The sequence below is a fragment of the Vulpes lagopus genome, chromosome X, assembly GCF_018345385.1.
Source record: "Vulpes lagopus strain Blue_001 chromosome X, ASM1834538v1, whole genome shotgun sequence".
NCBI lineage: Eukaryota > Metazoa > Chordata > Mammalia > Carnivora > Canidae > Vulpes > Vulpes lagopus.
The window spans coordinates 41,860,425-42,001,807 of NC_054848.1; the positions used below are offsets into that span (position 1 = coordinate 41,860,425).

At 46.7% G+C, this 141,383-nt stretch overlaps 6 protein-coding genes and 1 non-coding gene across 22 annotated transcripts in view; all 7 read left to right on the forward strand.

The window, feature by feature from the left end:
* The window catches only part of LOC121482294 (EBP cholestenol delta-isomerase), a 4,596-nt gene extending 2,349 nt beyond the window's left edge, over window positions 1-2,247 (forward strand). Inside the window, exons 3-5 of the mRNA XM_041740148.1 lie at window positions 860-896; window positions 1,025-1,155; window positions 1,758-2,247. Of these exons, the coding sequence (XP_041596082.1) occupies window positions 860-896; window positions 1,025-1,155; window positions 1,758-1,975 (386 nt within the window). The 3' untranslated portion in view covers window positions 1,976-2,247. The remainder of the gene's footprint in view (window positions 1-859; window positions 897-1,024; window positions 1,156-1,757) is intronic.
* Window positions 2,248-5,929: 3,682 nt separating this feature from the next.
* On the forward strand, window positions 5,930-22,000 carry TBC1D25 (TBC1 domain family member 25). 2 transcript variants are annotated; one of them, XM_041742131.1, is made up of 6 exons: window positions 5,930-6,171; window positions 7,761-7,870; window positions 8,771-8,976; window positions 19,690-19,817; window positions 19,960-20,148; window positions 20,427-22,000. In XM_041742131.1, the coding sequence occupies exons 1-6, from the start codon at window positions 6,052-6,054 to the stop codon at window positions 21,786-21,788; spliced, it is 2,115 nt and encodes a 704-aa protein (XP_041598065.1). In that variant the 5' UTR covers window positions 5,930-6,051; the 3' UTR covers window positions 21,789-22,000. The 2 variants fall into 2 exon arrangements, with proteins under 2 accessions (XP_041598065.1, XP_041598066.1); XM_041742132.1 differs by having other exon boundaries at window positions 8,822-8,976.
* A 6,976-nt stretch (window positions 22,001-28,976) lies between these two features.
* Window positions 28,977-32,721, forward strand: RBM3 (RNA binding motif protein 3). 5 transcript variants are annotated; one of them, XM_041741189.1, is made up of 7 exons: window positions 28,977-29,124; window positions 29,724-29,843; window positions 30,253-30,359; window positions 31,005-31,110; window positions 31,207-31,306; window positions 31,740-31,825; window positions 32,151-32,721. In XM_041741189.1, exons 2-6 carry the CDS (start codon window positions 29,741-29,743, stop codon window positions 31,798-31,800), a joined length of 477 nt encoding a protein of 158 aa, XP_041597123.1. In that variant the 5' UTR covers window positions 28,977-29,124; window positions 29,724-29,740; the 3' UTR covers window positions 31,801-31,825; window positions 32,151-32,721. The 5 variants fall into 5 exon arrangements, with proteins under 5 accessions (XP_041597123.1, XP_041597125.1, XP_041597126.1 ...); XM_041741191.1 differs by having other exon boundaries at window positions 31,740-31,821; XM_041741192.1 differs by having other exon boundaries at window positions 31,743-31,825.
* Window positions 32,722-42,077: 9,356 nt separating this feature from the next.
* On the forward strand, window positions 42,078-48,926 carry WDR13 (WD repeat domain 13). The gene is made up of 10 exons (XM_041741188.1): window positions 42,078-42,133; window positions 42,479-42,558; window positions 43,248-43,488; window positions 44,148-44,257; window positions 44,377-44,507; window positions 44,990-45,297; window positions 46,112-46,292; window positions 46,400-46,541; window positions 48,145-48,263; window positions 48,662-48,926. Exons 2-10 carry the CDS (start codon window positions 42,518-42,520, stop codon window positions 48,844-48,846), a joined length of 1,458 nt encoding a protein of 485 aa, XP_041597122.1. The 5' UTR covers window positions 42,078-42,133; window positions 42,479-42,517; the 3' UTR covers window positions 48,847-48,926.
* Window positions 48,927-69,551: 20,625 nt separating this feature from the next.
* LOC121483669 lies at window positions 69,552-69,655 on the forward strand. The gene has a single exon (XR_005985794.1). It is a non-coding gene; the product is annotated as a U6 spliceosomal RNA (small nuclear RNA).
* Window positions 69,656-100,595: 30,940 nt separating this feature from the next.
* On the forward strand, window positions 100,596-114,496 carry WAS (WASP actin nucleation promoting factor). Of its 11 annotated transcripts, none has more exons than XM_041741916.1 (15): window positions 100,596-100,765; window positions 105,601-105,661; window positions 105,795-105,880; window positions 107,655-107,702; window positions 108,007-108,147; window positions 109,204-109,290; window positions 109,391-109,493; window positions 109,607-109,648; window positions 109,741-109,794; window positions 110,454-110,628; window positions 111,648-111,690; window positions 111,886-112,039; window positions 112,240-112,655; window positions 112,920-113,034; window positions 114,194-114,496. In XM_041741916.1, the coding sequence occupies exons 1-15, from the start codon at window positions 100,601-100,603 to the stop codon at window positions 114,247-114,249; spliced, it is 1,746 nt and encodes a 581-aa protein (XP_041597850.1). In that variant the 5' UTR covers window positions 100,596-100,600; the 3' UTR covers window positions 114,250-114,496. The 11 variants fall into 11 exon arrangements, with proteins under 11 accessions (XP_041597850.1, XP_041597861.1, XP_041597851.1 ...); XM_041741919.1 differs by having other exon boundaries at window positions 100,626-100,765; window positions 105,571-105,661; XM_041741924.1 differs by having other exon boundaries at window positions 100,733-100,765; window positions 105,596-105,661.
* A 4,688-nt stretch (window positions 114,497-119,184) lies between these two features.
* SUV39H1 (suppressor of variegation 3-9 homolog 1) lies at window positions 119,185-133,302 on the forward strand. The gene is made up of 6 exons (XM_041741110.1): window positions 119,185-119,403; window positions 121,476-121,621; window positions 123,531-124,193; window positions 130,282-130,428; window positions 130,511-130,640; window positions 131,361-133,302. The coding sequence occupies exons 1-6, from the start codon at window positions 119,385-119,387 to the stop codon at window positions 131,492-131,494; spliced, it is 1,239 nt and encodes a 412-aa protein (XP_041597044.1). The 5' UTR covers window positions 119,185-119,384; the 3' UTR covers window positions 131,495-133,302.
* Window positions 133,303-141,383: the final 8,081 nt, after the last annotated feature.

Sequence of the window (141,383 nt, forward strand, 5' to 3'; positions counted from 1 at the left end):
TAAAATTGGCGGCACCGTGTTTTTCTCCTAACAACAGCATGTGGGAGTTCTAGTTCCTTCACATCCTTGCGGACACTTGGTATGGGGTCAGGTGTTTTCTCAGTTTTAGTCCTAGTGGATGCGAGTGATATCTCGTTATGGTTTCAATTTGCTTTTTCTTTTTTTTTAAGATTTTTATTTATTTATTTGAGAGAGAGAGCAAGCATAAGCGGGGGAGGAGGAGAGGGAGAAACAGACTCCCAGCTGAGCAGGGAGCCCAATGCAGGGCTTCATCATGGGACCCTGGGATCATGACCTGAGCTGAAGGCAGACACTCAACCAACTGAGCCACCCAGGCTCCCATTAATTTGCTTTTTCTTAATGACTAATCAAGTTTTGAGCATGTTTCATGTTTATTGACCATTTGGGAATCCTTTTTTGTGAAGAAGCCATTCTTGTCTCTTGCCTATTTTTATATTGGGTGGTCTTTTTATTAATTCTCTGCTCATTCTTTCATTCACTCATCTGTTCACCTTTGTGCTTGCTCACTCACTTGCTTGTGCGTGCTCTCTCTCATACTCACTGACTCACTCGCCCATTGGCTACTTCACACACCCCATCACCTACACTTCCCTTCTTTTATTCCACATTTATTGAACACCAGACAATCATAGCATTACTTATTGTTCTGTGAGGTTTGTACACATTATCTTGAGTACATCTGTTCACCTTAGAATCCAGACAGCTACCCCATTTCACAGATGAGGACACTGAGGCATGGAGAGGTTATAAAGCCCACCTTACGTGGGCCCTCAGCTCTCACAAGTCTGAGTTCCTTTTCTTACCTTTATTCCTCATGTATGTTTCTTATCTTCTTCAGGGAAAGAGTATGCCAAGGGAGACAGCCGATACATCCTGTAAGTGTTTGCCTCCATCAAGGAAGACCTGCACTGATTTAGGGTGGTTGTGAGTCAGGAAACACTAATGGGGTGCCCTGTGGGTAGAGCACAGTGATGCCAGTATCCCCCAATCCTTTCTCCCACAGGAGTGACAACTTTACGATATGCATGGAGACCATCACAGCTTGCCTTTGGGGACCACTCAGCCTGTGGGTGGTGATTGCCTTTCTCCGCCAGCAGCCCCTGCGCTTCGTCTTACAACTTGTGGTCTCTGTGGGTGAGGAGAGGGCCCACACTGGGTGCTGGAGGGCCTGATGAGGGAATCCACATATACAGAGGCATCCCTGCAGGGTACATCTCTCAATTGTGCCTATCTGGAGCTGAGTCAGGCTGAAAGATGTCCTCCTAAGGTTCTGGAAAGCCATGACCATCTCAGTCTGTGTTCTCAAGTGGGAAGGGTTCATTTCTCCTCCTTCATCACAGCATTCCCTGTGAAGGTTACATGAGGTGGCAGGGAGCCCCTGGATCCTCCAGGATTAGGATTCTGAGCTCAATCTGATATTCAGTCCTTTTGTGTTCTTAAATTGCTAGCTTTCTTTTAGTTCTGGAATCCTGAGCTGTCTTGAATTAAGGATTTGGGGTTTCCTTAAGTTCTGGAGATAGGACCTCTCCTGAGTTCAGAAATTCTCGGCTTCTGATTTCTGGAATTCTTACTTTTCTAATTCTTCAAATTTTCAGCTATGTGATTTCAGAATTCTTAGCTCTTGAAATTTGAGAATCCTGAGCTCTGAGACCTTAACAATGATGATGACTTAGGAAATGCCTTGGAATAGCTTTTCCTCCTCACTGGGTTTCTCCTTCCCCTTCTGCCTCCCACAGGTCAGATCTATGGGGATGTGCTCTATTTCCTAACAGAGCACCGAGACGGATTCCAGCATGGGGAGCTGGGCCACCCGCTCTACTTCTGGTTTTACTTTGTCTTCATGAACGGCTTGTGGCTGGTGCTGCCTGGAATCCTCGTGCTAGATTCTGTAAAGCAGCTTGCTCATGCCCAGAGCGTGCTGGATGCCAAAGGCACAAAAGCCAAGAGCAAGTAGAACTAATCAGTAGTAGGCTGGGCTTGAACATTGGCTGATGAGGAACCCTCCACCAGGAAGAAGAATCCAGTCCTTACTCCCACAGGTTGGAGGAACAAAGCAAATTGATCTGTCAAACTCAAGCTAATGGGTAAGGACCAGAAGGACCAAAGGCAGGGGCAAGAAAGGAGTTGTGTGGAGCTACTGCCACTGGGACAAAGGTGCAAAAGAACCTAGGAGGGCCATGATGGTGGCAGTTTTTAAAATCAGGAAATAAAAGATCTTGACCCTAACACTGACAAATTTGTAATTACTAACCCCAGAGATGCCCTATGATTGACCCCACAAGCCCCTCCTTCACCCATTATACAGACCACCTTTCTCTCAGCCATAGACCACCCCCATTATCATTACTTAGACCTCCAATCTATAACATCACAAACCCCCTATCACTGACCCCATAGATTCCCGTGATGACCAATTAGATCCATGAGACACCCATTATCTCTTTTAAGAAGTGATGATCCACTTGGTGTTCTCTCCAGAACACACTTTCTCATTTTTTTGCAATATGGGCAGGCTGAGAACTTTCCAAATCTAAGTTTTTCAATTTATTCAGCCTCTCGTATCCTGATCAGGCACCCCACAGATACTCCATCAATAACTCCACAGATCTTTCCTCACTCACCTCAGACTTCCCCATTACTCATTCCAAAACACTCCACCATCACTTACCTCAGAGACCCCACGAAACTCACACAAGACTGATCACTCACTTCACATACCCCAGTCACATACCCTACAACCCCCTGACTCACCCCATAGACCCCCACATCATGTATCACACAGACCCTCCCACTCTTCCCACAAATCCCCCATCATTGACCTCATAGGCTGTCATTACCTAACCTATAGACCCCCATAACTCACCTTGCAGAATTTATTTATTTTTTTTTAAATTTTTATTTATTTATGATAGTCACACAGAGAGGGAGAGAGAGGCAGAGACACAGGCAGAGGGAGAAGCAGGTTCCATGCACCGGGAGCCCGACGTGGGATTTGATCCCAGGTCTCCAGGATCACGCCCTGGGCCAAAGGCAGGTGCCAAACCGCTGCGCCACCCAGGGATCCCAACCTTGCAGAATTTATTACCTCATACCCCACAGGTCCCCAATCATCCCATAGCTCTTCCATTGTTCCCATTGCTCACCTACATCCTGTCATCCCACTGACCTCCTATCATGTAGCCACAGATTCCCATCATTTACCCAACAGATACCCCTCTCTCTATAGACCCACCCCATCACTCTTCCCAAATTCTCTCTGTCATTAACCTCATAGACCTTAAGTCATAAAACAAATGGGCACTTGAGGAATTTTGAGGAGATGACAAAGAATGAAAACACTGTAGATACCTGTAGACTGCCTGCAGTATAGCTTTTGAGAAATGCTTCACTGTTCAAGCCAAAGCCAGGCACAGCCCACCTTCTGTCCATTACACTTACTCTCCATGCCACTTACTATCCCTTTGACCTTGAGCATGTTTCTGCCTGACCTTCAGTGCTCTCCTCTGTAAAATTCTTTTTTTTTAATTTTTTTAAAGATCTTATTTATTCATTCATGAGAGACACAGAGACAGAGGGGCAGAGACACAGGCAGAGAGAGAAGCAGGCTCCATGCAGAGAGCCCGATGTGGGACTTGATCCTGTGCCCCAGGATCACACCCTGGGCGGAAGGCAGGCCTAAACTGCTGAACCACCCAGGCATCCCTCATCTGTAAAATTCTAATAATAGTACCTACCTCATTGGGTTTTTATGCAGATTCAATGAATTAATATATGTAGACTATCTGGCATACACTTTGTATTTGTTGAATGGAAGAATAAATAAATGAAAGAGAAAGTTCTCCCAGGACTATGAAAAGGACCTCTTTTTTTTATCTCCTTGCTTCCAGTAGTATCTTTCCATCCAAGGCTCTCTCCACAACCAAGACAGGCATCTGACCACATCATACCCCCATTTAAAACCTGTGCTCTTAAAAATAAAATTAAATTAAATAAAATAAATAAAATAAAACCTGTGCTCTTGGGACGCCTGGGTGGCTCAGCGGCTGAGCATCTGCCTTTGGCTCAGGGTGTGATTCTGGGGTCCGGGATTAAGTCCCATATTGGGTTCCTTTCGGGGAGCCTGCTTCTCCCTCTGCCTGTGTCTCTGCCTCTCTGTGTATCTCTCACGAATAAATAATTTTTTTTTTAATTTTTATTTATGATAGTCAAAGAGAGAGAGAGAGAGAGAGGCAGAGACACAGGCAGAGGGAGAAGCAGGCTCCATGCACCGGGAGCCCGATGTGGGATTCGATCCCGGGTCTCCAGGATCGCGCCCTGGGCCAAAGGCAGGCGCCAAACCGCTGCGCCACCCAGGGATCCCTAAATAAAATATTTTTTAAAAATAAACAAAACCTCTGCTCCAATGCCATCAGGATTGAACTCCAGAATCCAGACTACTGTTTTACTCATCCCACCCTATGATAATTTTAATGAGAAGCACACTCTCAAATTCCTTATTTCAGAAAATCCAGCAGAGCCATAAGAAGTAAAGTTTTTTACTCAAGCGCATGGGTCAAAAGATATGTGCCAAAAACCTTTCTTTGGTTTTCAAAAAAAGAAAAAAAACTCCATTATTTATACCTTCTAGAAAATTGACAACTATCTAATATTAATACCAAGGAACTATTTAAGAAGATACCAAAACAGGGACGGCTGGGTGGCTCAGCAGTTGAGCATCTGCCTTTGGCTCAGGGCGTGATCCTGGGGTCCTGGGATCGAATCCCATGTCAGGTTCCCTGCATGGAGCCTGCTTCTCCCTCTGCCTGTGTCTCTGCCACTCTGTGCCTCTCATGATTAAAGTCTTTAGAAAAAATAAAAAGAAGAAGATACCAAAATAGGGGTGCCTGGGTGGTTCAGTGGGTTAAGTGTCTACCTTCAGCTCAGGCAGGTCTTAATCCCTGCGTCCTGGAATCAAGCCCCACATGGGGCTCCTTGCTCACTGGAGAGTCTGCTTCTCCCTCTCCCTCTGCTCCTCCACCACCTTCGTTCTCTCTCTCTCTCTCTCTCTCTCTCAAATAAATAAAATCTTTTTTTAAAAAGATACCACAATAGAATTGCAGACTTTTCTAAAAAGTTAAGAGTAGCATTCATACAACACTGCAACAATAACAAGTCCAGGCATCTTACAGGACTTCTTTGTTAGAAATTACACTGGTAAGGGCAGTCTGTATTTTGTCCAAACCAGATGGATGTGCAATGAAGTGAAAAGAATGCCTTCATGTATTTTGATTTGAGAAGTCTAAAATATGTTCATTCAGATATTAGTGGACACACACTGTTTAATAATAGGACTGACTGCAACGTGTTGCGAGGATTAAATAAAATGAAGGCAAACTTAAAAAGCTAGGACCTCCAGAGAGTGTAAAAACGGCTTTTTTGGTAAGTCATTTATTGAAATATGTCATGCAGATAAAAACTGCAGAAGTCACAAATGAACAGCTCCATGAATTTTCATATGGTGTAAACTATTTTTAAAAGATTCTGGAAAAAGGATTATTTTTCCATTCATTCGACTTGAAGCGAGGGCTACAGGCGGTTTGAAATACATGACATCATCTGCTAAGCAGAAGCGCGAGGCGAGTGGGGCGGGGCGTGGAGACTGACGTCACCGCACAGCAGCTTCTTTTCCCCGCCCACTTCTCTCGCCAGAATAAATTGTTACACGCGAGCGAATCCGGAAGTGAACTGCCCAAAAAACCGAACCGTAGGCGGGGGGAGGTGGGACCTCAGAAGGCGCCTGCGCAAGGCTGGAAATGAGGCACAATGCTCAGGTTTTGGAGGCGGGACACTTGGCAACAGCATCTGAAGCGCATGCGTAGAGGCCATCTCCACCCTGTGCTTGGTGGGAGGGGCAGTGGGGGAGCGGGATCGCACGGCGGCCTCTGCGCCTGCGCCAGGGCGCAAGGTGGGGCCGCCGGCGCCGGGACTTCGGAGTGCGCACAGTGGTGGGGGGCAACGGTCAACCGTCGCCCTGAGGCGGCTGGCGGCGGGATGGCGTCGGCCTCTGGATCCTCGGACTTGGCCGGCTCTGGAGCGCCCCCACCTGGTGGGGGAGCCCAGGCGGCGGCGGCTGAGGAGGAGGAGCGAGAGGTGGTACGGGTCCGAGTCAAGGTGAGGCTGACAGTTGGTCGGCCTGCCTGCCTGGGGTGCCCAGGGGAGGGGAAGGCGGTGACTCTCCTAGGTTGGAGGGCGGGGCCCGAGATTTGGGGTGTTAACCTGAGGGGCGAGGCTTGAGGGCAGAGTGATGGTGATGGGGACGGGCGAGGGGGGAGGCTGGACCTGGAAATGTTGGGCAGGGCCTGAGAACCTAGGGATTGAAAATGGAGGGATAGGGGCCTAAGGAGATAGGTGGAGATAATGGGTAGAGAGGAGGGACCATAGGGCTGGAGGAGGGGCCTTAGTAGTCGAGGCGTGAGGGGGGCTGTTGGTGTCTGAAAAGGAGGTGCTGAAGTGAATTAACATGTATGTTGAGACTGCACTTTTGTGCCAATTTACAATCTCACCCTGGATGAGCTTACTACATGCTTCTCGGGAAGACCGCTAAATAAGTGAGATGTTTTGGACAGTGGTGAATGTCGTGAGGAAGTAACTAAAAAGCTTCTGAACTAGGGAGTTACTTTGGCCACAGTTGTAGCGGGAAGTTCCTAGAGAGGTACTGAAAGAGCAGAGACACCCCCCTTAAAAGGAATCGTCCATGTGCCTATAGGAGGATGAGTGGAAGCAGAGAGATCAGCAAGGGCAACGGCTGGGAAGTGGGGATGAGCTTGGCATGTTCCCTTAGGTTCCCATTATTGCTGGAACAGGTAGGGAGTAAAACGAAGAGGTAAAAGGGAGGCAGATTGTGAAGGGCCTTTGACATGTATTCTAAGTAATAAAGCTGTTGCCATAGCTGCAGGAAATGAAAACGGTGGCTAGGACTAGGGTGGTGGGACTGGTGTTGATGAAAAGAAAGTAGATTCTGGAAAGAAGTAAATGGATCACCTCAGGGTAATACAGGAGGCTCTAATGTAGAGGTTTGGGAATTCAGAAAAGAGATGATGCCTGAGCTGTGTCTAGCCGGTTGGAAGAAAGTAGGAAGGACTTTCCAGACAGGGGGATCCACACAAGCAAAGTCTTGAAGCCAGGATGTGTTCAAAATAACTTCCAAGCAGTTTGGTAGTACCAGAGTGTGGAGTTCAAAAAAGCTGACTGAACACAGGCTGGCCAGAGTCCTATAGGCTTACCTTCTGGGAACCCTGGGGTTGCCTTTGATGAGATTTAAGCAGGGTAGTATGAATTGTAGATACATGAGCTAAATTGGTGCAGCATGGAGTATTGATTTAATGGGGGCCAGACTGGACATGGTGATCCTGACAGCCATCGTTGCAGGGGACAAAGAAGGATTGGGTGCTTAGACTATTGCAGTGGCCTCCTCCTCACTGGACTGCTGCTTTCTCCCTTGCCCCCCACAGTCTGTTCTTCTAAGAGCAGTCAGAAGGATCCTGTTAAAAATCCTAAGTCAGATCACATCCCTCCTCTGCACAGAACCCTCCAAGTCTTCCCCCCTAGAGCAACAACCAAAGCCCTCACCAAGGCCCGGAACCCCTGCCTCCATCTGCCCCCCGCCCACCACTTGTCTGACCTTGCCTCCTATCCCTCACTCCACTTCAGCCTGGTGATGCATGGCCCCTGGTGGCCCACCCTGTGTCTTCTCTCCCCAGAAGTGTGACAGCTTCTTGCCACCGGAGTTCCGCTCTTTTGCCGTCGACCCCCAGATCACCTCACTCGATGTATTGCAGCACATCCTCATCCGAGCCTTTGATTTGAATGGGTGAGTTATGGGTTACTGGGGGACCGACCATGGGGCCACCCACCTCAACAGTGGTTGTTTGGCATTTTTGTTGTTGTTTGGTAGGGTTTTTGTTTGTTTGTTTCATTATTACAAATAATACCATAGTGAACTCCCACATTTGCATATCCTGGAATATTTGAGGAAATCTAGTCATAGGATAAATTCCTAACAGTGATATTACTGGGCTAAGGGTGTATGCTTTTTAAAATTTTCAGAGAGTGTTTCCAAAATGCATCCTGGACAGGTTTTTGCCAATTTATAATCTCACCAGCAGCATATAAAATGCCTGTTTCCCTTGGAAACATTGCTTATTAGAAAACATTGGAAAATTTGCCGACCTGATAGATGAAAAGTGGTGTCTCTTGGGGACAGGTATGATGGTTATTTTGTTGTGGTTGTTATTTTGGAGAAGTACATGTACGTGGTAACAAATTCAAGGAGTACAAAAGTGATGTGTACTTAGGACGTTTCCATGGTTACAGTAGTTACCAACATACTTCATTGCATAGTTGCACAAGTGTATCTGAAGAACAAGTACTTAGTTGTTTTTTTATCTTTTTTCTTAAACATTTTTTTTGTTGTGAAAGGTAACAGACAGATTGCTTTATTTTTTATGCAATAGGAAGGCTGTTTTCTTCCCACTTCTATCCCTTAACTACCCTGTTACCTTCCCTAGAAGGGACCGACATTGCAAGTTTTCAGTGTACCCTGTAGATACAAGCAGGTGTGTATCTGTTATCTGTGTTTGTATAAAAAAGTGGAGATAAACTATCTGACCTCAGACTTCCCACCATCCTTGGCACAGTACCCAATACATAGTAGGGAGTTGTTTGACTTCATCTCTGCCTTCCCTGGCTTTTTGTGGAAACTGGCCCTCAGGCCTCCAGGGCACAGGGGGCACTTGAGAGCTGCCACACCTCCTCTGTCCAGGAAGAAGAACTTTGGCATCAGCTACCTGGGTCGGGATCGGCTAGGGCAGGAGACTTACCTCTCACTCCTGTCTGACTGGGACCTCAGCACAGCCTTCGCCACAGCCTCAAAACCTTATCTGCAGCTTCGGGTGGACATTCGGCCCACCGAGGACAGTGAGTACCTGGCCCCCTGGGGCCACTGCTCTGGGACCCACCCTTTCCCCATAGGATGACTCCACCCCTTCCAATACACTCCCTCACAATGAGCTTGAGAAAAAGGTATCCTAAGTCCATATCCTGGCTTGGCCACTGGGCCTCAGTTGCCTCACCTGTAAAGTAGAAATAATGATATCTTAGGGCCATCATGAGGATTAAACAGGGAAACTCACGTAAAATGCCTGGAACAATGTATGGCAGCGAGGAGAGTGCTCAAAAAATATTAGCTCTAGGTGGCCCAGTTGGTTAAGCATCCAACTCTTGGTTTCAGCTCAGGTCATGATCTCAGGGTCATGAGATGGAGCCTGTGTCAGGTTCTGCACTCACTGTGGAGTCTGCTTGAAATTCCCCCCTTTCCCTCCCCCCTCTCTGAAATAAAATAAATAAAAATATTTTAAAAATATTAGCTCCATGGGACGCCTCGATGGCTGAGTGATTGAACGTCTGCCTTCGGCTCAGGGCATGATCCTGGAGTTCTGGGATTGAGTCCCGCGTCGGGTTCCCTGCAAGGAGCCTGCTTCTCCTTCTGCCTATGTCTTTGCCTCTCTCATGAATAAATAAATAAATCTTTAAAAAATAAAAAATAAAAATAAAATATTAGCTTCAGGGGTGCCTGGGTGGCTCAGTTAAGCGTCTCCCTTTGGCTCAGATCATGATCCCAGGGCTCTGAGATCAAGCCCTGCATCTGGCTTCCTGTTCAGCAGAGTCTGCTTTTCCATCTCCCACTGCCCCTCCCCACTACTCCTGTATGCGTGCATGTGTGCACGCTCTCTCTTTCTCTCTCAAGTAAATAAAATCAATATATATATATATATATATATATATATATATATTCTTTTTTTTTAAATATATATTAGTTCTAACAAGTATCCTATTATGTTTCCTATTATAACATATAATCTAGTAATATAGGTAATAATTATATAATGCAGCATAACAATAGAGATGTAATATTGTATGTTTCCGTTATAATAACACATAATTAGGGACGCCTGGATGGCTCAGTGGTTGGGCACCTGCCTTTGGTTCAGGTCGTTATTCTGGAATCCAGGATCGAGTCCTACATCGGGCTCCCTGCATGGAGCCTACTTCTCCCTCTGCCTGTGTCTCTGCCTCTCTATCACAGTCTGTGTATCTCATGAATAAATAAATAAATCTTTAAAAATAATAATAACACATAATTATAACAGTGCTGATTATGATAATGATGATTGTATTTATCCATTCATTCATCCTGCACTCATGTTCACCCATTCATTGTTCCTTTGATCTCTCAGCCACTTCCTCTCTTCTCATATTCGTTCCCTGACTCTTACATGTGTTGGTCCCTGGGAATGCACAGATAAATTAAGACATGGGCCCAAAAAATTTGATTATGAACCATATATTAGATGATAATATTGTATCAATGTTAAATGTCCTAGGTATGGTAATAGCATTATGGTTATTCAAGGAAAATGTCCTTGGTCTCAGGAAAAACACAGTTAAGCATTAAGGGGTAAAGTGTCATGATGTCTGCAAATAATTCAGCAAAAAATAATATGTATTGGAAAAAAATATATGTATTGGGGTGCCTGGGTGGTTCAGTCGGTTAAGGGGCTAACTCTTGATTTCAGTTCAGGTCATGATCTCACAGTCCTGGGATTGAGCCTCATGTTGGGCTCTGCACTGGTTGGGAGTCTACTCAAGCATTCTCTCTCCCTCTGCCCCTCCCCTCCACGCATTCTCTCTCTCATTTCTCTCTCTGAAATAAGTAAATAAATCTTTTTTTTTTTTTAGTAAATAAATCTTTAAAAGAAAACCACTATGTAGAGGTGTCTGGGTGGCTTACCTGCCCCGCATCATCGGGCAGCCTGCTCAGCAGGAAGTCTGATTCTCCATCTCCCTGGCCCCTCCCCGCTGCTATTGCTCACATGCTCTCTCTCTATTGCTCTCTCTCAAATAAAATCTTTAAAAAATTAAGATAAAATAAAAGAGGGACACCTGGGTGGCTCAGCGGTTGGATGTCTGCCTTTGGCTCAGGGCATGATCTTGGAGTCCCAGGATCAAGTCCTACATCGGGCTCCCTGCATGAAGCCTGCTTCTCCCTCTGCCTATGTCTCTGCCTTTCACTCTGTGTGTCTCTCATGAATAAATAAATAAAAATCTTTTTTAAAAAAGATAAAAGAATAATAAAAAACAATATGTGTCTATATGGAGAAAGCAAAAAGAAGCAAATGTGGCAAAAAATGAACAGTTAGGGGAGCTAGATGAAGGATGTATGGGTTTAACTTTATTGTAGATTTGAAATTTTTTTTTTTTTTTTTTTTTTTTAGATTTGAAATTTTTTTAAATAAAAACTTGGTGCCTCGATGGCTCAGTCAGTTAAGCATCTGTCTGACTTTGGCTCAGTTTGTGATTTTGGGGTCCTGGCATCGAGCCCTGCCTTGGGCTCTGTGTTCAGCAAGGCGTCTGCTTTTCTCTCTCTCTCCCTCTGCACCTTCCCCCACTCGTGCTTGCTTGCTCTCTCTCTCTCTCTCTCTCTCTCTCAAGCAAATAAACTATTGCGGCTCCTAGGTGGCTCAGTCAGTTGATTTTCCAACTCTTGGTTTCGCCTTGGGTAATGGTCTCATGGGTCACGGGATCGGGCCCCACATCCGGCTCCACGCTCAGCAGGGAGTCTGCTGGAAGATTTTCCTCCCACTGACCCTCCCTCCACTCTGTCTCTGTCTCTCTCTCTCTCTCTTTAAAATGAATAAATAAATCTTTTTTTTAAATAATAAATAGGGCAGTGCGGGTGGCTCAGCGGTTTAGTGCGGCCTTCAGCCCAGGGCCTGATCCTGGAGACCCGGGATTGAGTCCCATGTCGGGCTCCCTGCGTGGAGCCTGCTTCTCCCTTTGCCTGTGTCTCTACCTCTCTCTCTCTCTGTGTGTGTCTCTCATGAATGAATAAAATCTTTTAAAAAAATAAAAATAAAAAAATAATAAATAATAAATAAATCTTTAAAGGGACACCTGGGTGGCTCAGTGGTTGAGCATCTGCCTTCAGCTTAGGGCATGATCCCAGTCCAGAGATCAACTCCCACATTGGGCTCCCTGCAAGGATCCTGTTTCTCCCTCTGTCTTTGTCTCTGCATCTCTCTGTGTGTGTCTCGGGAATAAATAAATAAAATCTTTTTATTTAGAAGATTTTATTTATTCATGAGAGACACACACAGAGAGAGAAAGGCAGAGACACAGGCAGATGGAGAAGCAGGCTCCATTCCATGCAGGGAGCCTGCTATGGGACTGGATCCTGGGTCCCCAGGACCACACCATGGGCTGAAGGCAGCACTAAACCGCTGAGCCACCTGGGCTGCCCTAAAATCTTTAAAAATAAATTAATAATAAAATTAAATTAAAAAGTGGGAGAGTGAAAGACATGGTTCCCAGCCTCAGGGAATTTACATGCCCATTTGGGATGAGAGGTAACATTATAAATAGCTAACATGTGTTGAACACTCAGGACCATTCTACACACATAATATTTATTCATTAGATTGTCAAAACAATCCTACAGGGTAGGCATGATGGTCATCCCTACATTATAGATGAGGAAACAGGCTCAGAGAAGGGAACAGGACTTGTGCATGTCACACAGTTAGTGGAAGAGCAGGATTTGAACTCAAGTGGTGGCTGAACTAGTCCAGAGTCCTTGCTCTTAACCATTTGATTTTATGAAATTGTGGGCTTATTAAGATTAGCAGCCTAGAGAAAAAGAGAGAGAGGTGGAAAGAGAGGAAAAAATGAGTCAGAGAGAAAGATAGTGATAAAGATGGGCAGAGACAAACAGAAAAAGACAGGTAGCTGGAGACAGGAACTTCTACCAGAGTAGCCCTGTGTGCTTGGATCACTCACTTAACTAATTCCCCAAGCTTTGGTTTCCTCACCTATAAAATGGACACAGTGACACTCCTTTGGTAAAGAAATCAAATCTGTACAGCTAATAACATGAAGAAAACCCCAACTGTATAAGAACTGAGAGGAATGCAAATAAAGCAGAGAGACAGACACTTATCAATTTGACAAAAAGACATTTAAATATTCTTTTTAGAGGATTGACTTTGTTTTTTTTTTAAGATTTTATTCATTTATTCATGAGAGGCAGAGACATAGGCAGAGGGAGAAGCAGGCTCCCTGCGGGGGCAGCCTGATGCAGAACTCGATTCCAGGACCCTGGGATCACAACGTGAGCCAAAGGTAGATGCTTAGACACTGAGCCACCCAGATGCCCCTGACTTTCTTTTTTTGAGATTTTTTTAAAATTTATTATAGTACGAGCAGAGGGCAAAGGCAGAGGGAGAAGCAGGCTCCCCACTGAGCAGGGAGCCCCATATGGGGCTTGACCCCAGTACCCCGGGATCATGACCTGAGCCAAAGGCAGACACTTAACTGACTGAGCCACCCAGGCACCTTGAGAATCCAACTTTCCAGTTATTGATGAGTCCATTCTTTTCCTACCATTGTCTCATCTACCAGATTCCTGCCTGCATTTGGGAAACAAACCTATTTCTGAACTCCTGGTCGTCTTATATTGATCTCTTTGTTAAATCCAAACCAGTTCCATGTTGTTTTAATCATAAAGCTTTATGACATGTTTTAAAGTTTTCCTTTTTAAAAATGTTTCTTAAATATTCTTGTGCACTTACTGTTCTTCTCATTTAATAGAATTAGCTTATCAGTCCATTAAAATTCTAATGGGAATTTGATTGAAGTTGCATTTTTTTAAAGGAATTAATTTTTAGGGATGCCTGGGTTGCTCAGTGGTTAAGCATTTGCCTTTGGCTCAGGGCATGATTCCGGGATTGAGTCCCACATCGGGCTCCCTGCGAGGAGGGCTTCTCCCTCTGCCTATGTCTCTGCCTCTCTGTCTGTGCCTCTCATGAATGAATAAATGAAATCTTTTTAAAAAGAAAGAAATTAAAAATTAATTTTTAATTAATTTTAATTACCCAGTAAATACATTTTCCTTATTTATTTTTTTTTTTTTACATTTTCCTTATGAAAAATGAAAACATTTCAAATAATGCTGAAGTCTCCTGGAACCACTGTGCCAAATCTTGATCCCCTACCCTTTTGCCCTACAGGAACCACTATGATTAGCTTGATGAGTAATATTGCAGCTCCTTACTCATACACATACACATGTTTATCTACATATAAACATAAATATATTCATATCATATTTGTATATAACCACAAATGGTATATGTTTAACATAAATGGTCTCAAACTATATAAGTATCCAATAGATAGGGCTGTTATTATAAATGTTATTAATGATGTTCCTGTGATCATGTTCATGACTGAAAGCACCAGGCATGTTGTGACACCTTGGATGGCCAGTCCTCTTTCTGGGAAGAAGTCAGTTTCTGTCACCTCTACAAATGGAAGATTACCAAGCCTAGACCTTCAACCAATTTGTGTTATTGTGATACAAATCCTCTTTATCATATTGTCATATGTACTGCCAATATTTTTTCCCAGCTTATCTTTTGTTTTATGGCTTTGCTTATAGTGTCTTTTTCTTTTGTCCTATTGAAAACTGAAATTTACATGCAGTCTTTTTTTTAAGATTTTATTTATTTATTCATGAGAGACACAGAGAGAGAGGCAGAGACACAGGCAGAGGGAGAAGCAGGCTCCATGCAGGAAGCCTGATGTGGGACTTGATCTTGGGACTCCAGGATCAGGCCCTGGGCTGAAGGCAGGCTCTAAACCGCTGAGCCACCCAGGCGTCCCTGCATGCAGTTTTATACATAATATCTATCTCTTCCTTTATGACTTCTGAGTATCTCCCCTTACTTTGGAACATCTTCCCATCCACAAGTTTATACAGATATTCTCCTATGTTTTCTTCTAATATGCTTATTATTTTATTTTTTTTACATATAAATCTCTACTCTGTGAACATTGTGATAAGTACACCTAGTTGTTTTCAAAAAATTCCAGAAAAACAGTTATGCCAGCATCATTTATTAAAGAACCACCTTGTTTACACTGATTTGGAATGACACTTTTATTATACACTGAGTTGCCATGTGTACTTGGATTTATTTCTGGGCTCTCTGTCACATTCTACCCATTGGCTCCGTTTGTCTATTTCTGTGCTGACATCATATTTTTATCACACTGGTTTTGTGGTTAATTTTAATAAGGCAAGCATTGCCATCCTCCCACTATTCTTTTTCTTGGCTCTTCTTTTTCTTAACTATTCTTATTTTTTTTAAATATTTATTTATTTATTCATTCAGAGAGAGCGAGAGAGGCAGAGACACAGGCAGAGGGAGAAGCAGGCTCCATGCAGGAAGCCCGATGTGGGACTCGATCCCGGGTCTCCAGGATCACACCCCGGGCTGCAGGCAGCGCTAAACCGCTGCAGCACCAGGGCTGCCCCTTAACTATTCTTAAATGTGAATTCTTCCATATGATCCTTAAAGTAATTTTTATCCAGTTCCAGGAAAAACCCAAGTAGATTTCTGATTGGCATTGCACAGAATTTATATATTAATTTAGGGTTTGGGAAGTTTGACAATGTTATAGGAAAATGTAGTATGTATAGCATATATCATGTAATACCACAAGTAGGGCCTGAGACAGCACTCCATAGTGAAACATTTGGATGCTTCTTCAGGGAAATATGTACACATTCACACTTAGTAGGTCATATTAAGACTATATATAGTTCAGATCAGGCTTTGCCACTGGATGAGATTGTGCTTATAGAAATCCTTTGCCCATTCTATTAATGGCTTCTTTCTTTTCTTAAGCAATATAGAATGTCTCTCTTTTCCTGTAATACTTTTGCCCTTGAGCAGTGCTTTTTCTGACATTCACATGGCTGTGCTTGCCTCTGTTGGTGTTTGCCAAGAATACCTTGGGTTTCTTCAGTTTTCAACCATTCTTTGTCACGTAATTTTAGGTATGTCTCTCACAAAAACCCCATACCAGGATTTATGCTTTTTTTTACTCAATTGACAGTTAAACTGTTTTCCCTCCAGTCTCTCCCACCCTCCCAGGCCCTTGAAATGGAAGCTTTGGAACACTTTTATTTTTAAAATTTTTTTAAGTTTTTATTTATTTATTCATGGGAGACACACAGAGGAGAGGCAGAGACATAGGCAGAGGAAGAAGCAAGCTCCCATGGGGAGCCCGAAGCAGGACTCAATCCCAGGACCCTGGGATCATGACCCGAGCCAAAGGCCGACTCTCAACCACTGAGCCACCCAGGCATCCCATGGAACACTTTTAATTCTTACTTTTACTCTGATCCCTAACCTTTAACTTCTGGGTTTGGTTTAGATAGTAATTTCTATATATACATATATACATACATACATACATATATATATACACACACACACACACACGTGTGTGTGTGTGCGTGTGTGTGTGTGTGTGTGTATTTTTTGTAATGATTTCTTTTTCAATTCCAGGCTATCATTGTTTTTTCTTTATAGTAGATCACTTATGTTTCAGTAATCCTAATGTAATGCTTAATATTATAAACTCCCAATCACAGTACCTTTGTCATTTCATGTTTAACTACACATATTAAAAACTTGTAGCCGGGATCCCTGGGTGGCACAGCGGTTGGGCGCCTGCCTTTGGCCCAGGGCGCGGTCCTGGAGACCCGGGATCGAATCCCACGTCGGGCTCCCGGTGCATGGAGCCTGCTTCTCCCTCTGCCTGTGTCTCTGCCTCTCTCTCTCTCTCTGTATGACTATCATAAAAAACAATAAAAGATAATGTTAAAAAAAATAAAAATAAAAAAAATAAAAACTTGTAGCCTGTTGCCATTTACCTTCCCTTTTGCCTTCCCCCACTTGGAGCCTGCATTGTGATTCGGGAGTCATTTGTTTAAAGAACTTCTTGTTCTCCAATAAGGTGCAAGGGTTGGATGTATTCCAGTGACGAAAAACGTCTTTCTCTGGCCAAGATAGATATGTACTGTCTTGGCTGGGTGGGTGGAGCCCTTGCATCTCAAGGCTTTCTTCTCAGCGCTCCATGGGTGCTGCAAACCACTGTCTTCTTGCTTTCAGAGTTGAGGAGCAGAACTACTTGCATCTTGCATCTCCTGGACTTGTCCTCTCCTCGATTTCACTCAAATCATCAAGCTGTAGCTCTGCACCTTGAAGGGGTTCTTCTATTTGGTCTTTCAGACCATTAGTTTGACCTTCTTCTTTTTATCTGTTAAGTGTTTTAATGTTTTGGGGGTGCTTGGGTGGCCCAGTCGGTTAAGTGTCTGCCTTCGGCTTGGGTCATGATCTCAGGGTCCTGGGGTCGAGCCCTGCGTCAAGCCCCCTACTCAGTGGGGAGCCTGGTTCTCCCTCTCCCCATTCCACACCCCTGCTCATGCTTGCTCTCTCTTTCTCTCTGTCAGATAAATAAATAAAATCTTTTTTAAAAAAGTGTTTTCATACTTTGGAAAGACCACTCTGGCAGCTGTTGGGAGGGAGTGGAGAGGAGCAAAGAGGCAGTCTCAAGTGAAAGATGTGGTGGCTCAGACAGGTGACAAGGTAGAGATGAGAGAAGAGGTAGAATTGAAGTATGTTTTGCATGCAGAAGCCACAGGGCTTAGTGACAGTTTGGCCCTGAGAGTTGAGAGAGTGGGAGGCAGTAAGGATGTCTCTCAGGTTTTGGGCTCAAGCAGATGAACAGATAGAGACACTGTTTACTCCCATGAGGAGCAGAGGAGGAGGCTGTGTCCAGAGTGGATCTTGGGCTCTCCTTTTGTTCTTGTTGTTTTGTTTTAAAGATTTTATTTTTATTTTTTCATGAGAGAGACAGAGAGAGAGGCAGAGACACAGGCAGAGGGAGAAGCATGATCCTGCAGGAAGGCTGATGCAGGATTCAATCCCAGGACCCTGGGATCACAACCTGAGCTGAAGACAGACGCTCAACCACTAAGCCACCCAGGTGCCCTGGGCTCTCCTTTTGGACCCCTTACATTTTCTGTGCTCTGTGAGACATCCAGAGAGAGGCAATGACATCCAAATATGGCCTAGGGTTTGCTTCTCCTTCAGCTCTGTGGGAGAAGGTATAGTGGACTCCATCGACAGGCTGCTTAGGAACAGCATTTGCCTGCAAATGACAATGGCTTAAATCAAAGTTGACTTGTTTCGTAGAGTTTGAAGTCCGTTGGACAGGGGTACCTAGGTGGCTTAGTCGGTTAAGCACCTGCCTTTGGCTCAGGTCATGAAACAGGGTCCTAGGATGGAGCCCACCCAGTGGGCTGTCTGCTCAGTGGGGAGCCTGCTTCTCCCTGTCCCTCTGCCTGCCTCTCTGCCTGTTTCTGCGCTCTTTCTCTCTGTCAAATAAATCAAATCTTTAAAAAAAGAAAGAAAGAAACCTGTTGGGACATTGCTGTGGTCAGATTAGCAGCTCTGTGGCACCAGGGCTGACATCTTTTCAGCGTCTCAAATTTCCCTTCACATGGCCACTGCTACTTCAGCCATCACATCACATTTGAGGTGGGAAGGAAAGATGCAAAGGGAAAGGAAAGAAGAGAGGGAAGGGATAGACTTCTACTGGTGTTTCAAGGGCCAGAACTGGGTAGAGCCAGTATAACACTATTTCCTCTGTGTATTATCTATGACATTCCTGTTCCACAAATACTTCTAAAGTCTGTCTAGACTCTGGAACAAGGTTCATATTCAGCCCTACCATTTCCTGGCTGGAGAATCTTGGCCAGTTGTTAATCGTTCCAACCTTTTTTGTCATCATCTACTAAATGAGAATGATCATGGTAATCTATACCAATTGTGGGATGGAGACTAGCATGAATATAAGATTAAGAGTTTGGGCCCTCAAGCTTTGGGTCTGGGCTTCAAATTTAGTTCTTTCACTCACTAGCTGTGAGGTCTTGGGCAACTATCTTATAAAGACTGTGCCTGTTTCCTCATAGAAAGAATGGTGTTAATAATAGCCTAACTGGGGGTGCCTGGCTGGCTCAGTCAGTAGAGCCTGCAACTCTTGATCTTGGGGTCCTGGGATTGAGCCCCATGTTGGGTATAGCTGTTACTTAGAGATAAAAATCTTTTAAAAATATTTGAAACAATAATAATAATAGTGCCGAGTGCCTAAGTGGCTTAGTCCGTTAAGTGGCTGCCTCCAGCTCAGGTCATGATCTCAGGATCCTGTGATTGAGCCCTGCATCAGGCTACCTGCTGGATGGGGAGTCTGCTTCTCCCTCTCCCTCTGCCCCTCCACTCCCCCCTGCTCATGCACATTCTCTCTTTCTCTCTCACTCTCTCACAAACAGATAAAACCTTTTTAAAAAAAATAACAGCACCTAACTCATGGGAAGGATATGAATATTAAATGAATCAATATTTGTAAAAGGCTCAGAACACTTCTTGGCATAAAGTGGAGCCCTTTTCATAATGGTTGGCACATAGCAAGTGCCACAAAACTATTAATTTATACCATTAAAATACTGCTTAGAGTCTGCTGAGCCATTCTGTGGGACAGTTACCACCAAAGAATTATTATTCATGGTTTTATGTTTTTCCTGATTTAGATGACATGGGAAGAGAGGATGGGAGTCATTCATTGCCCGATGGGTGGCCTGGCTTTGGTAGGAGAGGAACCCAGCCCTGACGTTTGGGACTCTAATGCCCATTCTTGTATTGCATCATTCTGTGTACCTAGGCCCTCTCCTGGAAGACTGGGACATAATCAGCCCCAAGGATGTCATTGGTTCTGACGTGCTACTGGCTGAGAAAAGGTCATCGCTGACAACAGCTGCCTTGCCCTTCACGCAGTCTATCCTCTCTCAGGTGATTTCAGGGACCCCTGTGGCCAGCTGTAGGGGGAGGGCAGGCCTACCCAGCACCCCAGATTCTGACCAATCTAGGTGGTTGGCACCTTCCCCTAGCCTGCCCAGCTGACTAGTGGTGTTTCTCCCTCCTTCTGTCACAGGTCGGCCGCACCTTGTCTAAGGTCCAACAGGTGCTGAGCTGGTCGTATGGAGAAGATGTCAAGCCCTTCAAGCCACCCCTGAGCGATGCTGAGTTTCACACATACCTGAACCATGAGGGCCAGCTCTCCCGCCCCGAGGAGTTGCGACTGCGGATCTATCATGGTGGTGTTGAGCCCTCTCTACGAAAGGTGAGCCTCCTCGGTCACTCATTGGATCCATCACTCCTGCAGTCATGCATAGCTCATGAGATGCATGTGGTGGACCACACTGTCATGGGATGGCTTGGAGAATGTTCCAGGGCAGCAAGCTCTCCTTCAGGAGGGGCTAGGAGGCCAAGGTGGGAAGGCAGACTTTTCTGAAGGAAGACAAAAGCCCCAAGGCAGCAGGGTGGGTGGTAGCAGATATACACTGAGATGTGGTGGCTCATTTGTAGAACCTCAGCCTTACCTCTTTTGCCCCTGGCCAGGTGGTATGGCGGTACCTATTGAACGTATACCCCGATGGGCTGACAGGCCGTGAGCGGATGGACTACATGAAACGCAAGAGTCGCGAGTATGAACAGCTCAAGAGTGAGTGGGCACAACGAGCAAGCCCTGAAGACTTGGAATTCATCCGCAGCACAGTCCTCAAGGATGTGCTGCGTACAGACCGGGCCCACCCCTACTATGCGGGGCCTGAGGATGGCCCACACCTGCGGGCACTGCACGACTTGCTTACCACCTATGCTGTTACCCACCCACAGGTGTCCTACTGTCAGGGCATGAGTGACCTTGCCTCACCCATCCTCGCTGTCATGGACCACGAAGGCCATGCCTTTGTCTGCTTCTGTGGCATCATGAAACGCCTGGCCGCAAACTTCCATCCTGACGGCCGCGCCATGGCCACCAAGTTTGCCCATCTCAAGTTGCTGCTGCGGCATGCCGATCCTGACTTTTACCAGTACTTACAGGAAGCTGGTGCCGACGACTTATTCTTCTGTTACCGCTGGCTGCTGCTTGAACTCAAGCGTGAGTTTGCCTTTGATGATGCCCTCCGCATGCTTGAGGTCACCTGGAGTTCGCTGCCCCCTGATCCTCCAGAACATGAGGTAGAGCTCGTCGGACCCCCCAGCCAAGTGGCAGATGCTGGCTTCAGTGGCCACAGGGGGCGGCCCGTACGACAGAGGCACATGCTGAGGCCTGCTGGTGGAGGAGGCAGTGCTTTTGAAGATGCTGTTGACCACTTGGTCACGACCAGCCAGGGGCCTGGTGGCGGGGGGCGTCTCCTGAGACAAGCCAGTCTGAATGACCTCCAGCAACTCAGGGATAACACAGGCTCCAAGAGGGACCCTCTGGTTCAGCTGCCCCCACCAGCTGCCCTCATCAGCTCCAAGTCCCTCTCCGAGCCTTTATTGAACTCCTCAGACCCACTATTCTCCTCCTCTTCCCACCCTGACTCCCCATCCTCCTCATCTCCACCATCCACCCAGGAGGCCTCTCCTGCTGGTGATGTGGCTGCAGGATCCCCCTTGATGCCAGAGCTGGGCTCCCCACAAGAACCTGGGAAGTCCCTGCCACCCCCGCCCCCACTAGGCCTGCCCCCACCCCAGGAATTTGGCCGGGGGAACCCATTTATGCTCTTCCTCTGCCTTGCCATCCTGCTGGAGCACCGAGACCACATCATGCGCAATGGGCTAGATTACAATGAGCTGGCCATGCACTTTGACCGCCTTGTGCGAAAACACCACCTGGGGCGCGTCCTTCGCCGGGCCAAGGCTCTCTTTGCTGATTACCTGCAGTCAGAGGTGTGGGACTCAGAGGAGGGGGCTGAGGCCACAGCCCCATCTTGATCAGGCTCCTTCCAGCCCACCATCAGCCCCACCAGATCTCTGTTCTTTGCCATGAGAGCCTATACATGAGACCCCAGCTCCCTGCCTGCCAGCCCTAGACCCGTTGGGAGGGCAGGACCCTTTCTCCCCAGGTCTGAGAGTATGGGGCTCTGCTTTGGCATTCCTTTCTCAATTTATGTTGTTTTGTTTTTAACAACTGTACTTTGCACACATGAAGGTCATTTGGTCTGTGTATTTCTCTGTGCTTTCTCTGGTTTTTGTTATAGATGGCATCCCCAGGAGCTCCTAACCTGATGGAGCTGAAACACTTCACTTGGTGGAGGGTGGCCCCTGCTTCCCCAGTGGCAGGAGAGTAGGTGCTAAGAATTGGTTCTAGGAAGTGAACCCAGGTCGAGGGCTGCTTAAGGAAGGCCTAAGGCTGTTTTGTGGTACATCTGTCTGCCGGTAAAGGTCTAGTTCATAGCGGTGAATGTACATTTTCAGGATAGGCCCCCAAATGAGGGATAAGAGAGGGAGTTCCTGAGTCCAAAAGGATAAGTCTCATTACACAGACTAGACAGTACAGGCTACTTATGTTGGGCCAGCCACTTCTCCCATTCTACATGTCACCATTTCTAGGATCCAGACCCTCCCCTGTGAGTCTTATGCACTAATTCTGGCAGTCCTGGGCGGGGGTCTGAGGCTTCTAATTCTTGTCACTTGTTGTGGGACCAGATTGAGAGACTGGATCTGCCCTGCCTAGGGCTCTAAGCCCTAAACTGGGTTTGCAGCTCATGAGGGCCTGTCTTAAACCATGTTAGCAACAGAAACCACCATAAGTGGTTTCTGTTCTCCAGCCCACTTATGTAGACACACAAATCAAGCACTGATAAAATGCAGGCCCTAAAATAAGTCACTTACTTATTTGGAAGATAATGGTCAAAAGAAGGCCCTTTTCCCACTTACCTTCTCAGAAGGTAGACTCTTTCGTAGGCCAGGTGCTATCCTCCACAAAGGACATGGCAGATAATGGGTTAGGTAACTGGGTTCCTTCGGGTTATGGCCTGGCTATGCCAAATTCTGGCCAGAAGTTGCTGCTGCACTAGGCACAGAGATGAGAAGCATTGGGGCAGCCATCCTCTCATCTGTCTCCCCCAAGAATGCCATATGAAGCTGGAGATAACCCTTAAAACGTTCCCATCATGCCCCAGTACCAGAGGGGAAGCTAACCATTCCTCCAGTGAGAGCTCGCTTTACGAAGAGCAGGACAAGGCCATTCTGTGTCTAGGGTACTCCCAAGACAACGGGTCTAATGTGCAGATAAGGTGCTCAGACACACACATCCCGTCTAAGGGCCATACAAGATATGAGGGTATCTGGCCCTCTGAGGACCCAAAATGTCCCCCTCATCAGCCACCGGCTGACACCCTCTGGGTACATTCTGTGATTAACAAGCTCAGATATTTGAGGAGCCAAACAAGTCAATTCTGGGTATGTCAGCTTGGGACCTCTGAGTCCTTTCTGTGAATAGGAAGCTCAGATCCACTGAAGGGCAGAAACCTCTATTAGTCCCTGAGGATACTTGGGGTTTCTGGTTCCTGCCACAGTGGAAAACAGCACGAGTCACTGACTCTCTTGCCCAAAAGCAACCCTGGAGAAACTACAGAGGGAAATGTGAATTCCAGAAACTGCAGCACAGCTATGAAGACCTATGGCAAAAAGGAAGGCCTATGTTTTGAGTAGCAATGGCTGAAGACAGCAAATACAGGATAGGTTTAAATTCTAGCTCTTACCTCTCCCCTGTGTTGTTTTGGGAAGGTTCTTGTCTGCCCCTCAATGCAGACATCATCCAAACCACTTGAAGTTGTTGGCGGCGGGGGGGCTGATAGTATCAGGGCAGCAAGAACCCTGTTGAGGGGAGGAAATGAGCAACCATAGGCAATCATTTCCTCCACCCATCCCCCTCCAGACACCAGAGCTGGTGGTGACACCTAGGGAGATGGCCTCCTCTATGGTTTAAAGATGAAACCTCTATCAGAGGAATTGTCACGTGGTGTGCTAGCAGAGGGCGTGATAGCTCTACTCTTGTGCCTGGGGCTGCCCGCCCTCTGGCTCATCTCCCCACAAGTCTCTTTACCCTTTGAACTCGGGGTGATTAAGCAGAGTCATATCTGGCCTTCAGCCTTCCCGCAATACATCTTATATGCCAGAACAGCTGCTCCCATCAGGGGAACGTGAGCTCACCACCAAAACAACTAGACACTGGGGCCCCATAACTGCCTCCAGACCAAAAAAAAAAAAAAGGTGGAAGTATTAGTAATCTATTGCTGTATAACAAATTACCCCCAAACTTAGCAGCTTAAAACAACAAACGTTGATTTTCTCTGTTTCTGAGTGTCAGGAATCCAGGAGCCACTTAGCTGGGTGGTTTTGACTCGGTCTCATCTGAGGTTTCAGTCAAGTTGTCAGGACCGAAGCTATGACTTAGATGAATGACCCACTTCCAACACGGCCCACTCATGAGGCCGTTGGGAGGAGGCTTCAGTTTTTCACCATCCAAGCCTCTCCACAGAGCTCCTTGCAACACGTGGTCCCAACAAGCAGGCAAGAAACCATGAGCAAGGCAGAACTGGAGTATCTATTATCACTTAACCTCAGAAATGACATATCATCACTTCTATATTTTCTTGGTCACACAGACCAACCCTAGTGCAGCATAGGAGGGAACTACACAGGATGTAAATTATTATTATTAAGGGCTTATTGAGGATTATTAAGGGCTATATTGAAGGCTGGCTACCATATTGCATGACATAAATATCCAAAGCAGAAGTATTGAGACGGGATCCCCAGGTGGCTCAGCGGTTTAGCACCTGCCTTCAACCCAGGGCGTGATCCTGGAGTCCCAGGATCGAGTCCCACATCAGGCTCCCTGCATGGAGCCTGCTTCTCCCTCTGCCTGTGTCTGCCTCTCTCTGTGTCTCTCATGAATAAATAAAATCTTAAAGAAAAGAAGTATTGGGACAGGCATGAAGAATTTTAAGTAACTACAATAAATAAGAGATAAAAGTAGAATATAAAACCAGAACAAGTGATGTAAAAGAACCCAAAGAAAATAGTAGGTGTGAGGATGATAGATAAAAAGGAATAAAAAAGTACTATAAATAGAGAACAGGAAATGGGATGTCAGAGATTTTACTATAATAGCAATCACAAAAATATCTAAAACACAGACCTTCATTGGATTAAAAAAAAAAGGTCCAACAATACACACACACACATTGAGAAATATTGGAAATGAAGGATGAAGAGAGGATATATAGCACACTAATCAAAGTCCAAAGAAAGCTGGGATAGCCATCCCAATAGTTGTTAATAAAATTTAAGATCACAAAAGACAAGTCATATCTACCATAAACACATATACACCAAAGGAGCGCTGAACAATACATTTTTCTAAAGACTTTATCAGCGTGCCACAAGGGGGTGGGGCAGAGAGGGAGAGGGAGAAGCAGACTCCCTGCTGAGCACTGAGCCTGACATGGGCTCAATCCCAGGACCCTGGGATCATGACTTGAGCCCAAGGCAGACACTTAACCAACAGCCACCCAGGCACCCCTGAACAATACATTTTTAAGCTTGATATGTGTGTGTGTGTTTATACACATATATACATATAAAATGAAGAAGGCTCCTTTTTTGCTTACATTTAACAATTACAAAAATAGACCACATTAGGGCACAAAGCCTCGATGAATTCAAAAGTATCACTATTAAGCATTATCTCTGACCATAATACAATAAATTTAGCAACAGCAAAAAAGCTAAAAAAAAACCACCCCATTTTTGGAAACTAATATACTAGGGACACCTGGGTGGCTCAGCAGTTAAGTCTGCCTTCAGCTCAGAGCGTGATCCTGGAGTCCCAGGATCGAGTTCCACATCATGCTCCCTCCCTGCATGGAGCCTGCTTCTCTCTCTGCCTATGTCTCTGCCTCTCTCTCTGTGTCTCCCATGAATAAATAAATAAAATCTTGTAAAAAAAAAGGAAACTAACATTACTAAATAACCCTTAGATGAAAGAAGAAATCATAAAGGAACTTTAGAAATATTTATAACTAGGAGCACCTGGCTGGCTCATTTGGTAGAGCATGTGAGTCTTGATTTTGCAGTCAAGAGTTCAAGCTCCACGTTGGGCATAGAGCTTACTTAAAAATATATAGGGGATCCCTGGGTGGCTCAGAGGTTTAGTGCCTGCCTTCGGCCCAGGGCCTGATCCTGGAGTGCCAGGATCCAGTCCCGCATTGGGCTCCCGGCATGGGGCCTGCTTCTCCCTCTGCCTGTGTCTCTGTCTCTCTCTCTATCATGAATAAATAAATAAAATCTTTTATATATATATATATATATATATATATATATATATATATATATATATATATATATATATATATATAAGAGAGAGAGAGAGAGAGAGTCGCCTGGGTGGCTCAGTCAGTTAAGCATCTGAACAGATTTCGACTCTGGTCATGATCTCAAGGTCCAGGATCTAGTCCCGCATTAGGCTCCATGCTCAGTGGGGACTCTCCTTGGAATTCTCTGTCTCCCTTTTCCTCTGCCCCTCCCCTCCCCATGCTTTCTCCCTCAAATAAAGAAATAAATATCTTTTTTTAAAAGATTTTATTTATTCACTTATGAGAAAGAGAGAGAGAGAGAGAGAGAGAGAGGCAGAGGGAGAAGTAGGCTCCACGCAGGGAGACAGACATGGGTCTCCAGGATCACACCCTGGGCCGAAGGCAGCACTAAACCACTGAGCTACCTGGGCTGCCCCAATAAAAATCTTTAAAAAATAAAATGCTAAAAAAAATATTTACAACTAAATATAAACACACTACATGCAACATTTGTAGGACACAGCCAAATCAGTTAATACAAGAAACCTGTAGCCTTAAATACATTTATCAGAAAAAAAAGATTGAAAAGATACAATTTAAATCCAAAAACAGTGGTTAACTGTGGGAGGAAGAGAACAATAGTTGGGTGCAGGATTAAAAGAGAATAAAATGAGGAGCTTTTCGTGGAACAATGAAGATGTGTCATGAACTGTAGAATACGATCAGAGCTCAGACACCTTGAAAGGCAAACGGGTACTTTTTTGCATGGGGGCTGATTATTTGAGGGCTACCTAAGACCATTATGTATATGCACAATGTGAAATCTATTCATGTCCATCCTGGGCATAGGAGGTCTGGATATGGCAAAAGCCAGACAAGTCCATTTTGTGGATGCATATCATTCTGTACTCTGAAAATTAACAAATCTAGTATCCATTTGGAGGGCTGACCCTCAGAAGAAGGCTTAGACAGGTCCATTCTCTGGATAAGAAATGTAGAGTTCTTGAGATCAGACTAACCCAGTCTTCCTTGACCGGAAACACAGACACCCTGAAAGCTGGACAAGACCAAATCGTGGGCAGTGAGTTCAGCCACTCCTTGCTCTGGATAAGTCCACATTGTGTGCTCTGAAAGTACTTTCTGTGGATCAAAGGCTCAGGAACTCTGAGTGACAACAAAAATTGTTCTATGGATTGGGATTTACTCCGTCTAAAAATTGGAGCATCCTGTTTTTGTAGAAAGCACCTCAGGCAGTCTACTGGCAGGAAAATCAAGAGACACTTTAGGAGGCTGTAGATAAGGAGGCGGGCTGAAGTCAGAAATAACAGGAATGACACCAGGAAAAAAAGGATCCCATGACAGGCGGCTAGGTGTTGAGCACGGAAAACAAAAACAAAAACAAAAACGTAGGGATCAGCATCAGACACGGAGAAAACGTAGAATCTGACATTATGGACTGTGGGTTAGGACAACAGGGAAAGTGGGGAATAAAACATCAGGCCCTTGGGGTCCCTGGGTGGCGCAAGGGTTTGGCGCCTGCCTTTGGCCCAGGGTGCGATCCTGGAGACCCGGGATCGAATCCCACGTCGGGCTCCCAGTGCATGGAGCCTGCTTCTCCCTCTGCCTGTGTCTCTGCCTCTCTCTCTCTCTCTTTCTCTCTCTCTTTCTCTGTGACTATCATAAATTAAAAAAAAAAAAAAAAAAAAACATCGGGCCCTTGAGGGATATGAGAGGACTGGGAGGTGAAGGAGGTTACAGTAATTACGTCTGAGACCCATGGAAGACGACTGAGATGGTGAAGAAGACATCAAAACCAATGGGGGATAGACGTCAAGGACGGCGAGGGTGATGTCAGGGACAGAAAGGGGTGTGAGAACGAAGTTTCATGTGCATAAGTGATGAAGACCGAAGGGCCAGGCAGCCCCGGTGGCTCAGCGGTTTGGCACTGCCTTCAGCCCAGGGCATGATCCTGGAGACCCACGTTGGGCTCCCTGCATGGAGCCTGCTTCTCCCTCTGCCTGTGTCTCTCATGAATAAATAAATAAATCCTTAAAAATAAATACATAAAATCTTTTTAAAAAACTGTACATAGTAAGCTACCGTTTTTCTAAGGAAAGAAATATATGTTTATATACACTCATCATGGAAACAATGGAAGAATATACCTTTCAATTTTAATGAATGATTACCTACAGAAGGAAGGAAAAGAATGAAATGAAGGGAAAGAAGCTGAACTGCTTCAAATACACCTTGTTTTCTAGACTCGACTTTGGAACCAAGTATTTTATATTATCATAAAGCAAAACTGAATTTAAAAGTATTCCACAATAATAATATATCCTCATCTGTATTTCTAAACCATTTCCAACCATGAAGTCTTGATTATCAATGATACCAACGTGATTACCTCAATTGATTCAAACCTCTATAGACAGTAGTCTCAGAATAATATTAACAATATTACCATCAGATTTAAGATCAACAGGGCAGCCCAGGTGGCTCAGCGGTTTAGCACCAGCTTCAGCCCAGGGCGTGATCCTGGAGACCAGGGATCGAGTCCCACATCGGGCTCCCTGCATGGAGCCTGCTTCTCCCTCTGCCTGTGTTTCTGCCTCTTTCTCTCTCTGTGTGTCTCTCATGAATAAATAAATAAAATCTTAAAAGAAAAATAAATAAAGACCGTAGGGCCAGTGAACGGATACGGACGCCAGGGTGCGCTAATCGCACTAAGCTCGCCTCCATTTCCGGAAGCGTGCTGAGCTTATTGGTCCGTTTGCAGTATCGTCCCTTCCTCCCACGCCCTTGCGGGCTTCAGCCAATGAACATGAACGCTGGCACGTGCGAGGGACGCTCCATGACGTACACGCTGCGTAAGCTTTATCAAGCGACTTCCCGCGCTGCAATCTTCCCAGTCTCTCTGCTTCTCGGCGGTTGCTGTTGCGTTGGGCTTTTTGCTTGATTTGCAGGTAAGCAGGACAGGTTTTGTGGGCCGGCTGCTCCTCGCTTCACTGATGTGCGCCGCGCCAGTCTGGAGCTAGGTGCGCGAGTGGGGAGAGCAGCGGTTCCTGACACGTACGCTTGGGCTTTTCTCAAGTGGGCGGGCCCCGTGCTCAGAGGTGAAACTTTTCAGTTGGTGGGAGGCTGGCGCGTTCTGTCTAAGTGCGAGGAATGCTGGGAGGGACTGGCGACGTCGGTGGCGGCAGTGACAGCGCGACAGCCGAGTTGTGCGGGCGCCCTTCCCCCACCCCCGCGCCTCCCACGTGACCGCCGCCATCTTGTTCTGCGGTCGCGGAGAGAACGGGAGCGTGTTCTGGACCTGTGCAGCGCCACAAAATGACGGGCGTGGTGGTTGGTGGAGGACGATACGGGCATGCGTGAAGGCCGCCCCCAAGTGGCTGTCTCCCTGATGGAGCACCGCCGAATCCAGCCTTTTCGGCTTTTGTTTCTGGTCTGTCTTTAGTTGCCTTTTTGTTTTCTGTGGTTTCTCTTTTTTCGTCCTTTTTAAATCTTTTTTCCTTTCTTATCTCCATGGTTTCTCCCACCCTTTTTCATACTCTCTCCGTAGTACTCGAGTTCACTGCCATGTCTTCTGAAGAAGGGAAGCTTTTCGTGGGAGGGCTGAACTTCAACACCGACGAGCAGGCTCTGGAAGACCACTTCAGCAGCTTCGGTCCTATCTCTGAGGGTGAGACGTGGGCCAGATGAATGATGAGCGGAGTGTTTGTGAAAGTCCGGGGCCCTTGCGTTTCAAGAAAGATAAAGGAGAGGGACACCTGGTTGGCTTACTTGGCTAATAAGTTTCTGCCTTCGGCTCAGGACTTTATCCCAGGGTCCTGGCAGGCCCCCTGCAGGGAGCCTTCTCCCCTTGTATTTTCTTTGTCAAAAGTTTTTTTAATCTGTATTAAAAAAAAAACATAAGGAGAGAAATTAGGAACCTAGGCTTATACATATTCCTTTCTCTTTTTTAGGCCTAAGGCATAGTCTTATGAGAACCCCATAACTTCCCATTGATGATTGGTAGGAGGGGCCCATCCTCTACCTGACACCCTTTGTTGCTTATGTTTCTTCTTACATGCATTCTCTTTTTTCCCCAGTGGTTGTTGTCAAGGACCGGGAGACTCAGCGATCCCGGGGTTTTGGTTTCATCACCTTCACCAATCCAGAGCATGCCTCAGATGCCATGAGAGCCATGAATGGAGAGGTGAGGTCTCCTACCTGCATAGGGGCCCTGCCCCCATCTGCCACTTCCACCATTCTTTCTGTTTTTCCCTCTGTGTCTGCTAGGGGCAGCGCGGCCAACAAACCCCGCAGTGCCCACTCACAGGAGCATGACTGCCTTCTGTTCTAGGGGGTGGAGGGCAGCGGCAGACAGAGCCGGGCTGCCTGGGAGGCGACGACTGGTCCTGCATGAGGCCGAGAAGCCACCTGTGGATGGTTGACCTGCCCTGGGCTTAGGTAGTAGAGTCTGCAGACCTGCGGGCCTGGCCCGGAGAGGACCTCGTGAGTCTTCTGGGATGGACTCTGAAGTCTCAAACCAAGAGAGGTGTCTATCTAGCCCCTAATAGTGGGGCAGCTTATAGGAGTGGGGAGGAGAACTCAGCCTGAGTTCAGTCAAGATGTAAGTAGTAGCAGGGGGAACACGGTGGATTCAGGTCATTTTGTGGGATTCTACGGCTCCTGATAAAAGCCATTCTGGTTAAAGGAGCTTGTTCTGGAACATGGCACCCAGAACCTGGTGCCCACCAAGAGTTTCTGGGCACTTTTGCCCACCTGCCCTACCCATTCTTCCCTCACCACTGCCCTATTTGACCACCAACCCATCCTCCTTATGTCTCCCCACACCTAGTCTCTGGATGGTCGCCAGATCCGTGTGGATCACGCGGGCAAGTCGGCCAGGGGAACTAGAGGGGGTGCCTTTGGGGCCCATGGGCGTGGTCGCAGCTACTCTAGAGGTAAGTGCAGTGGTAAGTTTGAATATGGGGAGAGCTGCTTATTAATAAGTGACCTACGTCTGGATGGCTACCTGACTTTTTCTTGATATGCTGTAGGTGGTGGGGACCAGGGCTATGGGAGTGGCAGATATGACAGTCGACCTGGAGGATATGGATATGGATATGGATATGGAAGGTCCAGAGACTATGGTGGCAGGTGGGTAGCCAAGGGATTGGAGTACTCTGGTGGGGTTGCCTACATCTTAAGAGCTCAGCTGCCTGAGGGTTCATACATAACCTCATTTTGGTGTTCCTAGTGTTTGCTTTTACAAATTATAGTGAAACTGTAAGTATGGCACTTAACATGTTTTTGAGTTCTACATGATGCACTAATTATGATGTAATATGATAGGCGGTGTTAACACGTTTATCATGTCATGTTGGTTGTAAGTTTATATTGTTAATGTTTACTATGCTGTGTGCAAGTTACATGCCACATAATATGATTTTTGTACAGTATATGTTTGATTTGCATTCTAAATTGCATATGATGGTATATGTAAAACAGAATGTGTAAATATGTGTGGTTTTTAATGCCAAGGTATGCATATGATACATTCTCATTAACTGCCATGTATGTTTTTTCTCAGAAGCCAGGGTGGTTATGACCGCTACTCAGGAGGAAATTACAGAGACAATTATGACAACTGAGATGAGGCACGTGCACCTAAAGTAGGTGAGGTTTATATGTTGCCACTGAGTGGACCTCTGTCCACCAGCCCTGTCATGTTTCACTCAACTTTTCCTCCTGCCTACACTTAATTCACCAGTTCCACATGACACCTCCTTCGTTCTCAGGTGCCTGTCAGGACTAGTCTGCTGTGGGGTAGGGGGGCGGTATCTAAAAGTCTGTCTCCCTTGTAATCTCTTGCTGGGCATGGAGGAGATGAAGCGGCATTGCTGTCATCCAGCCTTCAGCAATCTTTATCAACCCAGGGAGGTGAGCATGTGTGCCTGTGCCTTCCCAACATTATAATTCTCCCCCTTCTTACCGTTCTCAGATACACAAGGAATAAAACTTCTGATCCAGGATCATCCTTCCAAATGGCTGTATTTATAAAGATTTTTGGAGCTGCACTGACACATCTGTTCTAGTACATCGAGTTCTATTTTTTAACTGAGCTCCAGAGGTAGTTTGTTACAGAGACCTTTTAGAGAAAGCTCCATGTGATTTCTAAAATTTTCTCCCATTTAAATATTAATCCTGGGACATTGCAGATGCTGGGTATTTTCCAGTTTTTCAGTTTGGGCTCTCAGGATTACTGATTGTGGCAAAAGTGTTTGTTTAGACTGCTTTAAAAACAATGTGCATTTAGGGACATTTAAAAGCCTATCTGCAATGTTTATCAAGATTAGGAAGCAATTTCCAAATGCAAATACAAGAAATCATTGATATGATTAGAGGTGGGTTTTTTTTTTATTATTCAAGGTTACCACCCTGAGTATACAGCAGTTAATTAAAAATATTTGTGAATGTATTTTTTAGTACTGGAAGAAAAAATATTCTGTTGTCTCATTTAGCATTTTAGGATGTTCTTCACGGAGCTGATTAAAAAGTTGAAACATGAAAAACTGATACGTGTTGTTTTCCTCGTTAACCCAGTTTTTCCTTTTAAAGATTTGATTAACTTATTCATGAGACAGACAGAAGCAAAGCAAAGACACAGGCAGAGGGAGAAGTAGGTTCCATGCAGGGAGCCCGATCCCAGGACCCCAGGATCACGCCCTGGGCCAAAGGCAGGCGCTAGACCACTGAGCCACCCAGAGTTCCCTTGAACCCAGTTTTCAAACTAAAAATGGAAGATCAGGAAGGGAGGGTTTTAGGAAAGAATTTAGTTGGAGGGGAGTGGGTAGGCAAAAGAGTAGAACTCTGCAGTTTATTAGTTTTTTTTTGGAACTCCAGTTTATTTTTATTTTTTTTTTTGGAACTCCAGTTTAAAGTTGAGTTTGAGTACATCAAGTGTGGGGGTGGTGGGAATTATAGAGGAAATATTCTTGTTGGAATTAGGTTTTCTGAGATGGCCTCTTGGTCCTTTTTTGGTCAGCTTGGGAATCAGACTGCTAGGGTTTGAGTCTCCTTAGCTTCTCTGAGCATCAGATGGGTGTCCTCACAGGATTGTTCTGAGTGTAAGCACCTGGTGGAAGTTAAACCATGTTATAAAAAGCATTTCCAGTTTCTTTGAAATGTTGGGAGATGGAAGAAATCTATTAAACTCAACCTTGTCTGAGGAACGTGGAAAAATCCTGATTTGAAAACCAGTTTCTAAGAGCTCAGACTGGACTCAGATTCCAGGACACAAATGCAGTATCTGCTGCCTTCCAGCTATTTAACCTTGGGTAGGACACTTAACCTGTGGTCCTCAACCTCATGAGCATGTCACATTTCTTCATGAGGGTTAAGTACATTTAATAGGCATGTACAGTCCTTGAGAATGGTTAGCAAAGCTCCTTGTCACAGGGATTCAGTCTTCGGTGGTATGAGTCTGGTGGTGAGGTGGTGGCAATGGTTTTGCACTTAGAGCTAATCTTAGTTCCTCAGTCCTACTGCCAGTCCCTTCAGTCCTGGTTCGAGTGGCTACATTGGGAGTCCTGTTGGCTTTTATCCCTCCTTTTGGAATTTCTAAATCAGTTGTGTCCATGGCTTCCACCTACTTGATGCAAAGTCGGTACCACCTGATCACCAGTTCCAGGACATCATTAACGCTTCATTTCCTCATTCATGGAGTGAATGAATTCAGTGTGTTCCCTCAAAAGTCCTATGGAAACCCTCCTTTCCCCAATATGATGGTCTTGGGGGGTGATTATCATTAGATAAGGTCATGAAGAGTGGGTAGTGCCCTCACAAGTCCCAAGAAGGCTTTCCTCTGTTCTCAGCCACATGAGGATACAAGAAATTGGTAGTTTGGAAAAGGGATCTCCCTAGAGCTCTGCCCTGCTGGCACCTTGATAGACTTCCAGGCTCCAGAACTGAGAAGTTGATAAGCTTGCCCACTCTGGTATTTTTAGTTCCCTGAACTGAGATTATAGGTCTGTTGGAAGAGTCCCAGTATGGGAAGTCTGTCTCCCTGGCTCCAGTTAGTTGGAAAGACCCCATAGACCCTTCTACCCAACCAGTCATGAATCTGCTTTGGCAAGTGGATGGAGGCTAGAGAACTTCTCACACCTCTTGATTGGCTCACTGAACCAGGAAAATGGGCCTTGTGGCTGCCACCACTGGTTGATGTTGGGTACTTGGTGTGAGGAAGCATTCTGAGCCTTTGGGGACCCAAAGGCAGTGGGAGCTGGCAGGAAGAGCGCCATTCCTGCCTTGCAGGTAGGCCACAGTGAGGGGGCATCTGCTCCCTGCCTGTCAGGAAGTGAAATGTCATCCTGGCTTTAGGCAAGATTGCATAATCAACTGAAATCTCTGCAACAAAGTGATTCCTAAGTGACCTCAACAAAGACTACAGCCTCCTACACCTGTTCTGCTCTCCTGATGTAGAAAGTTCCTTGTAGGGACCCCTGGGTGGCTCAGCAGTTGAGCATCTGACTTTGGCTCAGAGTGTGATCCTGGGATCCCCGGATCGAGTCCCACATTGGACTCCCCGCATGGAGTCTGCTCCCTCTTCCTGTGTCTCTGCCTCTTTCTGTCTCTCATGAATAAATGAATAAAAAATCTTTAAAAAGTTTCTTGTAGGGGCGCCTGGCTGGTTCAGTTGGCAGAGTATGTGATCCTTGATTCTTAGGGTTGTGTTCAAGCCCCATGTTATCCAGCCCAGGAAGGCTTAGTCTCTTGCTGTTTATTTTCTCTAAGGAAAAGGGCTTAGAGGACTCGGTTTTCTCAGTGTGACTGCTGATCAATAAAATTTCCAGATATAGGACATTTTTTAAATTATTCATGAGAGAGACAGAGCTACAGGCAGAGGGAGAAGCCGGCTCCCTGTGGGGAGCCTGACATGGGACTCGATCCCAGGTCTCCAGGATCACACCTTGGACTGAAGGCAGGCGCTAAGCCACTGAGCCACCCAGATACAGGACTTTTAAAACTCCCTTAAAATGCTTATTAGTTTTCTGCTTCCATTTGACCAGAATTTCATTAGTGTGCATGTTCCTCAAGAACCCACGGAGATCAGAAACTCCTGTGCAGAGGTTCCTTGAGAACCTCTGTCCCAAGGCCTGTGAAGACCCTTGGGGCAGCCTGGGTGGCTCAGCGGTTTAGCGCCACCTCTGGACCAGAACGTGATTCTGGAGACCCGGGATCAAGTCCCACATCAGGCTCCCTGCATGGAGCCTGCTTCTCCCTCTGCCTGTATCTCTGCCTCTCTCGGTCTCGGTCTTGTGATCTCATGAATAAATAAAATATTTTTTTTAAAAAATAGACCGGGTCCTTGGTCTGCAAATACTTGTATTTTCAAGCCCTGTATCTTTCCTAGACCAAAAACTTTGATGCAAACCTCTTTTAGACCCCTTACCTCTGTTCTTTTCAAGAATAAATCCAACGCCGTGCTCTTCACCCACCCCATGTGGGCTGCTTCACAGCCTAATTCCTCTGCCTCAGGTTCAACAAGTATAAGATGGAAATAATAGTGCCCTCAAGATGGGCATCTTAGGACATGGCAAATTACTGATAGTGCACCCACACCCTTGTCCCACGCACTCCTGGATTTGGGGTTATATGAAACTTTCAAAAGGCTTTTCAAAATAAGTTGCTGTGAATATTTAAGATATTGGGACGCTTGGGTAGCTCAGCAGTTAGGCGCGCCTGCCTTCGGCTCAGAGCATGATCCTGGAGTACCGGGGTCGAGTTCCACATCAGGCTCCCTGCATGAAGGCTGCTTGCATCTCCCTCTGCCTCTGTCCATGTCTGCCTCTCTGTGTCTCATGAATAAATAAAATCTTTAAAAAAAATATTTAAGGTATTGGAAGAAGGCGTATTGGGTAATGATCAGTAGCCAGTGTTCTGCCACTTTGCTTCTCAGGATGAAATCTGTCCTCCAGCTGCATTCTTCCACCTCCCCCACCTTTCCTCAGACTGAGATAGAGGCCATGATCATTTTCTAATTCAGAGTGCACAAAGACCTGAGAAACTAGAAGTGGGTTTTTTTTTTTTTTTTCAAATTTGATACGAGACCTGACACGGAGCTTTTCATAATTTTTTGCTTGTTTTTAAGTCATCTACACCTAATGGGCTCAAACTCAACCCCAAGATTGAGTCCTATGCTCTTCGAGCCAAACACCCCAAAGCTTTTCATAATCTTTTTTCCCTCTTAGTATGAATATGCATACAACATACTACAAAAAATGTTCGGTTATAGAGAGCTGCCCTGGAGCCTGTTGAGCAGTCTTAACAGTGAATGTACCAAGGAAGTTCAGCCTTATAAATTGTCCAAAACCGTCCATGGTGTTCTGTATAAACATTCCTGGTACAACGTTGAGTCAAATTTTTGGACTCAATTTTAAGCCTAAGTGAAACTCTTCTTTGGAATTTTCCTTTGCTTTTTCTAGTTTTTAGTAATTATCTGGACACATGATTTGTGGTCTGTGTTTTAATCCTTATGATTGTAATCCATAGTAACAGGTATGTTTTAATTCACTGGAGTCCAGTCTACCGACTTGTCTCCATAAGGGAAGAAAGGCTTAATGAAAGAAATGTGCTTGGGATCCCTGGGTGGCGCAGTGGTTTGGCGCCTGCCTTTGGCCCAGGGCGCGATCCTGGAGACCCGGGATCGAATCCCACGTCGGGCTCCCGGTGCATGGAGCCTGCTTCTCCCTCTGCCTGTGTCTCTGCCTCTCTCTCTCTCTCTCTCTGTGACTATCATAAATAAATTTTAAAAAAAAAATTTTAAAAAAATGAAAGAAATGTGCCAAGTTCCCTGGTGTTTCCCACTTTGTTGTGTCTTAACAGCTGGCCCAAACCGCTCCAATGCTTGTGAAGCCCGCAGCTTAAAAAAAAAAAAACAACCGCTGTGTCTGTAATTTTTTAATCTCTGTGATAGATACTTGAAAGTTCGTTATATCAACACTGCTGTAAGCTTGAAATTTTCCATAACGAAAACTCAACTGTTATGGGTGTGGCTTGTTAGACCTCAGCATTGGCGGGGTGGGGGGGGCGGGGTTGGGTAGCTATCAGCTCTTTTCTGCTGGCCTGGCCTGTTCCCTAAAGACTTCTCCCGTAGTTAAAGGTGTTTCAACCCAAAAGCCTCAAAAAATTCCATTCTATAAATACTAACCTCTCTTTGTTGGTGTCTGATGTTGTTTTCCAGATACTGGCCCTGAAACCCCATCCTGCTTCCCCTCTCCAGTCACGGATCTCAGGATCCTTCTGGCTTTTCCAGACAAAAGGGCTCTTCCTTTGCCCAGCACCAGAGGTCCTGCCTTCCAACCTCCATAGCCACAACCTCTTAAAACCTTTCTCTTGGCCTAGAAAAGATAATAAAGGTAGCCCATTATATGAGCTGAGACCTAGGAAGCAGCTAGATCAGTGGTAGTTACATGTGGTCAATAAATGTTGGCATTTGTTTTTTTAAAGAAGAAAGACTCAGCACAAGTGGGGAGTGGGGCAGGAGGGAGGGGCAGAGGGAGAAGGAGAAGTAGACTCTTCACTGAGCAAGGAGCCAGTTGGCTCCTGTCCCAGGACCCTGAGACCATGACTTGAGCCAAGGTCAGATGCTCAACGAACTAAGCCACCCAAGCGCCCAAATGTTAGCATTTGTTACATGTGACAGATAATTGTAGGGGCAGAGCAATGGATACAACATATCTTTCCCTCAGGAATCACATCATGGTGGGATTTAAAGACAGTATAGTAATAAATCAGTGTGTAATGTAATGTTAGGGAGTGGCGAGAATGAAAGCTGGGGATGTGGAGAGAGATGGGATTTGCTACTTCATGCAAGGTAGTCAGGGAAGGCTACTTGGGAGGTGGCCTCTCAACAAAGACTTGAAGATAGCGGGGGAGAGCTAGCAAGGAAGATACTTGATGCGGAAGAATGGTTCCGCCATAGCACTCCCAACGGCCTTGCACGTCTCTACATAGGCCACGTAGACAGGCTGACCTAAGTATTGGCAGAACGCCTTGTGATCCTCAGAGCACAAGGCGCTTGTGAGGCCATTCCTCATTCCTTGTCTACCAAGGAGGCCATCATGAGGCGGTTTTGCATCACCAATGGATCTGGTCAGGTATGAGGCTTTTTGTCCCTTTCCTCCCCTGACTTATGGCTGTAGAACTGCCTAGCATGGCATTAGTTCCTTGGCTACAGGGTGTCCTACCCTGTGCTGCAGTGGTCTGGTCCCTTTCGTTTTGGTGTTACCCAGCATGTGGGACATGGGCTAGCATCTGGCTAGTCCTGCTTTTGCTATCTATACGTAATCTCTCAATCAAATGAGGGCTTGTTTCCTTACTGACCATATCTGTCAGTATAGCCTTGCCTTGACATCTGGGAGAGGAAAACTATAGGCAGAAGGAAAAGCAAGCAAGTGCAAAGGCCCCAAGGTGGGAGCTTGTTTGGTGTGTGTGTGAGGAATAGCAAGAAGGTCAGTGTGGCAGGAGCAGGGTGAGCAAGGGTGCCAGTGGCAGGAGGCAAGGTTGGAGAAGTCACAGAGGCCTAGTCCTAGAAGGCCTCACTGGCCACAAGGAGGACCTTGGCCTTTTCTCTGAGAGATGGAGGCTGGACAGGGTTGTAAGCAGAGGAGTTCTGAGTGTTGACTTGGGTTGTGACAGGATCCTCTGGCTGCTATGAGAGCAGACAGGGAGGCCTGGGGGCAGAAGCTGTGAGAAGGCCACTGCAAGAGTTGAAGCCAGCAATGGTGGTGGTAGCAGTGGACAGGAACAGGAGAGGTTGCATTTTGGATAAATTCTGAAGGTGGAACTAACGGAATTTGCTGACAGGTCAAACGAGTTGTGGGATGAAAGTACTAATGAAGTTATGAATATACACTGGAGGAACTTACACAAGGTAATTTGGGAGTCAGTGTTAAACAATGTAGTGGTTAAAAGCAAGGATTCCCAGAGCCGGGTGGCCTTGGTGCAAACCCGGCCCCAGCACTTATTGACTGACTTTGGGCAAGTCACTTCAGCTCTTTCCCATTTCCCCATCTCTAACATGGCATAACAGTACCAATTTCACAGGGTGCTGTGAGCATTAAAGGTTTCCTAGGTCTGTAAAGTGCTTAGGACAGTACCTGGCACAGAGCACTTATTAATAATATCACCATTGGATGAATAGAAGTATTTGCTGAGAGCGCACAGGAAAGAACGTTCCAGAGCCCAAAAACAGTTTGTGCAGTTTTCAAGGATGTGTGAGAGAGCCAGCATGGCTAGAACCTAACCTGATTGAGTAAGAGCAACAAGGGGCAAAATTGGAGAGGAGGCCAGAGAGCTTCTCCTCACAGTAGCTGGGAGCCATTTTGGATTTCCGGGTGGACCTGCCAGTGCTAGAGGCCAAAGAGGAGTGGAATTGATTTGAGATTTGATGCTGGCGATGTACAGAGAGAGAAGAGAGATGGAGCACTGTTGTCAACACTGCTGGCTGGATACCAGGAGTTGGTGGTTTCTGGCGTCCAGGATGATAAAATGAGTCTAGTCCGACTCCTTCCCTGAGTCCAGATGCTAGTTCTTAGGTCTTCTGCTTCTGTGACCATAGGCGGTAAATCCCTCCAGGGCTCAGTTTCCTCATCTTCACAGCAGGGCTACGTGTCACACCTACCTCATTAGGGTTGTTTGTGACCATTCACAGAAGATGGATGTAGTGAGAGCTTGGTAAACTCAGGCTGTCACCGAAAGCAGGCGAGGCTGATCTCAGGAAAGCATTGGTGCCTTAATATTTGAAAAGCAGTGAGATACAGTCCAGTGTATTGGCAGAAAAAATTGGGAAGGATCAAGGACTGTGCCCATTTATCTAAATTGCTAGGGTCTGAGGTACCAAACCCAGGGTCCAGTCTTTCCCAGGCCCACAATCTGGCCCTAATTGTTCACCAAGCAAATGGAATTGAGATCTTAAGAGCAGAGCTACCCCAGTTCTAGTGCTGTAAAGGGATTTCTCCCCTTCTCTGACTCAGGCACTGATCAGCTTCACTGGCTTAGCCACACATTTAGTGTCCAGAGCTGTGTGTAGTTGGTTCCTTTTCATTCAGGTTCCGCCTTAAATTTGTTTCTCCCTCCTGCCTTCTCTCACAGCTCAGCAACACTAACCCAACTTCTGTTTGAATGATAGTAAGTACCAGTTTTTACTGTTTATCTTTCCCATTACAATGGCAGCTCCATGAAGGCAGGAGCTGTTTGTCTCAATAACTACTATTTTCCCAGTGCCTGGCACCTAGTTAGGGGCTTGACGAATGCTGGTTGAAAGGCTGGCTCTCTGTTTCAGCTTTCTGGGCGCTGCTCAAGTGGTCTGTGAGTCTTCTCCCAGCTGCAGGAATCTTGTTTCTGACTCAGACCATGGAGAATTATTACCATTAAGACTTTGGAGATTAGGAGAACTTTGGCTTCAGAGCCAAACGTTTTCCCAACAGGAAATGGTAAAATTTAAGTTATGACCTCATGTCCCAATCCTCACTTGTCTCATTTAGGAAGAAACTTCAGGGATAAAATAAGTGAATAAGAACTCAGCATCTACAAATATGTGAATAAGAACTCCGGTTACACCTCAGCTCCACATCTCTCATTTTGCTCTTTGGTCTTGATTCTCAGCATATCCTTGTCACCCCAAGCCACTCAGGCTTTCCCTCAAATTATGCTGCTTTTTGTTCCTGAGGATAAGGACAACTTCAGGTTTTGTGTCAGCCTATCTTAGTAATGAAAAGTGGGCACAGCCAGTGTGTCCATTGCTTGCCTTTGCTTTTTTTAAAAAAAGATCTTATTTATTCATAAGAGACACACAGAGGCAGAGACGTAGGTAGAGGGAGAAGCAGGTTCCCTGTGGGGAGCCCGATGAGGGACTCGATCCCAGGACCCTGGGATAACGCCCTGAGCCAAAGGCAGACACTCAACCACTGAGCCACACAGGCATCCCTTGCCTTTGTATTTTTAAACTAGGTGGGGACCTACTGGGCAGGAGGTAAATGAAGGGGAGAGGAGTCCAGAAAAGACATCGCCCCTGTTTCTACCACCACTGGAGTTGCTGTTTGACATGGTGTTCTCTTCAAACAGCTCTGGCTTACTGTCTTTTCCGTTCCAATCTGTTCATTTGGCTAGGATCCTTAACCATCAATCTGACAGTAAAATAGCCCCAGATCCTGTTTGAGTGAGTAGAATTTGTTGGGTTTTTTAAAGAGATTTTTTCTATTGGGCAGCCCAGGTGGCTCAGCGGTTTAGCGCCGCCTTCAGCCCAGGGTGTGGTCCTGGAGACCCGGGGTCGAGTCCCGAGTCAGGCTCCCTGCGTGGAGCCTGCTTCTCCCTCTGCCTGTGTCGGTCTCTCATGAATAAATAAGATCTTTTTTAAAAAATCAGCTTATTCCACGCTTTTTTTTTTAAGATTTTATTTATTCATGAAAGAGAGAAGAGAGAGAGGCAGAGACACAGGCAGAGGGAGAAGCAGGCTCCATGCAGGGAGCCCAACGTGGGACTTGATCCTGGGACTCCAGTATCAGGCCTTGGGCTGAAGGCGGCGCTAAACCGCTGAGCCACCCGGGCTGCCCTATTCCACGCTTTTAAAAGAAAGTATTCCTAATTTTTAGTGAGTGATTCACATAGTCGCCCCTGTCTCTCTGGGCCTTGTACGTTATTCTTGTGTATACATAAAGTGCCATTAGGGACTGGAGTGAGTAGAATTTAAGGGGTGGAGCCTCCATCCTGTGCCGGAAGCTACTGTCCCTTAGAGCGCTTGCGTGGTTTTCCCACGCCCTGGGAAGGATTCCTATCCATTCGCTCTGCGCTTGGCAACTCTTCCTGACAGCAGGCGGCCATCTTGCCTGGAGCCTGAGAGAGGAAGAAGACAGACAGAAGGAAAGGGCGACACTGGTCTCAGGGCCGCCCCGGGGGCCTCAAGAGCCGGAGGCAGCCCCTGAGGTGGTCTCTGATCCCGGTCCCTGCTCTTGAACCCGAGAAGGGAAGGCGGGGGGCGGGGGGAAAGAAGATGGATGGGAAATGCCTAGAAAGATTGCTAGGCGGGAGGAGGGGCGTCGCTATGGTGACCGGGGGGTGGGGTGGGATGAGATCTGAATCGCTGTTGTCAGTCTTCCGGGAGCTGCCCGGGAAGGGCAGGGCTGGGGTGATGACCTTGCTAACTGCTGGGTATTTCGCGACAACCGGGCGTCGAGGGACGCGGTGTCTACGGCAACGATCATCCGGCGGAAGGGGCGGAACTAAATCCCTTCACTTGAAACGCTGACATTCCAGGCCCTTATCCTGCAGGCTCCCGCGGGCGGACACGCCAGAAGAGGAGGTCGGGGAATGGCCGCGGTGTGGCAGCAGGTCTTAGCAGTAGACGCGAGGTGAGGAATGCGGTCGAAGCCCATGGGAGCGGGTTACTGCGGTGCATGCGCAATGGCGTTAAGTGAGACTGGGCGGAGAACTTGCCTTATGCGGCTGCGTGGGCATACTGGAAGTGAGCATGCGCTGTAGCAGGGTGTGGTGGCTTGCCCGCAGAGAAGGGCTGGCCAGACGGTCAGAAAGAGCATGCTTGGAAAATGCAGTCAGGTTTGGGCATGCGTAAAGAGGCTGTGCTGCCAGAGCCTTTGGGAAGGGGTGATGGAGCTCAGGCTGGTGACTTCCTACTCCCCAACATTGCCCCCACCCCATCCCGCAGACTTCTCTTAACCATCATCACTTCCCCAATCTGACCCCATCACCATCCCGTACTGACTTCCAGCATTGCCCCACACTAACCCCATCACCATGTCACGCTGACTTACTGTTGTCAACACTGACTCAGTCACCCTATACCAACTCCAGCAAAGCTGCAGATGGCCTCCATTGTCCCCACAGTGACCTCATCCGCCATGCCCTTTATTACTGTAGACCCACCCTCATCACAGCGTCAGAGGGACCCCCATCATCACTGCTGATCACTTGCCATCCTCACCCCGCACAGCCACACCCCTCATTCTCTTTCCCTGTCCCCTGAGCTGATTGATTCCCTCTATCCTGTGCCTGCTGCCCGCCCTGCCTCCTGCCATCATAGGTACAACGCGTACCGCACGCCAACGTTTCCACAGTTTCGGACACAGTATATCCGTCGGCGCAGCCAGCTACTACGGGAGAATGCCAAGGCTGGGCACCCCCCAGCACTGCGTCGGCAGTACCTGAGGCTGCGTGGGCAGCTTTTGGGCCAGCGATACGGGCCCCTCTCCGAACCAGGCAGTGCCCGCGCCTATAGCAACAGCATCGTTCGCAGCAGCCGCACTACCCTAGACCGCATGGAGGTGAGCTCCTCCCCACATTGCCTGCCATGCACACCACCTGCCTCCATATGCATTCCCTTAGCAGACTTGTCAGGCACCTGCTGTGTGCAAGGTACTGATCCAGGCTCTTAGAATGAGCAGAGGGTAAAAAGAGATAACACATAAGTCAATAAATGGACAACAAGCAAGATAAACGCATGTAAACAGGCAATAAACAAAATAGGTCAGTAGACATACGAAACCAGACAGACAAGTCAATAGTTAACATGGCTTATAGTGAGGATGGCTAAGATGGAAAAGTAAAGCTGACTTGGGGGATAAAGTGAGACTCAGATGGGGGACAGAGGGATGCTTTTTCTAATGGGGATGATCAGGAAAGGTCTCTTGGAGGAGGTGACAGTTGAGCTGAAACTTGAATGAAGCAAGAGACTCTGCTGAGTGGTTTTCTGGGGGAAAGTGTCCATTCTTTCTTCACAGAACATTTACTGATTATCCACTAAGTGGGGCAAGGGAGCAAGCAGGGGAGCTAGTGCAGAGGCAACCGCAGTAGCCCAGGCCTTGGTGGCAGCTGCGGTGGGTAGCGTGAGAAGGGATCTGGTTCTGGGTATATTTCTAAGACTCCAGACTTCATAGATTCTTGAAGGCTGGTTTCAAGATGTGCCCACCCTGGCTCTCTGCAGGACTTTGAGGATGATCCTCGGGCCCTGGGGGCCCGTGGGCACCGCCGTTCTGTCAGCCGAGGCTCCTACCAACTACAGGCACAGATGAACCGTGCTGTCTATGAGGACAGGTATGCAGCAGGGGCAGCTGCAAGCTGGGGATTTGTGAGGGGAAGAGGGACCATTGGGCAACAGCAGACTGAATGCTAGCACCTACCTCCTGTTATCCCCTGCTCTTGTTGGGGCCCAGGCCACCTGGCAGCGTGGTACCCACATCAGTAGCAGAAGCAAGTCGAGCCATGGCTGGGGACACATCGCTGAGCGAGAACTACGCCTTTGCAGGCATGTACCATGTTTTCGACCAGCACGTGGATGAGGCAGGTAAGCCAGCAGGTAGCGGGTCCCGTCACCACTCATTTGCCTAAACTGTGACCACTACTCAGCGTATCTTTCTCTGGAACACAGAGTCTCTGGCCCACCTCTGAAGAAGTTACCATCCATAAACCTTTCCACAAACCTACAAGCCCTCTGCAAAGTAAAGTGGTCTGCAAAATCTCAAGCACTTTGTCTGTTTTAAAAGGGCTCAGTAACTTAAAAGAGGACTTTGCAGAAGGCCTCTGAGGTTATGAGTTGCTTGGAAGAGTTCAAAGCCTTTGGTGGAGACTTTTGGCAGAGGGCCTTCTAGGGTTCCAGCTCCCTTTCTCAGCCAAGCAAAGCCCTTTGCTGAAGCCATTGTGCTTGGTGCAGTGGGTCCCAGTCCCCAGCCCTGTGTCAGAACCTTTTATAAAAAAAAAAGAACCTTTTATAAATGAAAGCACCCAGGGAGTGTGCCGAGTCCCACAAATAGCTTCTTGGCATTGCAGTCCCAAGGGTGCGCTTCGCCAATGATGACCGGCACCGCCTGGCCTGCTGCTCACTCGACGGCAGCATCTCTCTGTGCCAGCTGGTGCCTGCCCCGCCCACCGTTCTCCGTGTCCTGCGGGGCCATACCCGCGGTGTCTCCGACTTCGCCTGGTCCCTCTCCAATGACATCCTCGTGTCCACCTCGCTTGATGCTACCATGCGCATCTGGGCCTCTGAGGATGGCCGCTGCATCCGGGAGATTCCTGACCCAGACAGTGCCGAATTGCTCTGCTGCACCTTCCAGCCAGTCAACAACAACCTCACTGTGGTCAGGCTTCAGGGTGCCCGCTCGCCAAGGGTGGGGCTGCTGGGCCAGGAGAGCTGTCCTCGGGAGTCAGTGTGGGTGGCAAGGGGGTGTTCCCTCTAGTCCATCACCATAGTCCTCCTGTGGTCAGACTCAGAGGGACAGGTCTGGGCAGAACAATGATACAGGTGTTGTGTGTGTGGGGTAACCTTGCTGTGACAGACTCCAAGGGGGTACTGGTTAGGAGGCAGAGTCCCAGCTCTGGTACCCCTTCAGTCTTATCAACAGCAGTGCAGCCACTTTACAACCACCAGGGCTGCTGGCTGTGGGGCAGGCTTACTAGTCAGAAGGCTTGTTTCCTCCCAGTGGCACAGCTCCACTGTGATCCAACTCCAGGATTGAGAATGAGAGGGCAGGGGAAGGAAGTGAAAATTTGGCCTGGCCTCGAGGGGCAGAGAGGGGACCAGCTGAGTGAGCCTGTGCTCTGGGATCCCTTCAGCTGCAGCATCAGCCCCAGTGTAGTCAGGTCTCCAGCAAGGGCCAATCTGGAAGCAGGCCAGCTATTATTACCAGGTCACTATGGCCCTGTAGTTTGCCTGTCATGGTGGTGGTGGTGGGAGTGCTGGCTAAGGAGCAGTGGGCTGGCTGTCCTGGTTAGATTGCAAGGGGCTGGCTCTGAAGGATCGCAGGTCACCTCCCAGTCTACCTGCCACAGGCCTACTGGGATTAGACTCCTGTAGGAACCAGCCAGTTCCATCGACAGCAGCTCCATTATGGTCAGATTCAAGGAGGGACTGGCTGAGAGCAGGATAATGGTATGTGCGGGTCTCACCCACAGGTGGGGAATGCCAAGCAGAACGTGCATGTCATGAACATCTCCACAGGCAAGAAAGTGAAGGGTGGCTCCAGCAAGCTGACAGGCCGGGTCCTTGCTCTGTCCTTTGACGCCCCTGGCCGGCTGCTCTGGGCAGGCGATGACCGTGGCAGTGTTTTCTCCTTCCTCTTCGACATGGCCACAGGTAGGCAGGCCTGAGGCCTGCATCTGGGTGTTCACACTGCCACCATCCCAGCCCACAGCTGTGTCCCCCCGCCTTGACTTTTGCCTCCTCTCCCTCCATTGTTGCAGGAAAACTGACCAAAGCCAAGCGTCTGGTGGTGCATGAGGGTAGCCCTGTGACCAGCATCTCTGCCCGCTCCTGGGTCAGCCGCGAGGCCCGGGACCCCTCGCTGCTCATCAATGCTTGCCTCAACAAGCTGCTGCTCTACAGGTGGGTCTTCCCTGTCCAGGCCACCTCCATCAGACTGGGATGGGAGCACTGTCTGCTTGGCAGAGGAAAACAGGCATCGGGTTAGTTGGAGTGAACAAGGAAGTTGAGTCTTCATATGATAATGACAGTATCAGTGGGAGGAGGAGTAGCAGAAGTGCTAGTGCTAGCATAGCAGTTGCAGGCCCCAGGCCCTGTTGAGGTGCCTCATACATAGCACTCCATTTTCTCCTCGAGATAGCCCTGTGAGGAGGGTGCTCTTACCATGCCCATTTTACAGATGAGCAACCTGAGCCAGAAAATAGACTAGGGTCCCCTGAGAGCAGTGGTCTGTACCCCTCCCTCCCCCCCTTCCTTCCTTCCTTCCTTCCTTCCTTCCTTCCGTTTTCGTTTTCGTTTTCGTTTTCGTTTTTTTGGAGCGGAGTTTACTGTCCTTGCTCACATATGACATTGACATGTTACCCAAGTGCAGTTCTCAGCCTGGGCTGCATGCCGGAATGACCTGAAGGGCTTCACAGAATCATGACCAGGCCCCACTGTAGGCCAGTGATTTTGGAAGCTCTGCGGCAGGACTGGGCGCACTGGTCTATTGAAAGGTTCCCTTAAGCACTGTCCAGCTGGGCCTGAAAACCACTACCTGGCAGGATGATTTCTGTTTTACTATTTTGTTTTTTGACTCTTTAAAAAAAAGAAAATCACGTACACACATACATGTATCTGTAATTCTAAATTTAGATGTAGCCCCAAATTTGGGACTCATTTCCCCATCCTCCCCCTTCCCCACTTTCCTCTTCCTACCACCTTGGCCGCCCCCCTGCTGCAGTAAAACCTGTTAACAACTCTGTACTACCTTCCTATATCTTGTTCTCTACCCTGTAACCCTAAACGTGCATACCCACCCCTCCCCTTTTGGAGGGAGGGTCATTGTTTTACAGAGGTGGGCTCCTTTTACATCCTTCACATCTCGCTTTCTTTACCAGATGATGCCCGCGGAAGCGCCCCCAAGTCCCCTGCAGTGCTATTGGTTCATTGGTTCTTTTGTGGGGTTTTATTTAGATTTTATTTATTTATTTGAGAGAAAGAGAGCGTGAGAAAAAGTGCATGCGCGAACAGGGGGAGGGGGAGAGGGAGATGGAGAAGCAGACTGCTGAGTAGGGAGCCAGGATGCAGGGCTCAATCCCATAACCCTGGGATCAGGACCTGAGCCTAAGGCAGATGCCCAACCAACTGAGCCACCCAGGGCCCCCACTCTGTTTTTTCTTTTGGGTGGACTTATCATAATCCACAGCACAGAGGAGTCCAGTTTGGTCATCCCTTTCCTCTCCTTGTGCCCTGTCTTCACACCAAGATCTCTTGAAGAGCCCTAGAAAGAGAAACTAGTGAATCCCACTGCTGGGGCTTCCAATTTCCACCAGTGGGCAGTTTCCAGACTGTCACGAACTCACGTGTCAGCCTATGCTTTATAGGAATATGCAGCTGTCTCAAAACTGGATTCTGTGGACCTTCAAATGAACCTAGGTGCAAGGGTCAGGACACAGAGCCGCCCCACGTCCATCATCGTCTGGAGCTGAGGCGCCGCCCTGACCCACTCTCATCCTCCCCTCAGGGTGGTGGACAACGAGGGGACCCTGCAGCTGAAGAGAAGCTTCCCCATTGAGCAGAGCTCACACCCTGTGCGCAGCATCTTCTGCCCCCTCATGTCCTTCCGCCAAGGGGCCTGTGTGGGTAAGTCCCACAGAGTTGGGGTGTCTGGGTGGCTCGAGAGGGGCAGGGCCCAGGGCTGGTGCTGATCCAGCCCAGACACCACGACCCCATGATGCCCAGACTTTAAGGGCCTCGAGAACTCCCACATTCCAACAGCCTCCCACTTTGAACAAAGGCCCCGAAGAGTCCAGAAACCTCACAATGTGAGACACAACCCCACCCCCCAGACAGTTCAGAGGCCTCACACCCGGGACACAGGGCTAAAATAGCTAAGATGAGCCCTAAAATGCCTAGGGACCACCACCCCCTGAGACCTCCCCAAACCATGCCAGGACTTCACAGCCAGGGCCCCTGGCTTCCTCTGGCAACACCTCCCAAGGGTCTCTCTCTTTCTCTCTCTGTCTCTGTCATCGGGGCAGTGACCGGCAGCGAGGACATGTGCGTGCATTTCTTCGATGTGGAGCGGGCAGCCAAGGCTGCCGTCAACAAGCTGCAGGGCCACAGTGCGCCTGTGCTGGATGTCAGTTTCAACTGTGATGAGAGCCTGCTGGCTTCCAGTGACGCCAGCGGCATGGTCATCGTCTGGAGGCGGGAGCAGAAGTAGGTCCTGCCGTGTCCATCTTCCCACCCACCTCCTGCTCCAGCCTTGTGTTTGTAAATAAAGTTCCTGTGGTTGTGCCCGTGGCTGGCTCCCAGGTCTGCTGGGGGTGGGATCAGGGAGAGGGCAGCTCTAGGATCCGAGTTGGAATGGAGTTCACTTCCTCATTGATGCATACAGCCATTGATTGCTTCACTTAGCAATCATTGGTTGAGTGTTTACCGCATCGTAGGCCCCCTGTAGGTGTTTTTTTTTTTTTTCCCTGTAGGTGTTTTACTCATTCATGCGTTGGACAAATGTGATTGAGCGCCCACTGTGTGCCAAGAACTGTTCTAGGCACTGACAGAAGAGCCTGCCTTCCTAGGGCTTGCATTCTATGCAGGTAGACAGCAGACAAAAACATATCTTAGGTCAGCCAGAGATCAGCGTTGTGAGGAAAAATAAGGCAAGGACAGGAGGTAGAGGTGCAAGAGTGGGCAGTTGCACACTTTTTGGTACTGCAGTCAGGAAAGACATTCCTCATGGTGAAATTTAAACAAAGACCTGAATGAAGTGAGAGGGAGTCGTGGTGTATGGGAGAGAATGTTCTAGGCAGAGAGGAAAGGCAGTGCAAAGGCTGGAGTGTGCCAAGAGTGTTGTTGAAGAGGCCAGTGTGGCTGGACCAGAGTGTGGTGGGAGGTTGGAGAGGCCTGATCCTGGAGGGATTCGTGGCCACAGCGAGGACTTGGACTTTTCTGAGTGAGCTGTGAGTTGCCCAATTGAGCAAAGGAGGAAGGACACAATCCAGTTTGGTTGTAAGAGGACCCCTCTGGGTTCTGTGAAGAGAACAGACTTGGGTGGGGCCATTAGGAGGCCCTGCAGTAGTCAAAGTGAGCAGTGATGCGGACTTGTGCCAGGGTAGTGGCAGTGGGGGAGTTGAAGGGGGATGTTGGCTTCTACCACAGGGGTTTCATGCTGCTAGTCTGCAGTGCTCTGCTGGCTTCCTCAGGAAGGCTGAGGTCCCAGCTCCCCCCAACCCCATGCTCCAAGGCTCTTCCCCACAAACAGGGTGCAGACATGTTGAGGATGTGGAGTATGAAGCCCATGCAGAAACAACCATGGACCCCAACAACCATGGACCCCAAGATTGAGCTAGTGGCTCATGCTGGTGGGGGTGGGGAAGGAAGATAGATTCTCCATCCCAAGGGAAACCCCAGACCACCCCTAGCTCCTTCCATATTCCCTCAGGGCCCAAATTCAAGGCCTGGAATAGCTCAGAGTCTGTAAAGTGATGTTCAAATTTGAGGGGAGCCCCAAGTGAGGAGAGAAAGCTTGGGATATAGCCAGGGAGCTAGAGAAGCAAAATCCCTTGTCGATGACCTGAGTCACTAGGAAGCGTCAAAGTTGCCAGAAATGGCAAGGATGCTCTCGCTCCTCCCTCCCTTCCAGCTCCTCCCTCTCTCCCCTCCAGCTGCATAGGCTGCCATATCCAGATGCATTAATGGGAACTGTGGCTCCCAGTTTGAGACCTCGAGGTCAGTCCACAGAACCACAGGCATTGCACCCTGGCCCAGTATTATTGAGCTACCAAACGAACACTAGCAGTCTTGGAGGAGGAAAAATAACTGGTTTGTTCAAGCCACTGTTATTTTGACAGTGTGGTTACTTACAGACAGAAGCATTTCTAAACTGTACTTCCATCTGACCTTAAGGTAAATACCAGAGAGCTGGACGTTGATGATGCAGTTCATGCTTCATAGGTTTCACAGACCACCCAAACTCCATGATTTGCTGGGAGGACTCTTGGTCTTAGCATACAGTTGTATACGTAGTTATGATTTTTTCCAGCAGAAAGATACAGAACACAATCGGCAAAGGGATGTAGTACCCAGGGCAAAGTCCCGGGGAAACCAGGTACAAGCTTCTAAGGATTCTCTCCCAGTGGAGTCACAAGACATGCTTAATCCCCCCCATCATGGCTCCTGACAGCCCAGAGTAGCTCATTATCAGAGGTTGAATGCCTAGGGTTTTCTTTTTTTTCTTTTTTTTTTTTAAATTTATTTATGATAGTCACAGAGAGAGAGAGGCAGAGACACAGGCGGAGGGAGAAGCAGGCTCCATGCACCGGGAGCCTGATGTGGGATTCGATCCCGGGTCTCCAGGATCGCGCCCTGGGCCAAAGGCAGGCGCCAAACCGCTGCGCCACCCAGGGATCCCTTTTTTTTTTTTTTTTTTGAATGCCTAGGGTTTTCACTAGGGGCTGGTCACATTGCCCCCCCCCCACCTGGTGCATACTCAGCTTCCAGACTGTCCAGGAAGGAGAGCAGATGTTCAGCATAAACCAGAGTGCTTGTGTGAACTGCTGAGGCGCAGTGAGACACTCCTGATTTAGAGGATGGTGAGAACCCTCATGAAATCTTAAGTGTCCAGATGCCAGCCAAGGACCATCCTTGAAGCAGGCCTTTCCAAGGAGAGAAGTTCAGGCCTGCTGGGTTAACTCTTTCTGCACACGATGCAATACCGAAAAAGTGCTCGGTTTCAACCAAGGTCAGTGGATGGGCAAGATCGCTTGGAGGAACCTCGTTTTTCTGTAGCACCTTCATTTCTTCACATTCTTCAGTTGTTTATTGAATCTGGATTCAAGAGGGCTAATTGTGGATGTCATATGTCATTTGGGGGTTTCTTTCTCAGGAAATTTTGAGGTGGCAGAGTTGACATTCTGCTTTGCTTTATTTTTTTGAAGTAACTCTGTCCCCAATGTCGGGCGTGAACTCAGGACTCCCAGATCAAGAGTCACATGTGACTGAGCCAGCCAGGCACTCCAACATTCTGCTTTAAATTCATTTTCATGATATCTTTTCTTGACTTATAACTACGAGGAAATAAGTAATGAGCAAACAATGAAAAGATAATCCTATTGGTCAGATTTGGGCCTCTGTTAACTTGTCCATCATCACTGTGCCTCCAGTTTGACATCTACTGGAACTCTTACCATTCTGCCGTCAGTGCCGCACTAGCCTTGCCTCAAATCCAGGCCTCCACTAACTATTCTGTTAGTGGGGTTTAACTTTGAACCCCTGTGTTTGCTCCGAGAGCCTCTCCAGTCTGAGCTTGAAGCAGAGCCTTTGTTAGTTATTACCTCATCAGTGTACCACCGGTTCAGTATCAAACCAGGGTTCCTGTATAATGTTCCACCAGCTGTTGTCTCCTGATCTGACCTTGAATTTGGGATTCTGTTAATTTGTGATCAGTGCCGCTTTGCTTCAGCAAGAATTCCAACCAACCTTTGAGGACCCTTGGTCCTGACCTTGAGTCTGGGCCTCTGTTAGTTATTGTACCATGAATCCCTGTGTGGCCCAAACTTCCACCTAGGCCTCGGCTAACTATTCTACCATCACTGTCTCTGATCTGACCTCAAGTCTGGGCATCTCTTAACGTTTCCTCCACCAGTGCCTCACTGGTGTGACCCATACCTGGCTACTTTTAACTTTACCACCATTGGCATCCACCTGGTCTACCCTCAGACCTGGGCTTCTGTTAATGTTTGCACCATCAAGACCCTGGTTTTCCTTTGAACTCGAGTCTTTTTAACTCTTCCACCATCAGGGCTGTAGCAGTTTAAACTCCAGCCTGAGACTCTATTTATAATTCCACCATCAATAAGTCTTTGCCCTTGAATCCAAGCTTCAGGTAACTCATTACCAATGCACCTTGGGCCTGAAACCTGAGTGTCTGCAAACTTTTCCACACTCAGTGCTCCTCTGGCTTGACCCCAAGAAACTATTCCATTCTCTACTGCTATGATCTCACTTCAAACTGTAGCCTCTATTTACTATTTTTCTATAATTGCTTCATCAAGGCACCATCAATTGCACCATCAAGGCATCTCCGATCTGACTTCAAATCCAGACTCTTAGCTTTTACTCCATCAAGACCTCCATCTTTTTTAAAGATTTTATTTCTTTTTTTTTTTTAAGATTTTATTTATTTATTCACGACAGACACACAGAGAGAGGCAGATACATAGAGGGAGAAGCAGGCTAAGATTTTATTTCTTTTTTTTAAAATTTTTTTTTTAATTTTTTTTTTATTATTATTTATTTATTGATAGTCATACGGAGAGAGAGAGAGAGGCAGAGACACAGGCAGAGGGAGAAGCAGGCTCCATGCACGGGGAGCCCGACGTGGGATTCGATCCCGGGTCTCCAGGATCGCGCCCTGGGCCAAAGGCAGGCGCCAAACCGCTGCGCCACCCAGGGATCCCAGATTTTATTTCTTTAAAGTAATCTTTATGGGGCACCTGGGTGGCTCAGTGGTTGAGTGTCTACCTTCAGCTCAGGGTGTGATCCTGAAATTCCCAAGTCCGGCATTGGGCTCCCCACAGGGAGCCTGCTTCTCCCTCTGCCTGTGTCTCTGCCTCTTTCTGTGTGTCTCTCATGAATAAATAAAATCTTTTAAAATAAAGTAATCTTTACATCCATCATGGGGCTCAAACTTAACAACCCTGAGGTCAAGAGTTGCTTGCTCTACTGACTGAGCCAGACAGGTGCCCCAAGACCACCTTTGATCTAAATTCTCACATGGAAAATAAAATAAAATAAATTCTCACATGGGTGTGATCTGACCTTGAACTTAGGACACTGGTAAGACTTGTAGCACACAGACCTCAGAACCTGTGTGCCTGTGAACTATTCCATTATCATTCCTCTTCTAATCTCATTTTGAACCTGAGCTGCTGCAAACTATTCCACTATCAGTACCCCTCCAATCCTATTTGGAATTGAAATTCTGCTGACTATTCTTTGGTCCAACTGAGTCTGGGCCTCTGATTAATATCCACTGTTGCTGGCTTTTTGCTCTGACTGGTCCTTTTTTAAAAAAATTTATTTATTCATAAGAGACACACAAAGAGGCAGAGACATAGGCAGAGGGAGGAGAAACAGGTTCCATGCAGGGAGCCCAATGTGAGACTTGATGCCAGGACTCCAGGATCATGCCCTGAGCTGAAGGCAGACACTTAACTGCTGAGCCATCCAGGCGTCTCATGACTGGGCCTTTTTGAACTCTAGAACCATCAAGGCATCTCCGATCTGACTTCAAATCCAGACTCTTAGCTTTTACTCCATCAAGACCTCCATCTTTTTTAAAGATTTTATTTCTTTTTTTTTTAAGATTTTATTTATTTATTCACGACAGACACACAGAGAGAGGCAGATACACAGAGGGAGAAGCAGGCTAAGATTTTATTTCTTTAAAGTAATCTTTATGGGGCACCTGGGTGGCTCAGTGGTTGAGTGTCTACCTTCAGCTCAGGGTGTGATCCTGAAATTCCCAAGTCCGGCATTGGGCTCCCCACAGGGAGCCTGCTTCTCCCTCTGCCTGTGTCTCTGCCTCTTTCTGTGTGTCTCTCATGAATAAATAAAATCTTTTAAAATAAAGTAATCTTTACATCCATCATGGGGCTCAAACTTAACAACCCTGAGGTCAAGAGTTGCTTGCTCTACTGACTGAGCCAGACAGGTGCCCCAAGACCACCTTTGATCTAAATTCTCACATGGAAAATAAAATAAAATAAATTCTCACATGGGTGTCTCTTAACTAATCCAACATGACAGGCTTCTCAATCAACCAAAACCCAGAGGTTTTTTTTTTTTTTTTTTAAAGATTTTATTTATTCATGAGAGACACAGAGAAGCCAGAAACATAGGCAGAGGGGAAAAACAGGCTCCCTGCTGGGAGCCTGATGTGGGACTCAATCCCAGAATTCGAGGATTACGCCCTGAGCTGAAGGCAGACATTCAACCACTGAGTCACCCAGGCATCCCAAAACCCAGAGCTTTTATAAGCTATTCCATTACTGGTGCCTATCTGCCCTGACCTCAAATACAGACCTCCATAAACTGTTCCATTATCATCAGCCCTCAAAATTGAGGCCCTGATCTGGTTTTGAACTATTCCAAGGTCCCCACCTCTCTGGTGTGACCTTCTCTATTAATGATTCCACCATCAATCCCCATTTGGTCTGCCTTAATAACAAGAGTCTTTTTCAAGTATCCTACCATCACTGCTCCTCTTGCATGACCTTGAACCCAAGCTTTCCTTTCCTATTCTAACCGAAAGACCCTTCCGGTCTCAAATCAAACCCAGACCTCTGTTAATTCTTCATCCAAGAATGCCACACTGGCTGCACCTGTGCTTCCTTTTAACTATTCAACTTTTAATCCTCTCTGATCTGACTTTGAGCCCAGGGCATTTTAACTCTTAAACCACAGTGCTCCACTGGTCTGCCCTCAGACTGGTCTGCTATTAACCACTATGACATCAATATCTTTCTAGTCTGTTCTCAAGCCAGGAGCTCTTTTATTGTCATCCAGCCTTCAGTGTCATCCTGTTCCCTAATCAAAGCTCTCCACTATCCTTGCTCTCTTGTCTGATTCTCAAACAGGACTTGTTTACTTTTCCATTTTCAGAGATAGACTGGTCTAAAATTATCCAACACAGCCATTTAAGTCATCCAAAATCCCTCCATTGCAGTCCTGTCCTCAAACCCAGTCCTCTGTTAAATTTACCACCCTCAACTCCCCCTGGTTTGACCTCAAACCTGATCCTCTGATAACTACTGTGTTGCCAATGCCATTGAACTTGTACAGATACCTCTCCCAACATCATTGCCCTTAGGATCTGAACTCAAACCCTAGGCTCTGCTGAATATTTTAGAATCTATTCCCCTTTTGACTAAACTCAAACCCAGATATTTATTCAATTGTTCCCATCCCTGATTTTCTGGTCTAAAACAGGGCCTCTGCTAAGTATTACACCACCAACGCCCCTCTAGTTTTGAGTTCAAGCATTTGCTAAGCATTCTAACATTAATATCTCTGAACCTCAATATTTAAACTGTTCTATTTGAATTGTTAATTACTTGTTAACTAATTAAAAATCCTGGCCCCTCCTACCTTGACCTCAAACCTCTCTATTCCACCATCAGTACTTTTCTGGTCTATTATTGAACCCTGCATACTAACTCTTCTACCATCAATGCTCCTCTTATCTGACTTTAAACCACAGTCCCTGTCAACTCTTCCACTGTCAATTCCCCCCTGGTGGTGTTGCCTTTCACTGATAAGACTACCACTGTTAATGCTTCCTTGGCATTAGTTAAATGAGGTCTTTTGTTAATAACTTTACCATCAATACACTGTTGTTTTGGAGGGTTGCCACTGACATGTGTTAACTAGTCCATCATCCATCCCCTATCTTCTGACCTTAAGCCTGGACTGTGGTTAAATTAAGTCTTTCAAAATCTGTGCCCCTTTGGCGAGATTTCAAACCTGGGCTTATAGTCAGTACTCTGGCAATAGTGGCCTCCTGGTCTCTCATCTATAGGAGACAAACAGCTACTAAACCTATAAGGACTTCAAAGTGGTCGCTACCAGTGAAATACAGACTGCAGACAGATATAATGGGGTGAGGGATTACAATGTAGACAAAACTGTTGAAAGAAATAAACGAGGACTCTAGTGTGGTCCTGGACTGGGACATGGACACTCAAAATCTATACCTGATTCCATGTGACCCACGAGTGTCTAGATTCCAGTCTTTGTGACCCCAGGAGGTCCATACCCCAGTATGTATGTACCCAGAAGTATCCACATTCTAGTTTTTGTTACGTGAAGAGTGTTGAGACCCCAGTCTGTGCAAGCCCAGAATCGTTCATAGTACGGTCTATATGACACTGTGTGTGTATACCCAGTCTGTCTGACCCCAATGTTTCCAGATCGTACTCTGTGTGACTCGTGAGAGTCTATATCCCAGTCTGCATTACCCTAAGTGTGCTGACACCCCAGTCTGTGTGACTTGGAATGTCCAGACTCCTGTCTGTGTGACCGCAGCAGTGTTCACACCCCATTCACAAAGAGGAGAAATGAACAGATATTCTTTCATTCCTGCTGCTAACTAGATATATGTAGATTCAAGTAAGTTTTTTAAAAACTTACAGGTACTCATAAATTGAATGAAAAATAGGAGCTAGCACTTCCAAATCACTTGAAAAAATTATTCTGTAACAAAAGTACACCTCTAAGAAAATACCAAGGAAGCATTAAAAAATACTGAAAACAGAGAATACACCTGGCTAGCTTGGTCAGTGACACATATGACTCTTGATCTCAGGGTCACGTTTTGAAAATTTAAATTTTTTTTAAATTCAAAAGCCAGGGCAGCCCGGGTGGCTCAGCGGTTTAGCGCTGCCTTCGGCCCAGGGTGTGATCCTGGGGACCCGGGATCGAGTCCCACGTCAGGCTCCATGCATGGAGCCTGCTTCTCCCTCTGCCTGTGTCTCTGCCTCTCTCTCTGTGTGTCTCTCATGAATAAATTAAAAAAAAATTAAAAAAAAAACAAAAGCCAAATAATATCTAAATCAAAATGATTCAGAAAGATTTTTTTCTATGATAAATACAAATGTGGGGATGCCTGGGTGGCTCAGCAGTTGAGCGCCTGCCTTCGGCCCAGGGCATGATTCTGGAGTCCCGGGACCGAGTCACACATTGGGCTTCCTGCATGGAGCCAGCTTCTTCTGCCTGTGTCTCTGCCTCTCTCTCTCTCTCTCTCTCTCTGTCTCTCATGAATAAATAAATAAGACCTTTTAAAAAAAAGAAAAAAATATAAATACAAATGTGTGAGGAAAGAGCAGTTGCAATATAAATTAAAGATCAAATTAAGGGAAAAAAGCAGTAAACACTCAAAAAGGACCCTTTTTATAAATCAAGGGCATGCTCAACATTGAAAGTATAATAGTCATGAACTTCTATAGTCCACATAACAGAGACCAAGCTTTTAGCTAAAGGAACAGAAGACAGCCAATGGAATCCTTGCCAACTTACTCATATGGCTGGAGCAAGTGGAACAGTATTCACACCAGCCATTAAAATATGAACAGTATTCACACCAGCATTAAAATATCCAGTAAATTAGGTTTAGTGGATAATGAAGGAAAATAGAGGAAGTGGACACATGGTCTACCCATTTTCCTGCCCCTGGACCTGAGGATGGATGCTCTTATGGCCTTGGATGTTCTCTCTTGCAGCAAATATGAGTGGCCACAGGTACCGTGTTGAACACTCCTATTAGATTTTGACAACCCTAGGTCCATCTTCAGGTGCTTGGTCAATGGGAGAAGTCACTGATGATCAGATTCCACCTTCAGCCTCATCTGAATAAAAAAAGATGTGTGCCACCCAATTACTGAACCACGAGACACCCTCAAGGTATTAGAAGAAAAATTATTCTGCGAAGTCTCTTAAAGGAACTCCATTCCGATTGACATGTAGAGATAAATATGCACTTGTACGAATCAATATTCCCCAAATTCCAAGAAAATGAAGACATGGAACTTTTTTTAAAGATTTTACTTATTTATTCATGAGAGACACAGAGAGAGGGAGAAGCAGGCTCCATGCAGGGAGCCTGACGCGGGACTCAATCCCGGGACCCCGGGGTCATGCCCTGAGTGGAAGGCAGATGCTCAACCGCTGAGCCACTCAGGGACCCCAAGGACATGGAACTTTTAATACTTTAAGCATGCTAGATTTGAAAAAGATTCTTTTAGGAACTCAGAGAATCCAAGGTCATGTAATTAAGGTAAATCTCTGGCAAATGAGACTAGTTTAATAGTTTGGTTTAATAAAAAAAAATCATGTTTTCTCTAATTATTGATGTCTGGTATAAGTATCCATTTTATTCTACTTGGGTTTGTTTTTTCCCAAATGTGTGCAGGTTTGGTGATCAAATGAGCTACTACTACTAAAAAATAATGTTTGAGGTTATGAAAAACTGAAGACTTGACTGGGTCTGGGGCGAGAAGTTCACATCTGAGAAGTGCCACTCATGTGGCTGGCAACAGTGCTCATGGCTGCTGGCTGGGGTCCCTCATTTCTCCTCCATGTACCTTCCCATCCTCCAGAGCTCTCTTTCATGCGGCCTTTCCAACAGGATAGCCTGGACTTCTTTACATATTGGCTGGGCTCAAATTGAAGGAGGGAATGAGAGAGAGAGAAAGCAAGCCAACAAGTGAGAGAGTGTTTAGTGGATAATGAAGTTGCGGTCTTTTTATAAACTAGCCTCAGAGATGATATCCCATCATTTCTGCCATTTTCTGTTTGTTAGAGGCCGGTCGATAAATTCAGGCCACACTTCAGAGGAGGGGATCACACAAAGGCAAGAACGCCAGGAGGCAGGGATCATTGGGCACCATCTTAGAAGGTGCCTTCCAGGGGCAGCCCCAGTGACTCAGTGGTTTGGTGCCTGCCTTCAGCCCAGGGTGTGATCCTGGAGACCCGGGATCGAGTCCCACATTGGGCTCCCTGCATGGAGCCTGCTTCTCCCTCTGCCTGCATCTCTTTCTCTCTCTCTCTGTCTCTCATGAAGAAATAAATAAAATCTTTAAAAAAAAAAAAAAAAGAAGAAGGTGCCTGCCACATTGCCCCTAAGGTATGTGGGACCCCAGACAAATATATTTTGCAGGATCAGTCTATAGAAACAATTTGAATAAGAAATGTATTAGAAAGTCATGGATCCATATGAGTAATTGTGATTTATTGATGAAGATTTAGAACAAAGTGTAGAGAAGAGACACTGCTGTATTTGCTTACTGTGCAATCAAGGCACCTGAAGAATCCTTAGTGTCTAGGCCCTGTCTCTTCCTGTTCAGGTGTAGGAACCAATTCCTTATGTTCTTTATTGTAAAATGTGCCTAAAAAGGAAAAACAACCAGGTTTTAACTTCTATGTAGAGAAGAACCTCTCTCTGGCTTCCAGAGATGACCCCTACAGAAGCTGTCTCTATGCTTGGTTGATAAGGACCACAAAAGCGAGTGTTCAGCAGTGTATGCAGGAAAATGTAAACAATATCTCATTTTCTGGTCATGTTAAATTTACTGTTTGGAATTTTATGGCAAAAATATAAAAACACACATCTTCCAACCATATATTCCCGTGAACTCTTTGTTTATTTTTATTTTTTCTTAAAGATTTTATTTATTCACGAGAGACACAGAGAGAGAGGCAGAGACACAGGCAGAGGGAGAAACAGGCTCCCTGCAGGAAGCCTGATGCGGGACTCCATCCCAGGTCTCCAGGATCATGTCCTGGGCTGAAGGCGGCGCTAAACCGCTGAGCCACCCAGGCTGCCCTCCCTTGAACTCTTTAAACAGTAATCACTGCATTCCTAGGATGCGATCTACTGCAACCTTAATTGCACCCCTGCCTTCCACATTCCACTACCAGTGGGGATGATAGGTAGGGAGCCCAAGGCAGTGAGAAGAGAAGTCCCATTTGTACAAAGAATGTCCTTTCCTCATCTGGTATGGCTTGAGACTGACCTGGGGGAGCATGATGTCACCACATTGATGAGCAAAGACACCCCATTGGAGTTGTGGAGACATAGTCTCAAAGGCCTCAAAGGAGGTAGACATAGCCAAGAGGACTACCCAATGCAGAGCCCATGGAAGGAATGACTTCTCTGAGTGCCAGTGGCAGGGGACAGACAGGGTCCTACCACCACTTCCACCACTTTTGGGTGCTCTAGACTGGAGGCGGCCCCACAGTTGGAATGATGACATGTAGGGATTGATACACACGCCTATGTATGCAACTCAAGCCTAAGAGTTGGCAGTGGATTGCTCAAACCTAGAGCTTTGAATGTGGCCCATAAACAATATGACCAAGAGTCACACAAAATCACGTCATCACCATTCTGATGGCCCAGTCTCATGAGATCCTGTGAAGGAAATGTCACACCAGTCAGCAGGAGCAATCTCTTGCCAGGTCACCCCCCTGGAGCTAGCCATGGAGCACTGGGGTCAACACCATAGGTATAAGAACCAGAGTTCATCAGGGCATCTGACCCCATACGTAAGGTAGAGGGTGAGAAGGCATCTCCAAAAAAGGAGAAATGGGCATCAGGTCCCACAGGGGTCCCAGTCCAGACCTGGGGCCTCTCACCTGAATTGGCACTTCTGGCTCCAGCCAGTCCCAGCCACTAGAGGGGATTTTAGACCCCTTAGAGGAAGGCATTCCAAAGCGTGGGCCCTCTGGGGCTCAGGGACCAGAGCAGCGATCCTACTTGCACTGCCTGGGACTTACATGTACAATATATATTACATATAAGATATAAATTCCATATCATCTTTCATTAGGAAATTATTAAAGTTGTCTTGTAATATATTAGAGTGGTGGTTTTAGAATCCGTGTGTGAATTCTTTAATATTCCTCCACCCAGGGATGCCTGGGTGGCTCAGTGGTTGAGCATCTGCCTTCGGCTCAGGTCGTAATCCTGGGATCTGGGGGTTGAGTCCCACATGGGGCTCCCCATAGGGAGCCTGCTTCTCCCTCTGCCTGCATCTCTGCGTCTGTCTGTGTGTCTCTGATGAATAAATAAATAAAATCTTTTTAAAAATAACTTTAAAAATATTCCTCCACCCAAGAGACTGTACTTAATTCCTCTTCCCTTGAGAGTGGAACTACCCTTAGTGTCTCACTTTTAATGAACAGAACTTGGTGCAGTGACAGTGTATAACTTCCAACAGTAGCCCATAGAAGGCATCCACTAAAGCTTCCTTTTTGCTTGTTCTACTGTTCCTACATGCCCTATCACACTCACTCTCTCTAACTCTCTCTCTCCCTCCCTCTTGTTACCTGCTATAGGGGAAGCCAGACACCTTATTATGAGGACAGATTAAGAAGCCCTATGGAGGGGCCCATGTGGTAAGGAACTGAGCCTTCCTGCCAACAGTCATGTGACTAAGCTTGAAAGCAGATCCTTCTGGGCAAATGAGCCGATAGGTGAGGCCACAGCCCCAATCACCATTCTGGCTGACACCTCATGAGAGAGCTGGAGCCAGAACCACCCAGTGAAGGCACTCCTGGACACCTGGTCCTTTGAAAATGTGCACGATAATAAGTTTTTGTGGTTTTAAGCCACTGAGTTTTGGGGGATGATTTGTTACACAGCAAAAGATAGTTATTACAAATGCTATTGGTTACACATGTTCAATAAAACTTTGTAATTTCCGGTGTCCAGTTCAAAGGTAGGATGAAGCAGAGAAAATGGGGGAAATATATTTGCCTTTCTGAAGAGGAAAGAAAGATCTTCATGTTTAAGTTTGTCAACTGCAAAAAAAAAAAAAGTTTGTCAACTGCTACCATTTATATAGATGTCGTGCTAATAATAGTTGTGTATCATTCTTAAAGCCCCCCCCCCAAAGAATTGTTGAGTAATTCTCATTCACTATGAGTTATTGGATATATTTTAAAACATGAAACTGCATTCAAAGACTATACTTAAATTATATTTAAAGCTTGCAAAGAGTTTACTCTTGTTTTCCTTCCAGCTAATCTAGATAAGTGTTTGTTTATATTTTTGTACAGAGGTTGCTTTTTTTTAAAAGATTGTATTTATTTATCCATGGGAGACACAGAGAGATGCAGAGAGAGAGGCAGAGACACAGGCAGAGGGAGAAGTAGGCTCCATGCAGGGAGCCCGATGCGAAACAGGATCACGCCCTGGGCTAAAGGTGGTGCTAAACCACTGAGCCACTGGGGCTGCCCGAGGTTGCTTTCCATAGACACACTTAATGATGTAGCAGAGTTATTACGCAGCTTGGTGGATAAGGCAGAGCTATGAGATGTCAGGAGCTGGGATCCCTGAGTCAAGGATTGGAGGAGAGCCACTTCCCCATTAAGAATCCTCATTTTAGGGGGGCACTTGGGTGACTCAGTGGTTGAGTGTCCTCCTTTGGCTCAGGTTGTGATGCTGGGGTCCTGGGATCTAGTCCCCCATCAGGCTCCCTACGGGGAGCCTGCTTCTCCCTCTGCCTGTGTCTCTGCCTCTCTTGTGTGTCTCTTATGAATAGATAAATAAATAAAATCTTTTCAAAAATAAAAATAAAATTATTTTTTAAGGGCCGCCTGGGTGGCACAGTGGTTGAGCGTCTGCCTTTGGCCCAGGGTCTGATCCTGGAGACCTGGGATCGAGTCTCACATTGGGCTCCCTGCATGGAGCCTGCTTCTCCCTCTGCCTCTCTCTCTCTGTCTTTCATGAATGAATAAATAAAATCTTGAGAGAGAGAGAGAGAGACATGGAGACATACATGGAAAGAGTGTCACATGATGATGGAGGCAGAAATCAGAGCACTGCTAGGAAGCACCAAAGATTACTGGGAGTTACCAGAAGCTGGAAGAGGCAAGAAAGAATCCCCTCTTAGAGCATTCAGAGAGAGCTTCGCCCTTCCAACACCTTGATTTCAGACTTCTAACTTTCAGAACCATTAAATAATACATTTCTGTCTTTTGAAGAAAAAAAAGACTCAGCAGACATTTACTGGGAGCCTCCTCTGTGCCAGGCACTGGAAATAAGATGGTAAACTAGGGTAAGGACACTGCCCCTGAGGAGCTGACAGCAATACAGGCAGCAAAGCAATAAAGGGAGGGGTTTTGAGAATGATGGTGTGGTACTATGTAGAAGATGCTTTGTGTCCAGGGACCCCAAGACCACCCCCAGGTCCGATGATTCACTCTGAGCGACTCCATGTATTTGTACTTATGGCTACAGCAAAAAGACACAAAGCACAATCAGCAAAGAAAGGGCTCATGGGGCCTGGTCTAGAGGGAGCCAGGAACAGCTTCTAAGATCCCTTTCCCATTGGAGTCACACGAGACATGCTTAATCCTTCCAGCAATGGGGGCGCCTGGGGGACTCAGTCGGTTAAGCATCTGCCTTCAGCTCACATCATGATCCCAGGGTCCTGGGACCGAGCCCCATGTCAGGCTCCCTCCCTGCTGCTCCCCCTGCTCATACTCTCTCTGTGTCAAATAAATAAAATCTTAAAAAAAAATTCTTCCAGCAATGAATTGTGACAACAGATCTGATATATTGCTTGAAGGGAAACTCACCTGAGCCTAATAGTCCAAGATTTTTATCAGGAGCCAGTTAGGTAGGCACCCTCGGCTAGCATGTACAAAAATCCCAGGTCCCAAGAAGGAAAGCAGGTATTCAGCATAAACCACAGTGTTTGTATAGTTTAGGCATGGGGAGCCACTCATCATTTCGACAATGGTGGGAACCCTCCTGAAATCTGAGTTCCCAGATGCCACCTGTGTTAGCTCACACTGCAATACAGGGACTGGAAATAACTTAAGCAACAGAATATTTTTTAAGATTTTATTTGTTTATTTGAGAGAGAGAGAGAGAGAGAGAGAGAGAGAGAGAACGAGCAGAGGTGAGGGGCAGAGAGAGAGGGAAAAGCAGATTCCCCAAAGAGTAGGGAGCTCCATGAGGGACTCAATCCCAGGGCCCAGGGATCACTACCTGACGCGAAGGCGAACACTTAACTGAGCCACCCAGGTGCCCCAACAGAAATTTATTTCATCACAGTTCTGGAGGCTAGAAGTCCAAGACCAAGGTGTCATCAAAGTTGGTTTCTGGGGCAGACTCTCTTCTTGGCTTATAAACAACCATCTTCTTGCTATGTTCTCATGTGACCTTTCTTCTGTGTGTGTATGGAAGAGAGAGATCTCTGGGAGAGATCTTTTTAAAAGTATTTTTAACACGGGGATCCCTGGGTGGCGCAGCGGTTTGGCGCCTGCCTTTGGCCCAGGGCACGATCCTGGAGACCCTGGATCGAATCCCACGTCGGGCTCCCGGTGCGTGGAGCCTGCTTCTCCCTCTGCCTATGTCTCTGCCTCTCTCTCTCTCTCTCTCTGTGACTATCATAAATAAATAAAAATTAAAAAAAAAAGTATTTTTAACAAAAAATAAAAGTTTTTTTTAAAAAGATTTTATTTATTCATGAGAGACACACAGAGAGAGGCAGAGACACAGCAAGAGGGAGAAGCAGGCTCTCTGCAGGGAGCCTGATACAGGACTCGATCCCAGGACTCTGGGATCATGACCTGAGCCAAAGGCAGACGCTCAACCACTGAGCCACTCAAGTGCCCTAAGATTTTTTTTTAATTTATTATTTATTCATGAGACACACACAAACACACACACACACACACACACACACACACACAGGCAGAGACACAGACAGAGTGAGAAGCTGGATCCCAGCAGGGAGCCCGAAGTGGGACTTGATCCTGGATCCTAGGATCACACCCTGAGCCAAAGGCAGATGCTCAACCACTGAGCCACTCAGGTGTCCCAACCCCAAGATTTTTTTAAAAGATTTGTTATTTATTTATATGAGAGAGAGAGAGAGAGAGAGAGAGAGAGAGAATGAGCAGGGGAGGAGCAGAGAGAGAGAGGGAAGCAGACACCTCACTGAGCAAGAATCCTGATGTGGGGCTTGATCCCAGGACCCAGACATTAAGATCTGAGCCAAAGGCAGATGCTTAACTGACTGAGCCATCCACGCACCCAATAAAGATGTCTTTTAAAGTAATCCCATGTGGGGCCCAAACTCACAACCCCAAGATCAAGAGTCTCATGCTCCACCAACTGAGCCAGCTAGGCATCCTGGTGCTTGTAATCTACATTATAATAGCTCTTTCCCTGTATGTTGGGAACCTTTCTGCCACCTTGGCCACATGTGGCCTGGATGTGTGAGCAGAAGGCAGCCCTACATGGACACAACCTAACAACTCACCCCAATAGGGACGTGCGTATTGAGGTGGCAGTGATCAAAACCTCCCTTGGAGAAGTGACAGGAGAGGAAGGCATGGTAGACAGCAGTTGATGATGTGAACTTTGGAGTAAGACAGTGAAGTTCAAGCTGGATTGGACTTCTGGCTCTTTTGACATGACCCATGCTGCTATTTAACAAGTATTTGAAGAAAGATTTATATATGCTTTAAGATTTTATTTATTTAGTTTGATAGAGAGAGCACAAGCAGGGGGAGTGGCAGGCAGAGGGAGAAGCAGACTCCTGGCTCCGCAGGGACCCAGATGCCATGTGGGGCTTGATCTTGGGACTCTGAGATTATGACCTGAGCCAAAGGCAGATGCTTAACCGACTGAGCCACCCAGGTGCCCCAGAAAGCTTTATTTTAAAAAATATGTTACGTTAAAAAAATAGATGTGTATATGTTATGTTATTTTATTTTTAAAGATTTTATTTATTTATTTATTCATGGGAGACAGAGAGAGGCAGAGACACAGACAGAGGGAGAAGCAGGCTCCCCCCAGGGAGCCCAATGTAGGACTCCATCCCGGGACCTGAGCCAAAGGCAGACGCTCAACCGCAGAGCCACCCAGGCATCCCTAATATTTTATTTTTAAGTAACCCCTACACCCAATATTTGAAGAATGCTTTATTTTTTTTAAGATTTTTATTTATTTATTCATGATAGACATAGAGAGAGAGAGAGAGAGAGAGAGAGAGAGAGAGGCAGAGACACAGGAGGAGGAAGAAGCGGGCTCCATGCCGGAAGCCCGACGCGGGACTCGATCCCGGGACTCCGGGATCGCGCCCTGGGCCAAAAGCAGGCGCTAAACCGCTGAGCCACCCACCCGGGGATCCCCCTGAAGAATGCTTTAAATGAATGTTTATCCTTTGTGAAGTTAATTTGTAAAGTCTCAGTTTCATCATCTGTAAAACTTATGATGATAATATTCTCACAAAACTGTTCAGTACGTTCAAGGATTAAAAGCACTTCTGATTGCTGACTCAGAGTAAGTTTTGAAAAAAACACTAGTATTAAATATAGTCAGGGGACAAAGGACCATGAACTATGGGTCAGATGAATGCTGGTGATTTCCCAATGATGCTGAGCTGTTCTGGAGTGCACTAAGCCATTGGTTTGGAGGTGATGGAATTACAAATGACTGGGTGGTGATGAGACAGTAAGAATGTTCCCGACCTTACCATATGTTCTCATGAATCCTTGTAAAAAATCTCCAGCACTAACCACATGTTTAGATTTGTAGTAGTTGGATTCTTGGAAGCCCAAAGAAAAGGAGCGCATAGGGGCACCTGGGTGGCTCAGTGGGACTTGATCCCAGGTCTCCAGGATCACACCCTGGGCTGAAGGCCAGTCCCATCGAGAATGGGACTCGATTCTTTTTTAGTAGCTTGGGAAAAGCTTTAAAAAATATCTCTCTTGGGGCCGCTGGGTGGCTCAGTCAGTTAAGGGTCTGCTTTTGGCTTTGGTCATGATCTCAGGGTCCTGGGATGGAGCCCCAGCTCAGGCTCCCTGTTCAATGGTGAGCTTGCTTCTCCTTCTCCTCCTGCTGCTCCCCCTGCTCGTGCTCTCTGTCAAATAAATAAATAAAATATATAAATATAAATATAAATATAAATATAAATATAAATATAAATATAAATATAAATATAAATATATATGGATCCCTGGGTGGTTCAGCGGTTTACCGCCTCTCTTTGGCCCAGGAGATGATCCTGGAGACCCTGGATCAAGTCCCACATCGGGCTCCCTGCATGGAGCCTGCTTCTCCCTCTGCCTGTGTCTCTGCCTCTCTCTCTGTGTGTCTCTCATGAATAAATAAATAAAATCTTAAAAAATATATATATACATATGTATGTATACATATGTATATATATATTAACTCTTGCACCAATGTATCAATAAATCAAAATTTGCAAGAAATTTAGAATAATAAAAATTTAAATGTCTCTGAAATGAGAAAATTACATATCAAAATGTACAGGGTATAGCTAAATGTGATCTCAGAGCAAAATTCGCAGATTAAGATATACTATATCAGATATTGTTGAGAAGTTCCTAAAACACTAAATATACCAAACTCCAAGTCAATTGACAAGTGATAAGCTGGGAGAAACCCTTGCAGTACAGGAAAGATGACAAAGGGTGTGATATTGTGATTTATAAGGGATTTGGTCATTCATTTCTTTTTTTTTAATATTTTATTTATTTATTTATGAGAAACAGAGAGAGAGAGGCAGAAGCAGAGACACAGTCAGAGTGGGGAAGTAGGCTCCTTGCAGGGAGCCTGATGTGGGACTCCATCCCGGGACTCCAGGATCACGCCCTGGGCCAAAGGTGGGCGCTAAACCGCTGAGCCACACAGGCGTCCCTTGGTCATTCATTTCTCACATGCATTTGGTCTTTGTCCATGGTCCCTGGCTCACAGCTCCCCGGAGCCTTGGAATTTCCTAAGGGGAGGAAGTGATCAAGATGTCTTTTGTTACGTTAATGGGGGACTTTAGAAAACACCTTAGGATGGGGGGTGGTTGCCAGGGGAACTAAACCTGTATTTTGAGGGTTGGAAATTTCAGCCTCTTTCCCCTCTCCCCACAGCTTCCGGGGTGGGGAGGGGCTGGAGATTTCCTGCCCCAACATCAGATATCAGATATTTAATCCATCCTACCTATGTGATGAAACCTCCATAAAAACTTAAAAGAACGGGGTTTAGAGAGCTTCCGGGTTGGTGAACATGTAGGAATTTGGGGAGAGTGGCATGCTCAGAGAAGGTTTAGGAAGCTCTGAGCCTTTCCTTCATACCTCGCCCTATATATGTCTTCCATCTAGCTATTCCCAAATTATATGCTTCTGTAATAAACCAGTGATCTAGTGAGTAAAATGTTTCTGAGTTCTGTGAGCCACTCTAGCAAATTAAGGGAACCCAAGGAGGAAGTGGTGGGAACGTCCAATTTGTAGCCAGTTGGTCAGAAGCACAGGTGATTCTGGACTTCTGACTGGTATTGAAGTTGGGGGTGGGGTGTGGTCTCCTGGCACTGAGGCCTGAACCTGTGGAATCTGATGCTATCTCTGGGTAGTGTCAAAATTGAGTTGAAATTGTGGGACGGGGCATCTGGGTGGCTCAGTGGTTGAGTGTCTGCCTTTGGCTCTGGTCGTGGTCCTAGGGTCCTTGGATGGAGTCCCGCATTGGGCTCCCTGCATGGAGCCTGCTTCTCCCTCTGCCTATGTCTCTGCCTCTCTCTGTGTGTCTCTCATGAATAAATAGAATCTTAAAAAAAAGAGAGAGAAATTGTGGGACACTCAGCTGGTGTCCGGAGAATTGCCTGTTGGGTGTGTGAAACACCCTTCTTCCTACAGTGGATTTGGGTCCAGCAGCACCCAAAAGAATGAACTGCCTTTGTTAATTTATAAATCAATAAGAGAAGACAAAACATGAATAAAAATGGACAAAAGATATGAATGGAAAGTTCACAAAAAATAAAAAGGAATAACCAAAAACATGTGAAAATATGCTCAATTTCATTTGTAAGTGAAGAAACGCCAACCAATGTGATATTCTTTTCATGTGTCAGATTGATAAAAATATATATGTTTCATAATATTCAGCAAGGACAAGGGTATGAGGAAATGTGACAAGCATAGTAGGCAGAAGTATAGACTTAAACAAGTGTTTTGGAGGAAGTTTGGCAATATTTATCAGTTTTCAATTTGTGTACATTATGATCCAAGAATTCCATTGCTAGAAAGTTACTTTTTATTTTTAATTTTTTTCTTTATTTGACAGAGAGAGAGAGGGAGAGAGAGAGAGAGAGAAAGCACAAACTGGGAGAAGGGGCGGAGGGAGAGGAAGAAGCAGACTCCCCGCTGAGCAGGGAGCTCCAGGCAGGCTTAATCCCAGGACCCTGGGATCAAGACCTGAGCAGAAGGCAGATACTTAAACCACTCAGGTGCCCCAGGAATTACTTTTTAAACTTACTTTTTAAAAAGTAGCTGTCTCTATATTTTTAATAGGGTTAACCAAAAATATGTAAATAGCTGTTTTTTAAAAGATTCAATAGAGTGCTCACTACGGCAGCACACATACTAAAATTGGAATGATACAGAAATCAGCATGGCCCCTGTGCAATGAAGACACACGAATCCATGAAGCATTCCATATGTATTGTTGAAAAGAAAACCACAGGCCCAAAATGGTGTCACTTATGTTAAGGCGCCACCAGTAAACCAAGACTTCATATCTAATCAACTGCAGTTTCAACCACCCCTCTCCAGAACTGTGTTTATTAGAACCCTAATAATTCTACATAACATACAAAATGCAGTACTGCACAAATCCTAGTCTGTCTCTGCTAGAAAAAAGAGAGCTAGACGTAGGCTGAGTTGCTATTTCCTTAACAGGAAGGAGGTGCCAGGGACTTGGGAAATGACTCATAAGGGGTGACATGACTCAGGATCCTATGAAACTGGGACATGTAAAACTTCATTAAGTCACATTTGGTGCAAGCAGTATGTATATTGATTATATAACTAAAGTATGCTCTAAGAGTGTGTTCAAAGCTAGCTCTGATGAAGGGCACTGTGCTTCTAAAAGGAATAATTCCAGGGGCGCCAGGCTGGCTCAGCAGTTGAGTGTCTGCCTTCAGTTCAGGGTGTGATCATGGAGTCCCAGGATCAGGCTCCCTGCATAGAGCCTGCTTCTCCCTCTGTCTGTGTCTCTGCCTCTCTCTCTCTCTCTCTCTCTCATGAATAAATAAATAAAATCTTTAAAAAGTTAAATAAATAAATGGCATGATTCCAGGGGGGCCTGGCTGGCTGTCAGTGGAACAGGTGACTCTTGATTTCGAGGTCATGAGTTCAAGCCCCAGATTGGGTGCAGAGATTACTTAAATAAATAACTTTAAAAAGAAAAAAAAAAGAAGAAAAAGAAACATTCTACAAGTCTAGAGAACAGCAAAAATGGACATTCTATACTCATCACACAACTTGGACCCTTCTGTACTCATGGCCAATCTTATGTCATCTATATCTCACCTACTATGGACCCCTCGGATTATTTGAAGCAAATTCCAGACATTTTTAAAATAAGGAATATATTTTTTAAAAGATTTTATTTGGGGACGCCTGGGTGGCTCAGCTTGAGCATCTGCCTATGGCTCAGGGCGTGATCCCGGGGTCCTGGGATGGAGTCCCACATTGGGCTCCTTGCAGGGAGCCTGCTTCTCCCTCTGCCCATGTCTCTGCCTCTCTCTGTGTGTCTCTCATGAATAAATAAATAAAATATTTAAAAAATAAAGATAAAGGCGCTAAACTGCTGAACCATCCAGGGATCCCCACCCCTCAGATTATTTTGAAACAAATTCCAGACATCATATTATTTCATCTAGAATGTCAGTGTTTTTGAAAGATAAGGACTCTTTAGAAAATCTAACCTCAATATCATTTTCTCATCTAAAAAATTAATAATAGGGGCACCTGGGTGGCACAGTCAGTTAAGTGTATGCCTTCAGCTCAGGTCAAGATCCCGGGGTCCTGGGATCCAGACCCACATCAGGCTCTCTACTCAGCGGGGAGCCTGCTTCCCCCTCTCCCTTTGCCTGGCTGCTCCCCTTGCTTGTGCTCTCTTTTTCTGTTAAATTAATAAATAAAATGTTAAAAAAGGAAACTTAAAAAAACAAGTAAAAAATTAATAATAATTTGGGGCGCGTGGGTGGCTTAGTCAGTTAAGGGTCTAACTTTGGCTCAGGTCATGATCTAATGGGTTCTGGGATCCATTCCCCCCCACTTTGACTCCCTGCTCAGCATGGAGTCTGCTTCTCCCTTTGTCCCTCTTCCTGCTTGTGCTCTCTCTCTCTCTCTCACTTCCTTGCTCTCTCAAATAAATAAAATCTTAAAAAATGATTTATAAATATCATCAAATACCCAGCTTTCACATTGCCCTAATTTTGTATATATATTAAGGAAGGCTTCATAAGGATGCTGTGTACCTCCATAATTAGGCATGTAACTGTTGGTTATTGTTTTTCTGTGATATTGTCAATCACTGATGAGCAGTGCCTGTATCATTTATTCACAAGGGGTGACAAAAGGGAATGTTCTGATTCCCCTGGCCAACTCTGGCATATATAAGAAAAACAGGATAGTTGCTGATTCTTGCCTGGTATTTACCAGTTTTCAATATCCAGAGTTGTTTCCCTGAGGATCCTCTCAAGATAAACAATGAGCTGTTTTTACTTAATGAGCCATTATTAATTCATAAACTTGTGGATTCCATTTTAACTTTTTAATTTTAATTCCAGTATAGTTAACCTACAGTGTTATATTAGTTTCAGGTGTACAATACAGTGATTTAATAATTCTATATATTTCTTTTAATCTCCTTCACCTATTTCACTCACCCCTCCACCCACGTCCCCTTTTGTAGCTATTTGTTTGTTCTCCATAGTTAATTAAGAGTCTAACTTGTGGGACGCCTGGGTGGCTCAGTGGTTGAGCGTCTGTCTTCCACTCAGGGTGTGATCCCAGTTTAGGGATTGAGTCCCACATCAGGATCCTTGTGAGGAGCCTGCTTCTCCCTCTGCCTGTGTCTCTGCCTCTCTATGTCTCTCATGAATAAATAAATCACTTTTAAAAGATTTCATTTATTCATGAGAGTCACGCAGAGAGAGAGAGAGAGAGAGAGGCAGAAACACAGGCAGAGAGAGAAGGAGCCCGTCGTGGGACTCGATCCCGGGTCTCCAGAATCACACCCTGGGCTGAAGGCGGTGCTAAACCGCTGAGCCACCTGGGCTGCCCAATCTTTTTTTTTTTTTTTTAAGTCTAACTTGTTAATTTTACTTTATATATTTTTCTTTGGAGTTTATTTTTAATCATCTCTACACCCAAACGTCAGGCTCGAACTTAACAACCATCGCAATCCTAATCCCCGTGGACGCTCCAATTGTCCATCTACAGTCAGTGAGATCCTTCTCAGAACCGACGAATTTTCTGCTCTAACAAAGCATTCCTTTCTTTCTGGTGTTGCTGGCTCATCCGGCTTGCCCACACGGCTTGAGGCTTTGTCAGTTTCCTCTTGGTGACACTGTTGCTCCACAAATGCCGGGAAGCCCGCCATCCCTCACCCCACCCCCATCTCCACGCGGCCTCTGCTCCCGCCCTTGGGTCTGAAAAAAAAAAAAAAAAAGCCAAGGATCCTGAAAACCTCGGGAGAGGAGGCTACCTGCTGCCTGATTTGCAGGCTGCTGCGGGGCTTGCCTTTCTTCTTTGATGCTGAAATCAATCGGAGGTCTAAATGGCAAACTCTCATCACACATCATTTCTAGGATTCCATTTCTGCTCGTCCTAGGCTCTGGAAGCCCGCCTTGGTAGGCTCCACCTAGGATCGCCCGCAAGGTAGTGGTGTTGCCAAGGAGGGCTGGAAGCTAAAGGCTTGGAGGAAAGAAAGCCTCCCTGGCCACCTCGCCCGGAGGTCGGGGCCTCACAAACCTTCCAGGCCCCGGGCGTCCGCCTCCAGGTGCGGATCCAGACACCCAGGCCCGGGGTCTTACAGTGCGTTGGGTGGAGAGCAGCGTCTGCGTCTCTGGGAGCTTAGTAGAAATGCAAATTCCCCGACCCCAACCCCCCAGATCCATTGAATGGGAAACTAGGGAGCCAGTAGATTCGGAGTCCGTGCACCAGGCCAGGTGTGCTCAGTGGGGAGTAGCTATCTGGGACAAGCCTTCGGAGGACCGCTCAGACGGTCCCGATCGCCTAGTCTGTGGGCACCGGGCGCTCCACGCGGAGGAGAAGGACAGTTTTGCCTGGTGGTTTTATCGCTGATGTTGGAACCCGAACCCTTTCTCATGCCTTTAAATAGCCTTCTATTGCCTCCCATTTCCTTTACTTTCATTTCAGAAAGAGTGTTTAATAGTATCGTTAGAAAAGCGCACGCCCGTAGAGCCTGGCTATCTCAGCCGGTGGAGCCTGGGATTTTCATCTCGCCCCCAGTTCGAGCCCCACCTTGGGGGGTAGAGATTGCTTTAAAAAAGGAAAGTTAGGGGAAAAAAAAAAAAAGGAAAGTTAGGAAAAAAAAAAAAGGAAAGTTAGGGCACCTGGGTGGCTCAGTGGTTGAGCGTCTGCCTTTGGTTCAGGGCGTGATCCCGGGGTCCCGGGATTGTCTTTTTTTTTTTTTTTTTAAGATTTTATTTACTTATTCATGAAAGACACAGAGAGAGGCAGAGACAGGAGAAGCAGGCTCCACGTGGGGAGCCCCATCCGGGACCGATCCCGGGATCACGCCCTGAGCCAAAGGCAGACGCTCAACCGCTGAGCCACCCAGGCGTCCCTGGGATTGAGTCTTGCATCAGGTTCCCAGCAGGGACCCTGCTTCTCCCTCTGCCTTTGTCTCTGCCTCTCTGTGTCTCTCATGAATAAATAAATAAAATCTTAAAAAGAAAAGAAAGTCCATGCTGCTCAAAAACTTTTCAGAAAAGAAAGGACTATATTGTAGAAATAAATGGCAAACATGAACCCAACATCCCAGGAATCCTAGGAATTTCTCGTTTCTTTACATGTTCGTGCAAACTTTAATGTTTATTTATTTCTACATTTCTATGTTTATATTTACATAAATATGCTTTTATAAAATTGGATTTGCGTCTCCATATTATTTTAAATTCATGTTTATCATTGAAGTGTTATATTTTTTCAGCTGTACAATAGAGTCATCAGTAATTCTATACATTACTCCGTGTTCATCAGGGTAAGTGTAATCACCATCTGTCACCAAACCACATTGTTACAGTAATATTGACTTTATTCCCTATGCTGTACTTTTCGTCTCTTATTTATTTTGTAACTGGAAGTTTGTACCTCTTAATCCCCCGTATCTATTTGCACATATCATTTTTTAAAAAGATTTTACTTATTCATGACAGACACAGAGAGAGAGAGGCAGAAACACAGGCAGAGGGAGAAGCAGGCTCCATGCAGGGAGCCGGACAGGGGACTTGATCCCAGGACCACGCCCTGAGCCAAAGGTAGACACTCAACCACTGAGCCACCCGGTATTCCTGTATGTATCATTTTGGATACTACTTTTTCACTTCTGTTTGTATTGTTACATAATACACAGTTTTCCACTAACAATAACTTGTGAAGAGATATTTTACAATTTTAAAATAAAAATGTATTAATCATAGTAAAAAAATGAGAAACAATGTATTTCATTAAAAAAATATTTTATTTATTTACTTAATGAGAGATACAGAGACAGAGGTAGAGACATGGGCAGAGGGAGATGCAGGACTCAATCCCAGGACCCTGGGATCATGACCTGAGCCAAAGGCAGACACTTAACCATTGAGCCACTCAGGTGCCCTGAAAGCAAGTATTTCAAATCTCAACTTTATAGAACTATATCCAGTATTGTTGGCTTGGTTTGCATAATTTCAGAATCTACTTATATGCAAGCATTCAATTACATCTGCTATATATGAGCAGGATTACAAAATACACAGGGTTCATCTGTACAATCTATATAATCATCACTCAGCTTGTAAGATATATTTAAGTATGTATGTAAGCATGCTAATAAACAATACACATTTTTTCTTTTATACAGTTAAGACCAAGTCACATACAGTGTTCATGCCCTGAATTCATCATTTACCCCCACATTATGACAATGTCCCTTATAGCTATTGTCAAAGTGCCTGCAATTTATTTTCTATAGATTAAAAAGTAGTGTTTATTCTAACTGGAAATTCAACACCTCCATTGGCGAAGTTTAGAAAAGTTAGAAATGATTTCATAAGCAAATTGTTTACTTTTATCCCCCATATAAAATTACACATTAAAAATTTTAGGCTAGGGGATCCCTGGGGGGCTCAGTGGTTTAGCACCTACCTTCCACCCAGGGTGTGATCCTGGGGTCCCAGGATGGAGTCCCTGCATGGACCCTGCTTTTCCCTCTGCCTGTGTCTCCACCTCTCTCTCTGTGTGTGTCTCTCATGAATAAATAAATAAAATCTTTAAAAAAAAAATTAGGCTCGGGGATCCCTGGGTGGCTCAGCAGTTTAGCGCCTGCCTTTGGCCCAGGGCGCGATACTGGAGTCCCGGGATCGAGTCCCATGTCGGGCTCCCTGCATGGAGCCTGCTTCTCTCTCTGCCTATGTCTCTGCCTCTCAATCTCTCTCTCTTAAAAAAATAAATTAATCTTAAAAAAAAAAAAAAAACGTTAGAACACCTTTTAAAAAAATAAATAAAAAATAATAAAAAAAACTAAAAAATTTAGGCTCAAGGGGCACCTGGCTGGCTCAGTCAGTGGAGAGATCCACTCCACTCTTGATCTCAGGGTTGTGAGTTTGAGCTCCCAGTTGTGTGTAGATATTACTTAAAAATAAAATCTCGAGGGGTGCTGGAGTGGCTCAGTAGCAGATCTCAGGGTTGTAAGATCCAGCTCAAGTCTGGCTCTGAGCTCAGGCTTGAGATTCTTTCCCCCTACCCCTCCTTCCTCACTTTCTCTCTAAAATAAACACATCCTTAAAATAAAATCTTTAAAAAATAAATACACAGGGACACCTGGCTGGCTCAGTCGGTGGAATATGCAACTCTTGATCTCAGGGTTGTGAGTTCAAGCCCCATATTGGGTGTGGAGACTACTTTAAAAAATAAAATAAAATAATAAATAAATAAAATTATAAGTTCCTTTCATTTTAGGCTTTTATATATGTATTTCACATAAAAGTGGAATTATTTTCTACTGTTTTATAGAATATTTCTCTATCATGTTATGATCATTACTTATAAGTTTGTATTCCCAAAATTATCCAAAAAATAAAGCCGATGGGATCCCTGGGTGGCTCAGTGGTTTAGAGCCTGCCTTTGACCCAGGACGTGATCCTGGGGTCCTCGGATCAAGTCCCACATCGGGCTCCCTGCATGGAGCCTGCTTCTCCCTCTGCCTGTGTCTCTGCCTCTCTCTCTCTCTCTCTCTGTGTCTCTCATGAATAAATAAATAAAATCTTTAAAAAAATAAAAATAAAAAAAATAGAGCCAAAACAAGCTAATCCTATTCTTCACACCTAATGACTTTTTAAGTTAATCAGCAGCATGATTTTAATTTAGTACAACCCCTAATTTTAATATATCCATATATAGCTATAAATATTTTTACAATAAAATATCCATCTATTTGTACATTTGTTTCACTTCCTGGATTGATTTAGGGGTTTTTATTCCCTTTTTCTCCCAATGGCTTGGAAGTTATATTTTCTATTCCTATTATTTTAATCTTTTTAAAAAAAGATTTTATTTATTTATTCATGAGACACAGAGAAAGAGAGGCAGAGACACAGGCAGAAGGAGAAACAGGCTCCCTGCAGGGAGCCCGATGCAAGACTGGATCCCAGGACACCAGGATAACAACCTGAGCCAAAGACAGATGCTCAACCACTGAGCCACCCAGGTGCCCCTATTGTTTGCTTTTATATTTTTATCTTTATTTTTAAAAGAGATTTTATTTATTTGAGAAAGAGAGTGAGCACGGGAATGGTGGGGAGGGACAGAGGGAGAAGCCGACTCTAAGCTGAGCAGGGAGCCTGACTCAGGGCTGGATCCCAGGACCCTGAGATCATCACCTGAACCCAAGGCAGACACCCAATTGACTGAGCCACCCAGGCACCCCATCTGCTTTTTTTGTTTTTTACTTTAAAAAAAAAAAAGATTTTATTTAATCATGAGAGTCACAGAGAGAGAGAGAGGGGCAGAGACACAGGCAGAGGGAGAAGCAGGCTCCATGCAGGGAGCCTGACATGGGACTCTATCCCAGGTCTCCAGGATCACGCCCTGGGCTGAAGGCAGGCACTCAACCACTGAGCCACCCAGGCGTCTCCTATCTCCTTTTTTAAAAAAGGTAATCTCTACACCTGCTTTTCTGCCCCAATCACCATCTTTCAGTAATTCGCCAAAATGATCAATACTAGGGGAAAGGGGAGAGGTACCGGCTACATGTTCTCTAGGCCTTTTTGAAAACATGGAATTGTTCCTTTGGCCACATACACGTGAATGTACAATAAAGATGATATTGTGGACATCAAGGGAATGGGCAGTGTTCCAACAGGAATGCCCTGCAAATGTTACTAGGGCAAAGCTGGAAGAGTCTACAGGGCTACTCAGCATGCTGTTGGCATGGTTATCAACAGACAAGAGCCAGATTCTTGCCAAGGAAATTGATGTACATAATGAGCATATTAAGGACCCAAAGAGCCGAGATAGCTTTCTGCAGCGCGGGAAGGAAAATGACCAGGGAAAGAAGGAAGCTGGGACACCTCAGTGGCTCAGTGGTTGAGCATCTGCCTTTGGCTCAGGTTGTGATCCCCGGATCCTGGAATCGAGTCCTGCATGAGGTTCCCCACAGGAGCCTGCTTCTCCCTCTGCCTGTGTCTCTGCTTATCTCTGTCTCATGAATAAATAAATAAAATCTTTAAAAAAAGAAGGAAGCCAAAGAGAAAGGGGCTTCAGTTGAACTGAAGCTCCAGCCTGCCCCACCCAGAGAAGCACACTTTGTGTGAACCAATGGAAAGGAGCCTGAGCTCCTGGAACCCAGTTCCTATGAATTCATGGCAGGATAAATATTTAAAAACAAAACAAAAACCTCAAGACTACGAAAAAAAAAAAAGTAATCTCTACACCGAACATAGGGCTTGAACTCATGACCCTGAAATCAAGAGTCACATGTACTTCCAACTGAGCCAGCCAGGTGCTCCTCTTTTTTCTTTTTAATTGGAGTATAGTTGACATATTTGCTTCAGGTGTACAACATAGTGATTCAACAACTATATACACCATGAAATGCTCACCACAGTAAGTATAATCACCAGGCATTACTACATGAAGTTCTTATAATATTATTATTTTTTAAGTATTTATTCATTTATTTAAGTAATCTCTACACCCAACATGGGGTCCAAACTCAGGATCCCTGATCAAGAGTCATATGCCCCACCAACTGAGTCAGCCAGGTGCCCCTATTTCCTGCTTTTTATTTTTTATATATTTATTTTATTATTTATTTATTTATTTGTGAGAGACACACAGAGAGGCAGAGACACAGTCACAGGGAGAAGCAGGCTCTCTGTGGGAAGTCCAATGCAGGACTTGATCCCAGGATCCTGGGATCATGACCTGAGCCAAAGGCAGATGCTCAACCACAGAGCCACCCAGGTGCCCCTAAAACTATTTTTTTAAAGATTTTATTTATTTATTCATGAGAGACACATAGAGAGAGAAAGAGGCAGAGACACAGGCAGAGGGAGAAACAGGCTCCATTTAGGGAGCCCGACGTGGGACTTGATCCCAGGTCTCCAGGATCACGCCCTGGGCTGAAGGAGGTGCTAAACCGCTGAGGCACCAGGGCTGCCCCCCATGAGAGGTTTAAGATCAACAAAAATGTCTACTCTTTTTCTTTCTCAAAAATAGATTTTTTTAAAGGGGGATCCCTCAGCGGTTTAGCGCCTGCCTTCGGCCCTGGGCGTGATCCTGGAGTCCGCGGATCGAGTCCGCGGATTGGGTCCCACATCGAGCTCCGTGCATGAAGCCTGCTTCTCCCTCTGCCTGTGTCTCTGCCTCTCTCTGTGTCTCTAATGAATAAATAAATAAAATCTTTTTAAAAATACATTTGTTTGGCTCTTCAAAAAAAGATCTTCTTTATTTATTTGAGAGAAAGAGAGATAGCAAGAGAGAGCATGAGCAGTGGGGAGGGGGGAGGGAAAAGCAGGCTTCCCACTGAGCAGGGAGCCCGACATGGGTCTCAATCCCTGGACCCTGGAATCATGACATGAGCTGAAGGCAGGTGCTTAACCAGCTGAGCCGCCCAGGAGCCCCCTAAAATTATTTTTATCACAAAATTTATTACACACAAAAATAAAAGGGAAATAACTGGAAAAGTGTACAGAAATAAAAGCCAAAGGGTCAGTATCCTTAATACATAAAGAGTTCTTACAAACAAACAAAAACATTCAAATTTTTTAAATGGTCATTGGATGACAAATTATTTAAAAAAAAACACAAGTGGCCAAAACACACATGAAGATATATTCAACAGCGGCCTAATAATCAAAGACATGTTACTTCTCTGTGATGCCTTCCTTGATTCACCCTCCCCCAACTGATAATCTCTTCCTTACTCTGTGCTCTCACAGTACTCTACACATAGCTGACTTATGTATTGTATATGTCTTTACCTCCCACTTCCTGACTGATCTGAATACTGTTTAGGGCAAGGGTTGTGTCTTTTATTTTAGTGACCATACCACAGAATTGACACTTTGTCTTTTACTGTACAGTTCTATGAATTTTACTACATAGAGATATTCATGTGAGCACCACCACAATCAGGATATAGACATCTCCATCACCTCAAGAAACTCCTTCATACTACCCCTTTTTTCATCATGCCCCCTCCCCTACTCGCTATAAACCATTGATCTGCTTTTATCACTCCTTTTGTCCATTCAAGAATGTCACATAAGTGGAATCATAAAGTTTGTGACATTTTCAGACAGGTTTCTTTCATTCCCCATAATGACACTGAGATTTATCCAAGTCATGCTATATATCAATAGTTTGGAGTAATACTCCATTATATGAATATAGTACAACCACAATGTGCCTATCCAGTTATATATTCATGGTTATTCAGATTATTTCCAGCTTTGGGAAACTATGGTTAGAGCTGCTATAAACGTTCATGTACAGGTTTTTGTGTGAAAAGATTTCATTTCTCTAGGTTAAATACGCAGGAGTGAGATTGCTGAGTCACAAGGTAAGTATATGTTTAACTTTATTTTTATTTATTTATTTTTTAAAAGACTTTATTTATTCATGAGAGGCACAGGCAGAGGGAGGAGCAGGCTCCATGCAGAGAGCCCGATGCAGGACTCAATCCTGGGGCTCCAGGATCACGCCCTGGGCCGAAGGCAGGCGCCAAACTGCTGAGCCACCCAGGGATCCCGTGTTTAACTTAACAAGAAATTGCAAACCACTTTCCAGAGGGGCTGTGCCATTTTGCTTTCCCACCAGCAATGTACCAGCAATCTAGTTTCTCCACATCCTTGCCCACATTAGGTGTTTTCAATGTTATTCATTTTAGTTATTTTAAACTTGCACATATCTCATCATGTTGGGAATCTGCATTTCCCTGATGGCTTCACCAGTTTTCATTCCCACTGACTGGGTAAGAGGGTTCCTTTTTCTCCACATCCTCGCCAATACTTGTTGTTTCTTGTATTTTTGGTTTTAGCCATTCTGACAGGTGTGGGGTGATATCTCATTGTAGTTTTGATTTGCAATTCCCTGATAATAAGTGACGTTGAACATCTTTTCATGTGTCTATTGGCCATCTGGATGTCTTCTTTGGAGAAATGTCTGTTCATGTCTTCTGCCCACTTTTTAAATTGGATTATTTGGTTTTTAGTGTTGAGTTGTAGAAGTTCTTTATATATTTAGACATGAACCCTTTATTGGGTATATCATTTGCAAATGTCTTCTCCCATTCCATAGGCTGCCTTTTAGTTTTGCTGATTGTTTCCTTTGCTATGCAGAAGCAATGGTTTCAACACTTTGTTGAGAAGACTCTCCTGGCTCCATTGAATTTCTTTTGCATCTTTGTCAAAAATCAAATGTCAGTATTTGTGTGAATCTATTTCTGGGTTCTTCTGCTCCATTGATCTACATGTCTGTTCCTTTGCCAATACCACATTGTCTTGGGTACTGTAGTTTTGTTTTGTTTTGTTTTAAGTAGGCTCCACACCCAACATGGGGCTTGAACTCATGATCCTGAGATCAAGAACTACATGCTCTGCCAACTGAGCCAGGGAGGCGCCCCTTGGTTACCATCACTTTACCATAATTTTAAAAATTGAGTAGTGTGATTCCTCCAACTTTATTCTTGCTTCTCAAAATTACTTTAGCTACTCTAGTTCCTTTATCTTTCAGTATAAATTTTGGAATCTATTTGTCTATCTTTACACAAACTCCTGCTGGGATTTTGATTGGTATTGCATTAAATATTTAGACCAATTTTGGGGAAAACTGGCATCTTTCTTGTGTAGAGTCTTCTACTCACTGAACACAACATGCCTCTTCATTTATTGAGCTATAGTTGATTTCTTTGCCAACATTTTGTGGTTTACAGTACACAGTCCCAGTATGTGCTTTATTAGGTTTATAACTATTTCATTTTTATTGAAGCCATTGTTCATTTCTTTGGTTTCCAATGTGATTGAATTTCCTTTGTTGACCTTGTACACTGTGACCATGCTAATAAGCTTACTCATTAGTTCTAGGAGGGGTTTTTTGCTTGTTTTTCTTTTGTAGATTCCTTGAGACTTTCTACATAGACAATCTTGCCTGTGAATAGAAGTAGTTTAATTTCTTCTTTTCCAGTCTGTATGTCTTTTATCTTTTTTTTTGTAAGTTCTATGCCCAATGTGGGGCTGGAACACTCAGAACTCCCAAATCAGGAGTCACATGCTCCACTGAATACCAGGTACCCCTTACCTTTTTTTAAAGATTTTATTTATTTATTCATGAGAGACAGAGAGAGAGAGAGAGAGAGAGAGAGAGGCAGAGACATAGGCAGAGGGAGATGCAGGCTCCATGCACACAGCCCGATGTGGGACTCTATCCCAGGACTCGAAGATCATGCCCTGAGCCAAAGGCAGACGCTCATTAGCCACCCAGGCATCCCTCTTTACCTTTTTTTTTTTTTAAGAGACGGTAGGGAGAAGCAGAGGGAGAGGGATAAACTTAAGAAGGCTGCATGCCCAGCCATGGGGCTCGATCTCACAACGCTGAGATCATGACCTGAGCTGAAATCAAGAGTAGGATACTTAATTGACTGAGCCACTCAGGTGCCCCAAGGTCTTTGTTTTCCCAAGAAGTTCCTGAGTGGTCCTTGATTGCTTCTGATCTGAATATGCCTTTTTAAAAAGATTTTATTTATTTATTCATGAGAAAGAGAGAGAGAGAGAGAGAGAGAGAGAGAGAGAGGCAGAGATATAGGCAGAGGGAGAAGCAGGCTCCCTGCGGGGAGCTCCATGCTGGACTCCATCCTGGGACTCCATGATCACGCCCTGAGCCAAAGGCAGACACTCAACTGCTGAGCCACCCAGGCATTCCTGAATATGACTTTAGAAGGAAACAAGACTTCACCAAGCAGTTTCTTTTTTGTGTTCCAATTTAATCGTACTAAAGATCAGATGATTTGGAGAAAAATTAATTTGTGCAAAACATAACCAAGGGAAGTTTAGTTAAATTATAGGCTTTCTTTTTGTAAAAAAAAAAAAAAAAGATCTATTAATTTGAGAGAGCGTGCAAGCTAGAGGGGCAGAAGGAGAAGAAAAGAGAATCTCAAGCAGACTCCGAGCTGAGTGCAGAGCCCAACACAGGGCTCGATCCCATGACCCCAGGATCACAACCTATGCCAAAACTAAGAGTCAGAAGCCCAATTGACTGCACCACTCAGGTATCTCTATAGGCTTTATTTCTGCACTCTTGGTTGACAAACATAAAATTCATAAGCAATGCAAGTACCATCCAGAGACCTCTAAGTATTTAATGATTAGAGATCAAACCTATTTGTGGTAGATTGTAGAACTGGCCCTAATTCTCCACTCTTCCCTGTATCCATGACCCAGTACACTGTGACTTCACAGTTTCTCCCATCAAAAGGTAGAGTCTACTTCTTCAACATTTAAAAAAAAAGATTTTATTTATTTATTCATGAGAGAGACTGAGAGAGAGTCCGAGACATAGGCAGAGGAGATCCTGATGCAGGACTCCATTCCAGGAACCCAGGATCACGACTGGAGCCAAAGGCAGACACTCATCCACTGAGCCACCCAGGCTCTTCTTCTTCAACCTTTGAATCTAAGCTGGCCTTGGACTTGCTTCGGCCTATATGACAATAGCAATGTGATCTAAGCAGAGGCTTGAGACATGCTTACATGTGCTGCTCCTGGGAACTCTAAGCAAGCCTAGGCTAGTCGGCTGGAGCAGGGTTGAGCCAAGCCAGTAGAGGCCCCTCTTAGATTCATCAGCTTGCCATCTGACAGATATGTGAGCAAGGCCACTCTTTACTCTCTAGCCCCAACTGAGTTGGCCCATATCCAAACTACCCAGCTAACCCACAGAATCATAAGAAAAATTTTAATGTTTATTGTTTTAAGTCACTAAGTTTGGGGACTGTTTATTATACAGCAAAAGCCAACTAATAGACAATTCTTAGAATGATTTATATAACACCAACATAAAAATGGAAAAATATTTTTAAATTTTAAGTAACTCCTTGATGTAATTTGAGCATCATCAAAAAATATCTTTGCATAGAGTTTCTTTTTTTTTTTAAATTTATTTATGATAGTCACAGAGAGAGAGAGAGAGGCAGAGACACAGGTGGAGGGAGAAGCAGGCTCCATGCACCGGGAGCCTGATGTGGGATTCGATCCCGGGTCTCCAGGATCGCACCCTGAGCCAAAGGCAGGCACCAAACCACTGCGCCACCCAGGGATCCCTGCATAGAGTTTCTTATTGGAAGTAAAGGAAAAGTTTATTTCATCAGTTTCAGTAACAAGGCAAGGGTGTCTGTTCTTGCCATTTCTATTCAACACTGTAATGGAGGTTCTAGCCAGTGCAATCAGCCAAAAAAAAAAAAAAAAAAAATGAAGTGGGGATTAAAAGCATGCACATTGGAAAGGAAGAAGCAAAACTTGTCTTTATTCACAAACAACATGATCCTATATGTAAAAAATCCTGTCCTAAAGAATCTGTTAAAAAAAATCACTAGTTTAGCAAGGTTTCAGGATACAAGATCAACAAATGAAATCAATTGCAGTTCTATATACTAGCAGTGAACAGTCCAAAAGTAAAATTAAGAAAACAATTGCATTGACAATTGTATCCAAAAGAATAAAATACTTTGGAATAAATTTAAGGAAACCCATGATTTGTGCACTAAAAACTTAAAACATCACAGATAGAAATTAAGGATCTTAATAAATGGAGAAACTATTTATGTTAATGGGAAAGACTCAAAATTGTAAAGACGCAATTCTCCCAAAATCAATCTATAGATCCAAAGAAATCTCTAGGAAAATTCGAGAGGACTTTGTTGTAGAAATTGACAAGCTAGGGAAGCCCTGGTGGCTCAGCAGTTTAGCGCCATCTTTGGCCCAGGGTGTGATCCTCGAGACCTGGGATCGAGTCCCACGTCAGGCTCCCTGCATGGAGCCTGCTTCTCCCTCTGCCTGTCTCTCTCTCTCTCTTTCTCTCTCTCTCTCTCTCTCATGAATAAATAAATAAAATCTTTTAAAAAAGGATGTGGAAAAGCTAGAACACTTATACATTATTGTTAGAAATTAAAAATGGCATAGCCATTTTGGAAAGGAGTATGACAGGTTTCTTGAAAATGTATTCATAACCTAATCATGTGACCCAGCAATTTCACTCTTAGGAATCTATTCAAGAGAATAAAAGCATGTGCACAGAAAAACTCATATGCCTATATTCATAGGAGCGTTATTCATAAGAACAAAAATCCAGAAACTGTCCATATGTCCATTACTGATGAATGGGTAAACAAAATATGGTGTATGCAGGGGCTCCTGGGTGGCTCAGTCAATTAAGCATCTCCCTCTGCCTGCCGCTCCCCCTGCTTGTGCTCTCTCTCTGTCAAATAAATAAATAAAATCTTTTTTAAAAATGTGGTGTATCCAATACACAATGGATTACTATCAGCAATAAAAAGAAACATAATACTGACAACATGGATGAACCTCAAAAACATTACACTAAGTGAAAGAAGCTAGATACAAAGTTCCATATGTTGTATGATTCCATTTCTGTGCAATGTCCATAAAAGGCAAATCCATAGAGACGGAATGGTCAGTGGTTGCCCAGGACTGGGGGTCGGGAGCATGCAGTGACTGCAAGTGGGCTCTCGGAAAATTGTGGAGGTGATGGAAAAGTTCTGAAACTGGCTTGTGATGATGTTTGCACGCAGCTGTTAATGTCCACTAATCATTGAAATGTACACTGACAACGGGTGAACTTTATGATATGTAAACTCTACCTTGATAAAACTGTAAAAATGTGCCCAGCACCAGGAAAAACGCACAGGTTTTATCTTGCTCCAGCAGCCACAGCAACGCCAGCCCACTGTGTGTGCCCGGAAACAAAGACCAGGGTTCACCCTTGCGCCACAGATGAGAGAGGGAGCTGGGGAATGCTGTAGCCACCACTGTTCTCCTGACCAGAGACAGCCAACTTCCCCCAAAGACCTGCCATTAGAAATGTGAGAAGCAGGGCACCAGGGTGGCTTAGTCAGTTAAGCATCTGCCTTCAGCTCAGGTCATGACCTCAGGGTCCTGGGAGTCCCATGTCAGGCTCCGTGCTCAGTGGGGAGTCTGCTTCTCCCTCTCCCTCTGTGCTCTCTCTTAAACAGATAAACAAAATCTTTTAAAAAGACTTCCCATTTAAAAAAAAAAGGAAGAAAGTAATGTGAGAAGCTTTTCCAGAAGTCTTTGCAACAAAATATTTCTTTTTCTTGGCTTGAAATCAGACTTTTCCAGGCTTCCACAAATAGACCATGGTTTCTATGCTATCTCCCCATTTCCCCCCAAATCATTATTGATGACAAATAGGATATAGCCACACCAATTTCTTAAACCAAGAAGGGATCACAGGTACTGCTGGGCCTTAACACCACCAAAAAGACCCTTCATTTGCCTTTGGCAAGAAATTCCCATTTCTCCCAAAAGGTCTTCTGAAGTTTTACCAGTACCCCCAAATTTCCTTAGCCCCTCAGCATATGTCCCATTTTATGTTATGGAAAAGTGGAAGTTACCTTCTCTCCTTCTGCTCAATCTGTAATATTTTCACACCCATTTTTTTTTTAACTAGAAGTTTGTTCCTCTTTATCTTTTTGACCTATACTACCCATCCCTCCACCCTCCTCTCCTCTGGCAACCACCAGTTTGTTTTCTGTATTTATGAGTCTGTTTTTTTTTCTTTTGTTCCTTTTTGTTTTTTAGATTCCACATGTAAATGAAATCATATGGTATCTGCCTTTTTCTATTTAATTTCACTTAGCATTATACCCTGTAGGCCCCTCTATGTTTCGCAAATGGCAAGATCTCATTCTTTTTTTTTAATTAAAGATTTTTATGTATTTATTCATGAGGGACAGAGAGAGAGAGAGAGAGAGAGAGAGAGAGAGAGAGAGAGGCAGAGACATAGAGGGAGACACAGGTTCCCTGCAGGAAGACCAAGGTGGGACTCATTCCTGGGACTCCGGAATCACGACCAGAGCCAAAGGCCAGACGCTCAACCACTGAGCCACCTAGGCGTCCCAATGAATAAAATCTTTTTTTTTTTTCCAATGAATAAAATCTTAAAAAAAAATAGCTGTTCTGACAGGTGTGAAGTGAGATCTCATTGTGGGTTTGATTTGCACTTCCCTTATGATGAGTGATGCTGAGCATCTTTCCATGTCTGTTCTTCTCACCCATTCCTGCTTCCTTCTCTGGATCTCTGGAGCCCCAGAGGATGACATGGCTATATTCTGAGATTTTGGCCTTCCTACTTTTTTTATGTGAAAAAAAGTGTTCATAAAATGATGGTGAAAATAGAAGTTGAGGCTTTGTTAGGTTTTTTTTTTTTTTTTGAAGATTTCATTTATTTATTCCTGAGACACACATACACACAGACAGAGAGAAGCAGAAACACAGGAGAGGGGATCCCTGGGTGGCGCCAGCGGTTTGGCGCCTGCCTTTGGCCCAGGGCGTGATCCTGGAGACCTGGGATCGAATCCCACGTCGGGCTCCCGGTGCATGGAGCCTGCTTCTCCCTCTGCCTGTGTCTCTGCCTTCTCTCTCTCTCTCTCTGTGCCTATCATAAATAAAGATTTAAAAAAATGTTTAAAATAAAAGAAACACAGGCGAGGGAGAAGCAGGCTCCACACAGGGAGCCCGATGCGGGACTCGATTCCGGGTCTCCAGGATCCTGCCTTAGGCTGAAGGGGGCGCTAAACCGCTGAGCCACCCGGGCTGCTGCCCCCAAAGCAATTTCTTTCTTTCTTTCTTTCTTTCTTTCTTTCTTTCTTTCTTTCTTTCTTTCTTTCTTTCTTTTTCTTTCTTTCTTTTTCTTTCTTTCTTTCTTTCTTTTTCTTTCTTTCTTTCTTTCTTTCTTTCTTTCTTTCTTTCTTTCTTTCTTTCTTTCTTTCTTTCTTTCTTTCTTAATTTTACTTATTTATTTATGAGAGGCAGAGACACAGGCAGAGGGAGAAGCAGGCTCCACGCAGGGAGCCCGACGTGGGACTCGATTCCTGGTCTCCAGGATCAGGCCCTGGGCTGAAGGGGGCGCTTAACCGCTGAGCCACTAGGGCTGCCCCCCAAAGCAATTTCTAACCTCTTTGGAAACACTGGAGAATGGTAACCGAGCAAAGGTGGTAGGACTTGGCTGATTTTTACCGGGAAGGTTTCAGACACACGTCGACTGATTAGTAAAGGCATTAATTAAAGGGACGAGTCTTCGGCAAGATCCCAATGTCTTTTCCCCTTTGATTCCAATCAAACATCGACTTTGGTTACTCAGTTTTTCCAGAGGGTGGCAGCGGGAATGTCTTCTTTGCCGTGGCATTGCCAAGAGGCGGTCCTCAGGAGGTCACTCTGTGACAGGGGGGGTAGCAGGTGCAGTTTCGCCATTAAAGAACCCAAGCCTGGGGACGCCTGGGTGGCCCAGTGGTTGAGCATCTGCCTTTGGCTCAGGTCTGATCCTGGGGTCCTGGGATCGAGTCCCGGTATGGGGCTCCCAGTAGGGAGCCTGCTTCCTCTTCTGCCTGTGTCTCTGCCTCTCTCTCTATGTCTCTCATGAATAAATAAATAAAGTATTAAAAACAAAACAACCCAAGCCTGGGCCTCAGCTCCAAGGCCCTGATTTCTTCTTTCTTTTTTTTTTTTTTTTATGATAGTCATACAGAGAGAGAGAGAGAGAGAGCCAGAGACACAGGCAGAGGGAGAAGCAGGCTCCATGCACCGGGAGCCTGATGTGGGATTCGATCCCGGGTCTCCAGGATCGCGCCCTGGGCCAAAGGCAGGCGCCAAACCGCTGCGCCACCCAGGGATCCCTGATTTCTTCTTTCTTATAGGAGTGTGAAGGGTGGCGCCTGGGGGAGCCGTGGGGAGAAGGGCGAGCAGGAGGCGCTAGGGGAGCAGGGGGGAACTGGGATCTCCTTCCAGCTGTCACTCAGTTAGAAAGCCAGCGATTTATCAGAAGGCGAGAAGACTCACAGGGCCCGAGGAAGGCTCTCTTTGTTCCACCTCTTTTCCCATGCCAGAACCAAAGGGGGGAAAAAAAAAACCCATCTTGGAGGACAAGAATTAATGGTGTCAAACAAATACCATTAGAGACAGAGGCTTCTCAGTCTGTGATAAGAGCTGTGCTGCTTGGCCTGAGGCTGAAATTCATGATGCCTTGGGCAGAGACAAACCCCTGCCGCCTACTGGAGTGAGACCCCCCAACTGCCAGACCAGGAAAATCTGAATTAGGGTCTACGTGCGAGACAAACGCGGATGTGGACAAACAGTCCACATTTATAGGAAAGCAAGACATTATCCATCAGGCACCTATCCTACACCTTCCTCCATCTTTTGGTCTGACCCTCCCCAAATGCCATGGACGGAAGACAAAAATATGAGCCACTCGTTATTGCTGTTCCCATGTGGCCTCCAGCCTTCTCAGGGAGCTCATCCCTGTACTGTCCAAAAAGAGAACTAGCAAAAAAAAAAAAAAAAAAAAAAAAAAAAAAAAAAAAAAAAAAAAAGAGAACTAGCACAGTGAGGATCGGAGCTGGGAGTCAGGACGAAGGGCAACGTGTGACCACGGGAGCAGAGACAAGGGGACAAGTGGCGTGCAAAATGCCTCGGAACTGCTGGCAAGTAATAGATCACCTGCAAGAATTCTCCCTTGTAAGTAATAAATCGCTCGCAGGTAAAGGTGTGCGTGTTCAGCCTGGGCATCAGCACCCGGCTGTAACGGTGTGAGGCTTGGGGCGCCTGGGTGGCTCAGTGGGTTCAGCGTCAGACTCTTGGTTTGGGTGCAGGTCACCATCTCAAGTGGATCCAACCCGGAGCGGGGCTCCATGCTCTGGGCGCTCTGGGCGGAGTCTGCTTCTCCCCCTCTGCCCCGCCCCCTGCTCACGCGCAGGGTCTCTCGCGCTCTCTCCCTTAACTCCATCTTTCAAAATAAATAAAGGTGTCAGGCTCAATTCTCCAGTCCATGATTTATATCCGTGTAATTGTACTCATATTTGGATTGAGAAAATTATTTGAATGAAACAAACTATTTGTTTTATCTCCGATGATACCAGTTGATCTTCCTTCCCTCAGCTGCCCTCCCCCACTCGGTCCTCTCCTCTGGCTCTGTGTTCCCATCATTTTCTGGAATGTCTCCCTAACTGGCAGTGTACCCACAAGGGCGGGGGTCCTTCGTGTCTGTACTCTGTCCCCCACCCCAAAGGGCTCAGCACTGACTTAGTCCTATGTAAGGAAGGGTACTGTGTGGTACAGGAGACTGGAGGGGGGTTGTGGAAAATCTTTGGAGTGCATCATTCATACCTTCATTTAGCTACTTATCTGACAGCTATTTTTTTAAATATGATTTTATTTATTTATTTGAGAGAGAGAGGGAGCTCGCTGGGAGGGGGACAGAAGAAGAAGCAGACTTCCCTGCTGAACAGGGAGCCTCATGCAGGGCTTGATCCTAAGACCCCGAGATCATGACCCTAGCTGAAGGCAGAGGTTTAACTGACTGAGGCACTCCCCACCCATAGCTACTTTTAAAAAAAATTTAAGTAGACTCCATGCCCAATGTGGGGCTTGAACTTACAACCCTGAGGACAAGAGTCATATGCTCTACCGACCAAGCCAGCCTGGCCCCTCTAATAGCTAATTCTTTAATGTCTCCCATACACCTGAAACTGAAATAAGGCCAAAGTCCCTTGCCTAGTTACTGATTACAGAGGAGGAATACTTAAGTTTGTAGTAAATGCGTTGGGGCAAGTCCAGGAAGCCGGGGAGCACACAGGGAAGGCAACAGAACTCAGAGTGCCATGAAAGGAGTTCCCGGGAGAGTGGGATCTCAGCTAAGATCTGAAGGATAAATAGGAGTTTGCTAGATGAATGAGGTGAGAGGCAGGTACTAGGAACCAGGTTTTAGAGGATAGGGCCCAGCCTTATTTGTGCTGCCTTTGTGACCTTAAGCAAACAAGTCACCTAAATTCTCTGAATCTCAGTTTCCTCATTAGTAAAATGGGGACAAAATAGCCACTTCGTGGGGTTGTCATGAAGGTGAAAGGAGAGAATATAGATGGAGCACCTGACAGAGTGCCTGGCATGTTCAATAGACATCTGATAGAGTAGAGGTACTGCAATGATTCATCAGGTCAACCCCTACCCATCCTCAGCAGGGATAGAGCTCTTGTTGGGGAAGGCATCAATGAGAGTTGACCAAACCAGCAGCTGGTTACTACAGTTGCGGGCCATCAGGCCATGTTTCACAAGTTATATATTCCACCAAAAGGGAAATCAATCCTGAAAGTTTCTTTTCTTTTTAAGATTTTATTTATTCATGAGAGACACACAGAGAGAGGCAGAGACATAGGCAGAGGGGAGAAACAGGCTCCCTGTGGGGACCCTGGGATCACAACCTGAGCCAAAGGCAGATGCTCAACCACTAAGCCACCCAGGTATCCCAATCCTGAAAGTTTCAATTTATGGATGCAGAGATGCACTAAAGAAATCTCCACCCTGGGATCCCTGGGTGGCTCAGCAGTTGAACGCCTGCCTTCTGCCCAGGGCGTGAACCTGGAGACCCGGGATTGAGTCCCACATCGGGCTCCCTGCATGGAGACTGCTTCTCCCTCTGCCTGTGTCTCTGCCTCTCTCTGCGCCTCTCATGAATAAATAAATAAAATATTTTTAAAAATAAATTTATTTAGGGGATCCCTGGGTGGCTCAGCAGTTTAGCACCTGCCTTTGGCCCAGGGTGCGATCCTGGAGTCCCGGGATCGAGTCCCACATCGGGCTCCAGGCATGGAGCCTGCTTCTCCCTCCGCCTGTGTCTCTGCCTCTCTCTCTCTCTCTCTCTCTCTCTATCATAAATAAATAAATAAATAAATAAATAAATAAATCTTAAAAATAAATAAATAAATAAATATTTATTTATTTATTTATTTGAGCATCCATGAGTAGGGGGAGGGGCAGAGGGAGAGGGAGAAGCTGACTCCTCATTGAGCAGGGAGCCAAAGCGCAGGGCTTGATACCAGGACCCCAGGATCATGATCTCATCTTAAAAAAAAAGACACAATTCTGGGGTGCCTGGCTGGTTCAGGTGGAGGAGCATGCAACTCTTGATCTCCAGGTCATGAGTTCAAGCTCCACATTGGGTGTAGACTTTACATAAATAGATAAATATTTTTTTAAAAAGACAATGCTGTAATGATGCCTTTTTAAATGATTTTATTTATTTTTAAAGATTTTATTTATTCATGATAGACAGAGAGAGAGAGAGAGAGAGAGAGAGAGAGAGAGAGGCAGAGACACAGGCAGAGGGAGAAGCAGGCTCCATGCAGAGAGCCCGACGTGGGACTCGATCCCGGGTCTCCAGGATCATGCCCTGGGCTGAAGGCAGGCGCTGAACCACTGAGCCACCCAGGAATGCCCCTGAAAGATTTTACAGTAATCTCTACACCCAGCAAAGACCTTGGGCCCACAACCATGAGATCAAGAGTCACATGGTCCACCCACTGAGCCAGCTGGACGCCCCTGTAATGATGTCTTGAGAATGATATTGTAGTTGCCAGGAGCTGGCAGGAGGGGAGAGGTGGAGGAAATGGGAAGATGATGGTTAAAGGATACAAACTTCCAATTATAAGATGAGTTCTGGAAATCCAATGTACAGCAAGGTGACTCTAGCTAACAATACTGCATTGCATACTTGACATTTGCTAAGAGAATAGAACTGTTTTCTACACACACACGCTCAAAGTAGCTCTATGAGGTGATAGGATGTGTTAGTAACTTTTTAAAAAAGACTTTTAATTATTATTTTTATTTATTCATGAGAGACAGGCACAGGCAGAGGGAGAAGCAGGCTCCTGCTTCTGCAGGAACCTGATGTGGGACTCAATCCCTGGTCTCCAGGATTATGCCCTGGGCTGAAGGTGGCATTAAACCGCTGAGCCACCGGGGCTGCCCTGGATGTATTAGTAACTTGATTGTGGTCAACATTTGACAAATAAAAATCATATACATTTAGGGCATACAATGTGATGATTTGATATACAATACATTGTGGAATGTTTTTCATTTGTCAATTCTTTTTTTTTAAGATTTTATTTATTTATTCACGAGAGACACAGAAAGCGAGGCAGAGACATAGGCAGAGGAAGAAGCAGGCTCCCCGCGGGGAGCCCAATGTGGGACTCAATCCAAGGACCCCAGGATCACGACTTGAGCCAAAGGCAGACAATCACTAAGCCTTCTAGATGCCCCTGTTTATCAATTCTATCTCAGTAAAGCTGGAAAAAAAATGAATGAGAGATCATTTATTCACTTAACTAATCATGAATTCCTCATTTAGAGCCAAATAATCAATAATTGCCTGGTGACCTATCTTCCTCTCTAGACAGCGGCTTTGTGAGGGCAGCCGCTCTGCCCAGGTTGTTTACCATTGGGCTGAACACAGTGCCTGGGATAGAGCTGGCACTCACAAATACTTGTTGAATGTTGGAGTGCCTGGGTGGCTTAGTCAGCTGAGCATCCAGCTCTTGATTTCAGCTCAGGTCATTATCTCAGAGTAATGAGATGGAGCCCCACATTGGGCTCCATGCTCCATGCAGAGTCTGCTTGAGACACAGGCAGATGGAAAAGCAGGCCCCATGCAGGGAGCCCAATGTGGGATTCGATTCCAGGACCCCAGGATCATGCCCTGAGCTGGAGGCAGACACTCAACCACTGAGCCACCCAGGCATCCCTAAAAGATCTTTTTATAACATTGCATTAGAGAATGTCTTTGAAAGTCTTCAGCAGAAATCATATGTCTTTGGGGGCACCTGGGTGGCTCAGTTGGTTAAGATTCTGCCTCTGGCTCAGGTCATGATCCTGGAGCCCAGGATCAAGCCCTGCATCATTCTCCCTGCTTGCCGGGGAGTCTGCTTCTCCCTCTGTGCACACCACCCCCCCAGCACCACTTGTGTTCTCTCTCTCCAAATAAATAAAATCTTAAAAAAGAGAAATCACATGTCTTTGTGCAAAGAGGGATTTCCCCTCGCCCAATGCTAACAAGTTGCTGATGGAAATTATGATGCATTTTAATGTTATGGATTTGGTTTGAAACCAAGCAAAAATTCCGACTACTCTTTGGCAGTAAAAAGAGCTCTGTAATACACTGAGTGTATGTATTCAAATAATCAGGCGATTTCAATACTTTTCTCTCTAGATCTTGAAGAATGCTGCTTCCACATTTAAAATTATACAGCACTTTCATCTTGGTTATTCAGAATAATAACTAGGTATTCAAATGATATACTATCACTTCCAATCATAAACCTTGTAGTGAACATTTCCTGGGTGAAGACTCATAATTGCTTAAAGAAATTTTTTTTGCTTCAGAGAGTTGGAACAAATCATCTTAAGATTTGTGTGGAATCCGAAAAGACCCCGAATAGCCAGGGGAATATTGAAAAAGAAAACCAGAGCTGGGGGCATCACAATGCCGGATTTCAAGTTGTACTACAAAGCTGTGGTCATCAAGACAGTGTGGTACTGGCCCAAAAACAGACACATAGATCAATGGAACAGAATAGAGAATCCAGAAGTGGACCCTCAACTCTATAGTCAACTAATATTTGATAAAGCAGGAAAGACTATCCACTGGAAAAAAGACAGTCTCTTCAATAAATGGTGCTGGGAAAATTGGACAGCCACGTGCAGAAGAATGAAACAGACCATTCTCTTATACCATACACAAAGATAAACTGAAAATGGAGGAAAGATCTAAATGTGAGATGAGAATCCATCAAAATCCTAGAGGAGAACACAGGCAACGCCCTTTTTGAACTTGGCCACAGTAACTTCTTACAAGATACATCCATGAAGGCAAGAGAAACAAAAGCAAAATGAACTATTGGGACTTCATCAAGACAAGAAGCTTCTGCACAGCAAAAGAAACAGTCAACAAAACTAAAAGACAACCTACAGAATGGGGAAGATATTTTCAAATGACCTATCAGATAAAGGGCTAGTTTCCAAGATCTATAAAGAACGTATTCAACTCAACAGCAAAGAAACAAACAATCCAATCATGAAATGGGCAAAAGACATGAAGAGAAATCTCACAGAGGAAGACATAGACATGGCCAACAAGCACAGTAGAAAATGCTCCGCATCACTTGCCATCAGGGAAATACAAATCAAAACCACAATGAGATACCACCTCACACCAGTGAGAATGGGGAAAATTAACAAGGCAGGAAACAACAAATGTTGGAGAGGATGTGGGAAAGGGGAACCCTCCTGCACTGTTGGTGGGAATGTGAACTGGTGCAGCCACTCTGGAAAACTGTGCGGAGGTTCCTCAAAGAGTTAAAAATAGACCTGCCCTACGACCCAGCAATTGCACTGTTGAGGATTTACCCCAAAGATACAGATGCAGTGAAACGCTGGGACACCTGCACCCCAATGTTTCTAGCAGCAATGTCCACAATAGCCAAACTGTGGAAGGAGCCTCGGTGTCCATCGAAAGATGAATGGACAAAGAAGATGTGGTCTATGTATACAATGGAATATTACTCAGCCATTAGAAACGACAAATACCCACCATTTGCTTCAACGTGGATGGAACTGGAGGGCATTATGCTGAGTGAAATAAGTCAATCAGAGAAGGACAAACATTATATGGTCTCATTCATTCGGGGAGTATAAAAAATAGTGAAAGGGAATAAAGGGTAAAGGAGAGAAAATGAGTGGGAAATATTAGTGAGGGTGACAGAACACGAGAGACTCCTAACTCTGGGAATGAACAAGAGGTGGTGGAAAGGGAGGTGGGCAGGGGGTTGGGGTGACTGGGTGATGGCCACTGAGTGGGACACTTAGTGGGATGAGCACTGGGTGTTATGCTATATGTTGGCAAATTGAACTCCAATAAAAAAAGAAACCTTTTTGGGGGAGCCTGGGTGGCTCTGTGGTTAAGTGTCTGCCTTCAGCTTAGGTCATGATCCCAGGGTCCTGGGTTCGAGCCCCAGCATCTCATCACATTGGGCTCCTTGCTCAGGATGAATGATAAATAAATCATTTATTTGGCAGAAAGAGAGAGAGCACGTGTGAGCCTACAAGCAGGGGGAGCGGGAGAGGGAGAAGCAGACTCCCCATTGAGCAGGGAGCCCTACGCAGGGATCAATCCCAGGACTCCGGGATCATGATCATGACCCGAGCCCCAAGCAGATGCTCAACTGACTGTGCCACCCAGGTGCCCCAAATAAACACCTTTCTTTGTTTTTGGACTTTCCAGTGGTCATCACCACATTTTCAGAGACAGCAAAGGCTACTACTGACTCCGAATCTGGGGAAAGAGAATTGAAGCAGACAAGTGCTGAGCGTCACACCGAGGCTCCTAGCCCTGGGGGGACTGGCCGTCTGTCTGCTTGCACCAGTTGCTGGCCTGCCAAGGATTGGTCCTCTGGCTGCCAAAACAAGATCTGCCCTTTGGGAACATTGTCAGGTTCACTCAGCCCTGTTCAGGGAGAGGAGAATGCTGTGCCAGTTCATTTCCTGTTGCAATGTAACTGCAAAACTTTGTGGCTTTGTGTTACAAAAGGGGTTTGCTCCCAATCCTGTAGGTAGGGAATTTTGGAGCTGGGATCAGCTGGTGATGCCTCTCTTAGATTTTCCTCTGCTCTATTCCGTGGGAGGGTCTGGCGATTTGGTGCTGGCTGTCACTGGGAGTGTCTTGGTTCTCTGCCACCCTTCCTCTCAATCTCCAGCAGGGCTGTGCTCCTCCATGGCCAAGGCAGAAGTTGCATGCCTCTTTTAAGATTTTATTATTTATTCATGAGAGACACACAGAGAGATAGGCAGAGACATAGGCAGATGGAGAAGCAGGCTCCCTGTGGGGATCCTGATGTGGGACTGGATCCCAGGGTCCCAAGATCACCACCTGAGCTGAAGGCAGATGGCTCAACCACTGAGCCACCCAGGCATTATTTTATTATTTTTTAAAAAGATCTTATTTATTTATTTGAGAGAGCAGGTTGCTGGATGTGGGCCTTGATCCCAGTATTCCAGGATCGTGACCTGAGCCAAAGGCCAACACTTAACTCAGCCACCCAGGTGCCCTGAAGCTGCATGCCTCTTGAGGGCTAGGCTCTGGGTCTCACATAATGACATGCTGTTGGCCAGAGCAAGTCACAATGCCAGCCTGAGTTCAAAGGCTGAGGAAATACGCTCCACCTCTGGATATGGGAGCCACAAAAATCACAGTGCTAAGGCATGACTACATATCTGGAGGACTGTTGGTGGCCATCTGTATGAATCAGCTAGGGCTGCCCCTACAGAACACCACAGGCCGGTTGGCATAAGCAAGAGAACTCTTTTTCTTCACAGTTCTAGAGGCTGCAAGTACAAGATCAAGGTGTAGGTAAGTTTGGTTTCTTCTGCACTCTCTCCTTGGCTTGCAGATAGCCTTTTCTCTACACACACATCTCCGGTGTCTCTCTCTCTTTTTGAAAGATTTTATTTATTTATTCATGAGACAGACACAGAGAGAGGCAGAGATATAGGCAGAGGGAGAAGCAGACTCCCTGTGGGGAGCCCAATGTGGGACTCGATCTCAGGACCCTAGGATCACGACCTGAGACAAAGGCAGATGATCGATCACTGAGCTACATCCAGGTGCCCCTTTTCTGGTATTTCTTCCTCTACTTCTAAGGACACCACTCCTCTTGGATAAGGGTCCCCACCCTTGTGACCTTAGTTATCTCCTTAAAGTCCCTATCTCCAATACAGTCACATTAGGGGTGAGGGCCTCAACATACGATTTCCAGGGATACAATTCAGTCTATCACATCATCTTCGCAAACAATCTACCCAAATACATTTAGTTATAAATCGATTTCGAGGTATTTTATTCTGGTTAGTTGTTTTGATTTTAACACATGGTTTCTTACTTCTGGGAAAACTTTATCTTTGGAGTGAGGCTCAGAAGCTGCCTGGCCACTCACTGCACTGTATCCTGGCACCTACTTTTACTGTCTTTGAAATCCCAATAGCTAGGGCATTCAGGGATTTCACAGTAGATATTCAGAGCCTTAAGGAGGGAGGAGAGATTCTGTTTGGTACCTGGCCTCACCCAGTGCCAAATACCATGCACCACTATAATTCTTAATTCTTAATTTTACAGTTTTATATATTTTATAATTCAAATTTTACACAGTTCACCTATCTTTGATAAGACTATTACTAATTAATCAGGGGAAAATTTTTTGAAAGGAGGATTTTTTTCTTTTTTTTTTATAAATCCCTGCCCCCCAAATGTCCTGGCTGCGCAGCCCTGCCCCCACTCCACCCCATCCCACTCTGTGGCTAGCCCCCAAGCTCAGCCTCCTGAGTATTTGTAAACATTCACAAAATATCTTTCAGTCACAAATTTTAAAAAAATCAAAAGTGAAAAAATAGCTTTACGAGATTTTGCTTTGATTTTCTTTTTTCTTTTTTAAAGATTTTATTTATTTATTCATGAGAGAGAGAGAGAGAGAGAGAGGCAGACACAGGTGGAGGGAGAAGCAGGCTCCATGCAGGGAGCCCGATGTGGGACTCGATTCAGGGTCTCCAGGATCATGCCCTGGGCTGAAGGCAGCGCTAAACCACTGAGCCACCCAGGCTGCCCTGCTTTGATTTTAAAGGACCATTGTTGGTCAAAAATAAATACATTTTTAAAGCTTCCTGACTCTCTTGGAGGACTCATGCAAATTATGCTAACACTATGTATTTGTGCATATTTATCACCCAATTTCCTGAAAGCTCCATTGATCATAAGATTCTAAACACACATGCATTGTATTTTCCCATAGTTGCCAAACCTAGCAAATAAACACAAAACAACTTTTCTCAAGTTGCTTGTAATCTAGATCTAACTTGGGGCTGCTGATGAAGAAATTCGTGTAATTGAAAGGGCTACCAGCATATGATGCAAGCTCCATTCATTGGATGTTTTCTTTCAGCATTTTATTTTTTTCAAATAGGCTCATTCTTTTATTTATAAGTTGAACATTTTTTGTTTCCCTCTGTCTTCTTCAATTGTATCACTTTTGGTGTATTTCTGGAAAGGCACTGTAGAGCTATTGCATGTTGGGTTACACCATACTACAATCATTAGGGCAAGATCCCAAACAAAAACAATTTACCAGAAAAAAAAAAACCAATTTACCTCTCACTAACAATTGCCCCTAGGTGAAGATACTAAACTAATGCATGTTATAAACCCAGCCACCATCAGAAACATTCAGTGATGACAAAGTACCCACGCTGTAACGGAGCCTTTGATTTGTTCTACCCAACACCCCAAGCACCCATGCACACACTCAAAATAACAATCTTCCTGGGATCAGAGCTGATGAAAAGTCCAGATGGGTTTTTAGCAGTGGAGGCAGTGTGGGCATAGATTTGGAGTTTCCAAGCAAATTAAGGGAAATGTCCCCCACCTGGTAAAGGCAGGGGCTCAGGACTCAGACTTCCTAAAATTGAGAGCACCACGTGAAATTATCAAGTTATTTGGCTTTCAGCATGTGACTGACCCAGGACAGTGAACGGAGGCCCCACTCCTCTATCTACATAGTCTATATCCCTAGGACTTATCTTTTTTTTTTTTTTTTTTTAAGAGGGAAATTTTTTTTTTCCAATCTTTTATTTATTTATGATAGTCACAGAGAGAGAGAGAGAGAGGCAGAGACACAGGCAGAGGGAGAAGCAGGCTCCATGCACCGGGAGCCCGACGTGGGATTCGATCCCGGGTCTCCAGGATCGCGCCCCGGGCCAAAGGCAGGCGCCAAACCGCTGCGCCACCCAGGGATCCCCCTAGGACTTATCTATTTATAGTTATTTATATGTATTTTACAATGCACACCATATATACTTATATGTTTTTTGCATACATATGTGAAAATTGCAAACTTCAAAGCAGGTAACTGGCTATAACACCTACGATGTATATTAAATAACATGTTAATTGCAACAATCCTGTCCCCTCTGGCCAGGCCTAAAGCTCCAAAACCATCACTTTGTGCATCAAAAACTGGGGAAAGTATTTATTCTCTTAAGCATACTTCGTCAAATCCCTCGCCATGACAAACTTTGTACCCGCTTGCCAGAGGAGTAAAAGTAATAATTTTAGTACACTGAATCCAAAGACCATCAGACGTTCACTCTGCAATTTATGGTATTGGGAGAGCCAGACACCCTACCTGTGCCCATCCTAATGCGGCTTAATTTTAACATAGTAACTTCTGAGAGTATTTTCTAGAACCGAAACGCAACACCCTTTATTTCGTGTTAACCAGATAAGTGAACGCAAGAACCCTTGTGTGCAGGCATCAAAACCCTACCGGATTTATTAAGAGTTTACAATCTGGAGTTTACACGGGGCGCCGCGGCCCCCTATGTAATTTCCCTAACCCCCCACGGGAAGCACCACCTTCTGCCCCTTCTTACAGTTGAGCCCCTCTCACTCCCCCACCAGGCGATACTCGAACCCAAGACCGGAAATCTCCAAAGCCTAGTTTCAGCCGCGCGCACCGGGGGCTGGCAGCCACTGCACGTGCCCCGAGTGCGTGACCAATGAGCGCCCGGCGCGCGCGAGCGGAGGCGGGCTAAGTTAGTCTTCCGGACTCAGGAAGAATTCGGCCATCGTCCAATCAGAGCCCACGACAGTCTCCGAGCCGCTCGTCCGCACCCTGAGCCAATTGGGGGCTCGGGTATAATGACAGCGGCTTCTAAGAAATCGAGGGGGGCAGGGAGGCTAAGATGGCGGATGTGAAAGAGGTTGGGGCGCGACCGGAGCGTGAGGCGCGCCTGAAGCGGGTGGGAGTCGGGAGTTCGGGACGTGTTCTTGGGATAAGCAAGATTGCGACGTTCCCCTCTCCATTAGGGATTGAGGCAGCTGTCGTGATCCTCCCCCACAAACAAACGGTATGCTGCAAGGTGGCTGTCCCCTTCCTAGTGGCACGGTCCGAGGCGGACTGTTCCGTTTTGCGTTCCTCCCCACGCCCGCTGTGGTCCATTCCAGGCTGCACCGTTAACACTCATAGGGGTTTACACGGTCAAGGATGTGGGCTGCCCTTGGGACACACAGACCGGGAAGTGGATACTCCCGGTTTTGGACCCGCAGGGGGGTCATACACACTCGGGTGTGCGCAATTCTGGTGTCACAGACACAGCGGTGCAGGGAGGTAGTGAGCACCTATCTAGGGAGAGTTGGTGAATTTGAGGGTGTGGGCAGTGGAGGGACTAGGACTAGAAGGGGACCTTTGGCTTCCCGGCTGGTCCGAGGTTAGCAGCCACAAACCCAGAAGGGTAGGGGAGGGCTGTTTTCCTGTGCAGGTTGGAGAGCAGGGCAGGAAACAAGTGGTGGGTGGTACGTCCAAGATTGGCAGGGAGGGCTCCAGGACCGTGTCAGGGTCCTGGAGGAGTCCGGCTGGGGCCCACGGAATGGATCTCAGATGGTCTTTGCAGTGAGGGAGAGTAGAGAAAGGGCAGCGGAAGGTGGTCAGGTGTTCTGAGTCTCTGACCATCCACCAAGGGCGGTGGGACCTGAAAATGCTATGGAGGAGGGTGAGGAGAGGATTGGGGCGAGGGTGGGAGAATGCTAGGCTGAGGGTTGATAGTTCATTCATCCAATAGCTGAACTCAGCTATTTCAGATAAAACAACAATAATGCATAATTATAACGTCCTAATCACTTTGCATGAATTATCTCATTTAGTCTTCCCAATAATCTCAACTGCTATTCTCTTCACTTTATGGATGAGCTAGGTGAGGCACTGAGAGGTTCCCAGACCTTTAAACAGTTCCTAAGTGGGGTCACCTGGGTGGCTGAGTAGGTTAAGCGTCTGCTTTCAGCTCAGGTCATGATCCCAGAGTCCTGGGATCCCGCCCCATGTGGTGCTCTCTGCTCTGGGGAGTCTGCTTCTCCCTTTCCCTCTGCTCCTCCCTGCCCTGCTTGTTCTCTCAATCTCTCTCTCTCTCTCTCTCTCTCTCTCTCTCTCTGTCTCTCTCATAAATAAAATCTAAAAACAAACAAAAAGAGCTCCTAAGTGGCACAGCCAGAGCCAGGCTGTGGGGTTCTAGAACCTGTGGTTCTAACCGCATTTTTTCTTTCTTATTAAAGTAACTCTACGCCCAACATGGGGCTTGAACTTATGACCCTGAGGTCAAAAGTCACATGCTCTACCCACTGAGCCAGCCAGGGGCCCCACCACTGAACCATTCTTATCTTTCCAGGTGTCTCTGCTTTTCTGTGCACCCCCATCCTCATTCCACCTCCACCAGAACTAGAAATCAGCCCCTCTCCTTAGGACCCCTAAAAAAGCACTCTTGCCCATAGCATCCATGAACAGTTTGGACACCTCTGTGGGAGAGGCTGGCCCCTGCACTGAGTTTTCTTCCCCCTTTCCCCTGAAGAGCAAGCAGGGGAGCCGTGTGGAAAGAGGGCAGTAAATCACAGCACAGATAACTTGACTATATGATGATTATTCCACAAAGAGTGATTGAACTGCATGCAGCGTCTTGTGCCAGGATGGTGGGCATAAGGCAATGAACAAGGCAGAGAAGAGTCATGTTCCTTCCTGCCCTGGGGGTGTATTTATGGAATTCCTGGTTGGTAGACTTTGGTTGTCACAATGATGGGGGTGCGTCGGCATTGAATGGGAGGGGGCCTGGGGGGACAGCCCCATACCACTGAGTCTTATAATGTATCTGAATGTCATTCCAGGATGGTCAAAGGATTGGGTCGGAGGGTTGGGAACTGCTGTTTCCTTAGGCCTGACCCTAGGAAGGACCCCTTACCCTCAGTCAGAGGCACAGAGGACCACGGGAGACAGGGACGTAAGGGGAAGGAGAAAGATGTCATAGCAAAGGAAATTTTGCCATCTTGGCCTCAGTTTGGTCTTAGAGGACAACAGTAGGAACCTTACCTGTGCCTACATCTCCTCCATGGACTCAGTTGTGTGGTATGGCCAAAGCATGGAAGACACCCCCATTTCTCATCACTGGCTGTGTCTTATTTCCTACTCAGGGCTTGAGGTGTGGCAGCCAGGATCTTGTAGACAATATCCTTTCAGAATAAAGCAAAATAAGCACAGGATATAAACAGGAAATGGTTCTCCATCTGGTAACCCTGGTGGGGAGTGCAGTGGCAGAAGGAGGTGGCTGAGGGACATCAGGATGGTCTAAGTTATTGGGTATATCCTGGTTCTTGGGGGTTTCTGGGGATTTGCTGGCTTACTAAGAAAATTTTTTAAAAGATTTTATTTATTTATTCATGAGAGACAAGCAGAGAGGGAGAGGGAGGGAGACAGAGATACAGGCAGAGGGAGAAGCAGGCTCCATGGAGGGACCCTGATGCAGGACTCGATTCTGGGGACTCCAGGATCACACCCTGGACCAAAGGCAGGTGCTAAACGACTGAGCCACCCAGGGATCCCCTTAAGAAGTAAATTTGAACTGCTGCTCCTGGCTGTGGCAGACTGACTCATATTGGACCCACCCTCCTGCTGAGAACCATAGAAGCTAAATTAAGATTTTTGTTCTTTCTTTTAAGATTTTATTTTTATTTATTTATTCATGAGAGAGAGAGAGAGAGAGAGAGAGAAGAAAGCTCCATGCAGGGAGCCTGATGTGGGACTTGATCCCGGGTCTCCAGGATCACGCCCTGGGCCAAAGAAGGCACTAAACCACTGAGCCACCAGGGCTACCTTGTTTTTGTTTTTATTTTATTTTATTTTTTAAATTTTTTTTTTAATTTTTATTTATTTATGATAGTCACAGAGAGAGAGAGAGAGGCAGAGACATAGGCAGAGGGAGAAGCAGGCTCCATGCACCGGGAGCCTGATGTGGGATTCGATCCCGGGTCTCCAGGATCGCGCCCTGGGCCAAAGACAAGCGCCAAACCGCTGCGCCACCCAGGGATCCCTTGTTTTTGTTTTTAAATCTCTGTGAAGGTCCTGGAGAGCAAATTACCTTTGAGGTTACCTCATCAGCAAATACTGTCATCCAGTGCAGAAAAGCAAGAATCAATGGGGCTACATAAAAGTGAAATAAGCTAGCTCCCAAGTATTTATGCAGGTCAACAAAGTGATTCAAGAATCTGGATAATAGGGCAGCCCTGGTGGCCCAGCGGTTTAGCGCCGCCTTCAGCCTGGGGCGTGATCCTGGAGTCCTGGGATCAAGTCCCACATCAGGCTCCCTGCATGGAGCCTGCTTCTCCCTCTGCCTGTGTCTCTGCTTCTCTCTGTGTGTGTCTGTCATGAATAAGTAAATAAAATCTTGAAAAAAAAAAGAATCTGGATAATATGAAAAATGATTACAAAATCACTATATTCCAGGGTGGGGAAACTCATTCCGTTAGGGACTAAAACAACAAAACCCTACTTTAGGTTTTTTTACTTAGAGAAAAATATAAATTTTAAAGCTGTCTGCTACTTAGAAGAACAGGAAATATGTAACTTTTTTTTTTAAAGATTTTATTTATTTATTTGAGAGAGAGAGCATGAGCAGGGGGAGGGACAGAGGGAAAGGAAAAGCAGACCCCCAGCTGAGCGAGGAGCCCAATGTGGGGCTCCATTCCAAGACCCTGAGATCATGACCTTAGCTGAAGGCAGATGCTTAACTGACTGAGCCACCCAGGCACCCTTTGTATTTTTTATTTTTTTTAAAGATTTTGTTTATTCATTCATGAGAGACACAGAGAAGCAGAGACAGAGGGAGAGGGAGAAGCAGGCTCCACGCAGGGAGACAGACGTGGGACTCGATCCCTGGACCCCAGGATCATGACCTGGGCTGAAGGCAGGCGCCAAACACCCAGCCACTCAGGAGTCCCAGGAACCCTTTTTAAAAGAGATTTCTTTATTTATTTGAAAGGAGGGCAGAGGGAGAGAGAAACTTAAGCAGACCTCCCACTGAGCTGGAAGCCACTCAATTCCATGACCCTAAGATCATGACCTGAACTGAAACAAGAGTCAGATGCTCAACTGAGGTTCCCTGGAAATATAGAACTTTTAAATGTTAATTTAAGAAACAACTAGTGAGGCGTCTGGGTGGCTTAGCCAGTTATGTGTCTGCCTTTGGCTCAGGTCATGGAATGGAGCTCTGCAAGGGGCTCTCCTGCTCAGTGGGGTGTCTGCTCCTCCCTCTCCCTCTGCCCCTTCCCCCCTGCTCCTGTTCTCTCTCACTCATTCTCTCACTCAAATAAATAAATAAAATATTTTAAAAAATAAATAGCCAGCAAATGTAGCAGAGGCTTAAGGCCCACTGGTATAGACTTAAGGGAGACAGATCTAGGGGCAGAGAAAGAAGGAGGAGGAAGGTGGAGAACAAAAGACACAGAAGGAGCAGAAGAATTTTCTCTCTACCCCCATGTGGCACTTGACAGATTAGGAATAATTTGTCACTTATTTGGCCTCAGCACCACCATTTACGAGCTGGGTGATCTTGGGCAAGTTAGCTATTTCTCTGGGCCTCAGCTTCCCTATCAGTAAAATGGGGATAAGAGTAGTGCTTACCTCATGGGGTCACCTGTGAATATGAAATGAGTTAATAAACATAAAGCCCTTAGAAAAAGCTCAGAAAACACTGAATCAAATTAGACACTAAGCCCTCATTGATTCCTTCAGTAAACATTTATTGAGTGTCTAGTTTGTGCCAGATACCAGAGATAGGCATTGCACGTGGCAAGAGCACGATGAGCAGTATTAAAATGAATGCGATGGCTTTTTAAGGAATAAAGCATGGTCTTGCCCCAAGAACAGGCTGGAAGGCACTCCAGGATTGGAGGTACAAAATTGTCTGGTGAATTGTGGGTGCCAAAAGGTAAGTTGTGAGGAGGGGAAGGGAGGGGAGGGGAGGGGAGGGAGGTGGGAATTGCCACACCAGAAGGGAACTTCAAGCCAGGTTTCCTGGCAGGACTGTGGGTGCCATCTTTCTAAGTGCTGTTTCCCTTCAGGTACCCAGAAATGTCAGTCACACCCCAGGGAGATGTTAGCTCCCCTGGACTGCTGTATGAAGCCGAGAGTTTCATGTCTACAAACGGTAAAGCAACTGAGGCCTAGGGAGGTATGAGGACTGAGCTAGCATCCATTTGGGGGAACAATCTGGAATGATCTGGTCATTCTGGAGATGGACAAACCCTATAGGTCCCCCAATTCCCCTTCCAAGTGTATGTGTGTGCCCATGTGGATCAGGAGATGTGTACAGGAGTACCCACAGCAGTGTAGCTCCTCACAGCGAAAGCCAAAAATGGCCTAAATATCTGTTAACAGGAGAATATGAATAAACAGATCATACAGTCAAACAAAAGAATATCGTGTAGCAGCGAAAAGGAGTGGCCACTGTTATAGGCAGATCCAGATTTTACCAGAGAGAAGGCCTTGGAGCCCAGTAATGGGAAGTGTGCACTCTGGACCCAGCCTACCTGGTGTGGGATCCATCGGGCCCCATCACTTGCTAACTGAGAGCTACTGGGAAAATCAGTGTGCCTCTGTTTCCTTGTTTCCCACTATCAAATGGACAGCGACTCTTCGAGATGCTGGGGCGGAAATGCTGGGTGAGCTGGAGAATCTCCTGGCCTTCCCTGTCTCCCTCCTTTTCCTACTCTTCCTTTCCTCCTCTTCCCCATACTGATAGGTATGTCCCATAGGCTGTTAGGGGGATTTAGATGGGTCAGTATTTACAGAGGTCAGAACCCTGTCTGGCACACACATTCAGTAGGTACACGAATGTTGGATCAAAGTAGGATGTTGCATGGGAAAAAAGCAAGACTCTGGAGATTACAGATTTTTAAAAGTTCAAAAGCAATGAGGATTAACCAAGACGTTGCCAAGGTGTACATATATGCTATCAAGGGATGATAAACAGAAAGTGATCTGGGAACTACTGGGAGGCAGGGGTGAGGGATGGGGAAGTGAGCTGGGTATATGTGCGTTGTTGGGAGTCTCAGGAGATGGGTGGGATCCCAGGCACTCACAGTGTCATTAGAGGAAAAGCTTGCTTGCTTGCTTGCTTGCTTTCTTCTTTCTTTCTTTCTTTCTTTCTTTCTTTCTTTCTTTCTTTCTTTCAGAAAGAGAGAGTGCGAGCCCGATGAGTGATGAGTGAGCAGAGGGAGGGAGAAAGGAAGAAACAGACTACCCACTGAGCAAGGAATCCGACTGGAGGGGTGGGGGTGGTGGGCTCATCTCAGGATGCTGGGATCATGACTTGAGGTGAAGGCAGACGCTTAACCAGCTGAGCCACTCAGGCACCCCAGAGGAAAAGTTTTAACACTGTAACCCTTCAGCATGAGGGGCCTTGGGCTTCAGGCCCAGACCAACTGGATGCTTTGGGGAAGAATGAGACCCCCCCACCTCGCTGATTGCTTCCTGCCATGGTGTCCTCAGGCAGAAGTGCAGCAGAGGCCTACCTCTTGCTTGCAGCTAATCAGAGGGAGGAGGATCTGAGCCAGTCAGAGGGAGATGGGCCTCAGGGAGTAAAAAAAAGGAGGAGGACATGAGCTGATCCAAAAGATGGGTCTTGACTAGTCAAATGGAGCAGGGCCCCATTCTGAAGGAGGAGGGTCCAAGCCTGTCCTAGGGAGGGAGGAGGCAGCTGGGCCCACCCAGGGGCCCCTGGAGGACTTGTTTCCCTTGTGGTTTTTTGTACTTCCTGTTCCCCTGCACACTGCGGAAGTTCCTCTTCTTACCCTGCACCCAGAGCCTAGCCGGAGAGGACAAGGGCAGGAGGCACCATGAGTGGGGGCCCTGTGGGAGGCAGGTCTGGGGGTCGCGGAGGACCAGGGGTTCAGCAGAACATACCCTCCACACTCCTCCAGGACCACGAGAACCAGCGACTCTTCGAGATGCTGGGTCGGAAATGCTGGGTGAGCTGGAGAATCTCCTGGCCTTCCCTGTCTCCCTCCTTTTCCTACTCTTCCTCTCCTCCTCTTCCCCATCCTTATTCTGTCCTTCTCTCTTCCTCTTCCCCTCTTCCTTCTCTTCTCCATCACCTCCTCTCTGAAAATCCACTTATCCCCATTCACCAGTCCCAGGAAGATCTTGATTTCAGTATCTGTCTGCTTTCCCTTTGGCTGTGGCTCTTCCTTTGGAATCAGGACAGCCATGGAGAAGGAAGAACTGGACCCTCTGGCTGACCAGATTCCACTGAGCCCTGCTCTTCCCTCCCAGACACTGGCCACCGCTGTTGTTCAGCTGTACCTGGCACTGCCTCCTGGAGCTGAGCACTGGACCAAGGAGCATTGTGGGGCTGTGTGCTTCGTGAAGGATAACCCCCAGAAGTCCTATTTCATCCGTCTTTATGGCCTTCAGGTGACCCCCGTCCCCCCACTGGACATGCAAACCAGTGTTCAACCCGCAAACCCAGATCTGTGTCCATAGCCCCAAGGCCTTAGATCAGTGAACCCCTGAGTCCCAGGACCAAAGACTTCATCCAAACGTCAAACTGTGGTTTGGCTTTCTTTCTTTCTTTCTTTTTTTTAAAGATTTTATTTGTTTATTCATGAGAGACACACAGAGAGAGGCAGAGACATAGTAAGAGGGAGGAGAAGCAGGCTCCATGCAGGGAGCCCCATGCGGGACTTGATCCCGCGACTCTGGGACCATGCCCTGAGTCAAAGGCAGATGCTCAACCTCTGAGCCACCCAGGCATCCCTAGTTTGGCTTTCTTTGTCTTTGATGACTGACCCCTTGTCAAGATCTATAAACCTCCCCCTACAAAAAAATATTAGTATAGTTCCTAAATCTAGTCTGTTTCATTAACTAAAAAAAAAAAAAAATGTGCACTGTATTTTTACCTGAACCTCAAATCTGTTCTAAGCTCCACATTTTGGGTCCCAGAAATCCCTCATCAAAACTCCTGGACACTAAAGGTTTGCCAAGCTCCTAAGCCATAGTTCTGCTTCACAAACATCAAACTGTATATCCCTTGACTGAATTCTCCACCCCTCAACTTTCAAGTCTGTATGTCTGAATCTCAAATCTCAACCCCAACTCCCAGTACTGGAGCCCCACCTGCCCAAATGAAGGCCCCATAAAGAAAAGATGTAAGATGGAGTCTATGTATGGTCTCAGTTTCCTAGGATTGGAGTCCTAGATCCTCACATTCAAGCCTAAGTCCCACATCTTGGGCTCTGAACCCCAAATACAAATCTCTCACTGCAATATCTAAGCCCTATACCCCTAAGTCCTAAGTACCCCAACCCTCCACATCTGACATATGGATTCCCAACTCTCTGCTGATAAGCTGGAAATCTCCAATCTGATCCCGGGGCCCCAAATTAGGCCACCATTCTCCTTGTCCAGATACAGAGGCCTGCCACCCAGGGCATGCCTCAGTACCAGTGTGCTTCCCCCAAAATTCTCCAGGCTGGCCGGCTGCTCTGGGAACAGGAGCTGTACTCACAGTTGGTCTATTCCACTCCTACCCCCTTCTTCCACACCTTTGCTGGAGATGTGAGTGACGACTCAACCGTTGGGCCTCAGTTGGGGTGTGGGGATGAAATGGGAAAGGTGGTGGGGGGCTGGAAGGCTACTGAGCCCAAGATGTGTGTAGGACTGCCAAGCAGGGCTGAACTTTGCAGACGAGGGCGAGGCCCAGGCCTTCCGAGCCCTGGTGCAGGAGAAGATACAAAAAAGGAATCAGAGGCAAAGTGGAGGTGAGGAGGCCTTGGGGGAAGAAAGGAAGTGGGGCAGAAGGGTATGCAAGAGAAGCGAGCTGGAAAAGCCCCTCTTGATGGTTCTGGTTCTCAGTCCACCTGTCTCTCCACAGACAGACACCAGCTACCCTCACCCCCAGCACCAGTCAGTGAAGGTGAGTCCTCAAGTTCAAGGAGGATAAGAAGGGGCTGGTCCGGGAACCTGTGGCAGAGTTGTAATAGTTGTCTACCCATTCCATCTTTCCAGAGAGAAGAGGAGGGCCCCCACCCTTGCCCCCACACCCAGCCGGAGATCAAGGGGGTGAGTGCTGATTCTTCCCTGTGTCTCTGGGTGGACAGATGGATGGGGGAGTAATGAATAGATGGGTGGAGATGGGCGAGTAGTTGGGTGAGTTGGGTGAGTGCAGAGATAAGTGGGCAAATGGATGGGTGGGTGGGTGGATGGATAGATGGGTAGAGGATGAATTGATGGGAAGATGGAAACATAGATGTATAGATGTATAGGTGAGTGTACAGATGTATAGGTGAATGAGTATGTGGATATATATATGGATGGAAGGATGGAAGGATGGATGGATGGATGGATGATTGACTAAATTAATGAATGAGTGACTGAACAGCAAATAAATGAATAAGTGACGTAACATTTCAATCAGTGAAGAAAGCAATGACTGACTGAATAATTTAACAAATTCTGGTCAATGAGCCAGAATTAATGAATCAATACTTAAGTGATAAGCAGGAGTCAATGAATAAATAAATGAATTGGTGAAGGTAAGACTGGTTTGTGGGACCCACTCATCCACTTCTCCATAAACCCTAATTGGACCCCTCATCTACTCCCTCCATGACCATCAAACACACATGCAGATTCCCCCAACACTCTTCCTGTCTTCTGCCCCTATGCTTTGGTTGGTAGGTAAGTAGGTCAATGGCTCAATCACCCTATTATCCCCACAGGCCCAGCAACTGGCCCACTGTCCCTGGGGCTAGTAACAGTGGACATCCAGAACCCGGACATCACGAGTTCACGGTACCGTGGGCTCCCAGCACTTGGGCCTGGCCCAGCTGATAAGAAACGCTCAGGGAAGAAGAAGATCAGCAAGGCTGATATTGGTGCACCCAGTGGATTCAAGTGAGAACCTCTCCCCACTAGTCCCACAGGTCCCTGTTGGGGGGGCAGATGAAAAGTTGGACAGGAAGAGAGCTGGGTGGATGGAAGGTTGGGCAGATGGATGGGTGAGTGGGTAGGCAGATGAGTGGAGAGTTGGGTAGGTGCAAGGCCAGGCCTATGGAAAGGCAAGTGAGGTTCCAAGGTTGCAAAATGTACAGAGGCACTTACTCTAAGGGTCCCACAACTGCAATTCATGCCTCTGAGAGTAAGGACCTCCTTAAATTTTGCACCTTCGTCACCTCACTTGGTTCACCTTGGTCCTGCCCTGTGTGGGCTGCCCTGTGTGGGTTGGTCCTGCCCTGTGTGGGTTCGTGGGTGAGTGAATGGGTGGGTAGATATATAAATGGTTGGATGAATGAATGAATGCATGAATGAATGAGTCGGTTGGGGAATGAATGGATAGGTGGTTGGATAGATGGGTAAATGGGAAGTAGGTGGATAGATGGATGGGTGAGTGGATGAGTATGTGGACAGACGAATGGATATCTGGTTGATTCACAGAGAAGGTAGATGGGGATGGATAGGTGGCCAGATATGTGGATGAATGGACAGTTCAGTGGATAAATAGAAGTGTGGTTGAATGGGTAGACAAAAGAGTGGATGGATTGAAAGGTGGGCACATGAGTGGATTGACAAAGGTGTGTGAAGACAGATTGGCAGACAACTGGGTAAACAAATATATGTGGGCAGATGGGTGGAAAAACAAATATACAATAGACTGGTGGTCTGACAGGTGAATGCAAATGGCTAGGTGGACAAATGGATGGGTTGATGGATAGTAGAAAAAGGGATGGATGGATAGATGGGCACTACAAGCTATGAACTGTTCTCATTCAGTCACTCATTCATTCACTTATGACTCATCCATTAATTCTGGCCTTTCCAAGTCCCTCTGGGCAGGGGAGGGCAAGAGGGCTTCACTAGAAAAGGAGGGAAGGAAGGGCAGTGGGGCTTCACTGGGATCTCCTCACCTCCCCCAGACATGTCAGCCACGTGGGGTGGGACCCCCAGAATGGATTTGACGTGAGTAATTCCAAAGACCCCTTGACCTGCTTAAATACCCACCTACCCATCCAAAGTCCCCTGGCTCAGACCTACCCACACCCTTTCTTCACTCCTCTCAGGTCTCCCTCTGAGGTGGACCCAGTGATAATCGGTGCCCCTCCCCTATCCACCTTATTCCCCCACTCCTGCCCTGGCCTTTCTCCTCCTGGGCAGGTAAACAACCTGGACCCGGATCTGCGGAGACTGTTCTCCAGGGCAGGAATCAGTGAGGCCCAGCTCACAGATGCCGAGACCTCTAAACTTATCTATGACTTCATTGAGGACCAGGGTGGGCTGGAGGCTGTGCGGCAAGAGATGAGGCGCCAGGGTGAGCACCCCCCCACCCCCCATCTTCTCCAGCCCTAGTAGCTGGTTTCTAAGAGATACACTGCTAGTCATTCAGTTCTCATGGAAACCCTTATAGTGCTTGAATCAGGAGTTGGTCAGTTGGGGTGCCATTTTACAAATGAGCAAAACTGAGGCTCTGAAGATAATTATAACAATAGCTATGTTATTTTCCCCCCTCAGAGCCGCTTCCACCACCCCCACCACCATCCAGAGGAGGAAACCAGGCTCCCAGGCCCCCTACTATAGGGAGCAACAAGGGTCGTTCTGGTCCACTGCCCCCTGTTCCTTTGGGAAATGCTCCACCCCCACCAACTCCCCGGGGACCCCCACCCTCAGGCCGAGGGGGCCCTCCACCACCACCCCCGCCAGCCACTGGACGTTCTGGACCACTGCCCCCTCCACCCCCTGGAGCTGGAGGGCCTCCTGTGCCTCCACCACCACCACCACCACCACCACCACCACCACCACCACCCAGCTCTGGGGAGGGGCCAGTCCCTCCCCCTCCTCCTGCTCTGGGGCCTTCCGGGGGCCCGACTCCTGGTGGAGGTCGGGGGGCGCTTTTGGATCAAATCCGGCAGGGAATTCAGCTGAACAAGGTGAAGACGGGCAAGATGGAGGATTGGGGATCTGGGACTTGGGTGTGCTGGGCATGTCTGGATATTAGGGGGCCAGGGCCAAACTGATGGAGGTCCCAGGCTTTTGGGTTTCAGTGATAGGGCTGGGAGGCTGGTGGGGAGAGACAGGCTGGGAACCTAGAAGGGGACTTGAGAATATGGGAGGGGAAATAATGAGGAAGGGGCAGGGAGGTATGCTCCTATCATGGGCCCTGAACCCTCTATGCTGGATCCTGCTTGCTCCAGACCCCTGGGGCCCCAGAGAGCTCAGCACTGCAGCCTCCACCTCAGAGCTCAGAAGGGTTGGTGGGAGCCCTGATGCACGTGATGCAGAAGAGAAGCAGAGCCATCCACTCCTCAGGTGAGAGCCTGACCTTTGCCAGGACAGTGAGCCCAGTTCCTAGGGCTAGTGTTGGCCTAAGAACAACTCTACCGGTTACCATTCATAGTACATTTCTTTTAAAGATTTACTTATTTATTCATGAGAGACACAGAGAGAGGCAGAGACATAGGCAGAGGGAGAAGCCGGCTCCTCGCAGGGAGCCCGATGTGGGACTTGATCCCTGCCCTGATCAGGAGGCAAATGCTCAACCTCTGAGCCACCAGGTGTCCTGTATCCATAGTAACATTAACCCCATCATGATTCTCACGTTTGTCTTCTTTGTGACAATATTAACACTGTCATTATGGAACAATAATAGAATTCACTCTTTGACAATAACATTAACATTAATGCCAAGGCATGGCCACAATATTAATATTAATCCTGTATGTCCAGTAGTGTATAACATTAGCCCATATGTGATGATATTATAAAGGGCCCCACCATAGACAATAATATTAACTTGAACTCTGTGTCAATAGATGAACATTAGCTTGTAATGTGATAATAATATCATAACCAACCCAATCTATCATAATAACATTCATCCCCCTAATTGTGTCAATAATATTACTATTATATGACAATTAGATGAGGGTAATGTGAACCTCAACAGATTAATGACAGTATTAACATTAATCCCAGAGTAAGCCCACAGATTAAATATGAATCCATTATATGACAATATTATAACAAACTTCCTCTTTTGACAGTGATATCAATAACCCATTATAGGTCAACAATATTAACATTAGCCTGTTATGAAACAGCACTATTGTAATGTACTCCACCTTTGCTTATAATACTTAAAATTTACCCCAGTAAATAACAAGCCTGTTAACATTAACCCTTGTGTGGCAGTAACCACATAGTTGGGCAGTAACCCACCTAACTACATTTCTGACAATGGTATTAACTTTGATTCCAACTTCAACCTACACCCTAACTCTCCCTCCTCTGGGTGGCCCCCTTGCTCATCCAACTGCACAGGCCCCCAGATCTGACTTCCCAGCAGGAGATCTCAGCCCCTTGCCCCAGACCCTGAGTCCTGACCTCTCAGACCCCAAGAACCTTACATTACCCAGGGCCTTTGAACCCTTCTGCCCATCTTGAGTTCTGCTTTTTCTCTCCCTCTCAGACGAAGGGGAGGACCAGGCCGGCGACGAGGATGAGGACGATGAATGGGATGACTGAGTCACCTTCCGCACCTGTTCTGAGCCTCCTCCCCTGGCAGCTGCTGCTTGCTGTCCTCCACTCCTGGCCTCCAGGCCCTCAGGTCCCGTTTCTTCCCCACCAACCCTTCCAATGCAGTTATCTCTGACTGGTCCCCAAACATTCACCCTAGCAGTAGCCAGGGCCCCTTTTTATACAGAATTTCTCAGTGCTTCTCACATAATGAGTTTTAAACCAAAATAAAATAACTGTCTTTTTGTTTCTCTAATCTCAAATTGGTTTATATTCCAAATGTGGAAATTTGGGGTCCTTTTCCCCCAAAGTGTCTTTTATTCACCTATCCCATTTCATTTATTTAGCCTTACCCGTGTACATTCACTCATTTGTTCCCTCATTTATTTCTTTGTTTCCTTCTGCCTTTCTTTCCACAAACATTTGTTGCCCAGCACTACTTTAGGGGTTGGAGCTAAACCAGTGGGAAGAAAACCTAGTGAGGCCAACATTCTATTGGAGGAGACAGATACAAAACCAGGAATCAAACAGAAACAACAGATAGTTTCAGATCATGACAAGTGCTGTGATAGGCTGAGGGGGAACAGCTTCAGATGGAACATTTAGGGAAAGCCACCCGGAGGAGGTGACAGTTGTGAAGAATCTAAAGAGAGAGGAGTCAACCAATAAACTTTTGCGGGGAGGGCATTCCAGGCAGAGCGAACAGCCCGTGCAAAGCCTTGAGGTAGGGAAAGCTTGGTGTGAGTTTGAGCATGGTGAATGATCAGGAGTTATTTATTCCTTTACTTACTTATTTAAAAAAAGTCTAATCAACACAATATTAGATCAAGAGAATACTCGATGGTCAGACTTACTCTCCATGTACACAACTCACACACCAGGATCTTGATGGGCAGGATCCCTTTCTCAATTTTAAAATTTGGTTCTGCCCAGTTCTCAGAGCAAACCAAGTCCTGACCAGTGGCAACCAAAGAGGCAAAGACTTAGTAATAAGGTAGATCTGCTCTAGAACCTGGGCAAGACCCCCCACCTCTGAGCCTGTTTCTTCATTTATACAATGGGCCGAATAACAGTATGTAACTGATTCCCCCCTCCTCTTCTAGGAAATTACTCACCAGAAAAAAAGGAGCAACTCAAAACTGTCCCTGGTGTTTAAAGCTATTTCCAGGGGGAGTGATTAGACGCTCTTGCACATCAGAGCCTTGGAAGAGGTATCTCCTCCTTCTCATTTCTGAAATCTGGTGGATAAGGAGATCTCAGGTATCCTAGCTTTAGGGGAGGAAGAGGGGAGTGGGGGAGAAAGAGAACAGTGAGGAGGAATCTGGAGAGATCAGGCTTCATTCATCTGCAAGACCAGTGGATGAATTTCTGAAACATCAGAGGTGCAGGCTGGGGGCTAGGGGAAGGAGCAAAGGAGAGCCACGGTGAGGGTGGAAGTGTGGGAAGTGGGAGCTGATTTTGCTCCTTAAGAACTGCCCTGAAGCCACAGAAGCTGAAGGAGGGAGTCTCAAGTTCCTTTTAATTCTTTCATGGTTCTTCACCTTCCACTCTACTCCCCACCCCACCTCAGCCAGGTCACCAGGGCCCAGCTGAGTCTAGGAAGGGCCTGTCAGCATCACTCACCTGCCTCCCCACTCCCTGCTAGGAAACTCTAGAAATCCAGTGTGCTGGGACCCCCTCAGCAGGCTTTGTCATGGAGAAGACCTTGTATCATACAACCCCTGAATCCTCAGGAGCACTGCAGGCATGGGCTTGGCAAACCAGTACTGACCATGGGCAAGTTGCTTGACCCTTCTGGGCCTCAGTTTTCCCCATCTTTAATTTGAGACAAAAAAATTGCATACTTTGCAAGGTTGCAGAATTAAACTGTCTGCAAAGTGCCTGGCTCCTTGAGGCAACTACAAACATTAGATGCCACTGCTGCTATTAATCTTCCGACTACTGGTTGATCCTGAGTCACCACTGATCATAAAATGCACCATTATTGTATGTATCACCAAGGAAGACCAAAAAAGTACTGCGAATTAAGTTATGACTCACCAGTGCTTGGGAGATGCAGCCAGAATTCAGAGATGTTCCAGAATTAAGTGTTCCTGGATCTCTGGCTGGAGATGTTTCTTAACCTTTGTTCTGGTCCCACAGTTATGTTTGCTTGTGAAAACGCAGGACACTGATCACTTATGGCCTGTGACCTCTCCTAAATGTGTGGTACACTCAAAGATGGGGTTTGCATTGAAAACAGGTCAAACCTATACAGCTTGGAATGGAGAAGACCTTATTTGGCCCCAGCACTGGGCAAGGCAATATACACAGTTGGCACTAAAGTAGTGCTGAATGAACAGACAAATGGCTGGGATTGGGACACAGTAATAATAGGGTAGCCTCTTCCTTTTGAGGTCTCCTGGACAGATGCTAGTCCAGAAAGATTGATTTCCAGATGAGTGGGAGATACCCACCCCAAGGCCACTCATCTGACATTTTCAGATGAAGAAACTGCCTAAGGTCACACAATTTAGCAAATGCTACCATTTGAATTCAGGTAGCTAGGCTCCAAGATCCATGCCTCTACTCATTACATTATATATACTGTTTGGGGAGGACCACGGTGTGAAAATTAAGAAAGGGAAACCTTACTTAAATGGACTCAGGATGTTAGAAGGGGAGGCTGGTAGAGAAAGCCTCTAGCACAATGTCTACTGCAAAAAGTTTCAGCTACACACCCAACAGAAGTATCTCAACAGGAAAGAATGTTTAATTATAGGCTCCCAACAAAGGAAAGATGTACATCCTATCTCCTTTAAGAAACTGACTACTCCTGCAACTCAGCCAGTGAGAAACCATGATCAGTATGAACTCTTGCTGTTGTCCAATAGATCTTTGTTCCAAACCCCTCCCAACCTCCTCCTTCTCCATAACATAATGTTCTCCTTTGTTTTTTTTTTCTTTTTTTTTTTTTTTATTTATGATAGTCACAGAGAGAGAGAGAGAGGCAGAGACACAGGCAGAGGGAGAAGCAGGCTCCATGCACCGGGAGCCCGATGTGGGATTCGATCCCGGGTCACCAGGATTGTGCCCTGGGCCAAAGGCAGGCGCCGAACCGCTGCACCACCCAGGGATCCCTGTTCTCCTTTGTTTATTGGACTTGCATATGGTTTTGCCATAACTTGCTTGTTCTGCGTTGCAATTCTCAGCTATTCCTGAATATACTCATCTTTTGCTGGTAACATAACTGGCAGTTTTATCTTTCAAATTGGCAAAGGGATGTTTGCCCAACACCCACATACTCCTACATCACCCCCTCCAGATTCAGTCGGGCCTTAAGCCATTCTTATGGGTTGGACTAGGCTCCTGGGAATAGGAGGGTTTTACCTTTTTGGGGAGACTGGGAGCACTCAAGGACCAGCATCTGACTGTGTTCTAGAAGGAATAAGGGAAGGAAGAGGATACAAGGTGGGACGTATGCTGCTGATTGTTCCAGTCATGGTAAGCAGGAGCTGATGGAACTTCATACTGACCGTCTATTTCTCCAACAAGCTCAGAGCTAGACTGGCAGGTGGACAGAACAACCATCTGCTTAACTGTAATCATTTGGTTGACCACATAACTCACGGACCAACAGGGAAAGGGGAGCTTTGAGGAACTGACAGTGCAGTTGCCTGATGGTAGGAGGTACTGAATATCTAACTAAATTATGCCCACCTGGGACTGGCTGGGACTGGTGGTCTGATAGTGTAGAAGACAGGCAGCCTCCCAAGGGACTGACAAGCTGGCTGACTGGTGGTGTGTGCTGTTGCTGCTGCCTGGGCGGTGGGATGTTGTGTGTGGCTGACTATTGCTAGGAGTCACATCTGGCCTGAGGGAGTGTCTGGATGTTACACTGTCTGATGCAGTGTAAAGGAGGGTTACCCTGAAGGAATTTCTTGCTGACTGAGGGACAGATCTGTGACTGCCTGATAGGCAACTGTATCTGGTGAGTGACTGTTCACCCTGACCACATAGACCATGTGTGGTCAGTCAGATGCTGAGAATGGCTGCCTGGCGACTGACAAAACGATGAGGAGCAGTGAACGACTCACAGGCCAGCTGACCAGTTGAAATACCAGTGTAGCTGCCTGACTGGATGGCTGTATCAGGTTGGAATCACAGCCGCCTGGAGGGAGCCCCACGGAGACTGACCAAATGACTGACCAATGGTGGGCATACCTCGCTGAGAAGTGACAGACTGCTGACCCACTGTCAGGCGGCATGGAGGCTTTAGTTGCTGTGACTATTTCTTTGAGGGAATAATTGATCATGGCGTGAATGAGGAGTAACCCGAGGGAATTAAATATTGACCGACACTGGACAGTGTGACTGCCTGAGAGGGCGACATCAGATGACAATGACAGCCTGTCCTCACCTAATCAAGGCCCACCTGAGCCACGGCTGGTGGCTGTGAGAGGGTTTCCCCAGGGGGATTCAGGGCTGCCCCCAGAGCAAGAGATGGAGAGACCGGCTGCTTGACTGTGTGAAAAAGGGGCAGCCGGAGGGAATGATAGGCCGGCTAACAGTGTAGTCGTTAGGAACGCGTGTCTGCCTTAAGACTCGCAGCTGGCCACGAACGGATGCTGCCGTTTACTGACAGACCCTGTGAATGGGGGTGGGGGACCAGGGTCTGACTAAACAGTTGTCTGCGGTGATGGACCCATTGTCTGATTTAAGTCTGGGGACTGGCTGAGCAGCTGTATGTGGTGACAGTCCATCTTGGGAGTCACGGCCAGCTTGGGGTTAAAATGTGGTGACGACCGAGTGACGGTGGTAATTGGGGGTCTGACAGGACGGAGAATCCCCCGTGCGGCTGGCTGACAACGTGATTGGCTGACAGCGTGACAGACAGACCGGCGTACGGGTAGGGCCTCCGGCAACCTCAGTTGCCGCCGCTGCCGCTGCCGCCCAGACGCACTCTGGGAAAGCGCTGGCGAGCACCCGCCTTCGGGACCGAGCGGGGTAGCGGGGAGGGGTCCGGTCACGGCTCGCCGGTTGGTCCGCGCGGGCGATGCTCGCGGCGCCGTGCGGCCAATAGGCTGCGCGTTCTCGGCCACGCCCGCGCGAGCTCTCTTCTCGCGAGGCCGGTTAGGCCCGAATGTCGTTAGCCGTGGGGAAAGATGGCGGAAAATTTAAAAGGTGAAGCAGTGGCGGTAGCGGCGCCGGCCTGCTGGCCGGGCCGGGTGGGCTAGAGGGGTGGCGTCGCGGGCTTGGGGCCCCGGCGTCTGAGGCCACGGAGCCAGGAGCCGGAAGCTTGGCGCGGAAAGGATGGGGCTCTTGGAACCCGGGCCTGGCGCGCGGGGCTGGGCGGGGCTGAGGGGAGGGGGCGCGTGCCTCCGAACGCGGCGGGTGCGGGGCTAAGTGGGGACGCGGCAGGGGGGCGCGCGCCTTTGATCGCGACCAGTCGGCGCGCGCACGCGCGGGGGCTTGTCGGGGAGGCCGCACCCGCGCGCGGGAAAATCGGCCGCCAGTGACCGTTACCCGGTTGGTGTCCACGCGAGACGCCGGAAGGGGAGGGAAGGGAAGGGGACGGACCTCCTTTTCAGAGTGGGGGACAGAGGACTCTTCAGGGTGAGGGTATCTCCTTTCCACGTGATGGGGAAAGGGTTTGCTGTAGAGAAGACTCCCCAGGGAAGAGGGGAAAGGGGGCTTCTCTGATAGGAGAGCTGGACTCCCTCGTGTGTAGGGAAAGAGGGGTGACTTTTCCAGTATGTTGGGGAGGGTGGGCTCCTCTGGGTGAGGATAGCTGCGGGGAGGATGGCCTCCACAGTGTGAGGGGGACCTCTGAGAGGTAGGAATCCACCTGTGGTCAGTGCGGAGCCAGCAGCTGGAGAGGTTAGTTTGGGACCACTTCAGTGGGGTTTCAAATGCAAGTTAAGGGGCTTGAAAGGGAGAGGCATCACAGGGAGAGGAAAGCGTGGGCACAGGCTGAGTCTCCACTAGGCCTGCCTCAGTGGAGGGGGGGTTGTGCACACGAAATAATTTTGCAATGCTCTTGTACGTTTTCAGGTTGACGTCTGCAATATTTCATTAGGAGTTCAAATGTGATTTTTTTAACAGGAGGTAGACGATATTAAAAATAGGATGAGTACTGACTGCATTTGGAATTAGTGTTCTATGGAATGATTTGATAAAATGGCTTTAAAGCACATTGTGCCTTGAATCAGAAGTCTTTTTCTTTCCTTTAAATCGGCGTCTTGAAAATTTCTGATAGCACCAGAAACATTCCAGGTATATTTAAAAGAATCGTCAATAACCTATACTGTTTTGCTGGTTCCTGAATTCAGAGCGTATTCCTTTGGGTGAGCTTTACCCTTCACAGAAATGTAGATGAGACAGCAAGCTAAAATGCTGTGTGAAAAAATACACCTTGTAGGTTTAAGGCACCCAGGCTAATCATTCAAGGAAGCTTCCTGAAATCTAATACCATTCCACAGTCTCTCATTCATAATTTTGAAATCTAAAAAGCTCTGAAAACTTAAGTTTGGCGCCATTTAGGGGCAAAACTAGACTATAAAGTGGGACTATCTTGTCTCTTTATTTCTCCTATTTAATATAGAAAATTCAGATTTTTTGCTGCAGAATTACTAATGTGTTTGATTATGGCTTGATGCCCCTGACCACATAGCGGGTGTTAGGTAGTGCATGGGGTATACCTCGGACTACACTTGTAAAAATAAAAAAAAATCTGAATTCCTAAACACAAGTAGCCCCAGGAGTTTCAGATAAGGGATTCCAGACCTGTCTTTCCAGTTAAGCCTTTGTTTGGGGCCTACAGGTTGTAATCCCAGCCCCATCAGTTCCCTCAGGGCAATGCACCCTACTGAGATTGGGGGTTGTTCTCTTTATTTTGCAAAGTGGGGAGAGGGATGATTAGGTCCTGAACCCAACTGCAGGTTTGCAGGCAGTTTTAGGAATAGTATGGAGGGAGTTGGAAGCTCTAGGAATAGATTCCTTTAGGACAATTCCTGCAGCAGATCCCACTTTGAGGGCTACAGCTGCGGGGGAGGGTGGCCTTGGAATGAGCACTGGGGCTGAAGGAAGTGGCACATTTTTTATGTAGAAGGGTCTCAGCATGGAGAAAGCCTGTGGATTAAATCTCACTGACTCTGAGGCAGTTCTTTGGAAGTCCCAGAAAGGATTTGGGGTCCCCTTTGATCTGTGCCTTCAGCAGGATACCCAGTAAGTTCTTTCTGGCCTCCTTGTTCTAGGCTGCAGTGTGTGTTGCAAGTCGTCTTGGAATCAGCTACAGGACCTGTGCCGTCTGGCCAAGCTCTCCTGCCCTGCCCTCGGCATCTCCAAGAGGAATCTCTATGACTTTGAAGTCGAGTACCTGTGTGATTACAAGAAGATACGCGTGAGTCTGGGGTGCCCATGGCCAGGGCAGGGGTGTCTCAAGGAAGCTGGCTTACTTCCCTCTTTCCTCCACCCCCACTTCCTGCATCTGTTTCCAAAGGGAATGTTCTCTGATCTTAAAAAATTAGGTTTAGTAGGACTTCTTATCATCCTCATTGTGCAGGTGAGGAAATTAAGTGGCTTTCTCAGAGGGGCAGGAGCCAGAATGAATCCCCAAATAAGTCTTCCCACCTCCATAGGAATACAAACCAAGTGCAAAGATTGAGATGTTGAGTGCAGAAATGGAGATGTTGATAGCTAGTGATTTTTTTTAAAGATTTTATTTATTTATTCATAGAGACAGAGAGAGAGAGAGGCAGAGACACGGGCAGAGGGAGAAACAGGCATCATCCAAAGAGCCTGAGGTGGGACTCGATCCAGGGTCTCCAGGATCACGCCCTGGGCTGCAGGCGGCGCTAAACCGCTGCGCCACCGGGGCTACCCTAGCTAGTGATTATTGAAGCACATTCAGTATGCTGGCACTTCCTCTCAGAAACCCATTTAATCCCCCAAACAGCTCTGTGGGGGAACTGTTGCCATTGCCAGAGGAGGCAATGGCAGGATAAAGAGAACAGATTGGAGCCAGTATGGTTGGGTTCAAATTTTGGCCCTATAACCCTGGGATACTTATCCAAATTTTCTGTGGTTCATTTTCCTCATTTATAAAATGGAGACAACTAATAAACAGTATCTAGCTCATAAAGAGTTGTGAGGGTTAGATTAGTTAATAAGATGTAGAAGTTACTTAGAAGAGTACTTGCTACATACTGAATGCTACAAAAATGTCAGCTTTTTTTTCCCCTTATGTATAGATGGGGAAACCAAGGGTCAGCAAAGTTAAATAACTTGCCTAAGGCCACATAGCCAGGGAGCCATAGATTCCGAATTTGTACCCAGGGTTTCTACCTGTAGAATCTATGTAGTTAAACTGTACCCAAAGCTGCTCTCTGCAAGAAAATATCCCTCTGCCTGCTGAGTGGAGAACAGATTGTAGGGGGCAAGGGTGGAACGGAGGAGACCAGTGAGGACGCCTACTACTGTAATCCAGGCAAGTGATGATGGTGGTAGCAGTGACAGTGGTTTGAAGTGGTTGGATTCTGGATGTAGTTGAAAGGTGAGGCTGCCAGGATTTGCTGGGGGTAGATGTGGGGAATGAGAAAGAGAAGTCAAGGTTATGACTTCCAAGAGTTCGGGCCTGAAGAGCTTAGAAGGAGGGACTGATGAGAGGAAAGAGATAGGAGGGAGTAGATTAAATTAAAACTTGGAATTTAGACTGTAATAAGGGGGAGAGTGAGATTTGAACCTAGGGATCCTTACTCTAGAGCCCATGCTTTTTGTAAAAATAATTTAAAAAAATATTTTTTTTTTTTAATTTTTATTTATTTATGATAGTCACAGAGAGAGAGAGAGAGGCAGAGACACAGGCAGAGAGAGAAGCAGGCTCCATGCACCGGGAGCCCGATGTGGGATTCGATCCCGGGTCTCCAGGATCGCGCCCTGGGCCAAAGGCAGGCGCCAAACCGCTGCGCCACCCAGGGATCCCCTAAAAAAATATTTTATTTGAGAGAAGGAGCTCAGGGGGCGGGGGGGGGGGCAGAGAGGGAGGGAGAAACAGACTCCCTGCTGAGCAGGGAGCCAGATATGGGGCTTGATCCCAGGATCATAACCTGAGCTGAGGGTAGATGCTTAACTGACTGAGCTACCCAGGCGCCCCGAAACCAGTGCTTTTTTAACCACCACATGGAGTCATTCCAGAAAAGGTGACGGGAATAGTTTGGGTGTTATCCACTAGCTTTGAGATGGAAGTCCCACAAGGGCTGGTCCAAGGGTATCGCCACTTATGGTGCCCCCATCCCCTGGTCCCCCAACAGGAACAAGAGTATTACCTGGTAAAATGGCGTGGATACCCAGACTCAGAGAGCACCTGGGAGCCACGGCAGAATCTCAAGTGTGTACGCATTCTCAAGCAGTTCCACAAGGACTTAGAAAGGGAGCTGCTCCGGCGGCACCAGCGATCAAAGCCCCCCCGGCACCTGGACCCAAGCTTGGCCAACTACCTGGTACAGAAAGCCAAGCAGAGGCGGGCGCTCCGGCGCTGGGAGCAGGAGCTCAATGCCAAGCGCAGCCACCTGGGACGCATCACTGTGGAGAACGAGGTGGACCTGGACGGCCCCCCGCGGGCTTTCGTATACATCAATGAGTACCGTGTTGGTGAGGGCATCACCCTCAACCAGGTGGCGGTGGGCTGTGAGTGCCAGGACTGTCTGTGGGCCCCCGCTGGAGGCTGCTGCCCTGGGGCATCGCTGCACAAGTTTGCCTACAATGACCAGGGTCAGGTGCGGCTGCGTGCCGGGCTGCCCATCTACGAGTGCAACTCCCGCTGCCGCTGTGGCTATGACTGCCCCAACCGTGTGGTACAGAAGGGCATCCGCTATGACCTCTGCATCTTCCGCACGGATGACGGGCGTGGCTGGGGCGTCCGTACGCTGGAGAAGATCCGCAAGAACAGTTTCGTCATGGAGTACGTGGGAGAGGTAGGGAGCCGGGACCCAATGTGTGTGTGTGTGTGCGCGCGCGCACACGCGCGCGCAGCTCTTCCCACCGTTGTGTTTCCATTGTGTGCGCCCAGCTCGCCTCACTGTATGCCGGCCATGTCCCTGCTTTTCCTGTTCAGGGAAAAGTGGGGGCGGTTAACCTGAGTGTTGATAGGGACATCCTGGCAGGGGCGCGGATATCCAGCTGGTAGTTGAAAGCATGCTGAAATAGACTTCTGGACTGGTTGACCTCATAAGGGTACCTATTGAATAGGAAAGCAGGAACTGAAATCTAGGGAGTGTTCCTTTTAACAGCCCATATGGTCTGCATAGGGTTGTGTCACCTGAAAAGGCACTACTTGAAAAGGCACTACTTGTTTTGCAAGGGCTCAGCTTACCACCAAGCAGTGTTTGACCAGGAGGAGCATCTTTTACTAATCTGAACATGAACACTCTGGAGTAGGACATAGACATGCCTTATGTTGGCTGCCTCTTCCTCCAGATTTGCAGGACACTGGGGAAAGGCAGGGTATACAGTTGACCCTAGAACAACATGGTGGGGGGGGCAGTTATCCTCCCCTGACATCTCCCTCTTAGTCAAATCTGCATGTAACTTCTGACTCCCCAGAAACTTAGCTACTAGTAGTGTACTGTTGACCTTACAATAACATAGTTGATTAATACATATTTTATATGTATTATATATACTATTATACACATTATTTTATATTTGTATTTTATTTTATTTTATTTTATTTATTTATTTTTGTATTTTAATATATATTATACATAGCATATGTTTTGTATTTTGTATTCTTACAAGAAAGTAAGCTAGAGAAAAGAAAGTGTTAAGAAAAATAATAAGGAAGAGAAAGTAACATTTACAGTACTATACTGTATTTATCAAAAAAAGAAATGTTCATGTAAGTGGACCCACATAGTTCAATGTGTTGTTCAAGGGTCAGCTGTATTAGGCAGACTAGCCACCTACCATATAACCCCCAGATCTTAGTGGCTTTACACATTAGAAATGTAACAGTCCTACATGGCTATTTGAGTAGTATCCTTCCACACAATGGTGTGGAAGGCTTCTTCCCTCTTGTGCCTTTGCTGTGCCTTGGAGCCGCTGGCAGTCCTCACTCAGCATTGCTGGCAAGTAGGCTGAGAGTCGTGGTAGAAGGGGAGATTGCTAATGGGCCAGGCTTGGACATAGTACCCATCACTTCTGCCCATGCTGACTGACTGGAACCGAGTGACTGGCCTTACCTTCGTGCAAGGGAGGCTAGGAAGTGTGATTGAGTCATGTGCCCTGGTGGAAAACAAAATGAGTTTGTGAGAATAACCAGCAAGTGTCTGTAATACAAGTGTCATGTGCTAAAGTGGGATGTGATGTGCATCTGGGGTGGAGCAGTTCTTTTTATTTAGGACCATCTCATGCATTGGGGGAACATTTAACATCCCTGGACCTTGACCATTTAAATCCAGGAGTGTGCTGTAATGGTGACAACCCCAAATACCTTCATATTTTTAAAGGTCTCTTAGAGGTGTGATATAGTTGGGAAGTGACAGAAATTGGCCAAAGGACACATACTTGAAGGTGTCCACACTGTAATGACACTGATGGGAGAGGAGAGAGTCCCAGAAATGAACCATAAAGTAGAGAGGGTCATAACCCTAGGGGGCAGAGGTAATCTAGAGGTAGAGCAGTCTGCACTTCAGAGGACCCTGACAGTCTAGACAAGAAGTCTACACTCAGATAATCTTGATGGTCTGGTGGAAGAAATGTCTACACATCGAAGGTCTGGAGGAAGGAAGAGGTGGCCATACCCCAGAGGGCTCCTGACAGTCTGGGGCAGGGGTCCTGATAATTTGTGGGAAGAGGTGTCTACATCCCAGAGTGACCTGGAGGCAGAGAGCAAGCTCTCCACACTCCAGAGGACCCTGGCAGTGCAACTTAGGAAGTGTCCATACCCATACCATCCTGACAGTCCAGAAAAAGAAGTGTCCTCACCCCAGAGGTATTGGGACAGTCTGAAGGAGATCAGGCCTACACCTAAGAGAACTCTGACAGCCTGGAGAAAGTGTCCACACCCTCAGGATCCTGACAGTCTGGAGGAGGTGTCTAGATCTGAGAGGGGTGCTAACAGTGGAAGAGACGTTAACAGCCCAGAGGGATGTCCCCAGTCTGAAGGAGGACATGTGCACACTCCAGAGCCCCTGACAGTCTGGAGGAGGAGGCATCCAGCTCCCACAGGAACCTGCCAGTTCTAGGGGAGGTCCAGAGAAGGGAGTGTCCTCAGCCTCACTGTACTGACACTCTCGAGGAAAAACTCTTTATAACACAGAGGATCCTGACAAGTAAAGAGGAGGGAGAGTCCACAGCCCCCTAGACCCCCCTGGTCAGGATGCTGTTCTGGCTGCTCTTCCTTAGTGTCTGTAGTGTTTCATGCTGTCAACATGGGGGCTTTTGGGGCTTCTCACCCTGTCTTCCTTGCTCCACACACATTCTCCTCAAGCTTTTCTCAGCCTCCCTCCTGCCACATTCTGTGACTTCCAGGCCCCCGTCTGACATCATCAGGCCTACGGGGCCTCCTGATGGCACCACAGGCCCCCCAAAACTGCCAGAGCCAAGCTCCTCTTCTTGCATCCCCTATGAGGAGGCAGCGCAGTCAGATGGATGGTTGGGAGGGTGGGCGCTGTAGCCTGACTGCCTGAGGTTGGAGCCTAGCTCCACTGCTCAGCAGCACTTACCCTCTGTGTGTCTGTTTCCCAGTCTGTAGCATAGGAGTGGTGATAGCACCCACACCATTCACTTGTTCTAAGAATTAAATGAGTTGTGATATGTGAAGCAATTGGAAGAAGCACTTAAACAGTAAGTTTTTGATAAACATTAGCCATTACAGTCTAAAATTCAGAAAATCCAAAATGCTCAGAAAACCCAGTCTTTTATAACCCATCTGGCTGTAAAACCTGACCAGACCTGATCCAGGCCTGTTTGTAGCCTACTGAGATCCTACTTGGGATGAATATTCATAGATTTCATTATAGAAGTATTAATTTATTCAGTTACTGGTGCTGTCCCAGACTCTTCCTGGTGTCACATAATAGAAGGCATGCACTCCATGTCTGGCCGCTGCTGTGCTCTCCTACAATCTGGACATGACATATGCCCTCCTGGCTCTGCACCAGCAGTCCTTCCATGTGAGCTGCCCCTCCTCTCCTTTGCACCCTTCCATGTTCCATCAGAACATCCCCACCTTTGCCCAGCAGAGAACAACAGCCTAGTTTATCCATTCTAAGACAAGCATTTGCTTCATATTTTACCAACACTGAAATGAACATGCATCCCACTTAATTAGTTTAATTAAATGACGGTGTGTCATTTAATTAGCAGCATTTCCCTTCTTGGGAAAGGGCACATAAAAACAAGGGAGCATGTTCTACTGGGATAAGACTGGTACTCATAACCATTCCTAACAGTGCTCAGTGTCAAGAACAGAAATCTCTTTCACATCCCTGATTGTGTTGGAGCTTTACAAGGGCTCCTTTTGGGTTGATGTTACTGTCATTGTCATCCCCATTCTACAGATGAGAGCCGAGGCCCAGAGAGGTATAGTAACAGACTCAGAGTCATCAAGCTAATAAAGTGGGTAAAAAAGGGCCCAAGTGTCTAAAACTGGTGTGCTGCCAGACCTGGTAGAAGGTTTTTTGTTTTGTTTTGTTTTTGGCTGAAGAAACTGGCAGAAGGAGAGAACATTCAGGATCCCAAATCCAGAATGGGGGCAGGGCAGCAGCCTGACCCTGAGTCTTCTGAGTCCTGTTCACTGTCAACCCCCTTTCCAGGCTGCCAGCTTCTAGCCCATCTGCCTTCCCCAGTCATTCTGGAGACCTGCTAGGGAGCAGGGACATGGTTTGCTCTGTTCCCAAATTTTCAGGGTAGGCCTGCCCTCACAGAGTAGGACTGGAAAGAAGACTGGAGAAGGAGCCGTTTATGCCCTGGAGGGCTCACCGTGTGACTCACTCTTGGTGAGACTCAGGGAGCAGGTAGAGGCAGAACAGGCGGGAAGATGGAGACTGGGGAGGATGTAGAAAGGAAAAAGCTGGCTTAGATGCTACCCAGCATGCTCATGAGCCAGCAGAAACTGCCCTTCAGTCCAGGCCTTCAGAGAGCTTCAGAAAGGCAGCAGCTTCCTCATAGCCACTGGGGATCAGGAGGGTCAGGAATGCTGCAGAGAAGTAACATCTGTTGTGCTGACCCCACAAAGAGTATGTGTTTTCGGGAGGTGGAGGGAGACAGACCTTGATGTACTCCTCCTCAGACCACTTCTGTGGCTCCTGTTGCAACACTCAGGAGAGAGTCCCCACTCTTCACCTGCTGTCAAAGCCCTTTTATGACCTGTAGCTTGCTTTAGATAGTGTATTGCTCTCTTATTGCCCTGGGAACCCTAAGCAGTGTTTCTGATCAGCATCTTGCATCAGGGTATCCGAGTCCATCTCTCTTTCACCAGGCTGTGACCCAGAGGGCCAGGACCAGGCCTGGTCCCTGTGTCTCCCCCTGCAGACACTGTCCCCTGCATGCTGGGACCAGGCACAGGGTAGGCCTCATAAAAATCCAGTGAATAAATTAACGAATGAACAAGCACAAATTTGGAGTGTGGGGGAGGCCAGGTTCCTCAGTGGAGCCGGAGTCCAGGGCAGTAAGCCTTGTGGCCCGAGGGATAGACCTTGGTCTTGATTAGGATTTGGCCTGGAGCAGAGGATGGAGGTGCTGGTTTAAGAGGCAGGGAGGAGACAGTGAGGACACTAGTGCAGCTGTCCTGGCTAGAGAAAATGGAGGGTGGCCAGGACTGGAAGTAGGAAGAGCATGGTCGCAGCTGGCATGAGGGTGAGCAAGGAGGGAAGCCAGGGCAGGTTTGGGGTTGTGTCATGTGGCAGGGGTGGTGGTGGCCAATGGGTCTCTGATGAAAGGAGAGGGAAGAAGGGGTGTGGGGGGAAGAGTATTTGAGTTGCCTCTAGGACTATTGAAAGAGAGGATAGGTCACTGGGCTAGACGGCAGAGTAAAAATGGTACTTTGGTGTTTCTGCTTTTCACTGTGTGGGCACTTGTCTCTGAGGGGTGGGCAGAGGTAGCAGGAAGCCCAGGGGTGGAGAATGAGATCTGCCCTGGTCTGGAGGCACTCCAGGCTGAAGAGGGGGCAGTCTCGGGTCCCGTGGGACCCTCCTCCAGAGTAGGGCATGGTTGACTCCTCTTAGGGATTACCAGAAGGCTGTGGTGGGCCCAAGGAGGAAGAGGGGACATGAGGGGCGGAGAGGCGGGGGCTTTCCAGGACAGCCAGAGATCCAGCTGGGGAGGAGGAAATCTCTACTACTGTCTTAGGTCCCAGTTGCTGGCACTGCTCAGCATTAGGGCCGAGGAAGAGCTCTCACCCCTGCTCTTGCCTCCTTTCGTCTTCTGAGATTTTGGCCTTAGCTTCGTTCTTGCCATCTCAGACTCTCAGCAAGGGTCTTGATCTTCTCTCTGGACCAGGCTCTTTCATAATAAGATTCTGTCTGCTTTTAAGTCTCTGCCTCGAGCTCTCTTGTCTGAGTCTCTTTCCCATTCATTCTGTCTCCCTTTCCCACGGGTCCAGGCCGCTTTCTCCTCTCCGTGTCCTCCTCACCGCCTTGTGCGCAGTCCAACACTGGTGCCTTCTCTTGTACTGAGTCTCACGGCACCTCAGGCTTTCTTGCACCTCTCTCTTCCTCCCCCTAACACCCACCCCTCCCTGTGAGCTCTGGGTCCTTTTCTTGCCCTTGATCGCCTCACTATGTCTCACTATGGATCTCTCTCTCTCTCTCTCTCACTGCTGGACCTTGTGGCCAGCCTCCATCCACCATTGAGGGACGCCACGCCATCAGGAGGCCTGAGGAGGGATGGGTGACAGGCAGCTGAGGCCCAGCCCCTCTTTCAGGGCACTGAGAGACCCTCTGCATTGCAGATCTCCATGTGCCCATACCTCCTAGCCCCACTGGGCCTGGGCTTAGGAGCTGTGCTGGTTTTCCTGAGCCTTTTTGGCCATTCTCCCCTCCCCCATGGCCCTCTCCCCAGATCATTACCTCAGAGGAGGCGGAGCGGCGGGGCCAGATCTACGACCGCCAGGGCGCCACCTACCTCTTCGACCTGGACTACGTGGAGGACGTGTACACCGTGGATGCCGCCTATTATGGCAACATCTCCCATTTTGTCAACCACAGTGTGGGTACCCCGCAGGTGGGCGGGGGTCGGGAGGAGCAGGCTGGGGCCCCTCCTCACCTTCCCGCTGTTCTTTTTTGCCTAGTGTGACCCCAACCTCCAGGTGTACAACGTCTTCATAGACAACCTTGATGAGCGACTGCCCCGCATCGCTTTCTTTGCCACAAGAACCATCCGGGCAGGCGAGGAGCTCACCTTTGATTACAACATGCAAGGTGGGGGTGGCAAGGGACTGGGGGCAGGGGCACACAGTGACATGGGACACAAGGACCCCTCCCCAGGGAGCTTTAGGATGCTCTTCCGGATTCCCAGTGTCCCATCTGGACTCCTGGACCTCTGCCTGTCTCGGGAGTCCCCTCATTTCCAGCCCCTGGACCCCAACCCTGAGACACTCACACAGACTTCTCCCAAGACTCCTGGGGGAGGATGTTTGGTTCAAGACTTAAGACACTCCTCCTGACTCATCTGAATTTCCTTAGTCCTCCCAATTCTCCCCACTCCTAACCCCCTTGGCCTTGCTCATTCCAAGCATCTAGATACTCTTGTGGCCTCCAGCCAGTCCCCTTCTTGACAAACTAGCTACCTCTGACATACTCCAGGTTGGGATCTTTGACAGGAGAGTTTAGATGCCCCTCTGGATGTCTAGGTGACCATTTCTGACTTCTGACTTGGCCCTTCCCCTGACAAACCCCTGCCTTCCTCCAGAACCCCCAATTCCTGGCCATCTTCCCAACACCTGAACACCCCTCCAATGCTGATCCCTGGCCCTATCCCCAAACCACCAAGCCCACAACCCCCTCCTGACCTAAATCCCAGATGTGCTCCCAGCACCCAAGATTCCTGGGTCTCATGGTGAAAAGGGCAGCGGGACACTTCACCTTGGCCTTCTAACAAGTCCCCTCCCCCTCCTGCCCTCCCTGGCTGTGACTCCACAGTGGACCCCGTGGACATGGAGAGCACTCGCATGGACTCCAACTTTGGCCTGGCCGGGCTCCCCGGCTCCCCCAAGAAGCGGGTCCGTATTGAATGCAAGTGTGGGACTGAATCCTGCCGCAAATACCTCTTCTAGCCCTTTGAAGTCTGAGGCCAGACAGTGGGGGCCTAAAGCCGCCTGCCCGCCCCACCCACCCACCCACTGCTGCCCTCCTGTTGAGGAATGACTGCCAGGGCCTCCTGCCTGCCTCTACCTGCCCCCACCTGTTCCCACCTGCCCCGTGCTTGGGGATGTGGGGTTACGGTGAGGACTGACTCTAGGAGTCCCCTTTCCCCATCCCAGCCCTATCTGTGGGTTGCACTTACAAATCCCTACCCACCTTCAAAAGTAATTTTTGAACACCAGGACTTTCTGCGGTTTTTGATTCATGGCCTAATCAAGGAGGTCTAAGGGGTGAACCTCAGCCTGGCCCCAGAACAGAAGAATGTTTGTTTTTGCACCTGCTTCTGCCTGGAGCTTGAGAGGTCTGTTGCAGGCCCTCTCCCTACTGCCCCAAGGGTGTGGGGAAGCAGCCCCAGGGCAGGCTGACATTAGAGCCTGAGTTCCCAGCCCTCTTGTTTCCCCTACCATAGAAACTTTGTGCTAGTGAAAGAAAGAGGATCTCCAGGGCTAGGGGCTGTGGCTGCTTTTTAAAGCTCATGCTCCTGTGCTGGCTAGTGTTGGGCCTAAGAGCTGTAGGGTCTCTTTTTCAGGGTTGCACATCTGAGAAGTGGACACTCCTATGCCACTGGAAGAGAAGTGGGTGCCCACGGCCCACTGACCAGTGAGAGGAACGTAGTCCAGACTTTGCCAGCCCTTGAGGTGGACTGGGTCTGAACTCTGTCTCTGGGAGTGCATATAAAAAAGGCACCCAGGGCTTTTGAGAGTGGAGGGTACTGGGAGCTCTGACCTGGGGCATGATGACTGCTGGGACTTCTTAGTGCTGGAACCAGGACCTAGCTAGGCTGTAGATAGCACTTAGGACAAAAATGTGCATTGATGGGGGTGTTGATGAGGTGCCAGGCACTGGGCAGAGCACCTGATCCATGTGGATTGTCTCAGGGAAGCCTTGAAAACTATGAAGGTGGACCCCAGGAAAGGGTGCATGTGGCAGAAGGCAAAGTACAGGCCAAGACTGGCAGGGGGCAGCCATGGTTTACCCATGAGAGTATGGTAAGGTAAGAGGGAAGTCTCTGCCACCTGCTGGCCTCAGCCCCCAAGCCCTCTGCACTCACCTTGGGTCCACTGGTCTCAAAAGTGACCTGTCCACAAATATACACAAGGCAAAGGCTCTGATGGCTGCCTTGCCCCTTGCTTCCCCCATGAGGTCTTCTCTAGGAAGCCTTCCCTGACTACATGTGCTCAGAGTGCCCCTACGTGAGACTGTGTGCCCTGCCACCAGGTGCCAGATCTGTGTGTCTGTCTGTGTCTGTGTCTGTGCTCCCTGCCCCCAGACTGACCTTCAGGCATGGACTGAATCTGATTCTCCTCTTGTATATCCCTTGGCCCAACCTAGCCAAGGGTGGGCATCAATAAAACAAATCATTGAACAAACCAAGGTGTGGGGATTGAAGACCTTAAATAGGTGGGGGTTGGGGGTTCATTGAAAATGGTGGGTGCTGGGGCCCAGGAACATTTTCCTCAGACTGCAGCCATCTGCTGTAATGTTCCCAATAGGGTACCACTTGCACCATCATCTACATAATGTGAGCTAAAATAAGCTTTTTAAACCAAACTTTTAAAGTGTACTGAAAAAGCAAACTAAATCAGGGGCACCTGTGTGGTACAGTCAGTTGAGTGTCCGAATCTTAGACATCAACTCAGGTCGTGATCTCGGGGTCATGAACTCGAGCCCTGCTTTGGGCTCTGTGCTTAGTGCAGAGTCTACTTGAGATTCTCTATCCCTCTTCCTCTGCCCCTCCCCCATGCTCACTGGCGTGTACTTTTGCTCTCTAAAATAAATAAACCTTAAAAAAAACTAAATCTTGCTGCCTTAATGGACAAACCATTATCACTTGCCATAAACAAAAAAGAGAAATACAGTAGAAATACAGAAATATGATCTAATTAGAGCTGGACCCTCCCTTTTCTTAGAGGCTTTAAACCGAAAGCCTATCTACTGGGCAGCCCAGGTGGCTCAGCGGTTTAGCGCTGCCTCTGGCCCAGGGTGTGATCCTGGAGACCAGAGATTGAGTCCCACATGGGGCTCCCTGCATGGAGCCTGCTTCTCCCTCTGCCTATGTCTCTGCTTCTCTTTCTGTGTCTCTCATGAATAAATAAATAAAATCTAAAAAACAACAATAAAGCCTATCTACTGCATTCAAAGAGAAAAGTCTTTGCATGCCAGGGGTAGCTTTTTCTGCAAATATTTATTGAGTGCCTATATGTGCCAGGGTAGAAAGAGAACAGAGATGACCTTTCCAATTAACTTGATTTCATCACCCCTCCGTTGGAATATGAGCCAGTGCCCTTTGCTTTGCTCAGGAAACCTCACATGCGGCGACCCAGATACCCAACTATTTTGAAGACCTTATAGGTGACAGAATCCTAAGTGGGTCAGGCATTGTGACTTAGGACACAGGCTTCCAAACAGCCCATATATCTTATACCTGGATGTTGACCCGAGGCCACTGAGACCTCATACTTTGAGATACCTATCTTCAAGCAGCTCAGAGATCTCGCACCTGGACACAGACCCCAACTAACTCATAGGCTGTACTGGAAAAATGGGACACAGACTCCCCAAGAGCTCCCAAGTCCTCGAATGTCCCCTTATATTCTGGGAGTCAGACCCCACACCACATCAGAGAATGAGCTTTCTGGGATGGAGAGGTACAGACATCTCAGACCTCACAACCTGGGATACTGCCACCCAAGCTATTCAGAGCCTTTACACCATGATTGGCAATTCCCAAACGAGACTTCACATCCTGGGGTAGACACCCCCTTCTCCAGAAGTGAAGATGTGACACCTGGACATAGACTGCCCAAATGCTGAGGCCTCGTGCTCTGAGCACCAATCCCTAAATGATCCTGAAATCTCCTACCTTGGACACAGAACCCCAAATTGCTCAGAGATAACCTGGAAAGTAGAGCCCTAAGCATCCCAGAGGCCTCTCCCTAGAACAGAGTGCCACAAAGAATTCAGAGACTCAAGTCTTAGACACAGACTCCCAAAAAGTAGAGAGATCTCACAGCCCAGAAACAGACCTTGTTCAGAGAATACCAAGCCTGGGAAACACCTATATACTGCTCAGTGGCCCTATACCTTCTTTTTTTTAAAGATTTTATTTATTTATTCAAGAGAGAGAGAGGCAGAGACCCTGGCAGAGGGAGAAGCAGGTTCCATGCAGGGAGCCCGACATGGGACTCAATCCCGGGTCTCCAGGATCAGGCCCTGGGCTGAAGGCGGCACTAAACCGCTGAGCCACCTGGGCTGCCCATTCCTGTACCTTCTGACACAGACCCCAAAAGAGTTCAGAGTCAGGACAGCTTAGGAAAGACTACCTAACTTCAGAGACCTCCCACTTTGTAATTCACGTACCCAAAGAGCTCAGAGACCTGAAAATCTGATTACAGACCCCCGCAAAGCTTCACAACCAGGGATAAAGACCCACCAGTTTCACAGAGAACTTACAAACTGGGATAAAGATGGACAGACAGACCTCACACCCTCTTCTCTGACCAACTCGGAGACCTCATGCCCTGAACATGATACTAGAGCTCCAAAATCCCATAGGCTGAAACACAGGCCTTAAACCAGCTCAGAGATCTTGCACCCTTGACATAGATTCCTGTTCAGAGATGTTATGTACTGGACAGATTTCCCCCAAATAGCTCAGAGCCTTCATACACTGAGATAGATCCCCAAACAGCTCAGAGGCCTTCCACTCTGGTTCACAGAAGAGCTCAGAGACCTGAAAATCTGGACACAAGTCCTTTACATAGCTTAGAGACTGCAAGCCCTGGAATACAGATCACAAATAACTCAGATCACACATCCTGGATGCAGACTCCAAATGGCTTAGAAACCTCATATCATAGGCTCACATCCCCAAATAGCTCAAGGTCTTCCCAAAAGGAAGGGTATACACTCTGAATGATTCAGAAATACCACACCCTGAACTCAGACCCCTAAACCATTTATGGAACTCCCACTTTGTACCCATATCCAGAAAGATTTCAGACACCTGACGCTCACAGACACGGATCACCAAAGGGCCTAGACACCTCACATTCTGTTCAGTCTGCCACAAACAGAGGAGAGATCCAGTAATGGACACAGACTCACAACAGCTTAGGGATCTCACGTTGTGGACACAGGCTCTCAAACAACCCAAAGAACTTCTAACCAAGTAGGGAGAGAAATACAAAAGAGTTCAGAGACAGCACATGTCGGTGATATATGCCCACATAGCTCGACACCTCCCATTATGGGACAGAAACCCTCAAAGAGTTTATTAACCTCACAGTCTGGAAAGGAGACCACAAACAGGCCAGAGACCTCACATATCAGATATACAATGCCGAAATGCTTAAGAGTTAACAAACCTTCCACCCTAGGACACAAACGTACCCCCACCCCCAGCTCAGGGACATAATGCCTGGACAAAGACCTCCAAACACCCAGGAAATGTCATTAGTAATAGAACCCCAAACCACTCAAACCCTGGAAACAAACCCCTGATGGGTCAGAGACCCCATACCCTGGGATGAGACACTCCTAACAGGAGCTACCTCACCCTTGAAAACACACCACAACAGGAATCTCAACACCAAGGGATACAGAGCTCACATTCTGGGTCTCAGAGGGTAAAGCACCTCAGAGGCCCCCAAAAGTATAAAGACATCAGTAGAAAGACATCAAACTTGAAACCAATCCTGAAACTGCTCCGATAAATCACACCTGAGGACAAAACCCACATCATAGATAACTCATTCCCTGGGACATGGGCTCAAAACAGAAGAGGTTGAACACAGATACTCAAACACACCTGAGTTCTGAGAGTCATAGATCCCAAACAGCCCCGCCACCTCATACCTAAAAGGAGAGAGTTCTGAGTAGTTCAGAGACTCCATACTCGACACAGACCATCACAAAGTGAAGAGATTTTACTACTGAATGAAGACCTCCAAACAGCTCAGGAAACTCACTAACTGGGCACCCTCCTCCTCCCATTTAAAGCTCAGAGACTGGGATCCCTGGGTGGCGCAGCGGTTTGGCGCCTGCCTTTGGCCCAGGGCGCGATCCTGGAGACCCGGGATCGAATCCCACGTCGGGCTCCCGGTGCATGGAGCCTGCTTCTCCCTCTGCCTGTGTCTCTGCCTCTCTCTCTCTCTCTGTGTGACTATCATAAATAAATAAAAATTAAAAAAAAAATAAAGCTCAGAGACTATGACCCTGGAATAGACCCTTAATGAGTCTGATGTATCACACTCTATGACTGAGACTTCCCAAGAGGAAGAGACTCTGAAGCTGAAAATATACCCCAAACATGTTGAGAAACTCAAACCAAAAGAGCTCAGGGACCATGTATTCTGGGACACAGGGACCAAACAGCTCAGAGGTCATACAGTGTAGACACAGCCACCCAAACAGCTCTGTGAACTCACCCCTGGTATGTAGGACCAGAAAAAACTCAGAACCCTCGGCTCTAGGATTCAGAAATCCTTCTGAGACTTACGGTATAGACCTCAAAATATAATTCAGAGAATATGCTGGATGCAGAGCAGCAATCAGAGACTTCAAATCCTGGAACACATAGGCCCAAACGGATCAGGGACCTCACATCCTGGAGGTACATACAAAATAGCTCAGAGAATTTAAATTCTAGGAAATACATGCCCCTAAAGAACAGACCTCACATCCTGTGACATACTCACAAAAAGATCAAAAACTATTTTTTATATTCCCCAAATGAATGAGACCTAACTCTGGGAAACAAACTAGGGGTGGTAGAAAGGGAGGTGGGGGGGTGGGGGTGACTGGGTTGATGGGCACTGAGGGGGGGCACTTGGTGGGATGAGCACTGGGTGTTATTCTATATGTTGGCAAATTGAACACCAATACAAAATAAATTTATAAAATAAAGATACCAATCTTACCTATATTTCAATAATGGAAAAATAGTTTTAGATTATTGGCCAAATATACCAGTTATATACTTGCTTAATCTTGAATAAAAGTATAAATTAAAAAAAAAAAAAGATCAAAAACTACATGAGTGGAGAGAGACACCCACAGCTATTTCAGAGAAATAGCATCCAGGGATGTATGCCCACAAACAGATTGTAGACCTCAATCCCTTGAGACATCTCCATATAAACATACCAGAGACCTCACATGCCAGGACATATACTCACAAACATTTTTTGAGTACTCATATCCTGGGAAATAAAGAATGGATCAGAAACTTCATATATTGGGACCTACACCTACAAAGATACTCAAAGCCTAGGATATAAACTCAAAACCCCTCAGAGATCTTACATCCAAAGCTCAGAGAAAAGGCAAAACAAGATGACCTGGGACAGGGGGATTCCAGGTGGCTCAGCGGTTTAGTGCAGCCTTCAGTCCAGGGTGTGATCCTGGAGACCCGGGATCGAGTCCCACGTCAGGCTCCCTGCATGGAGCCTGCTTCTCCCTCTGCTTCTCCCTCTCTGCCTGTGTCTTTGTCTGTCTCTCTGTCTCTCTCTCTCTCTTTCTCTGTGTGTGTGAGTGTGTCTCATGAATAAATAAAATCTCTAAAAAAAAAAAAAAAAGATGACCTGGGACATAGAGCCACAAACAGATCAGAGACCACATGCTGTTGACACACAGACCAAGAACAGATTCTCCCATCCTGAGACACACAACCACAGAGGGATCAGTCAATTTGTATCTTGATGTGCACCCAACAAACAAATCTGACATCGTGGGGCACAGACCCTCAGAGATGTCATACCCTTGGATGGATATCTGCAGACAGGTAATACACCTTGCAAGCTGGAAATACACGGTGAACTAGATAGATGAAAGACTTCTCATCCTGCAACACAAATCCAAAAAGTGGTCAGAGAACTCATGTCTTAGGACACATACTCACTGTCCTAACAGAGACTTCATATCCTAAGACACACCCGCAAAACATCAGAGGGCATACACCATGGGATGTACACCCACAGGGAGATCAGACACTGCCCACGGGGACATACATAGAAAGAGAGCAGAGAGATGCACATTCTAGGAAATACACTAAAATATCCTGGCGAATACATCCACAGAAAGGTAAGAGACCTCAAATGTTTGACAGTACACATAAAGGGATTGGAAATATCACATCCCAGGACACAGAGTGACAAAATGTTCACAGACCTCACATGCTGGGAAATGGGCACAGAAACTTCACATCCTAGGACACACACCCTCAAAGAGTCCAGACATAAAGACCTGCAAAACGCACCCCCAGACCATTCACAAACCTTGCATCCTGGAACACACACAACAAACAAATCAGAGACCTTATATCCAGGACTATACCTGCAAAGAATACAGACAACAGATCCTGAGACACACCCTTGGAAACATACTGATGACCTGAAATCCTGGGAAGACAGCCACAAACAGATCAGAGACCTCCTACCAGCAAAATACACAAGGTGGAGAAAGACATACATTCTGAAACACACACTCACAAACAGCTCAGAAGAATCCTGTATGGGGAAATACACTCACAAATACCCCAGAGACTTCACATCCTTGGATATACACCAACAGATCAGATACCTCAAAACTTACAAATCACACATGGAATCAGATCAGTCCTCACATATAAGGGAATACACGCAAAAACAGATCAAAGGGCTCATATCCTAGGATGTCCACTGACAAAAGGTTACAGAGACTTCACAGCCCCCCACACATGCATCCACACACAGATCAGAGACCTCCAATCCAGTAACATACGTGGACAAACATCTCAGAGAGCCCACATTCTAGAGCATACAAAATAAAAAGACCAGAGACTTCAAATCCACAATCAAGTTAGACACTCTGCATGCTTAAAAGCATACCCCCAAAATACACCAGATGGTAGATATCTTGCGGCATAACCCACAAGGGGATCAGATGATTCGTTGTTTTAGCTTCAAATATCTTTCTTGCTCTCTGACCTCTGCTTCTGCCATCACATTCTGCTTTCTGTGACTCTACTTCCATCATCACATGCCCCTCAACCCGCCAGAATACACGGTCACTTAGTTTTCTATGGTTCCCAAAGGTCCTACCTCCCTAACATAAAGACCCTTGTGATTAGAATGGGTCCTCCTGGGTAATACAGGATAACTGTTCCATCTCATGGTGCTTAATGAATACACATCTGCAAAATCCCTTTCTCCAAGTAAGACAGTATATTTACAAGGTCCAAGAATGGGGTGAGCCCATATTTGGCGATCCATTATGACAAAACAGAACATATGTGCACAAAGAGAAACCTCACCTCCTGGGACATATGTACATACAGTGCTTGCAGACTCTACATCTGGAATTCTACACCTCCAAAAAGATCAGAGACCTTCCACCCTGGAGCATACATGCATAATGTGAGAGAGGTACATTCTGAGACAATCACTAGATAATGCTTAGAGTCTTCACACTCTGGGAGTTAGACCTACAAAAATATAAGAGAACCCACTATCTGGGACATACACACCCAAAGCAAACAGGAACCTGATGTGCTGTGATATACACCTATGCGAAGATCAGGGACCCACATTCTAGGACCCCCAAACAGACGAGACCTCTAAACATGAGACATACACCCAAAAGAGCAGAAAAGCATCTCACATTCTTTCTCTCTCTCTCTCTCTCCTCTCTCTCTCTCTCTCTCTCTCTCTCTCTCTCTCTCACACACACACACACACACACACACACACACACAGACACACAAACATCAGGGACCTCACAAACTGGACACAGAAACAAAAAGAGACCTCAATGCTCTTTACCAATGCATCCAAGGAGATAACACACTCATATATGTGACACACATGCACAATCAGATCAAAGACCTGATCTGAGAAATACAACCAAAACCACACCTTTAATCCTGCAACATGAACCAACAAACAGGTTATGGACCTCATACTGGTAAATGCATCCAGATAAATTTAGATACCTGAAATCTTGGGGCATATAGTCTCAAGGATATCAGAGAGCTTAGATCCTAGGATACATGCCCACAAATGGAGATCCTCCCAATAAAGAGGTGAAAGTCCTCATGTGCACAGAAATACACCCAGAGATGTCACATCAGAGAGCCGGCAATGTGGGACATATACGCACCACCAGATCAGAGGTCTCACATCTGAAACATACACCTAGAATGAGCTCAGAAGTCTCAAACCCTGGATATATATAGACCTTAACAGATAAGAATTTCACTTCACCACGTATATACCAACAAACAGATCAGAAATGCTCACAATATCCACATAAAGACATCAGACATCTGACGACCTGAAACATAACACCCACAAACAGCTCAGAGACCTAAAACTCTGGGATGTACATTCACCAAACATCACAGATCTCACATCCTAGGACACGTGCTGAAACTGGCCAAAGAGCTCACCTAGGAAAAAACCACCAAAAACATCAAATAAGTCAGAGACCTCATACCCTATTCATTCATCAGTGAAAAGATCAAACACTTCATGCTATCAGACAAATACCCACAAAAAAGATGAGGGAATTTCCATCACGGGATATACACCCTGCTTCATTCCTGCTTCAGTCACCAGGGGCTTCACACCATGAGACAGAGACAAACAAACAGCTGGAAGTCTCATATTCTAGGACAGAATCCCAGAAACAGATCAGTGTTTTTGAGCAAAAGCAAGTGTATCCACAAAGAAGTCAGAATCCTTACTCCGTGAACACCACCCCCTACAGTTCAGAGAATTCACATCTTGGGAACTGTCTGCAAAATCAGATTCTCCTCTCCTA

What these genes read in the sequence shown, in the direction of transcription:
- WDR13 (XM_041741188.1), top strand. Translation starts at nt 42,518, where the DNA reads ATGGCCGCGGTGTGGCAGCAGGTCTTAGCAGTAGACGCGAG. An exon ending in CGTGCTGTCTATGAGGACAG is followed by an intron (nt 44,258 to 44,376) that starts GTATGCAGCAGG and finishes GTTGGGGCCCAG; the next exon opens with GCCACCTGGCAGCGTGGTAC. An exon ending in AACAAGCTGCTGCTCTACAG is followed by an intron (nt 46,542 to 48,144) that starts GTGGGTCTTCCC and finishes TCCTCCCCTCAG; the next exon opens with GGTGGTGGACAACGAGGGGA.
- SUV39H1 (XM_041741110.1), top strand. An exon ending in TCATGGAGTACGTGGGAGAG is followed by an intron (nt 124,194 to 130,281) that starts GTAGGGAGCCGG and finishes CCCTCTCCCCAG; the next exon opens with ATCATTACCTCAGAGGAGGC. An exon ending in CTTTGATTACAACATGCAAG is followed by an intron (nt 130,641 to 131,360) that starts GTGGGGGTGGCA and finishes GTGACTCCACAG; the next exon opens with TGGACCCCGTGGACATGGAG.
- WAS (XM_041741916.1), top strand. Translation starts at nt 100,601, where the DNA reads ATGGCGGATGTGAAAGAGGTTGGGGCGCGACCGGAGCGTGAGGCGCGC. An exon ending in TGCTGGGTCGGAAATGCTGG is followed by an intron (nt 107,703 to 108,006) that starts GTGAGCTGGAGA and finishes CTTCCCTCCCAG; the next exon opens with ACACTGGCCACCGCTGTTGT. An exon ending in TCCGTCTTTATGGCCTTCAG is followed by an intron (nt 108,148 to 109,203) that starts GTGACCCCCGTC and finishes AAAATTCTCCAG; the next exon opens with GCTGGCCGGCTGCTCTGGGA.
- TBC1D25 (XM_041742131.1), top strand. Translation starts at nt 6,052, where the DNA reads ATGGCGTCGGCCTCTGGATCCTCGGACTTGGCCGGCTCTGGAGCGCCC. An exon ending in CGAGCCTTTGATTTGAATGG is followed by an intron (nt 7,871 to 8,770) that starts GTGAGTTATGGG and finishes ACTGGCCCTCAG; the next exon opens with GCCTCCAGGGCACAGGGGGC. An exon ending in TTGAGCCCTCTCTACGAAAG is followed by an intron (nt 20,149 to 20,426) that starts GTGAGCCTCCTC and finishes GCCCCTGGCCAG; the next exon opens with GTGGTATGGCGGTACCTATT.
- RBM3 (XM_041741189.1), top strand. Translation starts at nt 29,741, where the DNA reads ATGTCTTCTGAAGAAGGGAAGCTTTTCGTGGGAGGGCTGAACTTCAAC. An exon ending in TGAGAGCCATGAATGGAGAG is followed by an intron (nt 30,360 to 31,004) that starts GTGAGGTCTCCT and finishes CCCCACACCTAG; the next exon opens with TCTCTGGATGGTCGCCAGAT. An exon ending in TGGTCGCAGCTACTCTAGAG is followed by an intron (nt 31,111 to 31,206) that starts GTAAGTGCAGTG and finishes GATATGCTGTAG; the next exon opens with GTGGTGGGGACCAGGGCTAT.